The following is a 142617-nucleotide window of genomic DNA, read 5'->3' on the forward strand; positions in this document are numbered from 1 at the left end:
CTCAGAATTCTGACTTTATAACTCGCAATTGCGAGTTTATATCTCAGAATTCTGACTTTATATCACGCAATTGCGAGTTTATATCTCGCAATTCTGACTTTATAACTCACAATTGCGAGTTTATATCTCAGAATTCTGACTTTATAACTCGCAATTGCGAGTTTATATCTCAGAATTCTGACTTTATATCACGCAATTGCGAGTTTATATCTCAGAATTCTGACTTTATATCTCGCAATTGCAAGTTTATATCTTGCAATTCTGACTTTATAACTCGCAATTGCGAGTTTATATCTCAGAATTCTGACTTTATAACTCGCAATTGCGAGTTTATATCTCAGAATTCTGACTTTATATCACGCAATTGCGAGTTTATATCTCAGAATTCTGACTTTATATCACGCAATTGCGAGTTTATATCTTGCAATTCTGACTTTATAACTCGCAATTGCGAGTTTATATCTCAGAATTCTGACTTTATAACTCGCAATTGCGAGTTATATCTCAGAATTCTGACTTTATATCACACAATTGCGAGTTTATATCTCGCAATTCTGACTTTATAACTCGCAATTGCGAGTTTATATCTCAGAATTCTGACTTATATCACGCAATTGCGAGTTTATATCTCAGAATTCTGACTTTATATCACGCAATTGCGAGTTTATATCTTGCAATTCTGACTTTATAACTCGCAATTGCGAGTTTATATCTCAGAATTCTGACTTTATAACTCGCAATTGCGAGTTTATATCTCAGAATTCTGACTTTATATCACGCAATTGCGAGTTTATATCTCAGAATTCTGACTTTATATCACGCAATTGCAAGTTTATATCTCAGAATTCTGACTTTATATCACGCAATTGCGAGTTTATATCTCAGAATTCTGACTTTATATCACGCAATTGCGAGTTTATATCTTGCCATTCTGACTTTATAACTCGCAATTGCGAGTTTATATCTCAGAATTCTGACTTTATATCACGCAATTGCGAGTTTATATCTCAGAATTCTGACTTTATATCACGCAATTGCAAGTTTATATCTTGCAATTCTGACTTTATAACTCGCAATTGCGAGTTTATATCTCAGAATTCTGACTTTATAACTCACAATTGCGAGTTTATATCTCGCAATTCTGACTTTATAACTCGCAATTGCGAGTTTATATCTCAGAATTCTGACTTTATAACTCGCAATTGCGAGTTTATATCTCAGAATTCTGACTTTATATCACGCAATTGCGAGTTTATATCTCAGAATTCTGACTTTATATCACGCAATTGCGAGTTTATATCTTGCAATTCTGACTTTATAACTCGCAATTGCGAGTTTATATCTCAGAATTCTGACTTTATAACTCGCAATTGCGAGTTTATATCTCAGAATTCTGACTTTATATCACGCAATTGCGAGTTTATATCTCGCAATTCTGACTTTATAACTCGCAATTGCGAGTTTATATCTCAGAATTCTGACTTTATATCACGCAATTGCGAGTTTATATCTCAGAATTCTGACTTTATATCACGCAATTGCGAGTTTATATCTTGCAATTCTGACTTTATAACTCGCAATTGCGAGTTTATATCTCAGAATTCTGACTTTATAACTCGCAATTGCGAGTTTATATCTCAGAATTCTGACTTTATATCACGCAATTGCGAGTTTATATCTCAGAATTCTGACTTTATATCACGCAATTGCAAGTTTATATCTCAGAATTCTGACTTTATATCACGCAATTGCGAGTTTATATCTCAGAATTCTGACTTTATATCACGCAATTGCGAGTTTATATCTTGCCATTCTGACTTTATAACTCGCAATTGCGAGTTTATATCTCAGAATTCTGACTTTATATCACGCAATTGCGAGTTTATATCTCAGAATTCTGACTTTATATCACGCAATTGCAAGTTTATATCTTGCAATTCTGACTTTATAACTCGCAATTGCGAGTTTATATCTCAGAATTCTGACTTTATATCATGCAATTGCGAGTTTATATCTCGCAATTCTGACTTTATAACTCGCAATTGCGAGTTTATATCTCACAATTCTGACTTTATATCATGCAATTGCGAGTTTATATCTCACAATTCTGACTTTATATCACGCAATTGCGAGTTTATATCTCAGAATTCTGACTTTATATCACGCAATTGCGAGTTTATATCTTGCAATTCAGACTTTATATCACGCAATAGCGAGTTTATATCTCGCAATTCTGACTTTATAACTCGCAATTACGAGTTTATATCTCAGAATTCTGACTGTATCACGCAATTGCGAGTTTATATCTCACAATTCTGACTTTATATCATGCAATTGCGAGTTTATATCTCACAATTCTGACTTTATATCACGCAATTGCGAGTTTATATCTCAGAATTCTGACTTTATATCACGCAATTGCAAGTTTATATCTCACAATTCTGACTGTATCACGCAATTGCGAGTTTATATCTCACAATTCTGACTTTATATCACGCAATTGCGAGTTTATATCTCAGAATTCTGACTTTATATCACGCAATTGCGAGTTTATATCTCAGAATTCTGACTTTATATCACGCAATTGCGAGTTTATATCTCGCAATTCTGACTTTATAACTCACAATTGCGAGTTTATATCTCAGAATTCTGACTTTATAACTCGCAATTGCGAGTTTATATCTCAGAATTCTGACTTTATATCACGCAATTGCGAGTTTATATCTCAGAATTCTGACTTTATATCTCGCAATTGCAAGTTTATATCTTGCAATTCTGACTTTATAACTCGCAATTGCGAGTTTATATCTCAGAATTCTGACTTTATAACTCGCAATTGCGAGTTTATATCTCAGAATTCTGACTTTATATCACGCAATTGCGAGTTTATATCTCAGAATTCTGACTTTATATCACGCAATTGCGAGTTTATATCTTGCAATTCTGACTTTATAACTCGCAATTGCGAGTTTATATCTCAGAATTCTGACTTTATAACTCGCAATTGCGAGTTTATATCTCAGAATTCTGACTTTATATCACGCAATTGCGAGTTTATATCTCGCAATTCTGACTTTATAACTCGCAATTGCGAGTTTATATCTCAGAATTCTGACTTTATATCACGCAATTGCGAGTTTATATCTCAGAATTCTGACTTTATATCACGCAATTGCGAGTTTATATCTTGCAATTCTGACTTTATAACTCGCAATTGCGAGTTTATATCTCAGAATTCTGACTTTATAACTCGCAATTGCGAGTTTATATCTCAGAATTCTGACTTTATATCACGCAATTGCGAGTTTATATCTCAGAATTCTGACTTTATATCACGCAATTGCAAGTTTATATCTCAGAATTCTGACTTTATATCACGCAATTGCGAGTTTATATCTCAGAATTCTGACTTTATATCACGCAATTGCGAGTTTATATCTTGCCATTCTGACTTTATAACTCGCAATTGCGAGTTTATATCTCAGAATTCTGACTTTATATCACGCAATTGCGAGTTTATATCTCAGAATTCTGACTTTATATCACGCAATTGCAAGTTTATATCTTGCAATTCTGACTTTATAACTCGCAATTGCGAGTTTATATCTCAGAATTCTGACTTTATAACTCACAATTGCGAGTTTATATCTCAGAATTCTGACTTTATATCACGCAATTGCGAGTTTATATCTCAGAATTCTGACTTTATATCACGCAATTGCAAGTTTATATCTTGCAATTCTGACTTTATAACTCGCAATTGCGAGTTTATATCTCAGAATTCTGACTTTATATCACGCAATTGCAAGTTTATATCTTGCAATTCTGACTTTATAACTCGCAATTGCGAGTTTATATCTCAGAATTCTGACTTTATATCACGCAATTGCAAGTTTATATCTTGCAATTCTGACTTTATAACTCGCAATTGCGAGTTTATATCTCAGAATTCTGACTTTATATCACGCAATTGCGAGTTTATATCTCAGAATTCTGACTTTATATCACGCAATTGCGAGTTTATATCTCAGAATTCTGACTTTATATCACGCAATTGTGAGATATAAACTCGAGTTAAAAAGTCTTTTTTTTAAGTAGTGTTTTTTTTTTTGTGGCGGAAACGGGCTTCCATAGGAAAGAGCTTTGCGACTTACTGTACAAACAGCTTTGACACAAAACCTGAGGTATATATTTTACAGACTGCTGAAAGGTATATCCTCCTGAGACCCAGAAAAAAGTTTTTTGAATTTAGTATTTTTTCACGTCTTTACATTGTTTAGAGCATAAGAAACATATATAGGCAAAAACAATGTGATTTTTTAAAAATAAAATCAATCAATGCATTTTTTGGCTTTTTTAAGCAAACTTTTTATAAAGATGATCCTCAACTATTTTATGAAAGATAGAATGGAATGAATCAATATGCCATTTTACTTTATGCAATATGTAAGTAAAATAGTCATACATGGCTTTTCCCATTCAATATAATGCATCTATACACTATCTAATTTGCATATTAATGTATTCTTGGAGCAACATGCAATTAAAAAAGAAGTGTAATAATGGGAGTAATAATTGGCAACATTTTCATAATAATATCTAATAATTAATAGAAATAATGATATACAATTTATTTTGCTATTCACTTGTTGTATCTCCTAAAATGCCTGATAAACATGATTTAAGTCCTGGTGTCCTCTACTGTGGTCTTGTGAAATCAATGCCCTGTTTCATATTAGAAAGTCATATTTTGATTATAAACCTCATAACATTTTCCTGAGATGTTGATTTATAACAAACAATTTGAAAATTAATCTGATTTTAATGATAATTACAAAATATTATCATATTTCCATAAGAGTCCTAATTTTGATTTTCAGTCATATTTAAAGACCAAGAAGTTGTTCTTATAGGGAAACTTCTAAAAATTTGGTTTCTCTGCAAAGCCCTGAATGTGCTCTTTACAGGACACCCAGACTAAAACTGTGACATGTATGATGTCAGAGAAAATCACTAAAATATAATGTCCACTACAGAGGACAAAAGTCTATTGCTGGGTCCCAGGAAGATATCCCTGAAACGTCCACAAATATCTGAGCACTAGAACAGACCCTGGTAACAATTTTCACTACAATGATCATTTTACTATCTGTAAATAGTGTAAAAAGTAGTAGTACTCACTTCTCTCTGTTTCTCCAAAAGAATCAAGACAGAAAGGGAAAGAGGTTTTTTTAAGGACGGCCACACCAAGATCATGATTTTACATCCTTCCTTTTTCTATCCTCCTGCCAAAAATGACCTTCTAGCAGTCTTACCATAGCCCTCCCTTAAAATTCTCAGCTTCCTTTTCCTTCCAGCAGGAATCCTGAAGGATGGTGCAGGGACCATGCAGGAATCCTGTAAGACAGAATGAAAATCCTACAGGACAGGGTACATTCCTGCATCGGGTATGGATTACAACCAGGTCTATGGGGCCAATGCCTCTATGGGTGGCCCTGGGACTCAAGGCCACGTGATCCAGGGCTGCATTTCTCAAAAGCATCATAAGCCTAAATTAATTGTAGAGACCAATGGTGGCAATTATTCTACAATCAACTTACGATGCTTTGGGGAAACGCAACCCAGTTTGGTTCAGAAAACCCATCAACAATGAAAACAAATGTTTATTTATGCTGGAATATGTCCCATAGCCTATACAAGGCCTCTTAAACAAGACTCTTGGACGAGTGCTCTCTGGAACTTCTGTACTGTTGGGCCCATGTTAATATGGAGGCCCCAAATCCTCAACTATTGCCCCATCCTGTTTCAAATTATATATATTTGAACCACCCTTCTTTCTTGGTTTGAAAAGTATTGTAAAAATAACTATTTATTATTAAAGTATAACTGCCTATTTTTCCTATAAGCTGAAGTGAGACTAAAATGTCATCTACAATATGCTAGTGCAAGTATATAACAATTAGTTCAAACTTTGACCTGTGGAGGGCAGTAATACACTTAGCAGTGTCTACACTGCCAGAATTCTAGTAGAGAAGAAGAAGAAGAGAGCTAGTTCAAGATGAAGTCCATTATAAGGAGAAAAATCCTGGAAGAACTTTAATTTCTTATCGACTGAAGAAAGAAAGACATGAACATCTTGGATGACATGGGGGTGAGTAAATTATCAGGAAAATTTAATTTGAGAGTGAACTAATTATTTAATGTATTAACTAACATGAACTAACCATGAGCAATACATTTGGTACTGCATTTACTAATCTTTATTTTTAGTCTTTCTACCTTGTCGGTCATTGAGCTGTTCGAGTTTCTCAAGAACGTTTTCCTGTTTCCTTAATAAATGCAACAGGGGGTCACTAATAAACTCACTGTTTCTTGTTGCTGAACAAGTCTATTATTTTGTATACTTTTAAAGGTGCTAAAGAGGATGTTTTGTTTTATACATTTTTGCAATATTACTTGAAACTGTCTTTACTAACTGATAAAAGACTATTTATTAGGTGCACTGAAAGGAATAATATTAATATACATCATCTGTGCACGAAGTAGGGCCTTAAAAACATCAGCCAATCGTTTACACAATCATCGCGTAAACGATTGGCCCTCTGGCTTGTCAATCACTGCCGTGACGTTCCTTGTGAGAGACGTTCACGGATTGGCCCTCTGGCTTGTCAATCACCGCCATGACGTTCCTTGTGAGAGACGTGCGCGGCTGCAATGTTTTTGTCAGGAGAGAGAGTAACAACTGCAGATTATGAGTTACCTGCGGTGAGTCCGACATAATGAATCCACTAACACGACACAGCGAATGCCGGTGGTAAACACTCCAGTTCCAATACTCGTGCGCGAGTTTTGGGAGGCGTTCCCTCGAAATGAGCTGTGAAGGAGGGGGGTTGTTCTTACGCATGCGCTCATTTCAAAAACTCACTAACGGTCTTTGGTTTCTCAGTCGACGAAAAGATCCTCTTTAGCACCTTTAACTGCTTTACTTTGCTCTCAAAGTCCTTCTTCTCTGTTGTAGGAATCCATTTTGACTGCTCTACTTATGAGTCTTTCCAAGTGAATTAGTTCACTTTCATATCCTTCACAATTGGCACCAGCAACATTGAAGCAGAATGATCACAAGCTTTTTCAAGCTTCATGGACTGCAAAAGTTATTTTAGCTTATAAAGTGTTAAATATGGATGTTTTTCTTACAAAAACCCCATAATTTGCTTGCGAAGGCCTTTATTAACCCTTCTGGAGCCATGTGGAATACATTTATAATGGATGGATGCACTTTTTTGGAATCAAAATATTGAGTCCTTTCACTATCATTGTAAAGTTTAGGACAGCCAGGATATTTTTAATACAACTCAAATTGTGTTCATCTGAAAGCCATATACATCTATGGCTTGAGGGTGAGTGGTAATTTCCTTTTTTTTTTTTTTGTGATCTATCCCTTTACTTCCTCTTGGCTATACCTCTGCCACTCTAATTTGGACAATTTATTTCGCACTTCTTCAAGTTTTGTCTCACAATCACTAACAGTCTTCTCTATAACTGCTGCATGGTGCATTTCAAGTTCCACTTTCTCTTCACTCTTTGCTTTAATCTCCTTGTCATCATTAGCATCTAAGAGTGTTTCTGGAATTCTTTTTTGAGTTGACATTTGACTTGACTCTCGAGAGAGTGAGAAGGTTCGCTTGCTTGATAAAACACATCTTTGCAGTGGTTCTCTCCCTCTTAAGTTGGTCCACTGTTTTCCCCAAGGCTTCTTCTGCCATCTTGTTTTCAATTTAAATGATACATCACTTTGAAACAGCTCAATTCATTTCCTGATGACTTAATGACTTACATTAACAATGTTGGTTTTTGTCCTTTGCACCAGCTTTATTTTCCGAACCATCAGAGCCTTTTATCTTCCTTATCAACAAACTGGATAATTATGTGTCAAGTTATACAGGGATTCTCAGCCTCAATGTCTGCCCAAGGCTTCAGTCAACTTCAGACAGTGCATGGAATAACTCAAAACAACCAATTCTTCATCACCGAATCAATTTATTGAATTTTTATTGAATTTTTTTTCCCCTTGCAATTTCTCCTGTAACTTTGTTACATTTGTCAAATTCATGAGTCTATACCTTCATATGCTACAGTAAAATTGTTCATAATTTTGCATGGTAACAGTCAAGTGCATTGGGAATAAGCATCCAGTGCAACTTTTAATGCACCCTCAAGGGAAGCTGAGATCTTCCAATTGGGCCAGTAATGCAATTTCTCTTGTATCTGGATGCGTTAAAAGTTGGGTGCTGTATCTGGGTGCATTCAAATTTTAACTGGGGGCTTATTCCCAATGTACTCGAATGTTACTGTTCAAAATTTCAGACATTACTGTAGCATTATATAGCATTTTTACTGTAGCATTAAGTTATGGACCCATGAATTTGACTGATGTGATAATATAGTGTTTTGCGGTGTGAATTTTGATCTTAACACCTTTTAACCTTATTATTTATTATTCTCAGGTTAGGTAAAGTAAGTCGAGTCTGGCCTAAATTATAAGCATTTTAAATTACTTACAATTTGGTCAGAAGACTCCTCTGTGGTACGTTCTTGTTCAAAGTCTTAAAACACTATAAATCAAGCTATAAGTAAATATATAATCAGGGTAGGCAGCTTTTGTAATCAATTAAATTTCTTTTAATTGGTTACTTTTCTTTTATAATAAACAAAAATGTAAAGGCAAATAAAACTTGATAATTAAAGTATAAAATACAGTAATCACTCTTGAGTCAAAGGTGTAGTCAGCTCTGGGCTTCCCATCTTCAGCTTGGGGTTTCTTGTCCTCAGCTCTGGGCTTCTAGGCGTCGGGGGTACTACTGACGTATCAGTATCCGAAGAGGCAATCAGCTAATCAGTCTTTTATACTCGTGTTGTTTATCACAGACGTTACGTTATCTTCTTGATTGACATATGTTGTAACTTTCCCAAAGTTTCCAGACACTTCTCAAGGCCTCGCAGGTGCAAGCTGTCTGGCTTTTGTGTCCTTGGACTCTAGTAAACTCAGCCAAGATGGCTGATGTCCTTATAAGGTTCTTGGAGTAGAACCACAGTTCTCCATGTCCTTGAGCACACACACATAGAACCACACACACCTCTGTGTATTGCAGTCCAGTTCTGCTCCTCCTTCTCGTAAACAGCCACACACACATATCTAACTGTACATCTCTGGCCATACAATATAATACATTTCTTAGAAACAAACAAATATAAATAACAGTAATATTGTAAGCAATACCTAATATTTAATACATTGGCCAAATGTGTAGCAACAGACATCCAAAACCTTAACAAGGAGGCAGGGTAATTGCATTTTCTTGATATAATACAACAATAGTTACAGAAGAATTTGCATCATTGTCCCAAGCTGCATTTGAGGGTGTGTTACAAGTTGCACTAGATGCTTATTCCCAATGCACTTGACTGTTACCATGCAAAATTATGGACAATTTTACAGTAGCATTATGAAGGTATGGACCCATGAATTTGACAAATGTAACACAGTTACAGGAGAAATTGGAAATCAATTGAAGTTTGTTTTTATATCTTATGATTATGTTTCTGACATCTTGTTTCTTGTCTTCCGTGTGAGAAATTGAGTTTTAAACTGTTACCAGGCCATGCTATTTTAACTGCATCATCTTCATCTCCATAGAACACACATTTGCAGTTAGATAGCAAGTTTGTGTACTGCATCAGGCTTATGTGTGTTGCATGTGAATAACCTTCTCATCAGTATTTTGGCATGTTTATGACAGTTGTCTTTCCTTTGCTCAGTAATGCACCATTATAGAATGCCCTGTCTAATTGTATTATTTAAACATTTACTGCTGCTTATCTTATGTTTATTGAATTTTTTTTAGTTGTAGTTACAGTTATATTCTTTATTTTATTTTTTATTTTTTGTTTTGGAAACACAACATACCTTATGTAAAAGAGCATGCAATAAATGCTGTGGAGCGTTACCTGAGCACCGAACCTCTGGCTTTTGAGCATTCTTATGATGCCCTCTGGTGTTCATAAATCAAAACAACCCAGCCCGTACAGTCCCTTAAAGCTAATTTACAACTGTTGTTCAGTGTATCTTTAACGTAGCTTTCGCACTGGGCACGTTTGCTGTGCTCCGAGGCCGAGAGTGATTGCTCCCGATACCCCCTGCAGCAGGGGTCTTCCATGTTTTTCAGGGCAAGGACCCCTTAGGTGAGAGAGACATGGAGCAGGGACCCCCGATATAAAATGTGTCAAACAGAGCTACATATTAAGCAGCCTCTAATATTAATAGACACTAAACATATTATGATTAAGAATGAGTTATATTAAGACAAATTAGAACTATGCACATTATTCTTGTTGCACAAGCATCACTGTCTGTAAAGGCATGCTGTTGACATAGGGGACGGGGTCATGACCCCCACAGTTTTAAAAGGACAGCAATCGACCCCTGCACTTTTGATAAGGGAAAATAGCCTGCGCTATTCGCTATTGTTAAAATTGATATTTATGCATCATAACAAACATGTTGTGATAAAAATCACAATTCTATTTGTAGTTGTAAATTATTTGAATGGATTTGATTAGTTTTACTAATCAGGTGGACAATTAAACATTTACCTGAACTTTAGCTTAAAAATGTATTAAAACTTCACATTTTAATTTTTGTTTCATCAACAAGGAGCTGGTAACACCTGATCTTGTTTTATCTTGGCTTTCTTTGCCACAACAAATGTGTTTTTACAGCAGCTAACTCACAATACCAAAGATGTGTAAATTACAGATGCTAAGTTGTCTAAAGGTGTGAACGTGTGTTAAAACATTTGCGAATAAAGCACTGTTTCCATCCTGTGAGTCGAAGTGAACAAAATCGTCAATTCCTGAGAAACTGACCCTAAATATCAGTAAGAAAAACTGAAGTTGTTGCAGTACAAGCCACTGTACCTATATAGTAATTTTTGTATATTATAAATGACTTGCGCCTCAGATGAAACACAACAAACGCTGTCATGTTATCTTGCGTTCAGGTGCCAGGTGTTTGTGAACGCAATCATGAGAGGCGTTTCTGGGAGGACATTATACCGAACCACTTTAACAACTTTGCTCAGGCATTGCAAAATGACCAAAATTTGAGATGCTGTGCAATGAGATCGATTCGCTTGTTGGTCCAGTTATGCTGTCGCATCGCGAAGTCACGTCTTTTTTGATGCGCATAAAGGAATTTATTCGGTAAAGCGTTTCCATTATGGCAAGCCATTTTGACTTTTATTCATTCTCAGGATATTAATTCTTGATATCAACAATTCAGTTCTTGATATCAGGAATTACATTTCCACTAGTAACAACGTTAATTTTTGATATCAAAAAAATAATTTTCAATAGTCAAAATGCTAATTTTTGATATCAAGAATTACATTTTCACTAGGCCTAGTAAAAACTAGAATTCTTGATATCTGTAGTTGTATTTTCACTAGTGAAATGTCACCAGGCTGCCATGTAAATTCAAAATATAATCAAAATATGATTATATGATATCAAAAATTATGATTTTTACGAGTAAGAATTGTATTTCTGATATGTGAAATTGCAGTTTCAACTAGTAAGAAATCAATTGTTGATATCAACAATTGAATTTGAATGGCAGCCTATGGTGACATTTCACTAGTGAAAATACAATTGATATCAAGATAGTTTTTACTAATTCTTGATATCAAAAATGAGCATTTTAAGGCGAGACACGGCAGGTGAAAACAGTTTTTTCATGCAGTGGTCAATTTTGAGATTTTGGGCCAGTTTGCTCCCTTAACATGTAAGCTTTCATGTCAAAATAAAAAATAAGTCAACATTACACATTAAGGTGGTTATATATTTTGTCAACTTGCGCCTTTAGATTTCTATCGGAAATCACCAAAAGTTAGCATTCTAACGCGAGCTCCCGTGCCGTCTCCATTCACAGAAACATGCCATGCCTCGTATCATTGTAAAGCTCTCAGTCTCATTAACAGCGCTGTCTAATCAAAATATGGACATTTCCTTTGTAGAAATAACCAACCGCGAAAGTTTGCCGGGGAATCTACAGCCGAAAACCACATCTGATTGATCGATGTGAATTTCCGACTACGTGATTGGTTCTCAGGCGTCACGCTTCCTTGTTTATTCTGCGCCTGAGAGAAAATGCCGACAACACCGAAATCAAAATACGGCAACAGCTGTCACTTGCAAGAGCTAGTAAAATGAAAGTAAACAACAGATTAGACGATGAAACCCCATCAGCGAGTGTCTCATCGCGTAACCTATTGTTTGGAAAGGGAAAGAGTGTGTTGGAGGGATTGGGAATGACAGCCGCGTCACACAGGAATGGCTCATAATTCACGTCACACGATTGTATGAATTAGTCATGTGTTTGTGTTGTCCTAACTGTGCTGGATCAGGGCTGAAAATTAACATCGATCCACAGAATCATGGGTTCTGTAGCAGTGTGTTGCTGGAGTGTAGTCTGTGTGAGAGAGATAGGTACTGCAGAAGTTTGCAGTTTTTGTGACTGCTGTTATGTGTGTTTGTTAAGGTAGTTCTCTTCAGCTTAAGGCTATTGTTATTAATAATTTATTCATTTATCAATTTCCATGTGTTTATTAATACTGATATTAATAAACTGAATATATATTTTGTTTGTAGGTCGGGGGTTTCAATAGAAATAAATAACTTATACAATATAAAAACTTTAAAGGCCGTTTTCTCAAAATGAGTTTTTTCTCACACTCAGAGTCAGATATATCCACTTCAGTAGCACCTACAAGCACCAACTTTTCCAGACTTATACTTAACTATATTCTGAAGGCTTTTACAGAGGGATTTGTTGATATATCATTCCTATCCTGAATTATAGGTCATTTTACTCAAAAAAACATGGCGAAAATAGTTTTTTTAAGGCTATTGTCAGTATTCTCTAATTTATTAAAGCACAAAATAAGATATCCAGAATCCCTTCTGTAAAAGCCCTTTCATCTAATATGTCAACAAATATAACCAAAAATTTTAAACCTGGATTATTCCAATTTTCAGATTTTGTTTTTGGAAATGTGTGCAAATGAGCATAGCCTATATTTAAGTATATAAGGCCTCATTTGCATATTAAAACATAAATTTACACAAAATTTGTAATACATTTTTTCTTATGTTTATGCCAGTAATAAACTGGAGAAGTTTCACAGTGATATCTTTTAATTTAAAAAAAAAATCCCTATTCACCTGTAGTGTCTCGCCTTAACTAGTGAAAATTGAATTGTTGATATCAATAATTAAAATCGTTACTAGTGGGAATGTAGCTAATTCCTGATATCAAGAATTCATATCCTGAGCATGAATAAAGGTCAAAACGGCTTGCCATATTCCATCGTAATTTATGCGCATGTTTTCGTATCGTTGAGCGCATAAGTTTTTTTTATGTGCATTTTTAGAATTTATGTGCATCTTGGCGTTTCCATCCAGCGTTTTTTATTCGATATCCCAAAATGCGCATTAAAATAGGTGGATTGGAACATAAGTGTCGGATAGAAGCAGCGTACACTATTGAAGATGGTGGAAAATGCAGATATTTTAAGATAACTATCAGGAAATGGCAGCAGGTTGGTAGTTATGAAGCTTGAGGTAGTTATAATGTGTCAACTATAATTATTGTTGTCTTTACGACTCTTTCTTTTCAACCACCCCTTATCAACACAGTTTGTGTGGTGCGTCAGATGGTGCTGCCTACATGCGGAAGAGAAACCAAGGAACACCGGGAATGTCACGAATCAGAAGCCTACAGCCGTCGCGCTTTTCTGCTCACTCAATCGGTGTATTTTATTAAAAGGAGCTCTAGAACTAGGGCTTGGGCTGGTAACATGGGTTAGCTTAGTTCTGGTTGCGGTAAAAAACGGTGACATAGTATATGCTGCGTCTCCGCCGGGAAAATGAAGTGTATGCCCGGTTCGTTTCAGGTGCACGCCGCATCCAACGGGCATTTTATCGTCTACATTTCTAAGATCACAAGCGATTGCCAACCCGATGCATCCCTTCAGTTCACTTCGGTAAGGTCTCGCGTGTTCATAAATGTATGCGCTTGTGTAGGCTACATTAATTGTTCTCTTGAGCAGAACATGAGTATTACATAAGTTCAATGTAAAAGCTGTGTCTCAACCTACTGAGCTGCCTAACTAGACTGCATTGGTCGGGATCGTTGGCGTATTTGTGCTGCCGATTCTGAAAGCGTCTAATGACGCTGACGGCGAACATGTTTTTTGTTTATAACACGACTCTGGAAAACTTGATTCTGATTGGTCAATAGCGACGTCTTGGGTGTATGAAAATATTTTTGTAAATTGGATATTTCGCCGTTGTCCATAGCAACGCTAATCCTCTCTAACTTTCGAGAGGTTTCTAGAGAGAGAGAGAGAGAGAGAGAAAAAGAGTGCTAGCAAGTAAGAGTGCTAAGTTGTTGCTAAAAATGTTTGCTAACAGAAAAAGTAACTTTTTCTATGCAGATTGTGGAGTAATAGTTATTAATTTGTGTTGCTGGAATGTAGGCTACTTGACTATTTCTTTAAGACCCCCTTTGGTGAAAATCAAGTTTTTAATGTTGTTTATAATATGTTTATTATTTATATATTAGGGCCTATATTATTTTATATTTTTAATATACTTAATATACAAGCCATGTGCAAATTCTTCAGTCAACACCATTGCTGAGTATTTTCTCTTTAATACTGCAGTCTACCAAAGAGATGCTGTGTTCAAAACCACATATTAGCATACTACTCTTACTAATTTTACACATCTTTCTATGGCAGAAGAAGTAAGTAGAGTAGCATGCTAGTATGCAGTTCCGAATTCAGCCAGAACCAATTCCGTTAATGTGCGTAGTGGGGCTTTTCCTGTCCTATTATGCTCTGTGGGCATTTTAAGAAGAGACAGGAAAAATTGGGTACATATAGCAATATAGCAAGAATGTAGAGGTAAAAACTATGTTAATTTTCTCCGTAGGGAAATTGGTTTTGAAAGATAACTTTTAAACCTTTAAAGACATGTCTACTGTGAGCTATGAGGTTTTTAATCAATGGTATTTGCTACTGTTGGTGCCGTCAGGCCGTATTAATTCACCTTGTTTTTAAAATAATCATATTTAACACCAGAATTCCTAGTGAAAAACTATATTACCTATGATGCTGTACAGAAAATTACATCAATCAGTCAAAAAAAGCAACACACACCAAAATAGCTATTTAGCTCCACCCACTCCCATGAAGCACTGTGAATGACGTAATTACGTCGTTTTCTCTAAGCTCTCAAAATACTGCTATATTTGTGTGTGTGTGTGTGTGTGTGTATATATATATATATATATATATATATATATATATATATATATATATATATATATATATATGGAATAAACTTAAAATATATTGTTTTTATTTATATAATCACATTTGTACATAAGAAGTTTTATATTTCTCTATTGTTTTTTGATTATTCTGTTCACAGTGCTTAATGGGATTGTAGTTCTTTCCCTCACTAAAGCCATTAAGTACACAGTCTTGTACCTTTGTCATTTTGTCCGATTTTCAAAAACCTTTTTGCTTCAAATGAAAGTTTGTAGTGTTATGATTCACCTCATAGCTGATTGACTTAGTTCATGGATTATAACTCTTTAACAAAGACTATACCATACATAAGAGTATAATTCACTCTTCATCTTCTTCTGAGTCAGTTTCTTATTCTAACATATATGGCTGAATTAAACTGAGTGGATCAGGTAGTCCAAGCTGGTGTGATTGAGTGGAGGTGGGAACTAATTTGCATATTCATAGATCTGACCTGTGTATACTAGCAAGGAAGAGTGTAGAGTTACATTCAAGCTATTTTAAGGCATGAGGAATTTATTTTCTCAGGGAAAAATGTTTAAATATGTCATTTTAATTAACAAAGATGAGTTTTAATGGATACAATTAATGACTACAGGGGGACTTTAACAGTAAAATAATTTTTAATTCTTTAAAAAGTATTCATTTAATTATTTTATTTTATTTGCTTGTCCTATTTGGAAAGTAGGCGTTTAATATGTGGATGAAGTTTAAATATTCCTTACATTTCACAAACATCTGTCATACAGACTAATTGAGCGAAAAGTAGATGTAACAGTTATGATGGAATATGGCAAAATATGGATACTGCATTATAACCTATTATTATTGTTATATCACAAAGATTTTATTGTCATTTAATGACACAAGTTATTATCTTTTTGTATCTTTGATGTTATGTCTACATAATCACATGCAATACTCAATCATTTGATTAATATTCTTGCTTGCACATTGAACATGAGCAAAAGAGTAAATATTTATAGACATCATTTGCAGTATTATGTTTGATTGTGTAAGGAATTTATCCTCTTAATTTTGACAATTAAGTTTTATGAGTTTTAACTGTGTCTTTATCCTTTGCTTTTAGGTCCCAGTTTACAGATACTGACATGGAATATGAGAGGCCTAATGTCGAGACCATTAAATGTGTGGTGGTGGGGGACAATGCTGTGGGCAAAACGCGGCTGATCTGTGCCCGAGCATGTAACGCCACTCTTACGCAGTACCAGCTCCTTGCCACGCATGTGCCCACTGTCTGGGCCATTGACCAGTATAGAGTCTGTCAAGAGGTCTGGACTTTTATCTTTCCACTCATGACACTCAAAAAAGTGTACGATAAGTATTGTAACTCATAAATTCAATGCATTTGTTGTTTTGAAGGTTCTGGAGCGCTCCAGAGATGTAGTGGATGATGTAAGCGTGTCTCTTCGGTTATGGGACACTTTCGGAGACCACCACAAAGACCGACGCTTTGCTTACGGCAGGTGTGTTTGTGGACCATTTTCTTGGAAATGAAACATTCATTTGAGGAGATCTTGAATGTTTTATCTTGTGTTTGGACACCAGGTCAGATGTGGTGGTCCTGTGCTTCTCTATCGCCAACCCCAATTCTCTCTTTCACGTGAAAACTATGTGGTACCCAGAGATCAAGCACTTCTGCCCTCGTGCCCCAGTCATTCTGGTGGGCTGCCAGTTAGACCTGCGTTACGCTGACCTGGAGGCTGTTAATCGGGCACGGAGGCCTCTTGCCAGGTGAATTGTTGTTTAAAAGTTTCAATCTGTGATTTAAAGACACCTTGAAATCAGATTTTGGAGTTTTTAATGCTCATTGTGCTTTTTGCTCATTGTGATAGTCTTTCTCTTCCTGGGAAATAGACCTAAAATATTGATTAATATGCACAAGTGTATACATTTTTTTTTTTTGGTTCAATAAAATGGTGTCTAGAAATGTGTATATATATTGTTAAAATCTATTTGTTACCATTTAAAAGTTTGACGTTGGCAAGATTTAATTTTTTTTTTTTTTTAAAGTCTCTTATGCTCACCAAAGCTGTATTTATTTGATTAAGAATATGGTAAAATTGGTAATAATTTGAAGTATTATTACAATTTAAAATAACTCTTTTCTATTTTAATATATATTTAAAAATGTAATTTATTCCTGTGATGCAAAGCTGAATTTTCAGTATCATTACTCCAGTTTTCAGTGTCACGTGATCCTTCAGAAATCATTCTAATATGCTGATTTGCTGCTCAAGAAATATTTCTTCTTATTATCAATGTTGAAAACTGTTGTGCTGCTTCATATTTTTGTGGAAACAGTGACACATTTATTTTAGGATTCTTTGATGAATAGGAAGTTCAAAATAACAGCATTTTTTTGAAAATGAAATATTTTTTAACATTACAAATGTCTTTACTGTAACTTTTGATCAATTTAATGCATCACTGCTGAATAAAAGTGATAATGTCTTAAAAAAAATTATAATTATACTGCATATAGAAAATTTATTTAAAAAATTTATTATAAACAGCTCTATATTTCAAGTACCAAATGCTTCTCTAACTTATAACACATAATTGTATCTATATTATAAATATAAAAAATACTAATAATTATACATTTATATTATAAATATCACTTGTTTCTCTAAATATAAATATAAATGTCTCAAAATTAATGTCACCTGCTTCTGATTAGCAATAGCAAGAAATAAGTCCATTGATGTTTCTTTGGCTAGCTTTATTTCAGACTGTTTAGTTGGCTGAATTGAGCATCCTGTATTGAGGGTGTTTTTAAAGGGTTAGTTCACCCAAAAATGTTGTTCCAAACCTACAAGACTTTTGTTCATCTTCAGAACACAAATGAAGATTTTTTTTTTTATGAAATCTGAGAGCTTTCTGTCCCTTTGATCTTTTCATCAAATAAAGCAATTGAGTCTCTTCAGAAAATTTGGACTAAATGGCTAAAAGTTTAGTGGTTAAAAAAAAAAAAAAACCCTGCTAAACCACTAAAAATTTGGACTAAATGCATATGGATTAGTTTTACGATCTCTTTATGAACTTTTTGAAGCGTCAAAGTTGTCAGTTGCATAGCTGTCTATGGAGGGAACAGAAAGCTCTAAGATTTCATCAAAAGATCTTAATTTGTGTTCTGAAGATGAACGAAAGTCTTGCGGGATGACATGAGGCTGAGTAATTAATGACAGAATTTTCATTTTTGGGTGAACTACCCCTTTAATTAATGCAAGAATGTTACAATATGTAACATTCACATTAAAGATATTGTAGTACATCCTACTTGTTGACATTTCTCCATAAACCAACTTTACAGACCCATCAAAGCAAATGAGATTCTTCCTCCTGAGAAGGGTCGCGAGGTGGCCAAAGAACTGGGTGTGCCGTACTACGAGACCAGCGTTGTGGCTCAGTTTGGAGTGAAGGACGTGTTCGACAATGCCATTCGCGCTGCTCTCATCTCACGGCGCCACCTGCAGTTCTGGAAGTCTCACTTGAGGGACGTCCAACGGCCCCTTTTGCAGGCGCCTTTCCTGCCTCCAAAGCCTCCTCCACCTGTTATAGTCATCCCGCCGCCTCCTTCCACCACTGAGGAGCATCCGGCCCGGCTGCTGGAGGAGCCGCTGTGTGCTGATGTGGTTCTGGTTCTCCAAGAGCAGCAGCGAATCTTCGCTCATAAGGTCTACCTCGCCACGGCCTCTTCGAAATTCTACGACCTTTTTCTCCAGGATGTGAAGGCTGAGGCTGATGGCAAGCAACCCCCCGGACGGGAGCCCCCTACACGGGCGGCCAGCTTTGACATGTGTGAGAGCAGTGATGAAGATAGCAGGGTCAACCTCAGGGCCTGTATCAGTGACGGGACCCTGATCGGCACAGACTCCGATGGGATACTGGAAGGTGGCCGTGGGGGGCGGCTTTTGTCGTCTTTGGGTCGGGCTTTCGTCAGCATCAGGAGAGAAACGGTCCAGGACCCCGTCACGTTCATCTCACGGCCAATGACGGTGGTGCACATGGACCCTTCGGTGTTGCTCGGGCCGTTTCGTGTGGTCATGCGTTACTTATACACTGGACAGTTGGACGAGCACGAGAAGGACCTAATGCAAATCGCCCACATCGCCGAGTTGCTGGAAGTGTTCGACTTGCGCATGATGGTCGCCAACATCCTGAATGATGAGGCCTTCATGAACCAGGAGATCACAAAGGCTTTCCATGTGCGACGGACCAATCGGGTGAAGGAATGCCTGGCTAAGGGAACTTTCTCAGGTCAAAGTTGTTTTATCTCATGTCGTAAAGTAGGGCTGCACCATTTGGGGATAAAATTGAATTGCAAATTAGTATAATGTATTATTATTAAAGGTGCCATAGAACATCTTTTTAAAAGATGTAATATAAGTCTAAGGTGTCCCCTGAATGTGTCTGTGAACTTTCAGCTCAAAATACCCCATAGATTTTTTTTTATAAATTTTTTTAACTGCCTATTTTGGGGCATCATTAACTATGCGCCGATTCAGGCTGCGGCCCCTTTAAATCTCTTGCTCCCTGCCCTCCCGAGCTCTCGACTATAAAACAGTGCAGTTATACAGTGCATAAACAAAGTTCACACAGCTAATATAACCCTCAAATGGATCTTTACAAGATGTTCGTCATGCATGCTGCATGCATGGATCGGATCATGTGAGTATAGTATTTATTTGGATGTTTACATTTGATTCTGAATGAGTTTAATAGTGTTCCGTGGCTAACGGGCTAATGCTACACTGTTGGAGAGATTTATAAAGAATGAAGTTTGTTTATGAAATATACAGACTGCAAGTGTTTAAAAATGAAAATAGCGACGGCTCTTATCTCTGCGAATACAGTAATAAACGATTGGTAACTTTAACCACATTTAACAGTACATTAGCAACATGCTAATGAAACATTTAGAAAGACAATTTACAAATATCACTAAAAATATCATGTTATCATGGACAGTGTTGGGGAAAGTTACTTTTAAAAGTAATGCATTACGATATTGCGTTACTCCCTAAAAAAGTAACTAATTGCGTTACTTCGTTACTTTTTATGAAAAGTAATCCGTTACATTACTTTTGCGTTACTTTTTCTCACTGGGGATGGGCTTGTTTGTTTTTTAATAACAACAAAAAAGTTCTATTTTTGGCAAAAAGGCCCTTTCACACCAAAAGTGAAATGAATAAGCCTCAGGCTGAAGGAAAAGCATATTTACACCTGTACAGTAGCGGGCGCAGCTCAAACAAACCTTTCAGCTGTGCTGCCATTCTGGATTAAAGAAGAATAGGATACAGAAGAAGGAAGTTCTAGTTCTTATTTCTAAATCTAATCTAAAGTTTTTTTTGCTTATTAGTATGGTTGAATTAGGTATATTGAAGGTCAGCAGCAAAGACATCGGTTAATAATTGAGATTAAATACATAAAGTATATTTGTGTAATTTAATATAGTTAATTATTACAGGTTTGCAAAAATTCTGAGATTGCATTTCACTGTTTTTATTCATTTTGAGGAATACTGAATGTTTTCGTGCAAGTGAGATGAGTAAATGCATGTTCACATTTAGTCTAAAACTACAATAACCATCATGCTTACACAGCGTACACAACACCTCTGCATTTTATTTCTCTCAACATGTCAGTCAATAAATGTGAAAAAGTAACTTGCGTTACTTATTTTAAAAAGTAACTTAGATATTTTGTTGTAAATTGAAAAAGTAATGCGTTACTTTACTAGTTACTTGAAAAAGTAATCTGATTACGTAACTCAAGTTACTTGTAATGCATTACCCCCAACACTGATCATGGATCATGTCAGTTATTATCACTCCATCTGCCATTTTTCGCTATTGTTCTTGCTTGCTTACCTAGTCTGATGATTCAGCTGTGCACAGATCCAGACGTTAGTACTGGCTGCCCTTGTGTAATGCCTTGAACATGGGCTGGCATATGCAAATATTGGGGGCGTACATATTAATGATCCCGACTGTTACGTAACAGTCGGTGTTATGTTGAGATTCGCCTGTTTTCTGGAGGTCTTTTAAACAAATGAGATTTATATAAGAAGGAGGAAACAATGGAGTTTGAAACTCAATGTATGTCTTTTCCATGTACTGAATTCTTGTTATTCAACTATGCCGAGGTCAATTCAATTTTTGATTCTAGGGCAACTTTAAATAAAAACTATTGTAATATTTCACTATAAAATAGTGATGGACGCTTTCGAAACACTGCTTCATGAAGCTTCTAAACCTTGGCAAATCATTTGTTTTTAACCAGCGTGTTCAGACTGACAAAGTCACATGGTTTTAGTAAATGAGGATTGATTACGTCAGTATTGTTTCAGGATTTCAATGGTTCACCCATCTCTGTGAACCCATGAACTAGTGTTTATATTTTTTTTACTTGATCTTGGATCACTTTTATATTTCTTTTGACATTTTAATGACACATTTGTATAATAAAAAGCAATAGTTGTAGCAAAATCCATTTAAGGCAAGTCATTTAACTCGGCAGCCATCTTTGAAACGCCTCTTGTGCAGCTATTTCAGTCATGCAAATCTCACCGATGAAATCATGCGCAGTCATAAGCGTGCATCTCAGAACACTGACTGTTTCTATAGCAACTGGATCTTCAGGCAGCTGCAGTGATGCGTTGACTTTACCATTTGGCGATTGGCTCTTTTATTTACAAGGCGGGACTTAATTGCGCATTGCACTTTTTCCCATTCAATAAAATGAGTGCACCGTCTTTGTGTATCTAAAGACTTTGGTTGTAGTTAATAGACTCTTATTGGTCTGATTAACCAAACTCCGTAAAACCAACAAAACAAGCCCTACAATTCAATAAAATAATATATCATATAGACATTTCATATGTAAGCCATATCGCAATTCCGGTTAATCGTGCAGCCCTATCGTAAGATCCTAATGCTGTCTGTTTTTACTGCATTAAAGAATTATTTCTTTGTATCCCAGATGTGGTGTTCAAACTGGATGATGGTACCGTTCAGGCCCATAAACCTCTACTCATCTCTAGCTGTGATTGGATGGCAGCCATGTTTGGTGGGCCTTTTGTCGAGAGCTGTACTAAAGAGGTGAACGCTTCATTTTACAGAAGTGACCCATTCATGCACAACATTTATAAACATCACTGTGGCAAAGAGATGAATCAATCAAGAAATTTCTTTTCCTTTTGTCCTCTGAGAGAAGATTTCAAATAGTGTTTCACTGATATTTGTGTAGATGTATAATGTTATCTTCATGTAAAAATGTTTGCATTTGTATACAGATTTTCCCATGTCTTGTTGCGGTTTCACAGGTGTTGTTCCCAAACACGACCCGTAGTAGTATGCAGGCGGTGCTGGAGTATCTCTACACGGGACGCTTCTGCTCCAGACCTGACCTGGATGCCATGGAGCTGATTATCTTGGCCAATCGCCTCTGCTTGCCTCACCTGGTCGCCCTCACAGGTCTGATGTTTTATTATCATGTTAATAATGGACATAAAGAACTAACAAAGATTATACAGTTTATATCTCTTCTTTATAACAAAAGTATTTTATTTAACCAAGATTTCACCATTTTTTATATTTAAAAAAAAACTGTCTTTCTATACGATAAAATATTGTCGTTCAAAAGTTTGTATCTAACATTTCAATAATGTTTTTGAAAGAATTCTCTTATGCTCACCAAGGTTGCATTTATTTGATCAAAAATACAGTAAAACAGTATTAACATTTTAATATGAATGCATTATTTCACAAATATGAATGCATTATTTCACAAAAAAATATATATTTTAATATTTTTTAAAATGCAATTTATTCCTGTGATGCAAAGCTGAATTTTCAGCATCATTACTCCAGTGTTAAGTGTCACATGATCCTTCAGAAATCATTCTGATATGCTGATTTGCTGCTCAATAAAGATTTCTCAGTCTTATCAATGTTGAAAACAGTTGTGCTGCTTCATAATTTTTGTGGAAATTTTGTGGAGATTCTATGATAATAGAAAGTTCTAATGAACAGCATTTATTTGAAATAGAAATCTTTTGAAAAATCATAAATGTCTTTACTGTTACTACTTTGATCAATTCAATGCATCCTTAATGAATATAATAAAAAGAAAACTGACCATAAAGTTTTAAACAGTAGTGTACATATTATGTTTTTTTGATACACTAACATCTAAAAATATGTGCTCATCCCTTTCAAATGAACTAATAATAGGCACCATTTACACTTTTCATGCATTGAAAGAGCAACATGAACATTTTGCTAAACTTCTCCTTTTGTGTTTCACTTCATTCAGATTTGGAATAACACGAAGATGAATAAATGATGACAGAATTTTAATTTCTGGGTGAATTAATTGCTTAATTGTGTTTTGCTGCAGAGCTCCACACTGTGACAGTTCTGAAGGAGGCTGCTGCCATGGGCACGGACATTGACGGAGATGTGCTGGTATATCTGGAGATGGCTCAGGTAAAACGGCGAGTGGAAATCTACACAAACTCCTCCGGCAGTACATTTAGCATATATAAGTTGTAGTGCGTAGGTTATTTAAGTGAAGTTTTCAAGTTAGCATTTCCTTTATTGATTAACCCAGCTGTTAGAGACTCTGTTGTACTTTACACTCAACAAATCTAAAATGCCTGTGATTATGTTACAAGTAAACTAAAAAATACTCTTGAAAGCTGCATGACTGAGGAAATAATGGGTTTCCTGCAAACACTGCAGTAACCCGTGTCCTGCTCTGGGATTTGGTGTGAAGTCAGACACGTTTTTGCAGCATTCCTGTGAATGTTCACATGGTTCTTTCTGTCATGCCTGACTAGTCAAGCTGAGTCACTTGATTTACTAAAGACTCTTAGGAACGCTGAACATTTCTACACTTTGCTGTCTCAGACACTCTCTGTAAATAAAAGGTTATTCTGTCAACGACTCTGCTGATGTAATGAAACTAAAACAGAATGATTTATAAAATGCGTGATTTAACAGATCTTGAGTAAGCTGGTATAGACTGACTGTGGAAAATGAGTCTATTTAAATCCAGCAACTTTTTTTTTGTCCGGGCATGCAGTGTATATAACATGTATATAACAATAATTTTTCACACTATTATAGTTTTTATTGTATTTTTTTTTAAATTATGATATTTGGGTGAAATATTCCTTTAAAGAACACTCAAGCTACATGTTGTCATGTGGTTTCAGTTCCACTGTGCCTACCAGCTCACCGATTGGTGCCTTCACCACATCTGCACCAACTACAACAACGTGTGCCGCAAATTCCCCAGGGACATGAGGGCCAAATCAGCAGGTGGTACATGAAAAGTTTCTTTTTTTTTTAACCTGTCCAGAATTCAGTTTTTAATATGTTTTTGTTTTGGATGCATTTTCAGAGAACCAAGAATACTTTGAGAAGCACCGCTGGCCTCCAGTCTGGTACCTGAAGGAGGACGACCACTACCAGAGAGCACGGAAGGAGCGGGAAAAGGAGGACTACCTGTCGCAGAAGCGGCAGAGCAAGCGTAAATGGGTGCTGTGGAATCTTCCGCCCTCCCCTACAAACCCCTCTTCATCTTCCTCATCGTCCTCATCCTCTGGCTCCTCTGCTATCGTTTGAAGAGACGAGGGGGAATCCGTAAGGATTCTGTAAGGTACCTTACAGAAACTATGAGGTGCTGTGAACATATCTTCTTCGACAAGTCCTGCTATTAACACAGGGTTGAAATCACTGCTGGTTTCAGATCAACATCTCATCAACTGTGCTTTGAAATTCATGGTGCTTGAAGTCCTGTACAGGCATCATGTAGGGCATGGCCGCCAAACAGGTCTAAATGTAAAATGTTTACCAAATGTGACTATAGTTGTTCTGCTTACATAAAACAGGTAGGCATCTCATCTCAAAACAAAGAAGAAACCTTTGGTGTGTTATATTGATCTAGATCAGTGGTTCCCAACATCATGCCAAAATGGTTCATAATACAAAAAATCAATTGATTTAAACACTGTGTGTATATAAATAATATTATTTATATACTTTCACAGTATTTAACATAATGATTTAGCGTTTATTTTCATGTTTTTTAGTTTTCATTTGTTTGTTTTTTTGTTTTTTTGATAACACTTTACAATAGGTTTCCATTTGTTAACATAATCTAACAATGAAAACTACTTCTAAAGCATTTATCAATCTTTGCTTATGTTAATTTCAACATTTACTAATACTATTTACTATATAATACATACATACATACACTACCGCTCAAAAGTTTGGGATCGGTAAGATTTTTAATGTTTTTAAAAGAATTTCGTCTGCTCACCAAGGCTGCATTTACTTAATTAAAAATACAGTAAAATCAGTAATATTGTGAAATATTATTACAATTTAAAATAACTGTTTTCTATTTGAAAATATTTTAAAATGTAATTTATTCTTGTGTTGGCAAAGCTGAATTTTCAGCACCGTTAATCCAGTCTTCAGTGTCACATGATCCTTCAGAAATCATTCTAATATGTCAATTTGCTGCTCAAGAAACATTTATTGTACAATAACATTTGTGTACAATATTTTTTTTTTCAGGATTCTTTGATGAATAGAAAGTTCAAAAGAACAGTGTTTATCTGAAATCTAATCTTTTGTAACATTATAAATGTCTTTACTATCAGTTTTGATTGATTTAATGCATCCTTGCTGAATAAAAGTATTAATTTCTTTAATTTCTTTTCAAAAAAATAAAAATAAAAATTCTTACTGACCCCAAACTTTTGAACGGTAGTGTAAAATGTTACAAAAGCTTTGTATTTCAGATAAATGCTGTTCTTTTGAATTTTCTATTCATCAAGGAATCCTGAAAAAATAAAGTACACAACTGTTTTCAACATTGATAATAATAACAAATATTTCTTGAGGAACTAAACATCATATTAGAATGATTTCTGAAGGATCATGTGACACTGAAGACTGGAGTAATGATGCTGAAAATTCAGCTTTGCCAACACGAGAATAAATTACTTTGTAAAATATATTCAAATAGAAAACAATTATTTTAAATTGTAATAATGTTTCACAATATTACTGTTTTCACTGTATTTTTAATTAAATAAATTAAGCCTTGGTGAGCAGACGAAACTTAAGACTAAAAATCTTACCAATCCCAAACTTTTGAGCGGTAGTATATATATATATATATATATATATATATATATAATATTATTTTGGCAATTTGGCAATTTTGGTAAAAAAACATTTACTAATGTTAACTAACGGGACTTTATTGTAAATAAATTTTATATATTTCTTTAGGTTTGACTTTTACAACTAACCAAAATAAGTTTGAGTTAACTGATATTTGTTTTATTTCAGCTTTATTTCAGTTACTAAAAACATTTTAATAGTTTTAGTTTTAGTTAAAATAACAATGCTGGTTTGGGCAGACATTTAACATCAATGTTTGTTTTTCAATAGTTGTTTTTCCCTCACCCACCAATTGAGAACCACTGATCTAAAACAATTTTGCCTCAAAGCAGAACTGTGGGAACACTGAACAGTCACCCAAAGAACAAAACTAAACCTGTTTGTACAGATCGCTGTGCATTTTTAGTCAAAAATAATATTCTTAATTTTTTAGCATTGTACCTACAATGACTCTTCGTGATTCGTCCCCTGAATCATATCATATATATTCTCCTGATTATAACAGGCATGACCGTCAGGTGATCACTAGACTCTAGTGCTGAAATTATAGCGTAAAACGTGAGTTTGCCATGAAACTGTGCCTAGTCCTGTTGTTCTGAGACGTCATGGCGAGATTCTGCTGGCAGAGTCTTCCTGTGCGAGTTCCTCACTAGACGGTCATCAAGCTTATATTTTTCACTACAGCGTAGTTTGGATATTGAATTGAGTGGCAAAACATTTACACATTTAGTAAAACATTTTAAATTTCACGTGAATACAGGGATAGTATTCTGCCATTGATTATTCATCCTCATGTCATTCTAAACCTGTATGACTTTTTCTTCCGTGGAGGAAATAAAAAAATAAAAAAACGCCTTTTGTTTTCCACAGCAGTCACAAGGTTTCCACAAATCACAGGTTTGGAGTTAATATGAGGGTGAGTAAATGACAATGTATTTCTGAGTGCGCTGTCCCTTTAAATGTCTTGAGTTTTGTGTGAGATCTAGAGCTTGTGTAATCCTGTTTCGTGTCTTAACTGTCTTTGAGATGTAATTTAGTCTTGATACTGAATGCATAATATCACACAATCCATGGTGGTTCTGTAATTAACTAAACTGTAATGAAAGGAAATGCTTATCAATATTTAAATTTAATTATTATAAAAAATTAGTTTTGTGTAATAAATTTTTGATTTAAAACTGTCTCTGCTTAGGTTTTTATTACATCTTACAGTACACCATATAAATGTATAAAAGATGTCTGTACCTTTGTTTTGATGGAAAACAACACACACACACACACATATTTATATTCTTCTGCAATAGCAAAATAGAACAATAAATTCTAAAGAAGAAAAACTTTTATTTGAACATGACTTTCATGTACTAACAGCTCTGTTGTTTCTGTTTAGTGTTCTATTCTGGATTCAGACTGCTTTTTATGTGTCCGTTCCTAACATTCGGTCCATCCAATCAGAACTCAATGTCCCAGCCAGACTCTTCATCAGGTGGCGGCTCATCTGTATCCTCAGGAAAACAGTCAAAATTACTTGTGTCCAAAGGGCCATCCACCTGCAGAAACAATATATGTTTATTATTTCCCAAACTCATTTTCTCTGTACCAAAAGCAAGAAACAGCAAAGAAATGCATTCACTCAGGACAGCAACACTGTCTAGAAATATCTCAGACCATAATGTCTGTGATAGATGATTTCTGAGGTTGACTCAAATGTATTTTTTGACATGTGTTGACATGTTGAACGTTTATTTTGGATATCTAGATATATAGATAGTGTTGAAATAAAAAAAATAAAAAAAAAAGGCCATGAAATGATTAATTTCTTATTCGCTCAAGAATCTCACTTACATTTGGTATAAATGGAGGAGTCAAGGTGCCTTCACGAATACCATCCCAGTTAAACCCCTCAAACCATCTGCAAGAGACATCAAAACCAGCACAGACCCAACACATCATGACTAAGTCTTAAATGCAGAAATGTAGCAACAATGTCAGAGCTGAAAGTTTACACAGCAGGTCATCTATACTTGTGTTTCTGGATGTCCTTCACACCGTTCTTCTGGTTGCCGAGTCTCTCGGACGGATTGTCCCTGTCAGGTTAAACATGCAAACATTATGACACATTTTATAGCATAAATCAGATACAATCAGATTAGACATCTTGCGCAAAATGACGCAAATTCTTTAGTCACCATGAAAATTGACCATCAAAACTGACGATTCTTTTTAATGGAATATTTTGTGTTTTCAACATGAGGGCGGGACATCCTGTCACTGAAATGACATCACACCAGAAGCAAACCACAACCATCCAATCAGTTCCCCATGGACAAAATCAAGCCATGCCCTACATTTTTCTTGTTTGAAAATATATCAAAATAGGGAAGAAAAGGCTATCGCAACTTCCATTTTATGCCGTAGTTACGTGGTCAGAATTTGTAAGTCACTTTCTTTCCATAACAATGCATGAAAACACTTCGTATATTATTTTGTTTAATTTCCTACACAAACCTACATAATTTATTGACTACATATGACTCTGTTAACATTAAAAAGGATAGTTCACCCAAAAAATGAAAATTCTGTCATCATTTACTCACCCTTATTTTGTTCCAAACCTGCATGAGTTTCTTTCTTCTGTTGAACACAAAAGAAGATATTTTGAAGAATGTTGGTAACCAGTTGACGCTAGCCATTGACTTTCATCAAATTTTTTTTTCCTACTATGAAAGTCAATGGCTACCGTCAACTGTCTGCCTACCAACATTCTTCAAAATATCTTATTTTAGTTTTGGGGTATTTTTGGGTGAACTATCCCTTTAAAGGTGCCATTGAACGTTTTTTTACAAGATGTAATATAAGTCTAAGGTGTCCCCTGAATGTATCTGTGAAGTTTCAGCTCAAAATACCCCATAGATTTTTTTAAATTAATTGTTTTTAACTGCCTATTTTGAGGCATCATTAGAAATGCGCCGATTCAGGCTGTGGCCCCTTTAATTGCTCCACTCTCTGCCCCCTCCCTAGCTCTCGACTCTATCATTGCACAGTTCACACAGCTAATATAACCCTCAAAATGGATCTTTACAAAGTGTTCGTCATGCAGCATGTCTAATCGCATAAGTATGGTATTTATTTGGATGTTTACATTTGATTCTGAATGAGTTTGAGGCTATGCTCCGTGGCTAACGGCTAATGCTACACTGTTGGAGAGATTTATAATGAATGAAGTTGTGTTTATGCATTATACAGACTGCAAGTGTTTAAAAATGAAAATAGCGACGGCTCTCTTGTCTCCGTGAATACAGTAAGAAACGATGGTATCTTTAACCACATTTAACAGTACATTAGCAACATGCTAACGAAACATTTAGAAAGACAATTTACAAATATCACTAAAAATATCATGATATCATGGATCATGTCAGTTATTATTGCTCCATCTGCCATTTTTCGCTGTTGTCCTTGCTTGCTTACCTAGTCTGATGATTCAGCTGTGCACAGATCCAGACGTTAATACTGGCTGCCCTTGTCTAATGCCTTGAACATGAGCTGGCATATGCAAATATTGGGGGCGTACACCCCGACTGTTACGTAACAGCCGGTGTTATGTTGAGATTCGCCTGTTCTTCGGAGGTCTTTTAAACAAATGAGATTTATATAAGAAGGAGGAAACAATGGAGTTTGAGACTCACTGTATGTCATTTCCATGTACTGAACTCTTGTTACTCAACTATGCCGAGGTAAATTCAATTTTCAATTCGATGGCACCTTTAACGCTTAAATATATAGTGTCCATGAATGCTGTGTAGTTAGGCAGCTCCCTTGGCTTTTAAACAGGCTCACTCCATCTCTGTACCTGCACAGTCTCTTGATTAAGTTTGCAGCACTCTTGGTGATTTTCTTGGGAAACTCCACCATATCGATTCCTCGAAGAATAATGTTATACGTCTTCATGGGATCTGACCCTGAGAAAGGTGGGCTTGGATGGAAAGAGGAAACTGGGGTTTAATGTTAATAATTAGAAGAGGCAAAGTGTGAATTTCACTTCCTGGGATTCTGGGAACAAAAAACGTTACGCTGGTTAATAATGTCATTAGTAAATGGCCAACCTTCCGCTCAGCAGCTCAAAGATGAGGATTCCAAGAGACCAGCAGTCGGCCGAGACATCATGACCTTTATTTAGGATGATCTCAGGGGCCACGTACTCTGGAGTTCCACAAAATGTCCACGTCTTCTTCCCCAAGCCAACTTTTTTAGCAAAACCAAAGTCCGTCTAAAAAAAATACAATGACTATTCTTTGCTATTTGAATATTTGGTTGGTAAATGTACACAAGTTTAGGCACAATTGACTGAATTTGTTTCTCATCTTCTTAGAAATCTAAAGATATATGTTTAAAATTAGTTTTGTAGTAATATGTGTAAATATATTTCTTTACGAAGTAAACATTTTTATTTAAAAACTTTTTTCTTTTCAAATGGATAATAATGTAGCAGAAACGCATGTACAGCAATTTAATTAACTGAGTTCGAACATAGAACCTTCTGGTTACAACCTTCAGATGTTTACTGAAATTGAAGTGAACTGAAATTCAGATACGGTAACGAACATTTCAATTCCAGCACACGCTGTAAGTGGTGGTTGACCAATCACAACAGACTGGGCCATCTGATCAATCAGAGCAGAGTAGGCTCTGGGAATGGAGGGGGTTTAGAGAGACTGAATCCTTTATCAAACCGTTTCAGACACTGAGAAAAGATTTTATACGGCAATGTATATTATGAGAAAATTAAATTGTGTTCTGACCTTTGATTAATGTAAACCTATTGTAGGAGACTCAACTAAATAAATAAACTAAACTAAATAAAAAGCTGAAATAAAATAAAATATAAATATTAGATGAAAATGTTGCCTTGGTGACTAAAATAAAATAAATTGAAGTAGTAAAATTATTAAAACTGAAATAAAATGTAATAGATATATATAAGAAATCAAAATATGAATACGTACTCTAATATTAAATAAAAAGTGCTAAAATAACACTGCTTTGGTTACCAGCTTGGCATATCCACGGTGGTCCAGTATGATGTTCTCAGGCTTCAGGTCTCTGTAGATGATGCCTCGGCAGTGTAGAAAAGCGAGAGCTTCCACCACACATCCAGCGTAGAAGCGTGTGGTGCTGTCATCAAACAACCCCCTGGACACAGTCACAGAACTTCCTGTAAGTTACTCAATCCGTTCAGGTGAGCGTGAGAAAATAATGAGAGGCTTCTTGATACCTGTCCCTGAGCAGAGTCCACAGCTCTCCACCCAAACACGCCTCCAATAACATGTATAAGTATTTAGAATCTCTGAAGGTCCGATATAGTCTGAAGCATAAAACCAATATGGGCTTATTATCACATGCTTTTTTATAAAACATCATGTAATGTATCAATACTTTAAGATAAACTAACTTAAACTGTAGTCGAAAATACTCATGTGAGCAAAAACACAGTTTTTGTGTGTGTCCCTTTAAATGCAAATGAGCTGCTGCTCCTGCTTTCCAGAAGAGGGCGGAGCTTTAACAGCTCAGCTTCGGTTGCTCAACAACAACAAAGCTGGAGAATCTCACGCAGCCAAAATGAGGATTGTCAGTAACGGTGTTCAGCCTTACATTGTTCAAACCGGAGTCGACACTGATGGAGAGACTCAGGAAGAAGTTACAACTTTTAGAATGAAACTGGACGTTTCTGAATGGTTAGTGGATAAATTTATTCAGTTGCTGTGGAGTTGATTCAACTCATCGACTAGCATGTGCCGTCATGTTAATATTTTGTGCAAATCTAGCATTGAATTGACCCTCGTTTGTGAAGCATTCAATGACGGCATGGCAACAACACTGTACTACAACAACTCTTCCTCTGTTGCGTGTTCCCGGGTTTATGTAACTTTTGGGGTTTGTGATGTCACCAACTACACTCGTTGTAGTCCCTACCAGCCGTCTGCACACTTAACAGTTAAATACATCAAATCATGTGACTAAGTTATCATGGGGGCTCATCTGGCACTGAGTTGTACTGACCTGACAGTAAAAGGACTGTGGGCTTCCATCATGATGCGTCTCTCAGACAGGATGTGGCCCTGTTGACTCGTGTCCAGGATGTGACGCTTTTTCAGGACCTTCATGGCAAAAGAGCGACTGTGATCGTTCTTCAGCTGCACCTGTAAAGAGTCAATATAAACATACCTTCAAAAACTCCTGATCGTTCTTCAAGTAACATCTAACTGCTGCTCTCATGAAATGAGATTAATCGTACCAGCTCTACCCGACTGAATCCACCCACCCCCAGCGTGCAGATCACACGGAAGTCGCTGAGAGACATACTGGAGAAGAACGCGGCTTCTGCCTCCAACCTACGAGAAATATCAGTTGTTCTCATGACCCAGAATGCTTCTCATTTCTGATCAATGCATGTGAAGGAGCTCATCATGTGCTTACTTGGCTTTCACCTCTTCGCTCTCGTACATTTTATTGCTCATATTGTCCAGTCCACCGATTAGCTGCTTGAAAGACCTGTTAGAATTGAGTTTTATTAGTTTACTGACTGTTCTGATACTATGATTGTACAGGTTCTGATTTTGACTTATGATGGTTGCGATACTGATTATAATAGTTATGATTTTATGTCATAATTTTGATTTTAAGAAATTTATTTCAAAGGTAAGGATTAAGATGGTTATGATTTTGATTGATTGTGATATTGTTTGTAATGGTCATGGTTTTTAGTAAACATGATTGTTATTCTGATTGAGATATTTATTGTGATCGTTATTAAGAGAATTTTGACATTAGGATGATTTGTTTGTGTAGGTTCTGATTATGATGGGTGTGATACTAATTGGGATGGTTATGATTCTAATTAAATGTAATGATAGTGATTCTGACTGAGATATTGATAATGATTGTTATTAATTCGATTTCTTTGGATGGTTGCGATATTGTGTATTTATTTAGATGGTTATGATTTTGATGGATTGTGATTAGGGTTGCAAAATTCCGGGAATTTTCAAAGCTGGAAACTTTCCATGGGAATTAACGGGAATATATGGGAATTAACGGGAATTAATGGTAATAAACAGGGAATTTGCAAAATTACAGGTTAGCCTATGACAGGGTACTTAAATGTAGTTGAAAAGAACATCTTGCAGCATAATTTTGGTTAAAACAACCATATTTAATTAAATTTTAGTTGAATTTTTACCCTGACATTCACACAGCACACTACTTACTGCAGGGATATTGAGGCCACACCCCCTGCATGCACTGTGCATTCTCCCAGTCCATAACATGCACATTTGATCAAAAACACAGAAAAAAAAAGCAGTAATATTGTCAAACATAACTACAATTTAAAATAATGGTTTTCTATTTTGATATACATAAAAATGTCATTTATTTCTGTGATGCAAAGCTGAATTTTCAGCATCATTACTCCAGTCGTCAGTGTCACATGATCCTTCAGAAATCATTCTAACATGCTAATTTGATACTCTGTTATCAATGTTGGAAACAGTTGTGCTGCTTAATTCTTTTATAACCTGTGATACTTTTTTTTAGGATTCTTTGATGAATAAAAATTTAAAGAACAGCATTTATTTAAAATAGAAATCTTTTGTAACAATATACATATCGTTCAAAATTTGGGGGTCAGTCATTTTTTTCTTTCTTTTTTTGAAAGAAATTAATACTTGTATTCAGCAAGGATGTGTGAAATTGTTAAATAAAAGTGATATTAAAGTGACATTGTTACAAAAGAATTTTATTTTGAATAAATTCTATTCTTTTTAACTTTTTATTAATAAGTGAATCCTGAAAATAGTATTACAGGTTCCAAAAAATATTCAGCAGCACAACAGTTTCCAACATTGCTAATAACTGAGTATCAAATCAGCATATTAGAATGATTTCTGAAGGATCATGTGACACTGAAATAAATAACACATAACAATTGTTGCAATTAAAATATATTTATTATACATATTTGCTAAATTAGATTAATTGAATGTGAAAAATAAATAACTAATATTTTATGTTATGACCAAACAAAATGTTTATATTTGTTTTTATATGATACTTTTTATGTAAATATTATACATTTATATACATTTCCCAAAATTTCCAATTAATTCCCATAAATTCTCATAAATTCCCGTAAATTCCCATAAATTCCTGTTAAGTTTCCAAATTGGAATATTTCCAAAATTCCCCAGGTTAAGTTCCCATGGAAAGTTTCCGGAAATTTACCGGAAACTTTCTGTCCCTTTGCAACCCTAATTGTGATTCTGATTGAGACATTTATTGTGATAGTTATGAATTTCATTGCTTAGGATGGTTGTGATATTGTGATATTATTTTTGATGGTTATGATTTTCACTGTGATGGCTGTGATATGGATTTAGATAGGTATGATTTTGATTGATTGTGATATTGATTGTAACGATCATGATTTTTAGTAAAATTACTGTGATTCTGATTGAGATATTGTGATAGTTATGATTTTGATACATTGGGATAGTATGTGTAGATTCTGAATTTGACTGATTATGATGGGTCTGATACTGATTGTAATCGTTATGATTCTGATTAAATGTGATGATAGTGATTCCGACTGAGATATTGATTGTTATGAATTTCATAGCTTGGAATGGTTGTGATATTAATTTTGATGGTTATGATTTTCATTGTGATGGTTGTGATATTAATTCTGATAGTAATGATTTTGAGTAAATGTGATTATTTTGATTGAGATATTGATTGAATCAGTTATCATTTTGAGTAAATGTGATCATTGTGATTCTGATTGAGATATTTATTGTGATAGATTTGATTTATTGGGATGGTTGTAATTTTGCTTCTGTAGGTTTTGCTTTTGACTGATTATGATGATTGTGATACTGATTGCGAGAGTTATGATTTTGATTGACTGGTATTGTTATATTGGTTGTGATAGTTATGATTCTGATTGATCGGGATAGTTGTGATATTGATTGTAATAGTAATGAGTTTGTTGTTAAGGATTGTGATGTTATGATGTTATGCTGCTTTTGAATGGTGACTGTGATTGTTCCACAAGCTCCTCACTCTCTGTCCACAACCAGACATGTCACATCTCCAACAGCCGTTACATTCGCTGTACGCACATCTTCCCTGGGAAGAGAAGTGAAGAACGCAAAAAGTTATTCTTAAATCTTAACCACAATGGTTAAAATGAGAATTATAACCTCAAAGTTCCTCACTGACCCTTTGAGAGCCTGCTCTCCAAACCAATCCCCTCTAGACAGTGTGGACAGGAACACTGGCTCCTCATTGGCTGATTTCTGCTGGGTGACCCTCACCTGTGGGCCAAAACAGCCACAAAATTCATAATGAATGTTCTGTTCTACAATCCAGCAGGAAACCTCAGAAAGGCTCTTTTCTCACCTGACCCTCACTGATGATGAAGAATGTGTCTCCAGTGGCGCCCTGACGAATGATGTAGTCACCATCACTGTAGTGAGTCTAAAGAGTAAAGAGAGAGAAGGAGAACAAAACAGAACAAAAAGGTCACATGAATCGATTCAGAATGGTTTTCAGATTAATGTGCAGTGTTCATAACACCTCACCTCTTCCAGAACATCTGCTACTTTACTCAGCACATCTTCAGCGAGAGTCTTGAAGGAGGGCACACTGACAACACAATTCAGTTCATAGTTTTACTAGTACCAATTTTAAACACTGTCAAAACTTTGATTTTGGTTTGAAATGTTGAGTTTGATTTGATGCTAAATTGTGTTACCTCCTCAAGAACTCCATGTAGTTTGAATGCTTGAGAAGGCCAGTTCTCATCATGATGGTTTGAAAACCCTGTCGGTCTATGGCCCATAGTTTGATATCAGTCAGGGCTGAGAGGGAAGAAGATGACAATGGTGAGCAAGGAGGAAATTATTCCTGAAAATGTGTAGTTTAATTCTAATGAAGGCTTTACATGCAAATAATACTGCTAGATTCCAAATTCCAGACCATTTAATTTCCTAAACTATTCTTTTAAATAAACTCAAAAAGTAAATAATATATAAATATTAAATAAAATGAATGATTTAAATGATTAAACTTTATTATTACTTATTTAATATATATATATTTTAAAATAAAAATAGTAATGCATTTAATCATGGAATTTTACAATCAAGAACACTTTTAAATATTTAAAACCAGACGGATTTGCTGTGATTCTCTGCTTCATAATGCTTAGACAAGGTCAAGGACATGTGCAAATATAACTCTGGGCACAATCTCTTCACCTAAACACTTTTGTTCTGTACTTCCTCTCAACATGACTGACAGCTGCTGCTTTGAGAGCTCTTCACATCCCACTCAATGTAATTATTCTGCTAGCCCACCCCACACAAACACTTTCACATACTGTTCATTTTCCTCTCTAAACACTAATATACTCTGCAGTCAATTTCATGTTGAATATTTGAAGAGAGGCACACCTGCAAACTCAATAAAAATTCCTAATAAATACAACACCCTCCAAAACACCCTCATTATATCCCGAAAGATTATTTGATGGCATAATTGTATGAATGAATATCCTGCTTGCTTTATTTTCTGGGTTACTGTTCTTCCATTATGTGAATGGCTGCCCAGAATAGCTTACTACCGCACTAATTTTTACTGTATGCACTAAGTATATTGTTTAAAGTATGCAAATTATTAGTATGCACAGGTGCTTGGATGACAAAAAGTGGATTCTAAATGCAAAGTGAACATTTTTATTCATGGGATGATTACCGGATGCCACACACCAATTTAAACAATCAAAAGTGAAAAAAGTTGGTCAAAAACGTACATTTACGCACAAACTGACTGCCAACCGCAACTTTCAGACACAATTTTTATTTTTTAGCTCAACTGTCATGGAATGGAATGCACAGGATTGTGGGATATCAAAGGCAGTGAAAGATACATCTATACTGCCTTCAAAAAACAATTGGATGAAGGTATCTCAGGAGACAGGATGTGACATGATCATCGGAATTGGACATGCCTTGTTGTCCTCCTACCTCTGTATGCTCCCTGCTCAGCTTTCGGATGTAGCCTACAAGAGTAGGTGACAATGTAGCATACTACTGTTTTGTGAATTCTGTTTCACAAACTATATTTTAATAAAAACAGTAGGCAGGATACAATTTATACTGTGTAATATGTAGTAAGCAGTATGCTAGCTTTTCTCAAAAAAACTCACTAAAACGACTCCATCTGGAGTGTTTTCAAAAGATTTCAACGAATGCTAATCAACTTTGCTGAAAATGAAGTAGCAACCTCCTTGGCTTAGATTTATCTTTTAGACCTTAAGAAGCTGTTGACATTTCAAAATAGACCTTCACATCATCCTATTTAACCGCTGCGTGATGCACTACAGTAACTGTCCGTTAGTGACGTCAGATGTACCTTGAAAATGGATCTAACTTCTGACCCCAAAACATTTTCACAAAAATGGCAAAAAAGAGAAAGCTCAGAAAAGACTGTTGGAGTGAGAGCAGACAATGAACGCACAGAGCTTTAAGAAATTGCACAGCTATTCATTTAGCTGACCCTGAACAGCAGACACCGTCTGTTATCTTCCTACACAAAAGAGAGACGTGACACACTGAGGAACATTTTTTGTTTAATTTGATTCACTAATTATATAAATCCAGCTTAAATTGTACTCATTCCCATTTAAATATGCAACATATTGAAGTATGAATATAGCATGCTGTCTGAAGTGTTCAAACGTTACAAATCAGTACATACAACCAGGGCATGACAACTTTTTTGCTCACCAGTCACTGTGGCTAGTGGTTTTCCAAAGTTACTATCCACTCAGCATTTTCACTCACCAATACTGTCATTTTGACAATATTTTGTGTGTATTTGACTGTTCAAGCACAAAAAGCAGTGAAAAAGAACTCAGTTTAGTACTGAGAGGTGGCTTTATGTGTGCGCACTTTGGGTGTGAGCATTTAATCTGCGGGATTGAGTAAAATTATGCGCAATACGTGCAATCCCATGCTGAAATATTAGTGTTTACTGTAGTCAACCGAATCGGGGCCGTATCCAGCTGAGACCAAGGACCGGCGCCATGACACAAATCCGTTAAAGGATTATTAGGCTGCATAAATTAGGTCAGCCGGAACCGGGAACACTTCCTATAACACCAGATGTACTCGTTACATCAGAAAAAGAATGGCATCTACGCTAATATTAGTCTTTCTGTTTATCCCGAGGTTTACCGTAGTCAACCGGATCTGGGCCGTATCCAGCTGAGACCAAGGACCGGTGCCATGACACGACCACAACGCAGCCCTGAAGTATCAGCAGAGATTGAGTCAACTAGATCATCCATTGTGAAGACATCATCAACACGACAGCCAGTGCCAAAGTTCCTCAACAGACTGTCCATACCGGCGTAATGAATATGATCCTCAACTGGACACGACCACAACGCAGCCCTGAAGTATCAGCAGAGATCGAGTCAACTGGATCATGCACTGTGAAGGCCTCATCGACACGACAGCCAGTAGCACAGTTCCTCAACAGACCGCCCAGATCGGCGTGATGAATACAATCCTCAACCGGATGGAACTGAAATAAATACTTTGATTGTTGCGATCCTATCAGATTTATGATAGCAACCTGATTGTAACAAAGCACTGTTCGCCAGAGGAGAACTGGCCCCCCGACTAAGCCTGGTTTCTCCCAAGGTTTTTTTTTCTCCATTTTAACAACTATCTGCCACTTGTTTGCCAACCTGATGACCTGATGTCACCTGATGGAGTTTGGGTTCCTTTCCACTGTCGCCTTTGGCTTGCTTAGTTGGGGACACTTGACATTTGATATTCAGTAGTATTCTTGACATTTATTCAACAGTGCTTTGATCTGCCTGCATTGACACTATTCTTTAAGAGCTGCTGTGCAGCCAAAATTATATACCAGTTATCAATGTAAAGCTGCTTTGACACAATCTGCATTGTAAAAAGCGCTATATAAATAAAGGTGACTTGACTTGACTTGACTTGAAATTCAAACCATGTAATTCCAACAATATTCACCCGGAGTGAATGAAATGAGTGAGTGAGGGAAGAGAGTAAGAAAGAGCAGCTGGTATCATGTATCTATTCAGTTGGTAGGTGTTGTATATCAAAGTTGAACATTCCTTGGGCTCGTTCACACAGAACCCGTCTTTGCATCAAAAAACGCGACAGCGCTCAGGAATGGTTTTTAAAACGCAAGGGTCTCGAGGCGCACTTTTGAGACGTGATGTAATACGGGCAATAATGAACAAATATAACAGTTGCCACGCCAACTTGCTACTGTAAACAAAAGCTTGCAATGTTTGCCCCGCCTCCGAGTTCTTCTGATTGGTCCACTGTTTTGGGACTGACATTGATGAGCGGTGCTGCGTGTAAAAGTTTGAATTCTTTTAACTTGACATGGCGTCATAAAAACGAGGCGCTCATGTGTGAGGTGCTGTAAAAGACGCGAGACGTGAACATACATGTCCTTCTAGCGCGTTTACATAGAAAAAAAATGGAATAGAAAAACATGTTCTCTGTGAATGGTCCCTTCAACTCGAGGCGACCAGTAAAAAACGTGGTGCTCCCATTGAAAATAATTGGAAAAGTATGATAGCCGTTGGAAAAAACGCATTGGTGGACACATGTCCTTAGTTTATTATTTCAGATGCCTTTTTAAATGACTACAATTGAAAAATGTATTGTATTTAAAATTCAACCCGCCAAATTGGTTAGTAGGAGTGACTACTTTACACGGCACTGCTGAAATCCACCCGCATTTGGCAGGTGTTAAAGGTCCCGTTTTACGTGGTTTTTTGAAGCTTTGATTGTGTTTATAGTGTGCAATATAACATGTGTTCATGTTTCGCGTGTAAAAAAACACAGTATTTTTCACATAATTTACTTATCTGTATACCGCTGTTTCCACTGTCATAAAAACGAGCTGATGACTTCCTTGTTCTATGAAGTCCCTCCTTCAGAAATACGTAACGAGTTCTTATTGTGCCAGCGGTGATGCATGCGCTCAGTGTTATTGTAAACATGTCTTTAATTTTACCCTATCAATTTGAGCCGGAATCAGACCCGGTGATTGGACTGCGGGATGAAAATAACAGCGTTTCGACGACATGGCGACAAACACACTCTACAAACGCAACTCTTGTGTATTCCTGTGGGCGGAGGTTAGTCAAAAAACTGTTTTAGTGACGTCATTAAAGAAGGAAGTAGAGGGATGTAGTCCAAACTGGCCATTCGATGTAGGCGACTTCTGTTAAATAAAATATCTCGCTTGGCATTGAACTTTGAGCTTTAAAATTTTACAGATTTTATTTATACTCTAACAACAACATAACACACTAACTAAAGTTTGAAACATGGGATCACGAAGAACGGGACCTTTAAAGGTCCTCTAAGCGATGTCACACGTTTTTAGGCCAAAACATTTTTTGTCACATACAGCAAACATCTCCTCACTATCCGCTAGCTGCCTGTCCCCTGAACACACTGTAAAAAAACGCGGTCTCTCTAGTCGCCACAAGCTCCGAAAACGGCAATAAAAACAAACTGGTGCAGCCTGGACCACGAATCATAATAAACATGCTCCAGCCAATAACCGACAAGAATGATTTTAAATGCGCGTTCATGACTGTTTCAGGAAGCACGGATGGGAGGGGAGGAGGAGGCGGAGGGAGGGTCTAGCTAGCCTCTGTTTTGTTTGACAACACTTCGAACGTCAACAGGAAGTTACTCCGCTCAGGATCGCTTAGAGAACCTTTAAGACAACATAATGTTTCACATTCTACCTTAAACACTATATAGTATGCAGTATATACTCCACATTATGTTGTGTGCATTGATTTGCAACATTTGAAGGTCATGAACATAGCCAATGTGTCTAAAGTTGAGAACATTTTTTAAATGAATTTTATTCTCTAAATAAAGTTACACTATGTAACTTTTTTTCTTCAAAATTAACAAAAATTAAATTAGTAAATATGTCATCAATCCTTCTTCGTTTTTGTCTTACCCTGATTCACCATGGTAAGCCTATTATAAGTGTTTATATTTTAGACCAGGCGTGATGGTTTTTGTGGTAAATTGCGTACATATGTCACTCGATCTTGTGTGCCTCGTCACATCTGTAAATAGAGAAAAGTTGCTCCGGCTACTTTGACGCATATGGGAGTGGCATAGTTTAGTGGTCACATGAGTGAGAAAGGCTGACACGGAGCAGCTAAATCTCCAACCTCCGTGGACACGGAATCACCCTTTTTAAAAAACAGCGAATAGAGGAGAGTCTGCTGGGAAAAAGAGAACATGACTGAGCTCGTAATAAAACAAGAATCAACATTGGCTTTTCAGAGATGGTGAGAACCAACCGAGGGATTTAAAATGTTGTAAATGTTGTAATGGCATTTTTATTATTCAACAGGTGAGTAAGGTATTTTACTGAACAGATAAATTGCCATATGTAGCTCTCTAACAGAGTTCATTCATATTGTTAAGGGTCATATTCATCTGCACAGTCACGCAGAGCCGAAGCACAACCAAAACAATGTTCTTCCAAAAATGCATGCAGTTTTGTTTTTTAACCACTACAGGTCCAAAAGTTACATAGTGTACCTTTAAATAAAACCAGCTTACTAATTCTTGGGCTGCATAGAGAAATAAATCAAATTTGCAGCACTTTTTTTTGTTCAAATCCAGCAAATCTGGTCAGGGTTCACAGGTGAGATTGTTACAGAAAGATCTCTGCATGAACAGGGACAGCCAAAGGCCTGATTTTAATTGCATTTTTATTATTGCGATTAAACAGACACTACCTGAGTCAACTCATTTCACCCCAATCCATCACACTAAATCGTTGTGTCATAAAAAGGGCAAAGGATGAGGGTATATTAGAAAAACCATATGGCCAAACATCCCAGCAATTACACACCGACAATTCCTCCATGCTCACTCTGCAGGAGAGAGACATTTATAGGGCTGAACTCAATCTAAGCCATGGCACATTGTCTATAGCCCACAGCCCTGACAGATGAACAGGAATTCAGACTCAACACTACAAACTTTGGATTTGTGATCTTATAAGTTCAGACATATATATTTTGTGTTCAGCAGAATTAGAGAGACAAAGAAAGAGTGTCTATGTGTCCCAATGACTAAATTTATTATATGCATAGGCATCCAGCATTTTGTCCTTTTTTGTCAATATTTCTTATTTACTCCATTTGTGCTATTTTTAGTTCCTGTATTAGTTTTTTTTTTTGTTCTTTATATATTTTAATTATTGTGTTACATCCTTTTTCCTATTTAATTTAATTATTTCGTTGTTTATCAATAATACATATTTGATCCATTTGCTCTATTGTTCTTTGACTATGTATTATATTTGTTATCTTAGATTACTATAATATTTCTATATATTAATTATTTTATGATTGTATGACATATACTGTTTCTTTTTGGTAAACTGGCTGATTGTTACTTTCTCTGATATTTAATTTATTTAATTTAATTTAATTTAATTTAATTTTTTTTTTTTTTATTAATTTGTTTTAATTAATAATTTTGTTTTTTATTAATAATATTTATTTAACTATATTGTTATTTTACTATATATTACATTTATTATCTTATATTACAATTAACATTTCTATATTTTAATTATTGTATGATTGTATGATACATGCTGTTACAATTTAATTAAATTCATTTTATTTTATTTTATTTAAATGTTTTTGTTAATTATTCTTTTTTACTTCATTTGCTCTGTTGTTATTGTACTCTGTTACTTTTTATTATTTTATATTGCTTTTATTTATATTATATATATATTTTTTTTAAACTTTTTTTATTATATGTAGGCAAACTGCAAACATGTTAGCAGTATAAATGTAGTTAGCTAATAAAGCAAACCAAATTAAAACTCCAAATTAAAAATTAAAACTGAATCAAAAGAAACATGTGTAAGAAATAGGAAACATAAACATTCAGTGTCCTTCAGTACCCGGTGCAACAAACATTTTGTTCTGAAATACAGAGACGGAGTGAATCTCACCCGTGACGGTGGCCGTGCGTGTGCAGTTATAGAGTATCGCGAGCTCGCCGAAAACCTTTCCCGGCTCAATGGTGCACAGCTTCTGTCCTCCCTTGGTAACCTCCACCAACCCCTCTGCACAAAACACACACAAACAAACCCAGCAACCTTGAGTCTGTGAATGAGATTCAGAACCATTAAGACTTTGATATAGCAAGGATGCATTCAATTGATGAAAAGAATTTCTATTTCAAATAAATGCTGTTCTTTTGAACTTTCTATTCATCAAAGAATCCAGAAAAATGTATCATGGTTTCCACAAAAATATTATGCAACATAACTGCTTTCAACATTGATAATGCTTGTTTCTTGAGCAGCAAATCAGAATATTAAGATGATTTCTGAAGGATCATGTGACACTGAAGACTGGAGTAATGAGCATCAAAGGAATAAATTACATTTTAAAATATATTCAGAAATTGTAATAATATTACTGTATTTTTGATCAAATTAATGCAGTTTTGGTGAGCATAAGAGACTTCTTTCAAAACCCAAAACTTTTGAATGATTGTGAAAGAACTGCAATTCTTCACATTCTCCTTTGGTGTTCCAAAGAAAAGGTTGTGGAAATGATCACAGATGTTTTTTTTTTATTTTGTTTTTGTCTGAACTATTCCATTAACAGTCAGTGCAGAGCCATGAAATAATAGGACACATCATGTGAAGTGTTTTCTTTGCACAGAGGATCGCTGTCACAAACACATGACGAACAGGCAGCAAATTCAACTGCCCACTTCACAGAGGCAAGCATAAAAACAAAAACACTTAGTGTTTTTAGCACAGTTTTACATGTACTGTTTCTCAAAATGCACATACAGTAATTTCTTAATGCAAATATAGTAGATTTGAGGCAGATGATCCTCACCTTCCAGGACATAGACGGTAGAGCCGTCGTCGCCCTCCTGGATGACGCAGCAGCCCTGTGCCAGAGTGGTGGGATACATGCAGTCCATGATGGTGAGGATCTGGCTGGCCTCCAGATGCTTCATGAAATCATTCTCCAGCAGAGCCCTCTGGATCAACTCTCGAGACCTGGGATGAGCACAGGGTGATGGGGATGAATAAAACATGTCTACCTGTTGCTAAAATATTAAAGAGGCCATATTATGGTCTTGGTTTTGTTTTGAGTTCTACTAGAATAGATTTTCATGCTTGAATGTTCAAAAAACACATTGTTTTTCACATATTTGACATTGTTGCAGCACCTGTCTTCCCAGTCTGTCAGTAACACCAAAGACCATAGATATAGAAAGACGGTTCACTCCTATTAGTTATGAATGAGAGAAACTTAAACGTGCAATATGGAGGAATAAGTCCCGCCTTTTAAAGGTGCCATCGAACTTTTTTTTTTTACAAGATGTAATATAAGTCTAAGGTGTCCCCTGAATGTGTCTGTGAAGTTTCAGCTCAAAGTACCCCATACATTTTTTTTAATTAATTTTTTTTAACTGCCTATTTTGGGGCATAATTAGAAATGTGCCGATTCAGGCTGTGGCCCTTTAAATCTCGTGCTCTCCGCCCCCTCCCGAGCTCTCGACTCTATCATTGCTTAAACAAAGTTCACACAGCTAATATAACCCTTAAAATGGATCTTAACAAGATGTTCGTCATTCATGCTGCATGCATGCGTCGATTCCTGTGAGTATAGTATTTATTTGGATGTTTACATTTGATTCTGAATGAGTTTGAGGCTGTGCTCTGTGGCTAACGGCTAATGCTACACTGTTGGAGAGATTTATAAAGAATGAAGTTGTGTTTATGCATTATACAGACTGCAAGTGTTTAATAATGAAAATAGCGGCTCTCTTGTCTCCGTGAATACAGTAAGAAACGATGGTAACTTTAACCACATTTAACAGTACATTAGCAACATGCTAACAAAACATTTAGAAAGACAGTTTACAAATATCACTAAAAATATCATGATATCATGGATCATGTCAGTTATTATTGCTCCATCTGCCATTTTTCGCTATTGTTCTTGCTTGCTTACCTAGTCTGATGATTCAGTTGTGCACAGATCCAGACGTTAATACTGGCTGCCCTTGTGTAATGCCTCGATCATGGGCTGGCATATGCAAATATTGGGGGGCGTACATATTAATGTTATGTTGAGATTCGCCTGTTCTTCAGAGGTCTTTTAAACAAATGAGATTTATATAAGAAGGAGGAAACAATGGAGTTTAAGACTCACTGTATGTCATTTCCATGTACTGAACTCTTGTTATTCAACTATGCCGAGGTAAATTCAATTTTTAATTCTAGGGCACCTTTAAGTAAAACAGACAGTCGCTGATTGATAAAGTCGTTGCGTCACTGCAGCTGCCGTTAGAGGCTCCGGCTCCCCTATAAACCCGAGACCTGCGCTTAGGACTGCACATGTGTATTGGCTCATCTAGCCTGAAAAATAAGCTTATTTGAGCATAAGAAACAATATTTATGGGACAGTTCACGTCAGATTTTGTTGCTTATTTGAAATATGTTATTTAATTGTGAGTTTGCCAAGCAGTTTTTGAGATTTCAGGATTCCCCCATTCAAAAAGATAGGACTTGGTCTTGAATTCCCGAAATAGCTGCCTGGAGGCATTGCAAATATTTCCTTTGACTTTCCTTGAGGGAAAGACTTTGGTAACACTCTGGGCTACGTTTCCCAAAAGCATCGTAAGCCTCGATTGTAAGTTGATCATAGAATGGAGCCAATGGAGCTACAATCAACTTAGGCTTACGATGCTTTTGGGAAACGTTTAGTTCCTGTCTCTATGAAGCCCCTCCTTCTGAAAAGCACTGTGTGCTCTGATTGGTCAACTGGACAAGTGTGTTATTGGGAATGTCACGCCCCTTACTATAAGGCCGCGTGTCCACCAAAGCATATTTAGCCAGCTGAAAATGCCTATCTGTGAGCTCTTGAGAGGGCATTTCAGCTTTTTTTTTTCAGTTGAGACGCTTTGTTGCTATGATTTTGAAAAAGCATAATAGGTCCTCTTTAATAAGCTGTGGGGTGTTTTTCTTTAACTCACTCCTCGCTCTTGCTGTAGTTGGTCAGGGTGACGTGGGTGAGTTGATTTGGATCCAGCGCCGTGGGTTCGGCTGATATGGCCTGGCGTTTAGTACGCTGGGGCTCATCTGGTAACGCTGCTCCGATACCAATAAAATAAAATAAAATGCAAGAATAAATAAAATGCAGCATGTGTCCATGTAGTTATTCACAGTCTTTTGACAGACTTCCCAGCTCACCTGTGATTTCTGTGGCCCCGGAGGGGTTGTGTGAGACAGGGGCGGCGCGGAGACGGTCCAGCTCGCCCTGAAGCTGTCTGATGAGGTCATCTTTAGCGTCCAGCTCCAGCTCTAGCTCATCGATAAGGGCGTCACGCTGCCGCAGCTCCTCGATTTTGGTCTGCAGGGCAAACTGGAGGTCACGGAGAGTTCCCATCAGCCCGGGACACTGTCACCGCTGGAGGATTATGCATCTATAAATGCAATAAAGAATTCAGTGAAACACCATAAAAAATTTAACTGCAGTGTTTGCAATGCATGTTTATTGATCCCAGAAAGAAATTAAGGTGTTACAGCTGCTGGCATCATGTGGATAGAGTTATGAATAAACTATACTGCAAAAAAGTCTTGTTTTAAAAAAAGATACATTTACTTGAGAAGCAAAATTACTTAAATGACTGATAATAAGTCTTGTTTTATGATTTTTTTTTTTTTTAAATTAAAACAATAAGAAAATATTACCCTGCCAACAGGGTAAGAAAAATAATCTTGTTTTCCCTTTGAATTATGTTTATTATCCTGACACCATTGGCAGATATTTTACCTTGTAAAGCATAACATTTTTTCAGAAAGCATGATATTAAATATCTCATTTAAGTCATTTTGTTTATGTTTAGATATTTGTACAGGAAAACAAGACAAAAATACAGTCATTTTTTGCAATCTAAACAGAAATTGAAAAACCTAAAAAACAGTGGCTAGTAAAAACAGCAGCGTTATTAAGTCCATATTAAAATGCTTTCTTATTAAATACAGTTTTTCCGTCATTGAAAATTCAAGTGTAAAGTTGAATTTGATGAATTAACATGAATTTTGCAAACTCTTAGTATTTGGTCTTAAATATTTATATAGTTTATGTCATTACATTTCTCAGTTTTACATTTTCAAAATCCTAAAACTTTCAGTTTCAAATCCTAAAACATTCAGATGAACAACTGCACAGAGAAACATAGAGATGAACTGATAACACTTTATTTTAGTGTCCTTGTTACTGCACTAATAACAGTGAATTATGCATAATTACATGCAACTAACCCTAAACCAAACCATATTCCAAACCCTAATTAAATAATAAGTACATGTTGTTAATTAATATTACTCAATAGTACCTAAATGTATAATTACACACCATAACACTGTTACATTTTTTTTTTTATGCCTACACGTTTAACACATTGTTTTCAAAATATTATAATCTTTCCTTTTAGTACTGAAGTGTAAAATTAGATACAATATAATAGAAAAACAAAATTAGAAAGGCTTAATTTTATTAAGATAATTAGTTTTCAGCATTCATTTTTAAGATTTTAGATTTTTCATAAAAGGACAAAGTTTTCGTTTAACTACAGCATGCGATAGAAGAGGTTCGGTTGCCTCTGACTTACCTACAACACAGAAGCTCGGAGGACTGAACAGATCCAACGCAGATGTCCAGTGAGAGACTCGGCTGCGTCTCAAGACCTAGTGAGCTGCCTTGCCTTCCACACTACCTAGACTGCATTTTTGGGCATCATCGACGCGTCCACCCATGCGTCCAAAACGCGGCTTATGACCATTTCTGTGATGGAAGTGTGAAGATGCTGCAGGTCTGTGACTGACTGTAGGTTTGATTCATTTGAACTGACCAGTGTTGTTGAGGTAAAATTTGATATGCTACTACTATTACTACCTATGTTTTCAGTTGCTCAGGTTTGTAGATTTTTCAGTAAGGAGCTACTTTTATCAACAAAAGCATAGTGACAGTAAAGAGGCTTGTTCGAATGAGTAGTTTAAATTAATCGATTCAAAAAAAGATTCAATGAGTCAGTGCGCGTTCTGGCCGGCATTTAAGTTTTTTCCTCAAGAGGAAACACAAAATCATAATATAATATTAATTACAGTAATTTAACAAAAGATTAAAATGTTAATGTTCGTACGCATTTCACACATTTAAATAACTTATCTTTACTTAATAAATGATTCTTGCTACTTTTTCCAAATTAATTTTATGTGTAGTATAGATATTGATTTACTCTGAATTACATTTTAACAATGGTAATCTAAACAAAGCATACAATAATTACTAAACATATTAGATATAAAAATATTAAACATTAATGTTGATATGTCCAAATGTGTCGAATGTTATTTTATGAAAAGAAGATTTACGTTTAATCAAAACTTGACGAAAATGCCGCTTTCAATCTAAAGCCAAACAAAACATGTCAACATGGCGGCTTGCATGAGTGAGAACGGTGCAGATAGAAAACTTGAATTGTATCCTTTTATTGTTGTTTCTAAATGTCCGAAAATATTCATAATGACCATATTAAACTTTTCTTTTGTATCGCAGGATTTATTCCGACTTTTTCAGCTCTTAGCTGCTTGCACGGAGGGGTTTGATCAGGCACACTATCTGCAGCAGCCAAATAACTTAATAAAGTAAGAAATATATCCAAGTCCTGTTTCTTTAACTCTACAAAACACCAGCTTTTTAAAGGTCCCTTTCCCATCTGAGAGAGAGGCGACTATTGCCCTGCAGTCTTTATCTCCTGATCCTGAGCCCAGGAAAGGAGGAATCACTAAAAATCTGGATGTTTCAGGACAAACACTGTCTGTGTGAGTAACACGCAATCAACGATCACCTACAAATCTAGCGTTCAAAATAGTTGTCCTAATTTACATTTAGGTCGACACACTTTCCCACACTGGTCCAGTTACCTGGTCTTCTTTTTATTTAAAGTGTCGTGTATTTGTGATAGACGTAATATTAAATTAACATCTATGTATCTGTGGTTGTTGAAATAAACTGAATAATTCTATTATGCAAAATCTGATTTTTGCTCATGTCTTTATAGGAGATGGACTGCAGATGAAGCCCGTATTCTTCGTGTTTCTGTAAGTTCGTTTTTGGACCACTTGTCTCTAGTGATGGAAACCATGGATGCATTTGGACCACCTGTTTCACAATGACACTCTGAGACACAAATACAAGCATAAGAGGAGAAATGTGGATGCAGATGCTGTTTTTGCACCGTGTAATGAGGATGTCCAAGAGAAACATCTGCTACCATGTGTTGAGTATGGATGCGAGGACTCAAAAAGCACAATTAATGTCTGAGAAATGCAACACATCATCATAATGTCTTAAGGAAATGTTGTGTTAAAGTTTAGCAATGTAACAGAAGCCAAAACAGTTGTCATTTGAATAAAGATTTATTATTGGAGCATTGTTGAGAAAACAATACCGAGAGATGATTTAACAGTGTTCTAGGAAAGGTCTTGTTTTATAAAAGAGGGACAGATGTTGGTTTTTATTTGCAGACATCACTTAGGCTGCGTCCAAAATCGCATACTTCCCAACTATATAGTAGGCGAAAAACAGTATGTGACAAAAGAAGTATGTCCGAATTCAGAGTAGGCAAAAAGTACCCGGATGACCTCCTACTTCTGGCGAGATACTTAAGTCTGCATAAGATGGACACTTTACTATCCCGTGAGGCCATGGGAAAGGATTTGTGAATGGCAGTGAAGCGACGCTGGTAGGTCACATGACAATATGGCGAATGTAGTATAGAATGTACTTTTTTTTTTAGAAGTCGTTAAGTAATTACATATTCAAAATAAGTACCTATTTAAGAGTATGCAATTTTAGATGCAGCCTAAGGTTTTAAACAAAATCACCTACAATACTGGTTATTTGAAATAAAGACGTAAAAAAAAAAAAATCACATGGATTCAAGGGTTGACAGGACTCTGATTTCTGCTTTCCTTCACATTTTGTGCCTTTATTGACCTACATGATTCATACCCATAATTTGGTCAATGAGATGAGCCGTTAGAAATGTCTACTATATGAACATTGAAATGTAAAAATAAGCTGTAAACCAAGAAATGAAACAGCATGAGGTCAAGACATTAGTCATTAATGTGTTACATTCATACACTAAAACTGGGGAAACGCTTTCATTCAAGTGAAAGAAAACATGTTGCATGGTTAAAATGATTGCACTTAATACTTTTCTGAGCTCCCAGATCCTCAAAACATTCATTCGACAGTCGACACCACCACCAAGGCATGCAGCCTTCCTATACCGAAGAAGGTACCGTGTATGTGAGCATCTTTAGGCACAAACTTTTTTCTTTCTGGCCTTGGCAGCTGATAAACTCTTAAACCATGCTGATATCATTAAATGTTGGGCTGTTTATTCGGTGTGTGCGTGTAAATTGTTTAGTTAAAGAATCGATTAAGGTTAACATATTAAAGAATTTGGCAAAAAAAAAAGGAATTACAAGGAAGTGTGACTGCTACTAAATCCTAAAAAAAAAAAAAGGCACGGACAGACATATAAGCAGGAGACGAGTCTGAAAGACTATATTCTGCATGGATGAAAGAATACACTATAGAAAAAAAACAAGATGCAAAAAGAAAAAAAAATAATTTGTAAATAATAGAATAACTATCATGTTTCATCTCTTTCTCATAGAAATAATATCCTTAAAGGTAGTTATATTAAAACTGATACTGTGACAGGGAGCGTCTATAAATTCCTAACAGTTCTTTACATACAAGTTTGGAAAAAGAGTGTTTTCTTCTGAACGCGGGATCGGTTTGCCCCGCGCTGGCTCTCCCCTGCGTCTCTGGTCCCCTCGGTCTCCTTGCGTCCCATCTCAGCAGCTGCAGCTGTCACCGGAGGACACGGGTCTGTCATCTCTCAGTTTTATCTGGTCCGGGAAGTCGTATGTCTCCACCTCAGACTCCTGTGACGGGAACAGCAGTTAGTATCAGAGTTGAGGTCCTGTTATTGGACATGTCAAACTGCGCATACCTGTTTGAGGGCGTTGCGAGCGATCGTTTGGAAAGCTTGGTCCACGTTGATGGCCTCTTTTGCGCTGGTCTCAAAGTACGGGATATTGCTTTTGCTCTGACACCACGCCTGGGCTCGTTTCGTTGTCACCTGCATAAGGCGGTCAATTGGTCAATATAGTAAATTGATATATGGCAAGAGTACCTGCCCTCTTTTCTAGCGATGTTGGTCCCAGAAGTATTTTTTCCATTAATTTCTCCAATAGGGGTTTCAAAAAAGTCTTCGTTAAAGAGTTATAATCCATGAACCAAGCCAATCAGCTACGAGGTGACTCACAACATTACAAACTTTGATTTGAAGCATGTATGTGAAAATAGGACAAAAATACAAAGGTGCAAGACTGTGTGCTTAACAGCTTTAGTGACAGAAAGAACTACAATCCCATGAAGCATTGCAAACAGCATAATTGAATTATTAACGTAAAACTACGCATTTAAAAATGTTGATTATCTATATATAAAACAATATATTTTAAACGTATTGCAAATATGCATATATATTCAAATATTTCAGAATTTTCCGAAAAAAAAATTACAATTTGCGGTGCTTCATGGGAGTGGGCGGAGCTAACAGCATCATGGGTAATGTAGTTTTCACTACATATTATGCCGCTGTTAAATATGATTATTTTAAAACTAAACTGAAATAATGTGGGCTGACGGCTTCAAGAGAAACAAATACTATCATTTAACAACCTCTTAGCTCACAGTAAGGTTGTCTTTAAATGTTTATAAGTTATCGTTATAAATCAATTTCCCTATGGAGAAAATGAATGGATTACTTCCAGAACCCGACTGTTGCATTCTATTATGGTTAACTAAAACATTTTGGTTAGTTAAATATAATATAAATAAACTTTTAGCTAATTAGCAAGACAACATTTCTCATTTTCATTTAGTTTAACCTGATGTACTAAAATGATTAATAGACTGAAATAAAGTTAATAAAAAAATACATCAAAGCAAAATCTAATAAAAAAAGATGAAAGCAACAATTTCAACAGCTTTAAAATTGAAAATATAAAAACAAATACAAAATAATAATAAAAACTATAATATCTAAATGTTCAGATATAAATGTTATTATCAAAAGTTCAGAATAATTAATATTTTTTAATGTTTTTAAAAGAAGTCTCTTATGCTCACTAAGGCTACATTTATTTGAACAGAAATATGAAGCGGCACAACTGCTTTTAACATTGATAATAATAGTAAATGTTTATTGAGCAGCAAATCAGCATATTAGAATGATTTCTGAAGGATCATGTGACACTGAAGACTGGAGAAATGATGCTGAAAATTCAGATTTGATCAAAGGAATAAATTACATTTTATAAATAAAAAAATATATTTTTAATTATAATAGTATTTAATTTTATTATTGTTTTACTATATTTTTGATCAAATTATGGCAGCTTTGCTAAGCAGAAGAAACTAAAAAAATCTGAATTATTCCAATTATTTAAAAAAAAAAAAAAAAAAAACAACGCAAGAAAATTGTGTTAAGATGATTTTTTCTTTTCAGATTTTGATGTTAAATGAGATTGAATATAGACAGACCTGTCTGTTCTCCAAGTCGATTTTGTTGCCAAGCACTACAAACGGGAAGTTCTCTGGGTCTCGTGGGCTGGCCTGAATGAGGAACTCGTCCCTCCAGCTGTCCAGGGTTTTGAAGGTGTTGGGCGCTGTGACATCATACACCAGCACACAGCAGTCCGCTCCACGGTAAAAAGCCACACCCAAAGACTGGAAGCGCTCCTGTCCTGCCGTGTCCCAAATCTGAAATGGCCATAAGAATATTACAGGGCAGCATTTAAAGGGCCATATAACAAGTATGTAATTTTCTTTGATCTTTTAAAACAAAAATACAACAACAACAAAAGAATGGTTGATTTCTAAGGCCGTGCCACCAAAGCATTTTTAGCCAGTTGAAAACGTCACAGTGTTACAGTGGTTCAATATTAATATTATAAAGTGATGAATGTTATGAATCTTTTCTGTCGAATCAGCGGTTCGGAGCGCCAAAGTCTCGTGATTTCAGCAGTTTGGCGGTTTGACACGCGATCTGAATCATGATTCGACACAGAAGATTCATAACGCTCCAAAGCTTCATGAAGCAGTGTTTTAAAATCAGCCAATAAGTCGTTATTTTGTTTTTTTTGGCACACCAAAAATATTCTCGTCGCTTTATAATATTAATACTGAACCACTGTACTCACATGAACTGATTTAAATATGTTTTTAGTACATTAATGGATCTTGAGAGAGGAAATGTCATTGCTGGCTATGCAGGCCTCGCTGAGTCATCGGATTTCACAAAAATATCTTAATTTGTGACCTGATCCAGCAAAATGAGTCACAGTGACCCAAATTTCAAAATTGAGATTTTGGTATCAATGGAAAGATGAGACAATAAGCTTTAAAATGATATCCTAGTCAAAGTCATACCTTGAATGGTTTTAAAGATATACCCATTTGAATTATGGTCGTCTGCCCTCTTTTTCCAATTGAAAACCTGAGAAAATCGCTTTTAAAGTTTTTTGCCTGTTTTTTGTTGATATCTTTCAAAATCCATTGCATTTAAAGGGATAAACTATTTATTTTACAGCTTAATTTGACCAAAGACATTTTTATATATATAAATGCTAAACCAGGCTGAAGCTCAAATTATTTGAAAGTATATACTTATTTGAATTAACCCTTTAAGACCTGAAGGCTTTTTTAGAGTTTTTTTTTTTTTTCTTTTTTTTTTCTGAGCGACACACACAAAAGTAAAGACTCATAACTCCAAAACTCTAGCAAGGAGAGTCAAAATGTAGGTATCATTTGTTAGAAAACATTTTAAATTTTAAGAAAATGTAAATTACATTACATTTGGACATTTTCTTGCTGAGAAACAGCTGATAAAAGACAAAAATACATATACTTTTTTAAAATAATTTTTCTTTTTTTTTTATTTGACATGGAATAACTCAGGAACACAATAAGATCGCTAAAAAATTATTTTTTGGTGATGCTCTCCTATATGTGAGCTGCATCTGGTTCAGATTTCGTGGTGATAGCATAAAGAATAGTTTGAAAAATTGTTGTTCATTTTTCCGCAGCCAGGCGGCGCCAACGGGCGGTAAACTCCGGTTTAGAGGTGCTTCTCAGCACTCGTTAGGAGTTTTTCTAAATGGATAGATGCATTAAAAAGATGAGATTCTAAGCTTTAAAATTATATCTATTTTGTGTTATTCCACGTTGGAAAACGAACATGGATGGGTCCGGGAACATTGGATACACACTGCATCCCGGAGAGATGAGAGACATGTTTTTAGCCAAGTATGTTAAATCATTCCGTGAGTAATATCTTGTGATCAACGCAATATATTATATTGATTTTGGATTAGTTTTAATCTTGAGAATCTGCTTTAAATATTGATGTGCCATTTTTATGATCTGTGGATTTTTCATGAAGTTATGAGCATGTGAAATATACATACCTGTATTCAGTTAGCGGCTGTGCTATTTTTGTTGTAAACGCATATTACTCAGACTCATTAGAGGGTGAAAACAATGCAACAGAAGCATGTTGGAGGCTTGATATGAAAGTTTAAAGTCTTTGGTTTTGTATGCAAAAATAATTTTTGTGCTACCTATATGGATTCAATTTTTATTGGCTTTTAAAGAGAGACACGCAAATGGGAGTTTTATTTTATAAGGCGCGCTAGTCTGACAGGAGGATAGCTGGACCGATCGCGTGCCTGTCAGTCGAAACGGGGCTTCCCATTGTTAAAAATCAGCGTTTAGGTCAGTGTGTTTACATTTCTAAGCTGTTTGATTGGTTCTATACAACGTGTAACACCATATTTGTAGAGCAGAGACGTTTCAGGGGATTCCGGGAAATGCTCATAAGTGATGAGAGGAGTTGAGAAGTTCATTTCCAGTCAATTTAGTAAAACCATGTCAAATTTAACAGCCATTTAAATACCTTTACTCAATTATCTGGACTACGAAACTTTGGGAGATTATTTTTGAAAGTCTGTTCTTTGAAATTAGCTTTAAAAAAAAAATCGATTTTTTCATTGTTTTTCCACATTATTGGCCCATATCTTAAAATAGAATGTTGCGACTTCCGACCATAGACTTCCGACTCATTTCGCCAGATCGGGTCACATTTGTGTTCCGAAGATGAACGAAGGTCTTACAGGTGTAGAACAACATGAGGGTAAGTAATAAATGACATTATTTTCATTTCTGGGTGAACTAACCCTTTAATGTATTAACTAACATGAACCAACTATGAGCAATACATTACAGGATTTGTTAATCTTTGTTAATGTTACTTCACAGTGCATTAACTATAAACAAATACAACTCTTGATTTTAATAATGTATTAGTAAATGTTGAAATTAATATTAAAAAAGATTAATAAATGCTGTAGAAATGCAGTCCATCATTAGTTCATGTTTATATAGGCCTTGTTAACTAATGAACCTTATTGTAAAGTGTTAGCAAATTTGTGCAATTTTTCCCTTACTACTATTTTGTATTGGTTGTTTAATAATTTGAATGAAACCAGAATCGGAACCAGAAAATTTCATACTATTCCCAACCCTATTCACATGTCACTTTCACTTATATTATTAAGTATTATAATATAAAATATTTCTTGGTTAAAAAGGACTTGACTAACATTATAAGAGGACCTAAGGCTAAAAAAAAAAAATCATAATTATATATAAATAAAAACTGGTTCCTAAAAATGATACCTGCATTGTCACCAGCCTGTCATCAACCATCACCTCCTTTGTAAGAAAATCTGCACCGATAGTGGCTTTATACTGATTGCTGAACTTCTTATTGACATATTGGTTCATCAGAGAGGTCTTCCCAACACTGTTGGACATAAGTAGAAGAGCAATTATTGTATTTATCTAAAAGTTTGTGTCTCAAAACCTAATTAGATAACATTGTCAGGCATGACTGCTTCAGAAGGCCATCACTTACCCAGAATCCCCGAGAATGATCACCTTCAGGAGCACCTTCTTACGAGAAGCCATCCTTGTGGACTAAACTGTGCCTGAATAATAAAATAAAAAAATAAGATCAACTGTAGAAGTCAACTTAATATGTAATTACGTCTTTTAGTATGCAACGTCTGTGCAAGTGACATGCAATGACTGTGATTGCCAAACACACACATGTTGAAAAGGGAAGGTTGCTCTATGTCAGTCATGTGCCCAAGCGACAAATCTGCCATACTGCGTGTAACACAAGCCGTATCATGAATGTGAATAATTCTGTTTATCATTTATTGATAATAGAAAGATGCTTGGTGCCAAAAGATGCTTGGTGTCAACGTCAATATTAGCTTGCAATCCATGCTAACCATCTGCAAATGTCCTGTCAAATATGAAAGTGTCAGTGTTGAAGTATACAAGATATTTCTGATTTAGATTAATCTAATAAAATAACCCCAAACCCGTCTAATGTTTTTAAACAATCAATTTAGCGTCTCAGTTTTTGTGCTAAAGCTATGAAAAGCTAATAAAAGCTAGTAAACATACCGCAAATTTACCACATTTACACATTTGCGCTATATAAATAAGCATGTTTTGTACACTTAAAACGTTTAAATCTTAGATTTTATTATTTTAGAGCGTTTCAGTCAGAAACAGTTTCAACATTTTTTCACTTGTCACTTCTGCTGTGTTAGCGCAGACGGCTAGCATGTTAGCATGACAAAAACTCACTTTCCAAGGAGAAATCCCACCGTCGGCGCAACAATCTTCTGCTGTCATACAACAAAAACAACCAAACTCGACACCTCCGCCGTCTCTGATCAGCTCTGGACACACTCTTTGGGTCGGGTTGCGTGTTTTTGGATGGTTGTCACGGTCAGTTCAGCACATCCGTGTGTAATAACGAGCCGCAAACACTCCCTCCCTTGACTCAGCTCAATACTCAACACCCTTCATGTTTATGTCTCTGTCTGAGCATAGTCACTGAGAATAAAATACAAACGTGTATTATGCATCTCTGTGGCCTGATGTTTATGTCTCATATAAACTTATCTATCATTTTGAAAGTTTATAATGCACTGAAAACTTCTATCTATCTATCTATCTATCTATCTATCTATCTATCTATCCTTTTTGATGTTTTATCTTTTTCTTCCCTTCATATTATTGTCCATTAACACATTCATAATTTGCCTGGCAGAACTGTTCACTAATAGTATTTTGGGTTAAATATTTAACTTAGCTTAGCTGTTGATTTATTTCACTATTTAATATATTAGAACTTCTCTAGGGTCAGTAACGTTTTTTAAAAAAAAAGAAAAGAAATGGATACTTTTATTCAGCAAGGATGCATTAAAATGAACAAAGGTGACAGTAAAGACATTTATAACATTACATTACAAAATATTTCTATTTCAAACAAATGCTTTTGAAGTTTATATTCATAAAAGAATCCTGAAGAAAATGGTTTCCACAAAATATTAAGCAGCATAACAGTTTTCAACAATGATGAAAATAATTAATGTTTCTTGAGCAGCAAATCAGCATATTAGAATGATTTCTGAAGGATCATGTGACACTGAAGACTGGAGTAATGATGCTGAAAATTCAGCTTTGATCACAGGAATAAATTATATTTTAAAATATATTCAAATACAAAAAAAGTTATTTTCTAATTGTAACAATATTTGACAATATTACTGTTTTTATTGTATTTTTATCCAATATTTGCAGCCTTGTTGAGCATAAGAGAACCAAAACTTTTGAACTGTAGTATATGCAATGAAAACTAATATTTTTGTCTTTGTAACAGTGTAAAATGCATTGATTTGATCATAAAGATCATATTAGAAGTTGTACTATTTATTACATAAAAACAGGTTCAGTCCCAAATGGCTGTTTTAATCTTATAAATAAAGATCCTTAAAGTTTAAAGGACCTTATTCCTCAAGAGTAACAGCTCAACAACAGGACAAAGAATCATGAGAAATCACTCAAAAGTGTTCAAAGGTTGGACATCTCTGAAGGACAAGCAAATGATCACAGACTTTGAAACTTCTGCTTGTGGAGTGATAAGATCAAAGATTACAAGACATTTCCTCTCACAGACTGATTTTATATACATTTGATTATACAAGGCAGTAATATAAACTCACAGAAACAAGCAACGGTTAGATTTTAACCATTAGAGTTCACTGTTAAAGTGACCACTATTTTACATTAGATAAAACTCAATCTCCAGCCTTAAAAATCATCATCATCGCAAATGTCCAGATACACATCAAAAGCCTCGCGGTTGCAGTTCCCATCAGGGGTGAAGACATACTTGTGGAATGTCCCATCAACACATATGGCTTCAAAGAGAGATACATGTGATAAGAAAAACTGACAGATCAATAATGATTCACTCAAAGGTCTTGGGGAAAAAAAAAAAAAAAAAAAAAAACATACCAATAACAGAGTTGACGTTTTTGGAGGTGTTCTTCCCAAAAGCACAGATGCAAGCGCACTCAGCCGGCACCGTGAAATTAGCCAGAGACCACTGACTGTCCACGTACTGCCCGATGACCGGACCCACCTTTCCTACACGTGCCAAACTACAGAAGACAAGAAGCCACGCATAAATGCCAGGGACTACTAGGATATTTCTAACACTGTGAATGTAATATAGGCTGAAATGAAATGAAAACTGGGTGTTTATTAGTAACATGATCAACTAGGAATGTTTGAAAATCTTACGCAGAGCGACGGTTCAGTTTGGTGTCTTTCAGAGCAAATATGTGCACAGTTCCCTTGTCGCTTGATGCACACAGAAATGATGAGTCGTGGCTGAAATTAATACTGGAAAACAACAGAATTCAATAAATAATAATTAAATTAGTATAAACTAAATTAATAAAAAATAAAATAAAATAAAATAAAATTGTTGTGGCTGAAATTAATGCAGGAAAACAACAGAATTCAATAGATAATAATTCTTTTAGTACAAAATAAACTATTAAAAAATAAAATAAAAAATAAAATTGCTGTGGCTGAAATTAATACTGGAAAAACAGAATTCAATAAATAATAATTAATTGAGTATGAACAAAATTAATAAATAAAATAAAATAAAAAAATTTGTTGTGGCTTAAATTAATACTGGAAAACAAGAGAATTCAATAAATAATGATTAATTTAGTATGAACTAAATTATTAAAAAATAAAATAAAATAAAAAATAAAATAGTCGTGGCTGAAATTAATACTGGAAAACAACAGAATTCAATAACTTATTATTTTTTAATATAAACTAAATGAGCAAATAATTAATTGAATAAAATAAAATAATATAATAACATCATAAAAAAAAATAATAATAAAAAATAAAATAATCAAATCAAATCAAATTTAGTCGTGGCGGAAATTAACACTGGAAAACAAGAGCAATAAATAACAACAATAAATAATAATTAATTATTTAATATAAACTAAATTAATACAAATATTAATAAAATAAATAGAATAAAATGTAGTCATGGCTGAAATTAATAACAAGAAATATTAACCTGACATTAATAATAAAAAATAAATAAATAAAATAAAATAAATACTGGAAAACAACAAAATTCAATAAATATTTTTTTGAATATAAATTAAATTAATAAAATAATTAATAAAATAAAATAAAATATTGTCATGGCTGAAATTGATATTGGAAAACAACAGAATTCAATAAATAATAATCTGTCATTAATTTAAAAAAAAAAAAACAGCAATATACATATTTTCATATGAAATGTATTGGCCACTCTGCTGTCTAGATATCTACATTAAAAATGTCATATTAGTCAATCACTAATTATTAATACATTTATAATATTAGTAAAGAGTTGGTTTACTCAAACATAATATTACATGTAAGTTACAATTTTTTTGTAAATAAATATTTGAAATTAAATTAGCTGTAGACAAATATAAATTGTTTATAGGAATTTCTTCATAAAACAATTTCTTTTAGATAGTTTGATCAGACATATACATGTCCAGCATATACATGAACTCCTTCAATACTGTTTAGAAAGTATCCCAGGATGCACCTCATGAAGTTGAGAGAATGTCCAGAGTGAGCAAAGCTAGTTAAAGAAGAAGCTCCAATACTATACCAGTAGAGCGTAGCAGGGTCAGTTCCTCTCCGTAGTTCCACTAGCTTGTCTCGTGTCGTAGTGTCAAACAGACGGATCAACGTGCCCTTTCTGGAGGCAGACGCAACCACGCTGCCCAGCTGGTTCAGCGCCAGGCAGGCGATTTCACTTTGGTGGGCGTTTATAGTGAAAGGGGCAGAAGATGTGCCAGGTTTTGTGTTGGAAAGTTCCTGTCAAAGAGTCATAAACAAGGTTAAATAATGGTAATAACACTACTAATGTATTAATAAATGACTGCAAGTTCGCCCAAAAAATGACATGCTCTCAACATTTACTCAACCTCATGCCATCCCCTATGTATATAACTTGGCTTGAGTAAATGAGAGCATTTTCATTTTTGGGTGAACTATCCCTTTAATATGCAACCTTTGATTTAAAACTGTAATAATATATAAATCATATTTTATAAAAAATATTATATTATATAAAAAAGTTGCACATAAGTCTTACCACTAATTGTAGACTGCCACATTTGTGTCCAGGGAAAACCAGCAATTGTTTTTCCAAACTAGGACAAAGGTCACACAAACCTACAAACCCAAAAATACAGTGATGAAAAATACACCAAAAATAAGTAATGCCTCTCACAAGCGATGCTCTCAATACCTTTTGGGTTATCTCGAGTGTCAAACTCAAAAAGCTTGACAGGGTTGTCTGGGAAACTATAAACGTAGATCCTATTTTTCAGGACAATGATGATTCTTCACATACAAAAGACAGGAAATGAGACATTAAACACAAACAGCATTTGTAATTGAAAAGGTGAAGCACTATTGTCTTAATGGCCTTGTATCTTACTTGTCATGTCTCATGCGCACAGCGAGCACTGGTTTGGTGAATGTGAACTCAAGTACTAATTTGTCCTTGGGGTCTCGCACTTCCTGAGCATCATCCCATATTAATACTGCCAAAGATAAGATGAAACATTGGATAATATTGTGAAACAGTTCATTCCAGCTTCAAAAACCTAGATTGAACCATCTAAGAGGGAAGCAGTTTAAAGGGATAGTTCACCCAAAGATAAAAATTGAGTTTGTATAAGTTTCGTTTTCTTGTATGAGATATTTTGAAGAATGTTGGTAACCAGACAGTTGATGGTAGCAATTGATTTCCATAGTATTTTTTTTTCCTACTATGAAAGTCAATGGCTACCGTCAACTGTCTGGTTACCAACATTCTTCAAAATATCTTCTCTTGTGTTCAAACAGATGAAACTCATACAGGTTTGGAACAACTTGAGGGTGAGTAAATGATGACAGAATTTTCATTTTTGGTTGAACTATCCCTTTAAGTGTAGTTTATCCAAGTATTAAAGTGCAATTTAGACTCCTGGTGTACCTGAGATTTCAGAGAATTTGGGGTTGACGCCGCCTCCCACCACAGCCAAGAGGTTTGATCGGTGAAGCATTGAACACAGGGCGATGCTGCCCACCTGCTCGTGGTCTATAATCAATTAAATCACAGACAATTAATAGATAACTCTCTACAAATAGGTTTTATTTGAAAAGAAAAAGAAAAAAAATATTTTACCTAAATGACCTTTTTCCATTAAAGGTTCCACATTATAAATGCGGACACCTGTTTCCATGGCACAGCAGAAACAACCTACATAACATGGAAATCAGTACATGAATAGAGTACAGATCATGAGTATATCATCAGTAGTATTTTTGCTGATATGTTGCTAATTTTTAAGATTATTGGCTTTATTTCCATTTTAGTCTGTTTAAAAATTTACCTTGTCAATAAATAATGCACTTTTTTCAAAAATGTTGTGAACTATGAGTAAATATTGTGTAAACATATGTATGGAAGCTTGTTTCAGCCACTGAATAAAAAATAAAAAAGGTAATTGCGAGTTTATATCCCACAATTCTTTTTTTTTCTCACAATTCAGACTATTTTGCTCACAATTGCAAGTTTATATCTCACAATTCTGACTTTTTTTCTCACAATTGTGAGTTTATATCCCAAAATTCTGACTATTTCTTGCAATTGCAAGTTTATATCCCACAATTCTGACTTTTTTTTCCCGCAATTCTGACTATTTTTTTCACAATTGCAAGTTTATATCCCACAATTCTGACTTTTTTCCTCACAATTGTGAGTTTATATCCCACAATTCTGACTTTTTTTTTTCGCAATTCTGACTATTTTTCTCACAATTGCGAGTTTATATCCCACAATTCTGACTATTTCTTGCAATTGCAAGTTTATATCTTGCAATTCTGACTATTTTTCTCGCAATTGCAAGTTTATATCTCACAATTCTGACTTTTTTCCTCACAATTGTGAGTTTATATCCCACAATTCTGACTTTTTTTTTTCGCAATTCTGACTATTTTTCTCGCAATTGCAAGTTTATATCTCACAATTCTGACTATTTCTTGCAATTGCAAGTTTATATCCCACAATTCTGACTTTTTTCACAATTCTGACTATTTTTTTCACAATTGCAAGTTTATATCCCACAATTCTGACTTTATTTTCGCAATTCTGACTATTTTTCTCACAATTGCAAGTTTATATCTCACAATTCTTACTTTTTTCCCTCACAATTGTAAGTTTATATCCCATAATTCTGACTATTTTTTTTCCGCAATTCTGACTTTTTTCCTCACAATTGCAAGTTTATATCCCACAATTCTGTTTATATCTCGCAATTCTGACTATTTTTCTCACAATTGCGAGTTTATATCCTACAATTCTGACTATTTCTTGCAATTGCAAGTTTATATCTCGCAATTCTGACTATTTTTCTCACAATTGCAAGTTTATATCTCACAATTCTGACTTTTTTCTCGCAATTCTGACTATTTTTCTCGCAATTGCAAGTTTATATCTCACAATTCTGACTATTTCTTGCAATTGCAAGTTTATATCCCACAATTCTGACTTTTTTCACAATTCTATTTTTTTCACAATTGCAAGTTTATATCCCACAATTCTGACTTTTTTCCTCACAATTGTGAGTTTATATCCCACAATTCTGACTTTTTTTTTTTTCGCAATTCTGACTATTTTTCTCACAATTGCGAGTTTATATCCCACAATTCTGACTATTTCTTGCAATTGCAAGTTTATATCTTGCAATTCTGACTATTTTTCTCGCAATTGCAAGTTTATATCTCACAATTCTGACTTTTTTCCTCACAATTGTGAGTTTATATCCCACAATTCTGACTTTTTTCGCAATTCTGACTATTTTTCTCGCAATTGCAAGTTTATATCTCACAATTCTGACTATTTCTTGCAATTGCAAGTTTATATCCCACAATTCTGACTTTTTTCACAATTCTGACTTTTTTCACAATTGCAAGTTTATATCCCACAATTCTGACTTTATTTTCGCAATTCTGACTATTTTTCTCACAATTGCAAGTTTATATCTCACAATTCTGACTATTTCTCGCAATTGCAAGTTTATATCCCACAATTCTGACTTTTTTCACAATTCTGACTTTTTTCACAATTGCAAGTTTATATCCCACAATTCTGACTTTATTTTCGCAATTCTGACTATTTTTCTCACAATTTCAAGTTTATATCTCACAATTCTTACTTTTTTCCTCACAATTGTAAGTTTATATCCCATAATTCTGACTTTTTTTCTTTTTTCCGCAATTCTGACTTTTTTCTCACAATTGCAAGTTTATATCCCACAATTCTGTTTATATCTCGCAATTCTGACTATTTTTCTCACAATTGCGAGTTTATATCCTACAATTCTGACTATTTCTTGCAATTGCAAGTTTATATCTCGCAATTCTGACTATTTTTCTCACAATTGCAAGTTTATATCTCACAATTCTGATGTTTTTCTTGCAATTCTGACTATTTTTCTCACAATTAAAAGTTTATCTCACAATTCTGACTTTTTTTCTCGCAATTCTGTCTATTTTTCTCACAATTGCGAGTTTATATCCCACAATTCTGACTATTTCTTGCAATTGCAAGTTTGTATCTCACAATTCTGACTTTTTCCTCACAGCTGTGAGTTTATATCCCAAAGTTCTGACTTTTTCTCACAATTCAGGCTTTTTTCCTTGCAATTCTGACTTTTTTCTTACAATTGCGAGTTTATATCACGCAATTCTGAGATAAAAAGTCGCAATTACCTTTTTTTAAAAAATATTTTATTTAGTGGCGGAAACAAGCTTTCATATATGTGTTCATTTGATTAGACAATTTTGTAGGTCTCATTCACTATCATGAAATTGTATTATAAAAATATTGGTATTAAACAGGCCACTCTGCTCTCTAGATATATTAAAAATTTGCAATCACTACTTATATGTGAATGAATACCTTTAGGAAAGGGTTACTCTAAAACACAATATTATAGTTTCATAGATAGATAGATAGTCTAGCAGCATTAGTTATTATATAGCAGGATGATTTTGAAAGGAAATGTATTTCAGACTCACTCTGGTCCTGGTTGAACTGAAGGCTGTTGACTCCTCTCTGCTGGGCCATGATGTCAGAGAAGAGTTCACCGCTGGTTTTCTGATATCTTCAGCAGTTATATGGTCTAGATCTGATCATCCTGGATGAGCAGAAGACAGCGGTTTAACATGTTAAAGCTGCAATCACAATATGACTACGAGCTCAGAAACTCAGCACAGGTAAACAACTTCCTTTTATAATATAATCAGGTTGTCATGACATCTCACTCACCATTAAATATTTAAAAGACCCAACGAGACGATATACAAATAAATCAAAGTGAGTTTATAACGCTTAATGAAAATTTGATATCGGACATTAGGCAATAACTGCACAGCTGCCAGACGCTGTTGTTGTTATTGTCGCTGCTCTCTTCCTGTAGGATGATACGGGGCTGTTAACGGAGCATCACTGCCCCTGTCTGGACTGGAGGACAACGCAAGTGGCGTACGGGAGAGACCCTAATGGGCGGAGCTTAGCTTAGAGGCCCAGAAGAAGTCGTCTCTAATTTTTCACGTGGTACCTGTAAGCTTTCTCCGCGCTGGCCAGAACGGACCAATCACAGTCGTTTGTGGTTACTGGATAATGCAGTTCGTTTCATTCATGCAGTTGAATACTATGGATTCCTTTAACAATTATTTTTTTTTTAAATATGTATTTATTTTTAACTGTCCATATTGTAATTACGGTTAAACATGACAAAAAAAAAGACACAAATATTACAAAGATCCTCATAATAATAAATAATAAATGAAAAACGATAACAATAGAGATATAATTAAATAAATAAATCGCATGGCATTATAATATTCAATATCCCAAAGTTATTTATTTACGAAGGTGAACTGTCTAAAAAGCACTAAAGTCATGTAATTCACTTTTCTGTCCAACAGGTGTCAGCAAGTAACTAAAGACGGTATCTTCAATAAAACGCTCATTCGTTTAATTAATGAAATGATACAAAGGTAATGATGGCCTTTACGATGCATGAGGGTCCACCTTCTCAGCCGTGTCTTAAAATGACTATATTTAACAAAAAGCTATGGACAACACATGGCAGTCTGTCTACTTAGTGACTCTGTTTCTCAATTATACAATTAAAATGTCTGCATAGGTAGGTCATAAAACAGGTCCCTGAGCTATTTGTCAGCCAGACACACATTTTAAAGAATGCAGCTCACATTTATAGGATTTCGAAGTATATAGCTTTTCTTGGTTTTATTTGGTGCTGCTGTGAATGGTAAAATCTTTTGTCTTACATACACTTTTATTGGGTGAGTTGCTTCACATTGTCAGACTGATAAATGCTTGCACAGAAAAGAAGATGAATTACAAAACAGGATGAGGTATTCTAAGTGAACGAAAGTGATGTGACGTACTATAAGATATAAGATATGACAGGTGCTACATGATGCATTTAAAGTTAAACAGCGGTTGACCTCAAGACAAGGACACTATCCCTTAAAAAGTAAGTAGATGTTTAGCATATGTAGGCTATTTTTAATAATGGTGCATGGGCATATGAAAACATGTCCAAGTTAGGCTTAACCCTATAAAGACAGCATCATATTTGATACACAAATTTATAAGGCCTCTAAATTATCAACATGATCAACTGAAAAACCTGTTATACACAATATACTACATGCCTTCGGTCATTTACTTTATTCATGCATTATATTTGATAAAAAATCATGTTAAAATGTATCAAATATGATACACCAGGCTTTTGTGGAATGTTTATTTGACCATCTGTCAATCATCATTGTATTGCATTTTATGTTTTTGCCCCACAATAAAAAAACTACAGAGATTTGAACATTAAACTAAGCATTTAAATTAATTTACTAAGAAATTAGGAGACATAGAGAGGCAACTATATAATCAAGGTTAGATAAACTCTTCCATTAAATACAAAACAGATTTTTCGGACTATTATTTCAGGCTTAACAGGGTTAGAACATGAAAGTCAAATGGCATATGACCTGTGGTTTGGCTGTTCGCTGTCGGTTAAGTGAATCCGAAGAAGAATTTGATTCCATTGATTCGGCGTTGAAAATGAACCCATTGTTCGCGTCCGCTGGATCACAAGTGTTTGTATCAAGCTTAATGGGCAACTAATAACTCTGATGTTATCTCAACCCCTCCAGATCATTTTCTTGGTGGGTCACATCATATGAGTCTAAGATTACTAATTTTGAACAAACAGCCATTCTTCTGCTTCTCTTCACAAGTTTCAACTCACCTTTGTTTCAGTTCTCAGTCCAGCTGCCATATTTATTTTATTAACTGAGAACAGATGAGGTTTTGTGAAGAAGCCTGATGTTATTTTGAGAGAGTTCACTTAAAGTCAGCATTACATAATTTATGTATGTTGGGTATAAGATTCAACCCCAAAACATTTTAAATGTAACAAAACAAATTCTGAATGTGAAAAGTGCTTATTTTTTTTGCAATTATAATGTGCAATTTACTACAAGTTACATCAAAACTGATTGACACTACATGCATTTTTCTGTTATCTTTTCAAATTCCAAGTATATAAACACTAAACTTACGGTAAAATGGGTTAATAATGCAATGCTTTAGGGTTAAAGTTAGAGACAACAGCCATTGATACTTTCCAAGGCTTTAACCACATATTTACTGTAGGATTGGGGTAATATTTTAGGAATTAGCCAATGGAAACCCATATTTGTTGATACATCCCCTTATGATAGTCCCCCTATGTTTATGGTGTTTGTAGTTTGAAAATCTGATCCTTATGGAAGCCATTTCTGCTACATAAGAAGGAAAAAAAATCATGCTGTCATAATTAAATAAAAAAGTCAAAATTATGACAATAAATCGTAGTTGTAATTAATTATCATAATTCTTTTTGCCAGAATTATGAAATTCGAAATTATGCAATAAAGTCAAAATTGTGACATTAAGTCATAATTATGATATAGTAAGTTATAATTATGAGATTAAAATAAAAATAAAAGTCGAAATTATGACATGCCATTTATGACGGCTGAAAAAGCAAGAAATTTTGAAAAGATTCAGCTGGGAGAACATTGTCATGATCACAAGTTGGAGTGCCCTATTGAGCCACCAGAGGGCACTCCAACCCGGACTGTTCCTCACCACACTTTTGACTTCATTTCCCATAACCCACTTCCTGGACTCATTATCCAGTTCATTGCACCCAGCTGTTTTGTGTTTGTTCATTAGTGTCTGTCTATTTATACCTAGTTTGTTTCTGCTTTTGTTATGGTAGTTTCACATATTATTCCTGGTTCTCCGTTTTGGTTTTCTGTTTGTTTTTGTATGGACTGTTTTTGTGGAATTTGACCCTTGCTTGTTTTCTGGATTTATGTTTTGTAGTGATGGGCAAATGAAGCCTCACGAAGCACTGAAGCTTTCCCTTCATCGTTTCAGTAAAAGATTCAAAGCTTCGAGAGTGTCGACAGCAGCGCCATCTGGTGTTTAGTAAAAAATAAAGTAGCCAAAACTCAGTGAAAGCTTCTGTTACGTAGCTGTTACGTGCTCAAATAAAAGCCTAAATAGTGCGCACCTGTGTGTGTTTAATTACTCAAATTCATTTACCTGTTTAACTGTGGCATTTAATGCCAGTATGAATATCAATATGATGTAACAGAAGAATAAATGTACACATATATGAATTGCATATGGCAAAATATTTTATTTTCCTGAAATAATTTGTATTCTTAATATTACTTGTATGACTGGGTATTTAAAAATGTAATTTAATAAGTCTAAATGAAAACCTACCCATAAAGTAAGATCTGGGGGTTCGAACTTTCCGACACTCAAAGTGAATCGCGCACGTGATTGGACAGAAAGTGAGGCTTCATTTGTCATCGATCACGTGACTCTGGGAAACCAATACACACCCCAATACAAGGCTTCGCTAGAAAATGTGTCACATGCGCGATACGCACATCGAAGCTTCAGTGTCATAAATAACATCACTACCGTTTTGGATTTCCCCATTAAAGCTGCACATGGATCTTACCTCTTGTCTCTTTGCCCTAACGTGGCAAACATCTAGCAACTAATTAAGTTAATTGATATCAGGTCTATAACGTGATTTGCTATAACAGGGATGTCTTAGAGAAGGAGAGTCTCTCAGAAGTAAAGATGGGCAGAGCTGTGAAAAAGCATATTTAAAAGAATACTTTAAAAACAATGTTCCTCCACGTCAAATTGCAAAGGCTTTGCAAGTCTCATCATCTACAGTGCATAACATCATCAAAAGATTCAGAGAAACTGGAGAAATCGCTGCATAAGGGACAAGGTCGAAGACCTTTATTGGATGTTCGTGGTCTTCAGGCCCTCAGACGACACTGCGTCACTCATTGGCATGATTGTGTCAATGACATTACTAAATGGGCCAAGGAATACTTCCAGAAACCACTGTTGGTAAACACAATCCGCCGTGTCATCTGCAGATGCCAACTAAAGCTCTATCATGCAAAAAGGAAGCCATATGTGAACATGGTCCAGAAGGCATAATCTGATATTGAGTTCAACATGTTCCTGGGTCAACATTTTTGTTGATCCTGGAACAACATTAAAATCAACCAATCAGATTTGAGGGACACGTTTACAGATTATGTCAAGTTTAGGCTTAAAATCATGAATTGGTGCTTCTACATCAGTGTTATTCATCTATCATTTCCCTCTGATTTTTGGGATAACTTATGGGTAGGGTTAGGTTTAGGGGTAGGAATAGGATTAAGACTAAATTTTCAGACTAGAATGTTGTTCCAGGATCAACAAAATATGTTGACCCAGGAACGCATCTAACTCAGCAATATCAGGATGTGTGTCCAGAAGCGCCGTTGTGTCCTGTGGGCCAAGACTCATTTAAAATGGACTGTTTCAAAGTGGAAAGTGTTCTATGGTCAGACTAGTCCAAATTTGACATTCTTGTTGGAAATCACAGACGTCATGTCCTCCGGGCTAAAGAGGAGGGAGACCTTCCAGTGTGTTATCAGCGTTCAGTTCAGTGTGTATTTCAGCAGGACAATGCAAAACCACATACTGCAGCTATTACAACAGCATGGCTTCGTCGTAGAAGAGTCCGGGTGCTGAATTGGCCAGCAGTCCAGCTCTTTCACCTAAAGAGAACATTTGGCGCATCATTAAATGAAAAATACGTCAAAGATGACCACAAACTCTTCAGCAGCTGGAAACCTATATCAAGCAAGAATGGGCCCAAATTCCAACACCAAAACTCCAGAAACTCATAACCCTGATGCCTAGACGTCTTCAAACTGTTTTAAAAAGAAGAGGAGTTGGTACACCATGGTAAATATGCCCCCGTCCCAACTATTTTGAGACCTGTAGCAGGCATCAAATTTGAAATTAGCTAATTTTGTGCATAAAATTGTAAAATTTCTCAGTTTAAACATTTGTTATGTTATCTATGTTCTATTATGAATAAAATATTGGCTCATGTGATCTGAAAGTCTTTTAGTTTTCATTTTATTCAACAATTCGGGTTGTAGATAGGAAAGTGAAAGAGAAAGTTATGAAAGAAAAGCATAAAGAAACTATAAAGAAAAATGAATATATAAACATAAACAGCAAGAACAATAAAATAGACACATTAATGTATTGCAGAATGGGCAAAAGTAGGTTGTGTGCATTAGTTGTGTGCATTAATGAAACAAAGTTTGTTTTGATTTTTTTTTTTTTTTTTTTTTGTTAATGTAATGTGTAGTCCATGGAGGCACATAAAAGAACATGGTGGGTCTTGAGTATTGCTGATTAGTAAAGTTGCAAATGGAAAGAAATGTTTTTGTGGCATGAGGTTTTAGTCTTGATGGGCCGCAGCCTCCTATCAGAGGGGAGTGCCTAAAAGAGTTCATGCCCAGGGTGAGAGGGGTTGGCCACAATCTTTACTGCCCACTTTAGAGTCAGGTTTGAGATTATTTATATCATAATTGCAAAAGCATGATTTGTTTTCTCCTATGGCAGAAATTGGCTTCCATTTGTTCCTTTTTGAAATTTAACAATAAAAAAATAATTGAATTAACAATTTCATCAAGATTTCTAGCACAAATGACGTTCAAACTGAAGTTGTGATGAATGGGCGAGAGGATGAGCAAGAGGCGCTGTAAAGATACTTTGTGTTGTTGCTCTTTAATAATTAAACGAAGTTAACAAACAACTTCCTGACAGTCACGCTTGATTTACACACAGTAGTTCCGTCTCAATTCAGAGGCTGCATCCTCTGAATGTCACATTTGAAGGCTGTTTGCATCACTGCGGCGCAACAAAGTTTATCCCAATTCAAAATGCAGCCTCCAAATGCATCCTTTGTTTCCCATGAAATGAAGGATACAGCAGATGTATCCTTCAAGACCTTGCCTACCACAGAATTCATTGCGCTTTGGCGAGGACAGGATTTTGTTTGAGAGAAATTGTAGAATTACACTTTTAAACGTCAGTATTGGGTTTCAGCTTGCTCAAATATCTAATGATACAAATGTAAAAATAAAAATAAAACTTTAATTTTAAGTTTAATGTAACATTCCAAAAAGTCCAGTACAAACGTAACTGCCACCAAAGTCTTTATTTGCTGCCACTCATCAACGGAAGCTGTCACAGTTGCTAGGCGACAAGAACAAGTAGGCTAGGCCATCCCATTTAACAACGCTCAGTCTGACCTTTGCAGCCTTCGAAGGATGCAGCCTCTGAATTGGGATGCAGCTAGTCTGTCATGTTTTAATTAGCATTCTGATACACTTCTGCAGAGTAAACTACTCGAATTATAGAGAGAAGTTCATGACACAAGTGGGTTTACAAGCATCTGCACTTTACAAACCCTCTCAAAATACAGGCAGTTTATTCTGCGCTGCAACAAATGATCAGATTTATTTCCATTACACTTTTCTGTCTGCTTTGATTGTCGTTTGTCCTGTCTAGACTGATTTCTGGATGAATCCCAGAGTGGAATAGACAAACAGAGATGTTGCCAGAAGCAGCTATTGCACTGATAATGCTAATGTGCTTCTATATATAGTCAGAAGAGACAAGAGGAAATCTGGCCAGCCATAAACTAAAACATTCTCCCAGGTTTGACTGAAATCACAGTAATTTTCCCCTTGTGTTTATATCATTTTTAACATTAAAAGACACTGAAAACTGTGATTTAATTGCAACCACAGGCTCATTTCTATTACCAACTGCTGAGAGATAAACAAAACTGACTTTAGTGCACTTATTCCCTTCACAAAAATGAATGCCTATCAAATCATTTTCATTTTATGAATAAACCTAAACATGAAGTGATAAATTTAGCTAGATGCTAACATATATTCGCCTTATTTTTAACTTAAAAGTGGGCGGGGCCATTGTGACTTCAACGTGTCGAGGCTTCTGGTTTCATCGTCTGGATAAGTTCAAATGGTTTATTAGCGTACTGTCTTACTACATACTCAAAAGTATTGTTTGAAGTACTGTAGCATATTAACCTACAACTTTTGCTATTTCTGCAGTATACAATATGTAGGCTGTACTATGCAAATGTTCTATGCATAAATTACCTGTTGCTGGATTCTTTATGTCATGATGCTTTGTATTCATCCAGATTTTCCATTTCCAATGTGAAATAATGTTTTTGTTCAGACCACCAAGACTTCATACATTTCCACACAAAACTGAACTGTACTGTAACAACAGAAATATTATCATGTCATCAGATTATGGTGGGTAGCAGCTGTTTTTGCATTCAGATTCATGCAGCAGGAAAAATCTGCCACACAAATTGTAAACAAGTTAATTAAAACAAATGAAGCAGTGTGTGGTTCGAAATAAAAGGTGGTTTATAACAGAACCTCGTGCACAATGGTCCATAAATATGTGCTTCATCAAACATTACACTCCGACTGAAAGAAGCTACTTAAGATCACTCGACTCCACAGGGATTTGCTTGCACAGCTTTAAGTTTAAAGAGACAGGCCTAGAGCAATTATCCAGAGTGATCATGGAAAGAACACTGTGGGTCAGAGTCCTGCTGTGTTATCAAAAAAGAAATCTGTGGGAATGACCATAAATAGAAATAAAGTTTCTGGAGCCAGACTATTTTGTATTTCACACACACACTATTGAAGAACCCTATGTTAAAGGGGACTTTTTATGCCTTTTTACATTTTTTAAACTTTATTTAGTGTGTAATTTTGCTCGTTGAACATGAAAAAGATCTGCAAAATCACAAAGCATGAAGTCCCTCCAAAAGGAGTTATTCTCTATATCAGTACACACTGTTTCTGAACTGCCTGAAATGCGTCAATTGTTGTCTTGAGTTTACGGGAACAAACATGTCACAATATTCCTCATTTAAATAATTCCTGCCCATGGCATACAAAAAATAAAGGCCTGTTATGGTAAGGGGCGTGACATTTCTCAAGCACCAAGCATAATATCAGATTATTGCTGTAAACAATGAACATGGAATCTGAAGACTACTTTGCTATTTATGTTCTCCATTGTTTTGCTTTATTTCCATATGTTTCATTCAATGGCAAGGTCACTCCGGGGTTCCCCCGGCTACTAGAGCATGTGTAACCGGTCCGACTCGACCTGGCATGGGAGGCAGGCACACTAACAAGGATGCTAAAGACTGCAGTCTCTAGTGTCAGCCACTAGCGCCCCTCTTGAGGCCAGGGGAGTGAGGTTTACATTCTCAGCACTTACAGGTGCTGGTCATATAATTAGAATATCATCAAAAAGTTGATTTATTTCACTAATTCCATTCAAAAAGTGAAACTTGTATATTATATTCATTCATTACACACAGACTGACATATTTCAAATGTTTATTTCTTTTAATTTTGATGATTATAACTGACAACTAAGGAAAATCCCAAATTCAGTATCATTAGAATATTACTTAAGACCAATACAAAGAAAGGATTTTTAGAAATCTTGGCCAACTGAAAAGTATGAACATGAAAAGTATGAGCATGTACAGCACTCAATACTTAGTTGGGACTCCTTTTGCCTGAATTACTGCAGCAATGCGGCGTGGCATGGAGTCGATCAGTCTGTGGCACTGCTCAGGTGTTATGAGAGCCCAGGTTGCTCTGATAGTGGCCTTCAGCTCTTCTGCATTGTTGGGTCTGGCATATCGCATCTTCCTCTTCAAATTACCCCAAAGATTTTCTATGGGGTTAAGGTCAGGCAAGTTTGCTGGCCAATTAAGAACAGGGATACCATGGTCCTTAAACCAGGTACTGGTAGCTTTGGCACTGTGTGCAGGTGCCAAGTCCTGTAGGAATATTAAATCCTGCATCTCCATAAAGTTGGTCAGCAACAGGAAGCATGAAGTGCTCTAAAACTTCCTGGTATACGGCTGCATTGACCTTGGACTTCAGAAAACACAGTGGACCAACACCAGCAGATGACATGGCACCCCAAACCATCACTGACTGTGGAAACTTTACACTGGACCTCAAGCAACGTGGATTGTGTGCCTCTCCTCTCTTCCTCCAGACTCTGGGACCCTGATTTCAAAAGGAAATACAAAATTTACTTTAATCAGAGAACATAACTTTGGACCACTCAGCAGCAGTCCAGTCCTTTTTGTCTTTAGCCCAGGCGAGATGCTTCTGACGCTGTCTGTTGTTCAAGAGTGGCTTGACACAAGGAATGCGACAGCTGAAACCCATGTCTTGCATACGTCTGTGCGTAGTGGTTCTTGAAGCACTGACTCCAGCTGCAGTCCACTCTTTGTGAATCTCCCCCACATTTTTGAATGGGTTTTGTTTCACAATCCTCTCCAGGGTACGGTTATCCCTATTGCTTGTACACTTTTTTCTACCACATCTTTTCCTTCCCTTCGCCTCTCTTTTAATGTGTTTGGACACAGAGCTCTGTGAACAGCCAGCCTCTTTTGCAATGACCTTTTGTGTCTTGCCCTCCTTGTGCAAGGTGTCAATGGTCGTCTTTTGGACAACTGTCAAGTCAGCAGTCTTCCCCATTATTGTGTAGCCTACAGAACTAGACTGAGAGACCATTTAAAGGCCTTTGCAGGTGTTTTGAGTTAATTAGCTGATTAGAGTGTCGCACCGGGTGTCTTCAATATCGAACCTTTTCACAATATTCTAATTTTCTGAGATACTGAATTTGGGATTTTCCTTAGTTGTCAGTTATAATCATCAAAATTAAAAGAAATAAACATTTGAAATATATCAGTCTGTGTTTAATGAATGAATATAATATGCAAGATTCACTTTTTGAATGGAATTAGTAAAATAAATGAACTTTTTGATGATATTCAAATTATATGACCAGCACCTGTACTAGCTTGCCTCTGTTACACTCACCCCCCTAAACCTCACTCCCATCTGGATCACGGCACCAAATGTAACTGGTCCTACTCAACCCGCTCCAAGCGGGACTCGAACCAGCGTCTCTGACATGGGGGGCAGGCACGCTAACAAGGACACCAAAGTTGCTAATGTGCCTCTTGAGGCCAGGGGAGTGAGGTTTACATTCACAGCTCTTACTAGCTTGCCTCCGTTACACTCACCCCCCTAAATCTCAATCCCATCCGGGTTACGGCACCATATGTCACCACTCTTCAAAAACAGCGCTTTAATTCTCTTGACAAACTAAAAGACATAGAATGGATTTTGTATATTTGAAAACAAAGATATAGAATGTACTGCATGTTGATTGTATTTTGCTCAAGAAGTTAAGAAGAAGTCTATGTAAGTCCACATCATTTAAAAAAAACCCTATGTTTCTAACCACAGGGCAAGAGCTGCAGTTCCAACAACTATGGTTTCGGGAAACAATGAATCGTTGAACTACTATTGATTGCTAACAATGCTTTTGGGAAACACATTACTGACAGACTAGGAAGAGAGGTGCTGCAGCAATGTCAAATATGTGAAAAATAATGTGTTTTCAAGCATGAAAACCTAGACCCCAAAAACATATAACATATTCTTGAGTACACCAACATGCGTATGGCCTCACCGCAAACAGATATGGATTAAACATGTCCGATTTTGATTTCAAGGGTCTTAAATACACAAAAATGTGAAGGCTTCTTATAAACACATTCTGAAAATCAATTGTTTCCTTTTGAAATGACTAATTACTGCAGACAGGATGGGAAATGCAATGCTAATCCGTTTGTTGGGAATGGATCCAGCCCTGAGGGGCGCCGTGGCTCGCTCACTCTGCTGAGAGGAGAATAATGTTTGGTATAATGCTGTTTGCATGGGTGCCTGAGAAAAACATCTTTGCTTGTTAATAATTTGATTCCAGAGAAAGTAAACCTTCACCAAACAATAACACTCACAAATTATTCATTTACTTGACTGAGAGTGTAAAGCACAGTTCAGCATAAATATTGATGATGTGCCCTGGTGAGGTGCTTGTTTCCTCTTGTGGATGGTTGTATTTACAATAAACTCATAATTAGTAATATAAAGGCCTGAAGCCTTTTAAAGACTGTGTAAGATGACAGATTGTTTGTCATTTGCCCTGAACAGTGAATACAGCTCATAAAAGAACTGCTTTAGAGTTGATATTAACTTGAAAAAATATCAAATCTTCATGATTAGTTTAGAAATAAGAGTGTGACACTGTCACACAAAATGCATGTTTTACCGCTCTATTTATTACAAAGATTTTATGTATAATGGAATTTTAATTGGTTTACATGTGTTTTAGTCCATTTTATTCCTCTTAACATTTTAAGTGTGTATGTCTTTAAGAGATGAATGGTTGGCCTGTCATGTGATCAGTCACATGACAGGAAGCAGGAAAAATATCTGTATAAAGAGAGCAGCATGGCAACAAACAGAGACTCACTAACAGTCAACAATTCACCTGGATTGTGGAGTTACCAATTTTGTGGACTTACCTCTCCAGGCACAACTTTTGGACTATCACTACTTGGACATTTGTATATACACTGGTGGACACTCACATTGGGACTTTTATCAGCACACTAGGATTCTTGGACTGTTTTAGGGTATGGTACTTGGGACTGTATGCTTTTAACAGACTGCGTTTTCCTGGTTTTATTGTGTTGTTTTAAAGTTCCTGTGAATATTGTAAATACACAATTCTTATTTAACTTTATCACTGTTTTATGTCTAATTCTTTTAACCACTAACAAACTCACACAGTAAAATCTGACCCCATTTTAAATCATGTGACTCAACCAATTTGGCTGATCGTTACAAGAGATCGACACCCTGAACATAAAGTTCATCACTGACCATATTCAGGAAGGTGTTCAGAACTGGACTATAAAATACACACACTAACAAACACTAAAAGAAAAGTTTTATTATTAAAAAGATGTAATGGCAAAAGGTTTTTATCGTTTAAATGTAAAAACTGCTATATGCAAAAGGTTGACATACTCAATGTCCTATACAAAACACTGTTATTTTAGTATTATTGAGATATTAGTTTTATGTTATTATTTTTCTGTTTTAAATTTAATTTTATTTAAAGTTTTAGTAACTTTGTGTGATTTTTGCCATTTTATTAGTTGTTGTTTTTAATGTTTATTTAGTTTAAACTGAAGTTTATTTCAGCTAATTTAAGTTTTTGTTTTTATTTATTATATTTCAAGTCACAAATGTTTTTATGGTTTTCTTTTTGGTTAAATACACTGAAAAAAAATGTGGTGTAGGATTTACTTTTAAACAATTTTCATTTAGAAATTACTAGTAAATTTCACAAATAATTAAAAAGAAACTGATTCAAACATGAAATTTTGAAGTTCAAAAATTGAAATAGTATTTTCATGTAAAACATAGCCTACTCCAGTAATCTGTATATCATTTACAACTAAATAAATGTTTAATCGTGCTATGAATTTAAAATTGGAGTTTTGTGTGCATGGCTTTTAACCCATGTCTGCTAACTTTGAGGCTAAAGTGTAAAGGAAATTTTAACAGATAAATTCACTTAAAATTTACATACTTTCTCTTTCAAGGAAACATATATTCACTACTCTTGTTTGCATGGGTGTATGAATTTTTGTCCAATCAAATGCTTTCTAGTTTAAAAAAATCCCTCTCCACACATTTCTTTATTAGTTCCACTCCAACCTCCTGTTTCAATATGAAATAAATTAGTTTGAACTAGAACTTTTGATAAAGTTGGGCAGCTGGAGTCCTCAGTGAGTTCACTGAGTTTAGTGAGTTTCAGTGAGTTTATGAGGTAAATAATTTTGAGCTGAGGTGGTGTATGAAAACACAGCCTTAAAGTTTTTACCATATGGGAGGAAACACTTCATGAAACATTGTCAAAACAACAACACTTAATATTCCCCTTAATGCCAACTCCACCTGAATCAGAAGTCTCATGAGTTTTGTTACTAGGCAACAACTCAAGCACACAAAAAACATTATCCTACTCTTTCAAAAACATACTGCAGTGGTACCATGGGATCAGATGATAATACTATGGTACTTTGATATTTACACTAACGTTCATACGTTTGGGGTCAGTAAGATTAAATTTTTTTTAAAGAACTTGATACTTCTATTCAGCAAGGTTACATTAAATTGATCAAAATTTACAAAAACTTTTTTGAACTTTCTATTCCCGAAATCTATAAATCAGTTTCCTCAAAAATATTAAGCAGCACAACTGTTTTCAACAATGATCATAATAAGAAGAAATGTTTCTTGAGCAGCAAACCAGCATATTATTATATCTGAAGGATCATGTGACACTGAAGACTGGAGTAATGATGCTGAAAATGTAGAATAATAATAAATAATTTGAAAGGAACTCACATCAATTTGTAATGACACACAACCCTGAATTCATGAGATATAGATTAAGAGAGGAATATTAATATCTGAATAATATTTTAAGAATATTCAGTTATTCAAAATGTAGTGATTTTTAACAAACTGGTGAAAAAAAAAAAACCCATATTGACTTTACCATTAATCTGAATATTAATGGAGATGTGTCCACAGCAGTATCTTTGATTGATCTTGCTAATATTTAATTGTCAGTAGAATTGCAATGCTCTATGCAACAAACGTTTATTCACTCGGTTACTTCCGACACCATCGCACCAGTACACTCAATAAGATCAAGTAAAGCAAAGCACTTAAAAATAAAAACAAAGACAAGAAATTGGCTGAACACTCCCTCCCTCTACATCAGCATTAACACCTCCTTTTCCTGACTGCTCATTTCAGTCTAATCCTGTTCATCACTTCCAAGATGAGACGGGCTCCCAGGGAACTGCAAATCGATAGAAGTGTTCTCGGGAGTCCAAAGATTAATGCGGGAATCACGTGCTCTGGGAAGATGGTTAAGTAGAACAGACTCCCCACGGGAAATCACTCAGATCTTAATTAGCTGTTAATGTGGTGGAGCCTGACATGGGCCACGCTGAGAGAGGAGTGACGCGCTTGGACGAAGCCGTAACAAACCTAAATAAATATCATGTCAATGGACCCACTGCTAAGAAGCTAGCACATTTGTTTTAAAGAAATAATTCATCCAAACTGGCCCTCCATTGACAGTCTACGCAACTACCTCTTTGATGGTTCAAGAAGTTCATAAAGGGACTGTAAAACTAATTCATTTGTATTGAGTGGTTTAGTACAATTTTTTTGAAGAGACACAATCGCTTTTAATTTAAACGTGTTGTGTAACACAAGAATGAACCTCACTGGTTCTTGCGGAAGCTCAAACATGCTGCATAAACACAAGAATGAACCTCATTGGTTCTTGTGGAAGCTCAAACATGCTGAGTAACACACAAAAATGAACCTCGTTGGTTCTTGAGGAAGTTTAATTGTGCTGCGCAACACGAGAATGAACCTCACTGGTTGAAGCGTCAAAGTGTCAGTTGTGTAGCTGTCAATGGAGGGACAGAAAGCTCTCCGATTTCATCACGAAGATCTTCATTTTTGTTCCAAAGATGAATGAAAGTCTCACGGGTTTGGAACAACATGAGGGCGAGTAATTAATGACAGAATTTTCATTTTTGGGTGAACTAACCCTTTAATGTATGCTTCAAAATCATAATTTTATTTTATTTTATTAAGAATTTATTGAATCATTTGTGTCATTGGTTTGGCACTCTTGCATTGTCAAATAGGAATAGGTTGAATAACTTTGTCAGGGCGGAAGGAGAGGTAATAGGGGTAAATCAATTGACATTTATCATAGACAGGTTTCAAGTAAGGCACATTCAATTTTAAGGAAATTAGATAATCAATTATATAAATAATTCCATTCCATGCCTTCTGGGTATCATTTGAGGGTGCCAGGTGGAACAACAAAACGATTTAAGGTTTCTTTTGTATCAGTGGCTGTTGGCTTTTTGAATTCTTCATAGGTATATTACATTGATTATGAACTCATTTTATTTATGTGACGTGCATTAAGAATTATGTATTATCTGTATGTCTGTTATCCTGTTGCAAAACTAGTTTCCCCTAAGGGGGGCAATAAAAAGTAAACAAAAAAACTTTCAAAACAAGCAGCTTTTAGTCTGTCAATGTGGAGATTTCGTGTGACAAACCTGAACATGAATTTACTTGACACTCCTGATGGCACAGATTCCCATTTTAAATGACTAGATTTCACTTGTAAAATTTTGGTAAACAACAAAAAGCAATATTAAATTTTTTAGTAAGGAACAGATCAAAATGTAAGATAAGTAAAAAAAAAATTATCTTCACTGAGCCATAAGTCACTGAATCACTGAATCAGTGAGTTGAACTCGAAAACGGTGATCCATCAATAACTCATAATGGATTTGTGAACTGAATCAGTTGGTTAAACGAAAAGACCCGAACTCACTCACAAATGGGAAGATTATTCACGAATCAGACATTGCTGTTTTAGGGGGTGTTTCTCTCCTCCTCAGCATTAAAGGCTAGAATGAGACTGTCTAGTAAGTGCGCATGTCCACCCACACCCTAACCAAATCAATTACCCTATCGCTAAACATAACTTCACCCATTAGGTCCAATGGAGCTGGACTAGTTCAAGCCCCACCCATTAGGTCCAGAGAGAGGCTGTGCAGTGAGCACCACTTGGTAATGTTGTCAAAAGTACAGACTTCGATACCAATTCAGTACTGAAATTTGAAAAATGAGACAATACCAGCATTTCCCCCTAGCATTTTGAGTGCTGTTAAGTGGATTCGTAAATACCTCTGATTGGACATTGTGTTCACACACTCAACAGACATGTCTGTGATTGGCTACAATGATTAACGCATGGGAGCGTTTGAAAGCACATGGAAGTGTTTGAAAGTGGGAGCATTTGAAAGCAGGTGTCTAAACGCTCCTGTGAGTATCTGCGTAAGCGCTCTGTAAAGAGCATCAAAGATGTCTATTTACAACATGTTTTTAAAGCATTGATCATTGTAGCCAATCACAGACATATCTGTTGAGCGCATGAACACAGTGGCCAATCAGAGTTGTTTAAGAATCCGCTCAACAGCACTCAAAACGCTAGGGGGAAAAGTCTGGTATCGTCACATTTTTAAAATTTTAGTACCAACTTGGTACTGAAATCGGTACTTTTGACAACACTACCATTTATTTTTTCTCATTAACTCCCATTGGTTGTTTGTTGATGGTAAACAGTGTTTAATAAACACTCAACCTGAAAATTGTGGAAACAATCAAACTGAAATGGAACATGAATTTATTTCATTGGAAAAACTATTTGAATGTCTCACCGAGGTCACATAATTATTGAAATCAGCTTTCAAGTAGAGTTATACATCAAAATCCCGACAAATATGCTTTGTCAAGTATACCGTTTCAGTCAAGGGTGAAAACTCTTCAATGTATCAGTTTCAGGTTATTTCAGGTTATTCAGGTACCAGATGAGTCACATTATTATACAAGCAGAACCAACATTTAACAGCTAATGCTGGTCGCCAATTGCATAAGCACACTTTTTTAATATTATCTTGATGTAAAGTTATTACCAAACAAGGCAGTTAAAGCAATGCTTTGTGATCATATGAGTCACACTCCCTGGATGCCTGTTTAGCACAGAGATTAATTAAATGAGAACCATTTCCCCCTCGTTGTGGATTCTTAATATGATATATACTGTAAAACTCTCAAGTGTGCTCATCTGCCTTAAAGCAACTGAATAATAGTTCATTTCTATGGCATTTTTATAGTATTTTGAGCCGTAAAACAGGGATTATGAGACATTTTAGTGGATCCCCAAAACACATAAGTGAGATATCACTTTTGCTGGTACATACAACAGCCAGAAGGCCAACAACTAGTAAAATGACAGAATTTCTCTGAAAACTCATAAGTATGTACCTGTTATTATTAGATATTGTTGACACAATGAACTTTTGTGCATGAAAAATACTTTCAATGTCAAAATAACTTCTCCCAAGGCTGCTCATTTTCTTCGCACAGCCTCCACAACGTGAAACAGAAACAGGTGGACGTCTAGTTTTTAACACCTTGACTAAACATACTATCTAATGAGACATAATTGGCATTTTCTCCCACGCATGGCTTTCATTTTAGACTTCAGATGCATTTTTACTCTTTGTTTTTTCTTGCCTCGTACAGAAAGACATGTCTGAAGCTGGTGGCAAATGCGTCTCACTGCTAGAAACAAGTAAAAGGCTAATCGTGCTTAACTCCATCACGTTCATCCTCATATTAAGACAATTTATGAATTTCCATTTTTCAGCTAGAAAGCTTGAGTATCTCCCTCTCCAATTATCGCTCTATCAGAGCCAGCATGTAAACAGAAAGATGGAGGTGGATGAACTCCTTCTCAGCTCTCTGTGAAGATGTGTTGTGGTACGTTTAGTCTGTTTTAGCATTCACATCTGCTGCTGCTGACCACCACTCCATTTGGTATTTATTCATTTATTAGACATTTAATATTTAATAACATCTGATGGCCCTTCAAGAGGATCATAAAATATAAATCAACAAATCATGTAGTTTGGTGGCCTGTCAAGAGAGCAAAACTTTGTGTGCCTTTCATTTTTCATAATTTGCAGCTTCTTATTGATCTTATTGATGTGGGTGCTAACCTCTAACCCACTCATATGGTTGTGTACCTTTCTTAGACTTATTAGTTTGGTGTTACTAGCGATTAGTGCTAAGATTATTCCTGCTATGTCTGCCATAGGTGCTAAAACACTTTGTGATGAAAAACTTGCCAAAATAGCAATATCTCACTAAGACACGACGAAGACTTGATGTGAAATAATAATTGCTTAATATTATGCAGGTCACAGTCTAACTGAGATGTTTAATATGGAGCAGATTACTGGTTCGCGGACAGGTGTTAACCTTAGCGGGTCGTCTCCGGTGTGAAAGGAGGCAGAGTTGAGACACCAGCGGTGTGCCACCTGAATACATGAATAAAAACGCAGCAAACATCAAGGCTGGTGTTTTTGAGGGAGTCAAACAGCAGTTCGCTAACCACATTGGGCTACACAGTGAATACACAATGTTGACGTGGGCAGATATGACATTGACAGATGCCATACCGATTTAACGCAAAGGATTAGCCTGCAGTGTTGGGGAGTACCAACACTACTAAAATGAACTACATATTTATAGTTTCCACAACTATTTAGTTTCACCAACTACTACAGAGGTTCCCAAACCTGTCCTGAAGGTCCTCCAGCACTACACATTTTGTATGTCGCCCTTATCTGACACACCTACTTCAGGTCTTGCAGTCTCTAAAAAAAGTTATATTTTTGTACCAGTTTGTTGCGCTGCTATTATTGAGAAATTTAAAATAAAATAAAAAATCAACTCTCTCTGATGTTCAGTAACACTGGGAAGTGATTCATTCGAGTATATCTGTCAATTCACACTGTTCATGTAAATAAATGAATCACTGATCAAATGATTAATTGATTCATTTAAATCACTGTCTCCTTAAAGAGTCTAATATTGACAATTACTGAAATGAGTTCAACACCTCTGTTCATCTGAGTCAGTTCATTCACGCTATTCATGCAAATAAATGATTCACTGATCAATTGATTAATTGATTCACTTAAATCACTGTCTCCCTAATTAGTCAAATATTGACAATTCCTGAAATGTGTTTGTAACACAGTTCATATGTACGGGAAGACGGAGGCGGGAACCGGCAAACGTTAAAACAATAATCTTTAATAAAATAAACAAATACAAAACGAAAGTAATGCCGGCAGATCCTCGCGGACGTCTGCCGGCCACACAAACATAATAAAACATAAAATAAAGTCCAGGCCTGGTCCTCTCTCGTCCTTCACTGTCGTCGCTCCTCCTTTTATGCTTCCGGAGCTCCTCCGTGAGAGACTCAAGTCCAGTGCGCCTCCCAGGTGGAGCTCATTAACTCTCACGCCACCGGCCTTGCGCCGTTCCCTCACGGCTCTCGCCCGCCCTAGTCGCCACATACCCCCATCGCCCCTCGCAGGCCGGGGGGTACTCCTGAGACTGCGCTCTACTCCCCCCCGGGGCCTGTCTCAGTGGCCGCAGCACCTGGGGGTAAGGACAGACGAGATGAGAGAAAGGAGATGGAAGCAAGGGGAGCGACAGGACGAGAGAGGTGAGAGAGGAAAAAGAAAGAAAAAAACAATTCTGGGTCTGGTTCCCAGACACACTGCCGCTCGGTCCTCAGCCTGCCGAGAGGGTCTTCCTTGCGGTGCCATGTGATGGCACTGGACGCTCGGTGGATGGCCCGATCCTCCACCGCCTCCTGGCAGCCGGCGATGGCTCCTCCGGTTGAGGGCAGCCGGCAGTGAGTCCGCCGTCCCCTGCTCCTCCCCTTCATGGTGGACGGTAGCAGGCTCCGGCCCATGGCAGACGACGGCACTCCTCCGCTCCCTCCAGGACGGCAGCCACCCCACCTCATCCCAGGAGCACGGCATCCGGGTCTCCGTCCCACCTTTCACAAGGCTCCAGTACCACCGCCTCGGGCAGCCTCTCGCGGTCTTCACTCCTGCGCTGCCTGAACTCCGCAGCACCGCGATCCCCCTCAGCAGTGAGGGCTCTTCGACAGCATGTCCCTCCTTCCTCCCGGGTTTCGGCACCAATGTTACACAGTTCGTATGTACGGGAAGAAGGAGGTGGGAACCGGCGAACGTTAAAACAATAATCTTTAATAAAATAAACAAATATAAAACGAAAGTAATGCCAGCAGACCCTCGTGGACATCTGCCGGCCACACAAACATAATAAAACATAAAATAAAGTCCAGGCCTGGTCCTCTCTCGTCCTTCACTGTCGTTGCTCCTCCTTTTATGCTTCCGGAGCTCCTCCGTGAGAGACTCAAGGCCAGTGCGCCTCCCAGGTGGAGCTGATTAACTCTCGCGCCACCGGCCTCGCGCCGTTCCCTCACGGCTCTCGCCCGCCCTGGTTGCCACAGTGTTTTATACCTCTGTTCATCTGAATCAGTTCATTCACACTATTCATGCAAATAAATGATTCACTGATCAAATGATCCCCTCATTTGAAGTCTCTTTTTCATCTTTATAATTAGTTGAATATCTGAAATTTGTGAAGTAATGAGTTAAAATACATCTGTTCCTCCCAACATGTCCTCGAACCAGTACACCCATATAGGTTGTTTGTCACTTCCCTGAAATACGACCCATAGGAGCGTTTACTAAAGTTGCGCCCCCATCGCAACAGGACACTTTCATTTTAATGCATTGTACCCTTTTATCTGTGTCATATTTTGGGTTTTGTGTGGCTCAGTTAGTAGAGCATTGCAATATACAACAATTTGTAAAAATGAGATCATGCAGGTAGGTTTAGTGTTGGGGTAGGTGTAGTTAATAAAAAAAAATTAGTTTTGCTAAATGGAAATAGGACAAATGGTGGGTAAGGGACCGTGTAAAAAGTCCACACATTGCATTTAAATGAACACGCATTTTATTGGTAACGACAGTCATACATCATTTCATGACGACAGACGTAACATGACACTGTCATTATTTTTACGCCAGCTAGTCATGCGCCCTGCATGACTTTAAAACGTAAATATAGGTCATGAATGACCTATAGGGTCGTTCTTTGGAGGACTTTGGAGGACTGAAACATGACAAACCAGGGCCCAGATCAGGACGCAGACAAACTGGCTAAACCGACCGTCTGCTAGACGCCTCACGTCACAGAACTCAGATAATTCACAGCACATAGAAACTCTTTCACCTAGATATTATCACATAGAGACTGTGTCTGTACCTCGAACTAGTAAATACAAAAAACTTCCGAAACCTTTTAAGGGTAAAAATTTAATTGATGTTCAAAAAGTGAAAATCACAGATAAATCAGATAAACAAATGATAAAGCTTGGGTTACTGAATATTAGATCTATTTCTTCAAAAGCACTTATTGTAAATGAAATTATCACAGACAATAAACTAGACTTGCTGTGTTTGACAGAAACCTGGTTAAAACCAGACGATTACATTATTTTAAATGAGCCTAGTCCTCAAGGTTATGACTATCGACACAATCCTCGACAGAAAGGCAAAGGGGGACGTGTTGCTGTAATTTATAGTAATATATTCAGAATCATTCAAAAGAATTTCAAATATAATTCCTTTGAAGTGATGGTGCTTTATGTAACATTATGTAAGTTGACATTTGTGCTGGCTACTGTATACAGGCCACCAGGGCACCATACTGACCTTATCAATGAATTTGCTGATTTTCTATCAGAGTTAGTACTGGCTGCGGATAAAGTCCTTGTTGTTGGTGATTTTAATATCCATGTAGATAATAATAAAGACGCATTTGGATTGGCATTTGCAGACATTTTAAACTCTATTGGAGTTAGACAACACGTGTCAGGACCCACTCATTGTCGTAATCATACCTTAGATCTAATACTGTCGCATGGAATTGATATTGATGCTGTTGAAATTCTACAGCAGAGCGATGATATATCAGATCATTATTTAGTCTCGTGTATAATACAGTTAGCCAAGGCTACAAAACCACCACCCAGCCATAAATATGGTAGAACCATCACTTCTACCACTAAAGATTGCTTTATAAATAATCTCCCCGAGCAGTTTCATCACCTTAGTATACCTGACAACTTAGAAGAACTCGATGCTGCAACAGAAACTATTGGCTCTCTCTTTTCCAGCACATTAGATGCAGTCGCTCCTTTACGTCTAAAGAAGATTAAGGAAACTAATCCAACGCCGTGGTATGATGAGCACACTCGGGCTCTAAAACGAGCTGTGAGAAAAGCTGAACGTAGTTGGAAGAAAACAAAACTAGAAGTTTTTCGCCTTTCGTGGAAAGAAAAAATTACTGAGTACAGAACGGCTATAAGAAATGCTAGATCTACTTATTTTTCAAATCTCTTAATAGAAAACAAACATAATCCTAGGTATTTATTTGACACAGTGGCTAAATTAACTAGAAACAGAGATTCAACTGCTGACGTTTCCAAAGAGCACAGCAGTAATGACTTTATGAACTTCTTTACTTGCAAGATTGACAATATTAGAGAGAAAATTATAAACATGCAACCGTCTACAGTTTCGCTTCAGACAGTGCACTGTAGTGTCCCTGAGGTAAAACTAGAATCATTCGCCGCTATAGGAGAGGAAGAATTATCTAAACTTATCAAATCATCAAAATCAACAACATGTATGTTAGACCCAATGTCGACTAAACTACTGAAAGAAATGCTTCCAGAGGTCGTAGGTCCACTTCTTGATATAATTAATTCATCTTTAACACTAGGATACGTGCCAAAAACTTTTAAGCAGGCTATTATTAAACCTCTTATTAAAAAACCTCAACTAGATCCGAGAGATTTAGTAAATTACAGGCCAATCTCGAATCTACCTTTTCTGTCAAAGATACTAGAAAAGGCAGTTTCAACACAACTGTGCTCCTTTTTAGAAAGAAATGGAATCTGTGAGGATTTCCAGTCAGGATTTAGACCATACCATAGTACTGAGACTGCTCTCGTTAGAGTTACAAACGATCTACTCTTATCATCCGATCGTGGCTGTATTTCTCTATTAGTGTTATTAGATCTCAGTGCTGCTTTTGACACTATCGATCACAACATTCTTTTAAAAAGACTTGAAAACTATATTGGCATTAGTGGAATTGCTTTGGCATGGTTCAAATCTTACTTATCTGACCGTTATCAGTCTGTAGTAGTTAATGAAGAGATGTCGTATCGATCACAAGTTTAATATGGAGTACCACAAGGCTCAGTACTAGGACCGTTGCTTTTCACTCTGTACATGCTGCCCTTAGGAGAGATAATTAGGAAGCATGGTGTTAGTTTTCACTGCTACGCTGACGATACTCAGCTCTATATTTCCTCGCGCCCTGACGAAACCTACAAATTCACAAAACTAACAGAATGCATAGCTGACATTAAAAACTGGATGACAAGAAATTTCTTATTATTAAATTCAGAAAAAACTGATATCCTAATCTTTGGACCAAAAACGTCCTCACGAAAAAACCTTGAATACTCTCTAACACTTGACGGGTGCTCCATTAAATCTTCGTCCTCAGTTAGGAACCTGGGTGTGCTCTTTGATACCAATCTTTCATTTGAAAGTCATGTTTCTAATATCTGTAAAACCGCCTTCTTCCATCTAAAAAATATATCTAAATTACAACATATGCTCTCAATGACAAATGCGGAACAGTTGGTTCATGCATTCATGACCTCAAGACTAGATTACTGTAACGCTCTACTGGGTGGTTGTTCTGCTCGACTTTTAAACAGACTACAGTTGGTCCAAAATGCGGCAGCTAGAGTTCTTACTAGAACCAGAAAGTATGACCATATTAGCCCAGTTCTGTCAACATTACATTGGCTCCCTATTAAACATCGTATAGATTTTAAAATCTTGCTACTTACTTATAAAGCTCTAAATGGTTTAGCTCCCCAATATCTAAGCAAGCTCTTGGTGCATTATAGTCCTTCACGTCTATTGCGATCTCAGAATTCAGGCCAGTTGATAATACCCAGAATATCAAAATCAACTGAAGGCGGCAGATCCTTTTCCTATTTAGCACCTAAACTCTGGAACAATCTTCCTAGCATTGTTCGGGAAGCAGACACACTCTGTCAGTTTAAATCTAGACTAAAAACACATCTCTTTGCTCTTGCATACACATAACACATTATCAATACATTAACATTTTTCAAATCCGTTAAAGGATTGTTACGCTGCAATAATTAGGTCGGCCGGAACCGAGAACATTTCCTATAACACTAGATATACCTGTACATCAGAATAAGAATGGCATCTACGCTAATATCTGTCTCTCTGCTTATCCTGAGGTTTGCCGGGTGCTGGATCCAGGCCGTATCCAGATCAGATGGAGAACCTGTGTCTGGACCTGACTACAACGTAGCCCAGGAGACAATGAGCCTACAGATCCAGTTCTGGCTGCATCTATAATTCAGATTTTTAATCTCCGTATCCGCTTACATATATTTATATATAATCTATTTTTAATCTCTATAATAAAAATGTATAATTCAGATTTTGATCTCCATATCCATTTACATATATTATATATATCTTCCAAGGGGTTTTTTCCCTCCTAGGACTTTTTTCCCAGTGTTAGCATGCTGGGTTTTTCTCCTAGGGGTTTTTTTCCACCCCTGGGAGTCAGCCGACATTGGCTTAATGTAGCACCATCTTGTATATGTTACATATTACCACGCTTGCTTGTACAGCTTATTTTTAACCACTTCTCTTTTTTCTGTGCTTCTAATATGTAAAGCTGCTTTGAAACAATTACCAATTGTAAAAAGCGCTATATAAATAAATTTGACATGACATGACAGTCTCGTTCATCTGAATCAGTTCGTTCTGTTCATTGATTATGTACTATGTCCAACTGCCCTGCACATCTGGTTGGTGAGGTCTGAAAACGCGCTCTGATGCCGGAAGTGATCTCTCACGCGTATACTTCAAGGAGTGCAAGAGATCACTTCCGCTTCGTGTCTTAGGACATCAATGTGTCGTCACGAGCCGCAGGGTTTAATTTGGATTTGTCTGTGCATGTTTTTCTGACTCTTATAGATGGAATTCCCATTGCCATGCATTATTTGACTGACAGACGGCAACGGTTGGAGTTAAAAATTATCATTTGTGTTCTACTGAAGAAACAAAGTCACCTATATCTAAGATGCCCTGGGGGTAAGCAGATAAACATCCAATTTTCATTTTTGGGTGAACTATCCCTTTAAGTCTGTGCCATCTTAATTAAATATTGAATAATTATGACCCGATCTGGCGAAATGAGTCGGAAGTCGCAACGTTCTATTTCAAAATAGTTTTCCAATGAAAAAAATCGATGTTGTTAAGCCTAATTTCAAAGAACAGACTGTTCAAAAGTAATGCTCCCAAAGTTTCGTAGTCCAGATAATTGCAGTAACCCTAAATGGCTATTAAATCTTGACATGGTTTTACTAAATTCGCTGGAAATGAACTTCTCAACTCCTCTCGTCACTTCATGAGCATTATCCCGGTATCCCTGAAACGTCATTATCTCTGCTCTACAAATATGGTGTTACACGTTGTATAGAACCAATCAAAAGCTTAGAAATGTAAACACACTGATTTTTAACAATGGGAAGCCCCGTTTCGACTGACAGGCACGCGATCGGTCCAGCCATCCTCCTGTCAGACTAGCGCGCCTTATAAAATAAAACTTCCCAATTTGCGTAGTCTCTCTTTAAAAGCCAATAAAAATCGAATCCATATAGGTAGCACAAAAATTCTGTTTGGTACAAAACCAAAGACGTTAAACTTTCATATCAAGCCTCCAACAATGGTGTTGTTTTCACCCTCTAATGAGTCTGAGTAATATGCGTTTACAACAAAAATAGCACAGCCGCTAACTGAATACAGGTATGTATTTCACGTGCTCAGCTTCATGAAAAATGCACAATCATAAAAATCGCACATCAATATTTAGAGCAGATTCTCAAGATTAAAATGAATCCAAAATCGATACTATTCATTGATCACAAGATATTACTCACGGAATGATTTAACATGCTTGGCTAAATGAGTGCTCATCTCTCCGGGATGCAGTGTGTATCCAATGTTCCCGGACCCATCCATGTTCGTTTTCCAGCGTGGAATAACACAAAATAGATATAATTTTAAAGCTTAGAATCTCATCTTTTTAATGCATCTAACCATTTTGAAAAACTCCTAACGAGTGCTGAGAAGCTCCTCTAAACCGGAGTTTACCGCCCGTTGGCGCCACCTGGCTGCGGAAAAAATGAACAAAAAATTTTCAAACTATTCTTTATAATATCACCACGAAATTTGAATCAGATGCAGCTCACGTATATGAGAGCATCACCAAAAAAGAATTTTTTAGCGATCTTATTGTGTTCCTGAGTTATTCCATGTCAAATAAAAAAATAAAAATTATTTTTAAAAAATTATATATATTTTTTGTCTTTTATCAGCTGTTTCTCTGCAAGAAAATGTCCAAATGTAATGTAATTTATATTTTCTTAAAATTTAAAATGTTTTCTAACAAATGATACCTACCTTTTGACTCTCCTTGCTAGAGTTTTGGAGTTATGAGTCTTTACTTTTGTGTGTGTCGCTCATAAAAAAAAATGTCTTTGGTCAAATTAAGCTGTAAAATAAATAGTTTATCCCTTTAAATGCAATGGATTTTGAAAGATATCAACAAAAAAATGGGCAAAAAACTTTAAAAGCGATAGGGATATGAAAAAAGGAAGATTACAGTTTTCTATTATGTCTTTCCAAGACAGCAGGAAAGATTTCGGCGGTAGTTTCTGAGGATGTCTAGAATGAAATGACAGTGTTATTGCCTGAACAACTTAAAGGAACAGTTCCACACTACACGGAAATCCTGTCATCATTTACTTACTCTCACATCATTACAAATCTGTTTGATTTTTGGGAAAAGTTTTCAAACATCATCCACATTTGTGCATATTCAAACTGGGTATATTGTGATCAGTGTTGCTATCGTTAACTAATGTAACCTTGGCAACTAACTGAAATAAGTTTAAAGGTGCTCTAAGCCAAAGACTATAGAATAACACAAGATGTGTCACTCGTATTGTTTTGAATGGGAGAAAGTGTAACGCGCAATATGGCGGAATAAGTCCCGCCTTCTAAATAACAGCCAATCGCCGCCTGGTAAAGTCATCGCGTCACTGCAGTGGCTGTTAGAAGCACCGGTTTCTATAGAAACAGACTTCACCATATCTAAATCATTGCGGAGCAGATCTATGGTTTGAAAAAGCATGTGACCAAAGCTTTGGAAGTCTGTGACATACGTAATCACTCTTGTCTTGAATCAGTTCTATCTAATCTAATCGAATCTCATCTAATGATGTGATCATAACTGACGTGAGTAGCCTAGTTAAAAATGTTTTGGGTGAGCTGTTTAACCCTTATGTTCTGTTCAGGGTCTCTGAGACCCTAGCAATAAAGCATTATTAAATGCATTTTCCTTTATGCATCAGCTGAAGCGCCAATTTTTTCAAACCAGCTGTCTCGACCTTCCGATACTGCATGATTTTCGAAGCTTCAAATGACATCAATCATGTGGTATTGTCATTTCGATACAGTGGCTGCGTCCGAAAACTGGAAAATGCTGCCTTCTTAGGACACAATTCAAGGTAGTAAGGCATCAAGGCACGTCCGAATCCAATGTTAGCTTCACTTCCTGTCTCATGAGATACCTTGCTCAAATCGATTTTTGAAGGAAGCATAGATGTATCCTTAGCTGCCTTTGATATCCCACAATCCTGTGCTTTCCATTCTGTGACAGTTGAGCTAGAAAAATAAAGATGGCATCCGAAAGTTGCGTTTGCTGCTCAGTTTGTGTATAAATGTACGATTTTGACCAACATATTTCAATTTTGATATCATTTCTATCGAGAAATTACTACTGTAATAATTAAATATTTGTTTAGTTCTCGCCAAAGCTTGCGCTATATAGATCATTAAACCGTTACGCTGCCTCAGAAGTCTGTCTGAAATCAGTTGGTGAGGTGCCTTCATGCACAAACGCTGCCATACAAGTCATTCTCTTATAAGGCAGCAAGACAGCTACCTGGGTTTTTGGACACAGCCACTGTGTGATACAATAGTGCGTCGAAAACTATGTCGGAGCACCGGAGCCCCGGTATCAACCGTCCCATCACTAGTGGACACTCACATTGGGACTTTATCAGCACACTAGGATTCTTGGACTGTTTTAGGGTATGGTACTTTGGACTGTATGCTTTTAACAGACTGAGTTTTCCTGGTTTTATTGTGTTGTTTTAAAGTTTCATGTGAATATTGTAAATACACAATTCTTATTTAACTTTACCACTGTTTTATGTCTCATTCTTTTAACCACTAACAAACTCACACAGTAAAATCTGACCCCATTTTTAAATCTTGTGACTCAACCGATTTGGCTGATTGTTACAATATCTCAGAAAAACTGAATCGTTTTAGCTGTAATTTTCTAACAGTTCATGGGTTCATTTGTTACCATTCATGAAGCAATTTGGGAACTGGATGATACCTAGTGAGGTGTAAACTGTCATTATCTCTCTCAATTTCACTCATATTTCCAAGGCAAAGTCCCAAATCACTTCACACTTCCTGTGACTGGCGGTTTTGTGTATGAGCTTAAACATTTGACCCGATCTGTGCAAATCGTATTGTGACATACTGCGTTTTAAAAAGCAAATCTCTTCCGTAACCCGTTACCTATCTATGTACAGTACCTCTGACATACGAATTTGTCATTCAGAGATTTTCCTCCTCCCCAAGCCATTCCTCTCCCACTTCCAGCAGTCATCCATTTCTCATCTCCTTCTCAATTCCTCCTCCAGCATGTAATCTGTACTTGACGGATTCCTTCCATTTCTTTTGCATTAGTGGCAGTCTCTTCCCGGGATCATTATCTTGACAAACACACACCCCCTTAAAAAAACAGTCTACCTGACAATGCTGATAATGACACGCCACTTATAACAGCTGCTTAGCAATCTACTTCAAGATTAAAGGAAATATCTCAGACAAAATCACACTGCACAATTATCACACATCCCCAGTTACCATTTTATCAGCATCTTAAAACACCATTTCACTGGATGTGCAGAGAGTTATTTTCTGATGAGGCAGACATGTTCCAGGTCTCCAAAGAAACCCACTGATTGACCGCCGGACATCCATGAGTGATTGAGCTCAATTATAGTATCTTGTTTTCTCTGAAGACCATCATCTCAGCTGCCTTCAGAGAGAAGAGAACTGGAGAGTCAATTAACAGACATGGCATGAAATCTGAAGACTTGAGAACCTGATTGTCTGTACTCAGATAAAATGATACCTGGTGCTACAAACACTACCTTGTCCATCTTTTACAGCTCAAACATCTGATTGCCATATTGCTGCTGGCAAGATGACTGGTCAAGAACCCTTGTGATATATGCAAAGAGGAAAAGATGAGAAGTTGAAGCAATCCCATAATGCATCACGGCATGAGAGTCTCAGGGAAAAAAAATAATCCAATAGAAAAGTTGATTAAATATACTTATAGTGTAAGTTCGCCAATTTTCAATCCACTTTGCATTGTTACAATGTCAGTAGTATTTGTGAATGAACAATGTTTACTCATTCTCCATGTTACCTGTACTGAGAAATTCACATGTATTTGTCTGCTGCATGAAGGAAAATGCACAGAATACACTTCTGGATTTTTTTATCCCCGCCCACAGACAGTTGAATTGACAGAGGGTTATTATGCCTACTCTTTAAAAAGGACCTCCTGGAACGCAATTTCAACTAAGGGGGACCACAGGAACAACACGCAGATACAGAGGAAAAGCGGCTAAAATGTAAGTAAAGTGGCAGCCCCTTACGGACGACTTTTCTGCATAAACTAAACAAAACACCAACATAAAGTCCAAGCCTGGTCCTCTCTCATCCTAGACTGGGTAAACCCAGCCTGATCTGCTAGCGATTTGATTTCGCTCGGCAACTCAGTCTGGAAACCCGTACATTCATTTCTGCTGCATCTGTTACACTTTTGCGGGAACCAATCACAGACTAGCTTATCCACCTTGCTCGCTATTGGCGGGTACAGAGCTCTTTCTATGGCTCTGGGCGGGTATAACACGATGACGTCTCTCGCACGACAGTCAATCCAATTCCTTTTAACCTCTCAACGATGCTAAATGACTTCTTTAGTTTAGCAAACAAATCGCTCGACTGGGTGTAAATGCCACTCACTTTCATGTTTTTTTTGCACAACCTGCAAAAATCGCTCGATGCCATTGCTGCTTCTGCAAACCGCCGATCAATGCTACAAACCAATACAAACTATAAACCTGTCTGGAGTTTTCGCATCGCTCTGCAAAAGTATGTCACCCAGATCATTGATCTGATTGGTTGAAGGACTATCCAATTGCATGAATAATGCTCGTTGATCACGCCTCTTGTGCAGTATGAAATGCATAGCAAACTCCCCAGACCAATGTTCAATTTTAAATTGAGCTTGGTCTGGTGATAGCCAGACAACTCTCATCCTTCATTGTTGTCACTCCTCCTTTTAACCTTCCAGAGCTCCTCCATGAGACTCAAGACTCGCTCCGTTCCCACACATCTCTTTGCTCTTGCATACACATAACACATTATCAATACATTAACATTTTTCAAATCCGTTAAAGGATTGTTACGCTGCAATAATTAGGTCGGCCGGAACCGAGAACATTTCCTATAACACTAGATATACCTGTACATCAGAATAAGAATGGCATCTACGCTAATATCTGTCTCTCTGCTTATCCTGAGGTTTGCCGGGTGCTGGATCCAGGCCGTATCCAGATCAGATGGAGAACCTGTGTCTGGACCTGACTACAACGTAGCCCAGGAGACAATGGGCCTACAGATCCAGTTCTGGCTGCATCTATAATTCAGATTTTTAATCCCCGTATCCGCTTACATATATTTATATATAATCTATTTTTAATCTCTATAATAAAAATGTATAATTCAGATTTTGATCTCCATATCCATTTACATATATTATATATATCTTCCAAGGGGTTTTTTCCCTCCTAGGACTTTTTTCCCAGTGTTAGCACGCTGGGTTTTTCTCCTAGGGGTTTTTTTTCCACCCCTGGGAGTCAGCCGACATTGGCTTAATGTAGCACCATCTTGTATATGTTACATATTACCACGCTTGTTTGTAAAGCTTATTTTTAACCACTTCCCTTTTTTCTGTGCTTCTAATATGTAAAGCTGCTTTGAAACAATTACCAATTGTAAAAGCGCTATATAAATAAATTTGACTTGACTTGACTTGACTAGGCACGGTTGCCTTGAACTGAGCCCAAGCGCGATTGTCCCCCTTCCCCACTCCCCAGCTTGACTGCACTCATATTGCACATAACGTTCCTGGCCGGAGCATGCTTACATCATATACGATGCAACTTTTTGTATGGAAGAAAACAGGAAGAAATGCACTTTCGCTAAGGTACTGCCTAAAAGATTTATCATTTATGACGCGCAGCAATTTTCACTTGCACGTATCAGAGGATTATTACAAAAGCAGCTGATGTTAATGGAGGAATTTGCAGCTTTACTCGCAAACTACAATTCTTATTTATCAATAAGGTGAAAACCAGACCCGTTATAAACCTAAATACACTCAAATTAATTACATGAATTGAAAAGTGTACTATCAAAGTAGTAATAAAGATGTTTGTCATTGTAATAATGATTACAGTAGCACACACAAAAGTAGTAGCTGTGGCCCACCTCTTCCAAGCAGGCCAGGGACGGCTAAACGAACCACGCAAAGGCACAGAACGGAGCGATCACACTTGTCAAACAAACCGGGCTTTGGGGGTCAAACGCACTCCGGCACGGTTCAGAGTGCCTAGTGTGAGTACACACTTACTCTTTGAATTCTTCTGATTTCTGTAGTCATGTAGCTCCATTTCAATTTTTTCACCTTTCTACTACATAGGCAGCCAAGTTTTATTGAAAGCCCATTTTGCCAGCGGTGAAGTACCCCTTTAATTCAATATTGATTGATAAGTAATGCTAATCGTTTTTAGTTAATCATCTGTTTATTTAAGTTCCTGCTTATTCTCAGTTCAGGGTCCGGTATTGTTTGTGTCTCGCATGTTGGCTTGTTATCTCGTTCATAATAAATCTTATGTTATTGAATCTTCGTCTTCACTGGAACCTTAGCGTTACATCATCAATCAATTGTTAAATCAGACGAATCTCTTTTTCGCTTTGCAAGCAGGGTTCTTGACTATAATTTGCAGGTCATCTTGATCTTAAAATACTGCACAATCCCAGAATGCACTGTGACAAACGCAGTGAAAAAATTAATTGAAGATGCCAGATGAACTGTGAGAAATGTTGATTATAAATATTCCTACTTTCCAATACTGAAAAGGATAAATAAAATTAAATAATTAAATCAAATCATAAAAATATATATATATATATATATATATATATATATATATATATATAAAAAAAAAAAAAGTTACATTCCTCACCAATCAATTGTGTGTCAAATCTCATTTATTACACATGCTGCATCTGTCCCATGAACTGCAGGGCATCTCGCTCTTCAAATACTGCACAAGTACAAATCCTATCTGTCTTCCCCATGTCAACTGGTTAGTACATGATGTTCCTGCACGTTTAGTCCTCAAAAAGAGGCTGACTTTGGCTCTTGGGATGGTTGGAGGGTTTTCAAGATTGATGACAGACCCCGCTAAGGATCCATCTACTTATCTCAGTCCCACAAATATTCCCATGATGGCTAATTACCCGCCGTACACTGCAATGTGGCACACCAGTACTACCAGCGGGAACCAGTACAGACAGTGTGGTGGAGGTGGGAGGGGGACGGCCCGCCCTTGTGGCACACGCTGCCTGTGTTCTCATTTTCTGCAGTGGTACCACAAAGGTTTTCAGATCTCAACATTCACAGTACAGCCCTTCGTGCTTCAAAGATCTGCCTTCAAACAATGAAGCGCCTCACAGGACCCGGGTGGAAATCAAAGAGGAGTTTATTATCCAGGTTAACATTCTCTGAAGCACTCCTAATTTGGATGTACTTCTCAAGTGGGAAAGTATATAATTGGGACTAATTGTTTAACTTAATGCAGTTAATATTTATCAGGCTTCAATTTCTGTACTCTGTAAAAATTAATTGTTGGTTTAACTTAAAGTAAGTTACCTTACCTGGTTGCCTTAAAATTTTGAGTTCATTGAAATTAAAATGTTGAGTTAATACAATGAAGGCAATTGATTTAATCAACAGAAACTCAAAATATTATGTTATCTGTACATTTGATAAAATAATAAATGTATAATAAATATTTTTTTTACAGTGTATTCACTGTAAAAATATTACTTTCTTACTCTTATTTTCTATTTTTTTTCCAGTACAATTATCTAAACATTCTTTAGTCAAGATAATTTTGCTTCTCAAGTAAATATAAGACATTAAGTTGTGTTTTCTGAAAATGTTTATCTTAAAACAATAAAAAAGGAAAATAATCTCCATTTGAATTCATTTTATTTTTCTTACTCCACTGACAGATATTTTTTCATTGTTTTAAACTCACTTTAAACTCATTTTTTATATTTATATGTTTTATATTTATATGTTTTATATGTTATTTAGATGTTTAATTAAATATTTATTATATTTAATACATATATTTATAATCTAAAAAATAATAAATATGATTAATAATAAAATATAAATAAATGTAATAATAATAATAATTATAAACAATAATTATTATTGTTATTAAAAATAAAAATATAAAATAAAATTATTTATTAAATATTTTTATTCATTACTTTTAAATAAATAATTTAAATATATAATTCATTATGATATTTAATATTATTATTATTAGTAGTATTATATTTAAATGCTTATATTAAATATTTATATTTACAGTTCCCCTCTAAGAATTACAATTATCATTAATATTATTATTATGATTAGTAGTAGCAGTAGTAATAAAAATAAAAATAATTTTGTATAAAATTAATAATAAAATAATAAATACATAAAAATAATAAATATATTTAATGTTTACTATACACATATCTTAATAATAAGAATAATATTTATTTACTACAGACATGAAGATTCGAGAGTTATACAATTTATATATTTTACAATTTAAATATTTTTAAATGGAAAACAAGACTAAAATAAAAATATATTAAAAAGAAATCATTTTTTTGCAGTGTAGGCAGGCACATACCTTAATGTATTGGCTACAAAAATAGCTAACATCTCCAATAGCAGGGCATGTTGTCACAAATAGGGACCTGCCATCAAAATATAAACAGTAAAACACAAAATGAAACATAAAGCAATTACTCGAACAAAACAAATGTAAACAGTGTCATGTAATATATAATCTGGCACAAACTCACACATATGGATAATATGCTAAATGTGTCACACTGTCCCTTTCTCAATTTTATTTTTACAGATACTATACATACTTACTGTACCTAAAGCTACAAACAAATGTAAAGTAATTACACTATGTCCCTTAAGAAGGGTGTTCTCAATCTTAGCACACACTTTAATTACAAAGGAAAATGGAAATGGGACACAGAATTCAATGGTTTCTCTGGGGATTATTAAATCCAATTCATGCTACAGGCTCTATACTCAAGACTATCTACTGTACCCAGCCCAACTTTGCATGAGATTTCATCTGGAACATTTTGTTCTCCTAAATTAGCTGACGCTTGCATTATACAAGAACACGCATCTAGAAAAAAAAACAGTCTTAAAGTGGAAGTTGCCATCACGAGGTCTTAAAAGTCAGTTAAAATATTTCTCTAGCATACTGAATGCATTTTAGTTGCCAAGAACCAAATGCATCATTTGCAATTCAATCTTAACAGCAAAATAAAGGAATTGCAGAGCTCAAATAAATATTTCCATAAGAGACGCTCAAACGATTGAACATTCAGTCCTTTTCAATGAAAGCTGTGCAGAGAAAAATAAAGCAGATATTCTAGCAGGCCAATTTAATTTGTTGCTATGTTCGATATTTTATGAGGCGCAGTCTTCACTGCTCCCCTCCGTCAATACAGCGTGAGATCAGCATCATTCGGCCGGTAAACCGCTGTTTCATGCATTGGCAATCCAATAATGCATATATAACCAGCACGATGGAGCACGGCCACACAAGACAGCACAAAACTACATCAAAAGAGGAGAGAAAGAAAATATTGTCCTTCATTTTTCTTTATGATACTGTATGTGCACCAGCAAGTCAGTGACGTTAATTGTTTATTTAATTATAGAAACAGATATACCCAAATGCAGGAAAATGACATCATGACAGTCAAGAGAGAAAGATGCTTCTTGGGCTCAGATGGTGTAGCTGAAGTTAAATGACACATGAAAGCTAATAACCTAAATATAACCTAAAGCTAGACAAGCACCAAATCAGAAATTACCACCATAAATCAAACGGCATGGACATTTCACCAGGGACTGTACTGTAATTATGAATAATATTATTTAAAAATATAAAACAGCAACATAAAATAATAAAAATGCAATAGTAGAATATTTTAAAATAATTTAAATATGTAATTATTATTATTATTATTATTAATTTTCATTTGGACTATATTTCACATATAAATATGTATTAAATATAATACATATTTAATTAAACACGTAAATAAAATATTTTAAAATAAATAATAATAATACATGTTAGTCATATGAATTACATATTTAAATTATTTTAAAATATAATTCATAGTATGACTAACATGTATTATTATATTTAATATTTTATTTAGGAGTTATTATTATTATATTTAATACATATTTGTATTTGCAATATAGTCTATCTGTAAATTATTATTATTATTAATAAAATAATAATATAAAATAAAAAATATAAAATTATAATAATTAAAATAATTAATATAATGTAAATAATTCAAATGATAATTTTATTATTATTTTTATTATTATTAAATGTTTATATTAAATATTTATTTAATACATATTTATAATTCCCCTTTGAGAATTATCAATATTATTATTTATTATTTATATAATAAAAATAATTTGAAAAACAAATAAAATGTGCTTAATGTTTACTATACACATATCTAAATAATAATAATAATAATAATAATAATAATAATAATAAAATACAACACAAACACATTATTATCTATTATCTACTACAGACATGCTATATAACAGATTTGAGAGTTATACAGTTTCCAGTCGTAAACAGCAGTTAGTTGGGTAGAAATTTTCTTGCAATTCCCCAGCTTCTATGTACAACAAAGTAAAAGTTTTGCTTTCCACAGTGCATTAGCACATTATGCAAGCTCTTATTGTTTTTATTTAAGCATAAAAATGTTTGATGGAATTGTTTTTAAAGAGAATGGCGTCTCCCAAGGGTGCTCTTAAACTACATTGGTTATTAACAGATGGAATTTAGGTGGTTTTCAATCTAAACAGCATTCTAGCTGCTCCAGAGGTGTCTGAGATGATATCAGAGTACTGGAGTATTTCACATTGGGTATAAAACAACACCTCACAACAACAGTGCAGTCATTTTAAATTACCGTCTATCTACCAGCAGCTGCTGCTGGGAACACGAGTGTGAGATGAGCTCTGTTCTCAAACGAGCTACCTATAGACCGCAGAACGTGCGCTGAAGGCTGCTTGAGAGCTCAAAATAATTATACTGCCTTCTAGGATAATTTCTTTTCATTTATTATAAGGCAGTATCACATGTATACTTATTACTATAATTTACTCTTCAACCGAGTCTGGTTTCTCCAAAGGTTTTTTTTTCTCTCCATTTCTGATTGTGTTTGGGTTCCTTGCCACTGTCACCTCGGGATTTAAAAGACAATTAATTTTCAGCAATATTTGTCACGATTCCTGTCACTTCCCGGACTCCAATTCCCATAATCCTTCCTGCCAGTCACCTGCACACACTCCACACTAATGCAAATAAAAATTTTAAAAAGTCTCTTCATTCAATGTCCTAATTTAGAGTAATTAATTATTAAAAAGTAAATAATCACATTAACAGACAACTAAATGAAGTGCAGAATCAAACAGAAAACAACTGATATATTGACTTTTAAAGCCACTTTTTTTTGTAAAGTCAATTAAAGGTGCAGTGTGTAAATTTTAGCGGCATCTAGCTGCAACTAACGGCGCACACCCCTCGCACCCCTCCCTTTTGGAGAATCTACGGTGGCCGTCTGAGAGAACAGAGAGTAGCTTGTGTGAAGCAATGAGGTTTGTTCTTACTTCTAACAAAGAACGAATCTCTGCTTCTAATAAACCAGATGACTACTACTACTACTACTACTACTACTACTACTATGTGCGTATTCAACGTTGTGACGATGCAAGCTGCCTCTAAAAACACCAACAATTTAGAAGAACATAGTGAAGAAATGCATGCTGTAGAGTGTATAACAGACACAAGTCTGTTATGGTTTTCTACTACACACCAAAAGGGGGCGCAAGTATGAGGTTTAAATCCAGGTACGTAGCAGAGGAAGACAGATTTGTTTGAGCGGAGGGAAGCATGACTTACCTGCTGCATCGTCTCAAGTCAGGGTCTGCGTCCGAAAACTGGAAAATGCTGCCTTCCGAGGACACATTTCAAGGTAGTAAGGCATCAAGGCACGTCCGAATCCAATGTTAGCTTAACTTCCTGTCTCATGAGATACCTTCATCTGATCGATTTTTGAGAGAAGGGTCTGGCTGCAGACCATGGACGAGTGGAGCTCCACTCTCGAACAGGAAATACGTCACCTCCACTTGTGTTTTACTTACATCTACACCTAACCCAACCCTAAACCTACCCTTTACAGTAATGCAAATACTTGTTTTACTAACGTCTACACCTACCCCAACCCTAAACCTACCCTTACAAATAATGCAAATACAGTAATTAAACTATTGGAGGTGACGTATTTCCTGTTCGAGAGTGGAGCTCCACTCGCCCCCTCAGGCTGCAGCTAGACCCTATTGGTTTTTGAAGGAAGCATAGATGTTTCCTTAGCTGCCTTTGATATCCCACAATCCTGTGCTTTCCATTCTTTGACAGTTGAGCTAGAAAAATAAAGATGGCGTCCGAAAGTTGCGTTTGCTGCTCAGTTTGTGTATAAATGTATGATTTTGACCAACATATTTCAATTTTGATATCATTTCTATCGAGAAATTACTACTGTAATAATTAAATATTTGTTTAGTTCTCACCAAAGCTCGCGCTATATTGCTATAGATCATTAAACTGTTACGCTGCCTCAGAAGTCTGTCCGAAATCAGTTTCGTGAGGTGCCTTCATGCACAAACGCTGCTTTACAAGTCATTCTTTTATAAGACAGCGAGGCAGCAAGACAGCTACCTAGGTTTTCGGACGCAGCCAAGATGTCCTGATTGAGAAACTTTTGGTTTCAAAGTAAGACATTATTTAGTTTTATCTGTGCAGGGTAATTCCAGTAATGTGTTTGCTGATGTTATTTTATGTGTTGTCATAGCTATTGTGTTTGTATTTGCGATCATGCCATTTTTCTAATGTTAGTTCATCTGTGTTTATAGAAGGACTTACACCAATTATGGTGTAATTCATTGGAAGCAGAGATCAAGTGGATTTCTGTTCTATCCTGAAATTTGTTGGCATCGCTTGTGGATCCTGTGGGATTTGGCACACAACTTCTTTCTATGTGATTTTTTTTGATGGATTTTTGGGGGGTTATTTTTCTTCTTGGATTTTTCTACATGCACGGATTTTTGCTTTAACTCAACTATAAGGGACAATTTCTTTCATCAATGGACAATCTTTAACAAATTGTCTTGCAGTCATCATACTCCCAATATAACTCCTTAATCTGAAATAAATTCTTCATTTATATTTGATTCAAAGATTTGGTATTTATTTTTTTGTTTGTTTGTTCGGTTGTTGGGTTTTTGGTGCTATACTTGCATATGACATATAAACTATTCATGACGCTTAATGGCTTGGTTTCAAACTGTCTTATGTTTACAGTTAGTTATTGAGTCTCTTACCCAGAGAAGTTGGAGTTTTGTTTGCCCATTTAGGGCTGCTGTAGAAACATGTAGGCACATAATGGCAACATGGAGGGTGAACCCGTGGTGTATGTAGACAGAAATGGCTCATACTAAGGTAATAAAAACATAATAGGTTCATTATGCAAGGTCTTTATGTACCACTGAAAACATAGTTATGTATATTATATTGCATTTCTGTCAACAGATCCTCCCCGAATTTTACACATTTGCACCTTTATGCTCCCAATATTGCAATGTCTTTGAGTCATCATTAACTGAGGACTTTAAAGTCACCATAAAATCAAAATAATCCATTCTTGTTTTTTTATTCTGTTTTTTAAATTGAATATTGCAGTATTTATTATAAATGGTTTATTCTTAAGTTACATGTCTTTTTTTTTTTTTAATTATGTGCCCTCATAATCTTTAAAGGTGCCCTAGAACCAGTTTTTACAAGATGTAATATAAGTCTAAGGTGTCCCCTGAATGTGTCTGTGAAGTTTCAGCTCAAAATACCCCATAGATTTTTTTTAATTAATTTTTTTAACTGCCTGTTTTGGGGCATCATTAACTATGCACTGATTCAGGCTGCTGCCCCTTTAAATCACGCGCTCCCTTGTGTAATGCCTTGAACATGGGCTGGCATATGCAAATATTGGGGGCGTACATATTAATGATCTCAACTGTTACGTAACAGTCGGTGTTATGTTGAGATTCGCCTGTTCTTCTGAGGTCTTTTAAACAAATGAGATTTACATAAGAAGGAGGAAGCAATGGAGTTTGAGACTCACTGTATGTCATTTCCATGTATTGAACTCTTGTTATTCAACTATGCCAAGGTAAATTCAATTTTTGATTCTAGGGCACCTTTAATCAAAATAACTTTCCCTCCATTTCGAAACTTCTCTTCTCTTCTCTTCTCTTCTCTTCTCTTCTCTTCTCTTCTCTTCTCTTCTCTGATTTAAAGGCACAAATGGCACTCATATGAGATCCACCAAAAGCAAACCACAACCATTCAATAAATTTCCCATGGACAAAATCGAGTCCCACCTTTCATTATTTCTTGTTTGAGAAGCCATTTTACTCGGATAAACGTCACAATAGGGAAAATACTAGTGCAAATTTCTTTTTCATGCCAACTTCAATCAAGCAAAACATGTTTGCGTGAATCAGACCTTTTATCTGCAGAGCGCGGGCGCAGGTCCTCAGCACGGTCATGTGGGTTCAGTCTGTATGTCAGGTCTCTGTCTCTCTCTTGTCCATCACTAATAGCTCCTGCTTGTGTGCGCAATGAACCGCAGCCATGCGTCTGACCTGCTAAAGACAGGCATGCATTATGGAGCATGAACGACCGAATCAGATCACGGCCCGCTGCTCACGGGGCACATTCGAAAATGCAATATGAGATATTGTAATGTAGATGTGAGATTTTTTTCAAAGCTTTCTGTGACACCAGCTGCATTAAAAGAGCACAAGACGCATCAGGATTCTGTCGTACATTTAAATATGGGCTATGCAATGAATTGAGGTATTGTGGATAAACATACTGGACAATGGCGGAGCGCTTTGTCGTGTACAAGTGGTTTACTTTGGATAAGTGCGTTCACTTCAAAATTCAAAAACATTTCAAAGCACACAATAGATGGAAAAAATAAATCACAAAAGTGTAGTGGTAATTTTACTGGTCCTTGGGCTCCTGAAGAGATTTAGTCATGCAAAAACAGTGTTATCAGTAAATTAAACTGGGTTATTATTTCGCCCACTCGCACTAAATACAGAGGTGCAAATATGATGTTTTTCCGCATCTTCACTCTCACAGACTGACAAAAAGAAAAACGTAATTTCCATGTTGTTTGGCACTTGAAGGCTGCTGAAAATGTTCTTTTCCTGCCTGTAATTAATTAATAATGATCACAATTAGCATATGTTAAAGAGGATATATGATTATTATTCAAATGGAGTCACCCTGACAGCTTTTTCAAACACATCTGCATTGTGTGCGCAGAATGCCAACATATTTTTTTGCTCAATTAGTCAATCCTCGGAGCAACAAGACGTCTGGGCCCTTCATTTGTCCGACAATCTGCCTGTTCCTCACATGTACAGCTCAAGCAGAGAGTCCCAACACACAATGCTCATTTAAACACCTGAATCCTCTCAAAAAACACTCGCTCACTTCACTCATTAGCAAGAGCTGCTGAAGAAGAATGAAAGATTTCTCTCTAACAAGCGTAAAAAAAAAATAAGGGTGTTCTGAGTCATCTCATTCAGCTTTGGGAATATATATATATACACAGAAAAACAATATATTGTGAAAACAACTGTTTTCTGTTTGAATATACAGGGGTTGGACAAAGTAATCCATACAGCTCCAGGGGGTTAATAAAGGCCTTCTGAAGTGAAACGATGCATTTTTGTAAGAAAGATATTGCAAGTCGAGTTCCGGCGGAGTGACCTCTGACCCAACGCATATATGTATTGATGTATTGATGAACACGGAAGCACAGACGATAGATCAAAATAAAACACTGGTCACAAATTAACCCACTGAGCAAATTATGTCCAGAAGACGTCTTTTTGAGGTCTTGTCTCAGGTTGAAAAGACGTCCACTGAGGGGCCAGAATGAAAGTTTTTATGAAGTCTTTTTTTGACGTCTTCTGAACATCCGATATAGACGAACACGCAGAATCACCAAAGGAGAAAAATCACAATTTTTAAGCCACCATCATGGAGATGAGTATTTGCTTTAGTTAGGCTCTTGACCCTTGCCTTCTTAACATTAGTGTTTATTTGGGCTGTTAACTGAGTCATAACAGCCAGACAAGTAAAGAGAAATGATCAGGTGTTGGTTATGTTTTCACATAATCATTATTTGACCTGAATCACTGAACTCATTAAGAGCTCAATCTCTGAGTTAGATTGGCATTATTGATTACAGCATCACTGTGGTTATAAAAAATATGACAATCCTTCAAATTATATTAACAAAATTATATGAAGGATTTCACATGATAAAAAAAGAAGTCTTTCTCTTAGGCACACACAGACATCAAGAATCAGCCTGTGAATCTCAATGACGGTGACAAGCAACATATTCTGATCAACAGATCAACTCTGAACATTAGGAAACAAGCTACTAAAAAGTCACATTAAAACAGAAAAATTTAAATAGTGAGAATAAAGAAAATTACTAAGACAATTCAGCTCATAATTTATTCATGCAGCAATGCATGATGGGAGCCATGGGTGAATTTTGATTGGTGGCTCCCAGAATGCACTGCAACATGCTTTTTGATGGCCACCACTGTTGAGATTCACAGGATGATTCTTGATGTCTGTGTGTGCCTAAAATAAAAACTTTTTATTTTGTTCAACACACCTTTTCTGAAATCATTTGAATCATATTGTAAAAGCTGATCTTCTGCTGTAGAATCACAGTTCTGCTGTAATCAATAATGTCTAATCTCTAACTCAGAGATTGAGCTCTTCATGAGTTCAGTGATTCAGGTCAAATAATGATTAAGTGAAAACATAACCAACACCTGATCATTTCTCTTTACTTGTCTGGCTGTTATGACTCCCAAAAAAAAAGCCCAAATAAACCATAATGTTAAGAAGGCAAGGGTCAAGAGCCCAACTAAAGCAAACACTCATTTCCGCGATGGTGGCTTAAAAATTGTGATTTTTCTCCTTTGGTGATTCTGCGTGTTCGTCTATATCAAATGTTCAGAAGACGTCAAAAAAAGACGTCATAAAAACTTTCATTCTGGCCCCTCAGTGGACGTCTTTTCAACCTGAGACAAGACATCAAAAAACGTCTTCTGGACGTAATTTGCTCAGTGGGAAAAGTCTAAAATGAAAATTTTTAAAGAGAGATGTCAGAGGAGCTTGAGTTTGTTGCCCAGCTCTATTTGTTTGAACTGAGAGAGACATCATCTCTCACCAAAGCTTACGCTACTCCTACATCCTACATCATACGCTGGAAGTCAACTCTCTCGTGAACGCGCGGATGGACGTTCCCGGAAGCTAGTGATTACCATTTATAAAGTTATAAATATGGATCTTTTTCTTACAAAGATGCATGGATTTGCTTTAGAAGTCATTAATTAACCCCCCGGAGCCGTGTGGATTACTTTTATGATGGATGGATGCACTTTTTTGAGCTTCAAAATCAAAGTTACTATTCACTACCATTATGAAGCTGGAAGAGCCAGGATATTTTTTAATATAACTCCGATTGTGTTCGTCTGAAAGAATGAAGTCATATACACCTAGGATGGCTTGAGGGTGAGTAAATCATGGGACAGTTTTCATTTTTTGGTGAACTAACCCTTTAAATATCTTGTGTAGCTTACTACTTTTTATGTTCTTTTTTTTGATTGAATCTTACAGTATCTATATTTCTAGTCTACAAAACAACAACAACAACAACAACAACAACAAAACACTTCAGTCTCCTCCAAAGCCACAACATGCTTGTGTAACAAGACTGCAGTGTGTGTGTGTTTTTTTTATGTAGCTATAGCAGATATAAATTGTCTTTTTATGCAGCAAGTTGGGAATTCAGAATGTGCTGCATGCACACTTGCAGCCTGTGTGTCATTTCATACAGGACAGATGAGAGTTTCTGCACTGCAGGTTTGTACTCTATGTGGTCTATATGGAAATGTACAGTACACACATCCATCTCTGTCACATATTTTCAGTGTACATTAGGGCTACAGTGTGTCTGAATCGGTCAGATAACAGTAAAATCCTCGAGCAGTCTCATGGCACACACATTCTGAGCCCATCGATTCTGTGTTGTTGATACGTAAAGACATTTTTAAACATGCTGACAAAGCACCGCTGCAGAAGTGGCTTGTGCAGTTCTACGAATTTCAAATTTCAAAAATATGTTTAAAGGGAACATTTTAATTAAAATACTGTCAGTTACATGGAAACAACATAATAGATTCTGCAAGAGAAGGTTGCTGCTGAGGATTACATAATGTTTGTCAAAAATTGCCTGCATTGTAAATATATTGTATTATTGAATAATAATTATTGTGTGTGTGTGTGTGTATGTATATATATATATATATATATATGTGTGTGTGTGTGTGTGTGTGTGTATGTATATATATATATATATATATATATATATATATATGTGTATATATATAAATATATGTGTGTATATATATATATGTGTGTGTACATATATATATGTATACATGTGTATATATATGTATATATGTATGTATGTATATATATATATATATATATATATATATATATATATATATATATATATATATATTATTTACTGCTCAAAAAAATTAATAGGGTAATGTGTTAGGAATGAAAGGATGCCAGATCGTTTGATGGAAATGAAAATGATCAACCTACAGAGGACTGAAAATCAAAGTGAAAAAATGATGCAGCAGGCTAGTCCATTTTGCTGAAATTTTATTGCAGCAACTCAAAATGGTACCCAGTAGTTTGTAAGGCTCCCACATGCTTGTATGCATGCCTGACAACATGTGTTCCTGCCTTAATGTGATGACGGATGGTGTCCTGGGGTATTTCCTCCCTGATCTGGACCAGGGCATCACTGAACTCCTGGACAGTCTGAGGTGCAACCTGGCGGCATCTGATGGACCGAAACATAATGTCCCAGAGGTGTTCTATTGGATTTAGGTCAGGCAAGCGTGGGGCCATTCAATGGTGTCAATTCTTTCATCCTCCAGGAACTGCCTGCATACTCTCGCCACATGACAATGCCTGCTGCATTGTCGTGCACCAGGAGGAACCCAGGACCCACTGCACCAGCGTATGTTCTGACAATAGGTCCAAGGATTTCATCCCGATACCTAATGGCAGTCAGGGTGCCATTTTCTAGCCTGTAGAGGTCTTGCGTCCCTCCATGGATATGCCTCCCCGGACCATCACTGACCCACCACCAAACTGGTCATGCTGAACGATGTTACAGGCAGTGTAACGTTCTCCACGGCTTCTCCAGACCGTTTCACGTCTGTCATGTGCTCAGAGTGAACCTGCTCTCATCTGTGAAGAGCACAGGGCACCAGTAGTAGACCTTCCAATTCTGGGGTTCAATCGCAAATGCCAATCGAGCTCCACCATGCCGGGCAGTGAGCACAGGGCCCATTAGAGGACGTCAGGCCCTCATGAAGTCTGTTTCTGATTGTTTGGTCAGAGACATTCACACCAGTGGCCTGCTGGAGGTCATTTTGTAGGGCTCTGGCAGTGCTCATCCCGTTCCTCCTTGCACAAAGGAGCAGACACCGTCCAGCTGATGGGTTAAGGACTTCTACGGCCCTGTCCAGCTCTCCTAGAGTAACTGTCCGTCTCCTGGAATCTCCTCCATGCTCTTGAGACTGTGCTGGGAGACACAGCAAACCTTCCTGCAATGACACGTATTGATGTGCCATCCTGGAGGAGTTGGACTGCCTGTGCAAGCTCTGTAGGGTCCAGGTATCATCTCATGTTACCCGTAGTGACACTGACCCTAGCCAAATGCAAAACAAGTGAAAAACAGTCAGAAAAGATGAGTAGGGAAAAAAATGTCAGTGGCCTCCACCTGTAAAACCATTCCTGTTTTGGGAGTCGTCTCATTGTTGCCCACCTAGTGCACCTCTTGTTAATGTCAATAACACCAAAGCAGCTGAAACTGATTAACAACCCCCACTGCTACATAACTGATCAGATCAATATCCCAGGAGCTTAACTGACTTGATGCTGTTCTCTGATTAAAAAGTGTTCCTTTAATTTTTTTGAACGAAATGAAACATTCTGAAGATTTTGCTGGTCATTCCTTTCCAAGCAATTACAATCAATGGTGACTGGAGCTTTTAAACTTAAAAAAGACACAAAAGCAATATCAAAGAAAAATCATGTGATTACATTTAAAATCAGAAGTAATGTCTGATTTGTAAACGATCCTAATCTTTGAGCATAATCTCATCAATTAATCTGTTCGAATTCAGTTCATAAAAAAACTGATTCAATCACAAATCAGTCCTTTTGAGTGAAGTTTTGGTTTAGTTAACACTGAAATGTAACTTTTCTTACTATGAGAGCCAACGCTGCCTGATTTCCTCACTGATGACTAAAAAAATAATGATCTAATATTGGGTTTCCTGTGCTTTCTCCAGACTAATAATGGCTTTGTCAAGGTAAGAGATGCTCACAGCTCTTTCATCAAGTAAAAATCAGTTATCACCTGAAGTCCTTTATATTCCATATCGTGACCATGAGAATATTTGAGCATCTCTCAAGATGAATATCAAATGTGAGCTGACCTTCAAGCTTTTGTGCTTTAAGGGCCGTATCATTTTCATTCTCCAGCTCAACGCTTTCATAAAGCGACTCGAGCGAATGGCACTTGGAACTAATGATACAGATGTCTGGATCAACAGTTGCTGAAGTTCAGTGGTGGTTGTAACCTTCACAGCGCTCCTGATCTTCATTTACATTCACGTACGATCCGATCTGTCCCTTCTCCTCTCTTCCCTCGCTGCTTTGATGACTGACAGCCCTGTTGCTAAATAAAAGAGAAGCCCATTTCAAAATTTTCTTCGAAGAGTAGATCGATTGAACCCTCTCTGCCTCTTCTCCTTCAAAAGATCCTTCCGCTCTTGAAAGTCAAGGGAAGCCTACAGCACGGACGGCTTCCACTCCGAGCAGGAGATGAGGCGTGCCGCATCATAATGGCTGCCAAATAATGAATGATACCTTGAACAAATACTCAGCAGCAGTTTCCTCCAAACATGTCGATGTGACATCGATGAGAGTGTACATTTCCCAGAAGGTCATTAGCTTTACTCTAGATGAAAGACAAGAAAGTTTCATGAGATACTGACAAAAGTTTCAACAGAACAGAAAGGGGGATCTTGACTAAAACACACACGGTCACATTTCTCCCATTTAAATCAGAAGAAAAATATGAAATTTTATGACAATTTAACACATTCCCCCCATAATTTTTTTTTTTTTTAACTATGTAAAGCATCCAGATGTTTAATTTGTGCATTTTTTGTCCTCTCAGTAGACATATATTTATATTTGTTATGTTTAAATCAGCTTAAATGTTTCACAATTTAAATAAATATAAATTTAAATGTAAAACATAAATATATACAGTAGTTGCAGAATATATATATATATATATATATATATATATATATATATATATATATATATATATATATATATATATATATATATATATATATGCATTACAGTTAAAAAGTTTTTTGTTTTTAAGGGGGATTTTTGCAAAAGCAATTTTATTGCCTTTGAAGGTAGTCTCTTCTGAGACTACCTTCAAAAATATTACTGTTTTTACTGTGTCAAAAATACAGTAAAAACAGTAATATTGTAAAATATTATTATAGTTTAAAATGACTATTTTCTATTTGAAAATAGTTGTTTAATATTATATTATATTATATTATATTATATTATATTATATTATATTATATTATATTATATTATATTATATTATATTATATTATATTATATTATATTTTGCATTCTTTTGATTAATAAAAGCATTTCTTTGAATTTTTTTTTAACATTATAAATGTCTTTACTACCAATTTTGATCAATTTAATGCATCCTTGCTGAATAAAAGTTCTTCTTTTTTTACTGACCCCTTTTATTTTTGTATAAAATATGAACTGGCATGTTCTTGTCAGGATTTTAGATTCACCCAGAATCCTTATTTAAATTTTATGTGAAGAAGGGAATTGATGACCTGCTGAAAATATAAGTGCATTTAAAAATGACAGACCAAAGAGATGCAGAAAAAAAAGCAGAGCAAAGTCAAAAGTGCAGGAACTTGAAGAAAACTTGAAAAGTGGCAAGAGATCAGAGTGGAACACTAAAACTCAGGGTCGTGAGCAGATGTATATCAGCAAAAGATGATGAACAATTTCACATCAAATATATTCATGAATGAAAGATGCCTGAATGAGAGAAAAAAAAGAAGAGACATAAAGAAAAGGCACATAGATTAATTAAGTATTTCTGCATTAAACCGTTCCTGAATGGCCTTGTCTCGAATGCTTTTAAATAACACTTCTGCTTGCCTGTTCAGAACACCTAAGTGCCTAGACACAGTAAAAGAGGCAAACAAACCGTTCTAAGGCCTGAAACATGCAGAAATATGTTGTTGTGGAATAGAAAGAAAATTTTAATCTTCAAAAAACGGCACAGCACAGCAATCTGGAGTACTTTATTCGAATAAAAATCAAGATAAAAAGAAATGTTTCACGTACAGATGTTACACGTACACTGTTTATACAGATCTACGAAAACAACTAAAAAAAATATGCTGTATTACACTGCCAGGCCTGTAGATGGCAATGTCACTTTGCAAAGAAAAACTACGCACCTATGGACTGAATACGCAATACGCATGCGCATGACTTCACCGTTTTCACAAATTTGAGGTTTATAGTTTACACAGAGGCGATAATATTATTTTCAAAAACGTGCACTTTAAAACCAGTTTTCAAAAGTTTGCATTTTTCAGCCCCCCAAAATGCCATTGTTTTGTAAATGAACATCCAAAACACATGAAAAGTTTTTAGTTGAATATGGTGTTGTGTAAAAGCCCCCTAAGAAGAAGAGATTGAAGAAAATACAAAAAGTTATATTTTGCATAAATCTTTGCATCTATTTTCATGAAAATTCACCCCACCCCGCCACCCTAATTTCTCAATTTCCCTTTGGTTAAAAATGTCTCAATCTTTTTTTTTTTTTTTTTTTTTTTTTGCATTGCATTACGCTATCGGAGGAGGGGTTTTTTTTTTTTTTTTTTTTTATTGTGGTAATCAGAATTTGGAGAAAATGTTCTTAATTTTAATGAAATGTTCAATTTTTTGTAATAAAAAACAAACAAAAAGCTTGCATCATAAGGTTTTTGTTGAAGATCAGACTAAAGGCCTAGGAGGAGTTCGAAAAAGTAGGTAAAAATTGACAGAATTTGAAAGCAGAGACTTTGTATCACATCAAAAGTGACCTGCTCTGTCTTGTCTGTTGGCCCGTCATTGTCCTCTTTGCTCTGCAATGTTTTTTCAAAATAGACGTGTGGTGTGTCGCCAGTGTCAAATGTGTGAGAGTTGGCAGCCCTGCAAAATGTATTCTTTATAAGTAATTTTACCACCCAAAAACATGAGGAAGTCTGGCTGACCGCCTACTCATTCAGATGATGAAATACTCCTCACTGCATTACTAACTCAAACCCTCCAGACCATTGCACCTGGACCTGAGAAAACACACCATAAACCTCTACCTCCTCACATCCCAACGCGAAATGAAAATTCAGTCCACGAGGCACAATTCCCAATACAGAGCTTCACTCTTCTCCAACACTGAATCAATTCATCTCCACAGCTGGAAAAACACCATACCAATTACAGAAGCCATCCACAGCACGTCTGCTGACACTGAGCCATGCCGTCAAGCTACGGGGATGATCTTAGCGACAAGCTCAAGACTAAATAGGCATCTGTGCATGCAGCCGCACATATCGAAGACTTGTTTCTGGCCCCTCAAAGCCCGGGAGTAAAGGAATTGACATGTCGGTCCCTGAAAAGGTGGCATAAAATTAAATGTGTTCAGCGATGATGCAGGACACTGTTGGGTTTCAAACTGGAAGTGGATGAAATTGAGTTTGAGTGTGTGTTGACATTATTGGCTATGAACAGTAAGATAAGATACACACAGTACACAACATATGACATATACTGCAGCAAAATTATATGCTAGTATGCTATTACTTCTCTTTTATTCAAGTTAGTTTGATTTTAGCCTGTTTCTGTTTGGGTTCTTATGTAAGTCATCATCTGAAGCCTACGAACGCCTCAAGATACTGTACTGCAGTAATAGCCAGCATTATGCAACTTAGTTGCATTTGTCCATCCCCTTTGTCCTCATTTCTTGCTTCTTTCACAGATTTAAAAAATCATTCTGCAGGTCCGAACTGCCAGATGGAGTTTCAGGCCCTGTTTCCACCTGGTATTAAGATGCGTTTTGGTCGATCGGATCACAGGTGGATGCCTCTGAATACAGATGTAAAACGGGTGTAAAACGTTTTGTGCTTGTCCACTTTCAACCACTTCCAGAGGTAGTCGAAAACGCATTTGACCGGATTGCTTTCATAGTGGAAACTCTCATATGATTAAATGTGTTCAAACAGCGCAAGAGACCGCCTACTCTCCGCCTACTGACCTAATGCGTAAACATTATGGGAACTTCACTAGCCAGATGGGATGTGGGTCGGCCGAAGACCCAAGTTTGGTATGAAGATGAAAAATGTACCAAGCACAATGTTCTCTCGCCATTCCTGATCTCTAACACACTAAAGGCCTTAGAGTCTGATTTCTAACACACTAAAATTCTAATGATTTGCATAACTGTACTAAAGTTTTATTTCCCCAAATAAATGATTATGTGTTCCCTTTTGACACTACCAAAACAATGATGTCAGTACCGAAACAGTCACAACCAAAACTTGGAGTTTCAGTTGTGACAATTTTAGATACTTTTGAGCCTAGCTCAAAGATGCTAATCAGTACGCGGTTACTTAGCACAGTTCAGTTGTACACTAGAAATTGAAATCTACAGGTAACGCTTGTTAGTCAGTGTGACCTTTTGTAGTACAACTTTTAACCCTAAGATTATTCAGGTAGGGTAAGGTTGGTCAAATCTAGCCTAAACCATAAGTACTCACCAGCCAGCAAGTTGAAGTCCTTCTGGAATGACGTAAAGATTACCTTGTGGTTGTTCTTTATTGAGGCTCAGTTTGTAGTTATAAGTAAGTCTCACGTAAGGCAATCGTAACAATAAAATATCTCTTTTATTGGTTACAATACAACACAGTTTATGCAGAATAAAACAAAATCAAACCTAAATCAGCTTAAGCTAAAAAGCTCTATAACCTAGCTTTATCCAGCAATATTGGAGATGCTGTTAAGCGGAATCAGGTGTCCTTCTACGCCTAACGCAGGCAGCATCCGAGGAGGCCTTTTACTCCTCAGATTTTTAAAATACTTTTTGGGAAATTTCAGCTTCATATTACTCATCAGTTGATCAATGCCTTGTATGATGTATAGGCATATCAGTCTCTTTTGTCTTCTTCTAGCACTCTTCCCCTTCTTCACTGAAGTTTTTGTCTGGCTCACCTCTGCTTGAGGTTGCAACATGCTCTCTTCATCCTTATTGGTACACTTTGTGGTTGGTTACAAACATCAAACTCAAAAACCTAACTTTCACAACTGTTGCTTAGTCATCTTATCTTATAACAAACAAAGGAAGTATTGCAGTTCCTTAATTTCAGAATCATTCAAGCATATAAGGCCTTAACTTCAACATAAAAACTACATTTTTTTGGAATAACACCCAAAAAAGTTTGTTTACTTGCAGAAAAAAAGGTGTTACGTAATGACGTTCCTGAAAGTCACACACAGATTTTCAGACTTTTGAACACATTTACCTCAAAATGATGGGCCTATCTACTCACCATGTAGCTATATGAGAGAGAGAGAGAGAGAGAGAGAGAGAGGGACATAGGAATATTTCCTGATCATAAATGTAGGGGTGTGGTTAAAATCTAAAACATACACTGTTTCGGTAGTGACATGAAAATGTGGGACACAATTTTTTTTTTTTTTTTTTTTTTTTTTTTTTTTACATAAAGTTTCATGATTTACAAAGAAAACATAAAATAATTATTTTTTTGAACTTCTCTTTTTTTAAAAAAAAAATCAAAAAGATATTTTTAAAAACAACAATGGAAAAAAAAATTGCTAATATCATTTTCATAAGTCGAAATTTAGGGGTTAGGGTTCGGGACAGCCACCTACCAATTGAAAGAACCCAATAAATTATGATTTTATATATATTAAGCTTATGGATATTTTAAATATTATTGTGGCATTCAATAGATAATAGAAGGATCTTAGTTAACATCTAAGATTTGAATACTTTAATGCTTTTTAAATGTGTTTTTTGGTTGTGGGACAGCAGTTTGCACCAATTCTGTAGAATGGCCCATATATATATATAAATACACACATTTACTTATACTTATACACACACACACACACACACACATATGCATACATATATATATATATTTAAACTCCTGCAGGAAGTAAAATGCTAATATACAGTTACAGTAAGCAGGTCCTGGGGGCCTGTGAATGGAAACATTTAATTCTCTTACACTGAACTAACTTCTTATTAATTCATGCATTGGCCATGAACAAATGACAGTAAGTAATGTGCTTAATTAAAAAACATCTGCAGCTTATAATACAAACACCTTCACAGCACCTATGTACCTTGAAGATCGATCCAGACCGTGAGGGTCCTCTGCATCATTACAGTCACACAGCCGGTACTCAGCCGTCTTCAAATACCTCAGCATAGCGAGGACCGCGTCTACGTCTGTGTGATGACTGTCATTTTTTGAATCAGATGCATTGCTCTCTAATTACACTCATTAAGAGCGGTGAGCTCACAATCTCCCATTACGCCACAGAGAGCAGGGATCTCATTGCGCCTCATTATCATTATGGCTGCTTGTGTTACTGCCTTTGATTCCAATAATATCACTCTCAGGGGCTTCAAGATAACCTGGACGCCCTGTGGGAGATACTGTCCGATGAACCATACGGCAAAATCAACACATGAACCATTTTCCAAGTGCAGTCCCATGAATCTTTCACTTTTTTAAAGAGCAAACCAAAAAAAGTAAACTAAATGTGCACAAGTAAAATATTTGATTGTTCACATTAAACAAAAACTGAATAAAGCATAATACTCAACTAATATAGTTTAAAAAAAAATAAAATAAATAAAAATACAATAAACTTACATTGAAATGAACTCTTTTGACCTAGCAAGCACCCAAGCCCCTTAGCAACTGCATTGTGGCACTGACTTTTGCATGGGTAAGCACAGCTTATATTTTCTTCAGGAAAGTAGGCATTTATAACTGTACATCCATGCACAGTTTTGACAGACATATTGAAAATAACATTAGGACGACGATATGAAGAAAAACTTTTATGGAGAGATACAGAAAAGCACATCATTTATTTCACAGCCCTCTTTGCCTCTGCCAGCTCAGCACTATGAGGGGGAAAAATTGTGTTTTGAAAGATTTTTCAAGCTAGGAGAACATTCGCCTGTCTCGCCTGCTGTCTCATATTGAACTATTGCTGATATAAAAGATTTGATGCCTTTTTCCCCTCCTTAATCAGTCGATTTTACTGTCAGTCCAACCCAAACTCATTGTAGGCTGCGACGTACAGTATAATTTACATCTTCACACTTTCTTTGTTAAAGCTGCAGTCCGTAATTTTTTTTGGTTAAAAAAAATTTTGGTCAATTTTTGAGCAAGTACATAACCAACCAGTGTTCAAAACTATCTCCTTACCTTAGCCCGATTCACAACAGTAAGCTTGTAATAATGTTTTATAATAAAATTGGTACTGGTGGGTTTCCATGGGAAATTCAAGCATGCAGCCGTTCGTCTTTGCGTCATTATATCACATCTGTAAACAGAAGAAGGAGTCCCAGCTAGTAGGCTATATCATGTGAGGATGCTGCTGGTAGCAGATCATTTATAACCTGTTCTCACAGCAGCTGGAATAATTAAACATATCATTTTGATGGTGGATTGTAATCCAGAAAGATCCAAATGACAATCATCAGTGACAACTGGAGATTCACCCGTAGTCAAAAGCAAAAGACTTCGGAGACTGCGGAGTGGCTGCAGAAATTGAAATCTACAGGTAATGCTTGTTAGTCGGTGTGACCTTTTATAGTACACCTTTTAACCCTAGGATTATTCAGGTAGGGTAAGGTTAGTCAAATCTAGCCTAAACCATAAAGTACTTATCAGCAGGCAGGTTGAAGTCCTTCAGGAATGATGTAAAGACTACCTTGTGGTTGTTCTTTATTAAAGCTCAGTTTGTAGTTATAAATAAAGTCTAGGCAATCGTAACAATAAAATATCTCTTTTTTGGTTACAATACAAAGCAGTTAATGCAAAATAAAAGAAAATAAAACTTAAATCAGCTTAAGCTAAAAAGCTCTATAACCTAGCTTTATCCAGCAATATTGGAGATGCTGTCAAGCGCCCCTCATTAGGGTATCAGGTGTCCTTCTAATACAAAGGAAGTATTGCAGTTACTTAATTTCATAATCATTCAAGCATTTAAAGGGTTAGTTCACCCAAAAATGAAAATTAGGTCATTAATGACTCACCCTCATGTCGTTCCAAACCCGTAAGACCTCCGTTGATCTTCGGAACACAGTTTAAGATATTTTAGATTTAGTCCTAGAGCTTTCTGTCCCTCTATTGAAAATGTATGTACGGTATACTGTCCATGTCCAGAAAGGTAATAAAAACATCATCAAAGTAGTCCATGTGACATCAGTGGGTTAGTTAGAATTTGTTGAAGCATCGAAAATACATTTTGGTCCAAAAATAACAAAAACTACGACTTTATTCAGCATTGTATTCTCTTCCGGGTCTGTTGTCAATCCGCGTTCACGACTCCGCAGTGACGCTGCTGATGTGTTATCCGGTGCGCCCGAGCTTCGTTTACAGTCTGAGGGAGACGCACGCTGTAAACAAAACAACCTTCGCAAACATGTCTAAGGATTTTGACACAGAGGAAGACTTGCATTTTTTTGCTCAGCCATATTTATTTGAACCCGAATACACGGACGAAGAACTAAGCGCGATGGAAGAAGCTCCTACTAAGCAGCAACCGCTGTCACAAGCTTCGGAAAGGCAAAGAGCAATGGAGACCTGGTGGTGTAAATGTCTTCATTGCCACACGATGCCTACAGAACTGGAGAGCTTGTGCTGCACCGAATGGGACGTAGTAATGCCGCAGCTGGAACATGTGGAACATTCAGCAGATGAGATTACGTCAGCAGCGTCACTGCGGAGTCGTGAACGCGGATTGACAACAGACCCGGAAGAGAAGACAATGCTGAATAAAGTCGTAGTTTTTGTTATTTTTGGACCAAAATGTATTTCCGATGCTTCAAAAAATTCTAACTAACCCACTGATGTCACATGGACTACTTTGATGATGTTTTTATTACCTTTCTGGACATGGACGGTATACCGTACATACATTTTCAATGGAGGGACAGACTAAATCTAAAATATCTTAAACTGTGTTCTGAAGATGAACGGAGGTCTTACGGGTTTGGAACGACATGAGGGTGAGTCATTAATGACATAATTTTCATTTTTGGGTGAACTAACCCTTTAAGGCCTTAACTTAAAATCAGGAAAATAACAACATTGAAACACGTACATAGCAATATCAATATTTCCAATTCCAACTGCAATTACAGGTTCAAACAGACATGACGACAAAAAGGCACTTACGGACTGCAGCTTTAATGAATATAATGAATAGGTTTGTGTGCTCTCAGCTAGAAAACAAATGATCAGGTCACAATAAGACCTAATCATGTTTAAAGGGATAGTTGTTCCAAAAATTCAGTCATCATGTTCTAAACTTGAGTTTCTTTTTTCTGTTGAACACATAAAAAAAAAATTAAATTGAAAATTGTCATTTTGACCCCCTCTACAAAATAGCAGATTACTCAGTAAATATACATCTGTGACATTTAATATTGTAACTTTCATCACTATTTATGTTTGTCTTTCACAAAAAAAAAAAAAAAGTTTACAAAACCAAAAAATTGATTTGATTTGGTTGATTTGACACAGAATGACCCAGGAGCAAACTAACACAAAACCACATTAAACAAAGAGGATACTGGACAATGAAACAAAGGAACCTGAGGGCTTAATTAAGGTAAAACAGAACAGAACAGGTGCAGGAACTAATTAACTACCAGAGAGACTAATAACAATCAAGAATACAGGCAAAATGGGAAAACAGAACCAAAACACAATGAAACTAAACAGACATAAAACTACACATTACAGGTGCTGCACAAGTCCTGACCAAACAAGAGAGAAGAGATGGAGACGGATAGGAGAGTAGAAATGTAGCTCTCCAATAACCCATCATGCTTCTCACTTATATACAATGCTGCGGCTCACCACCAGCCACTTCAAACAATGAAATCTGTACATTAGTGCAAAGTTTAGCAGAATTCCCTATTTAGAAAGGCTCAAAAGCAGCTAGTCACATACTTGCATGACATTATCTGCTGCATTTTACAATAATGGCTTGAGAAAAGTGGGCAGGGATGGTCGCTGCAGTTGGACATAGAAAACATGATGACATCTGAAGTGCTTCTTTAGTGCATGATCGGAAGAAGGGAAATGGATGGGTAATTGGATGTTGTTTTGCATGTGTTTGTGGTTTTATTGCCCATGGATGGTGTGCAGCCACACACAAAGCAGCACAGCAAAAGCAGATAAACGTACTGTGGTAATATGCAGAATTCAGGTAAATTGGGTAATTTTTGTCACCGAGATAAGTGGCAAAAAGTGGCCCAATTTACATGACGTACATGTAAATTTAAGATTCACGAGATGATCTCACACCATCCATCCACAGGACAGAGCAGTATAGAGATGCTTCTGCAGAGTGTGAGTGTATATTGAGCTTCCTGCCACAGGGAGAATGATTGCACTTATACGACTCCCTCCTGTATCAATGCAACACTCATTTCCATACTGACCTGTATGAAGCTGAAACAACATTTCCAATGTTTCCCATAAGGTTTATTCCAACAGAATATATTCCCTGTGATGAAGTCAGTGTAGAATTTGTTACAGTAAACCACAATTCCTCTTTTTTCTTGATTAAACCAGTTCCCTTGATAGTAGCGATGGTGCAAAAAAACAACAACAGAATCAGAAAAAAAGTACAGGGTTATTAAAGTTCACCACAACTACAACCATAAAAAAGGACATTCCTTCATATAAAATAACTTATTTTCATTAATTTACACTACATAACTTTTTACCCTCTGGTGGTTAAAAAACAAAACTGCATGCATTTTGCAAAAGAACATTGTTTTGGTTGTGCTTTGGCTGTGCGGATGAATATGACCCTTTACAATAGATCAGTGGTTCCCAAACTTTTTAGCATGGAGTACCCCCTGAAGGCATCACCATCACACTCCGACTGCAGTCACACCTTTACAATTAAAGGGACAATATTTGCCCCCTAAATTGATTTTCCAGTGCATTTTTTACCTTTATGAATAACTTTATAAAAAAAATAATATTTTAAATAAAAATGTTCAATAGAGAAATATGCAATGATGGTAAAACGAAGTGATACTTTTAAATATTAAACTAAAACTGCCAGTAGGTGACAGCAAGTCACTGTTTTTATGAGTGAGTCATTGAGTCATTCATTCAGTAACAAAGCAAGTGGCTGTGAATGAATCATTGAATCGACTCTCACAATTCGTTCAAAGCCGCAGAATTGTTCGCGAAACACAGACGTGTGTTGTAGTTCTGCTGTGGTTTTTGTTATTATTTCATTGCAAAATAGAGTAAATACTGGCAGTACTGTGTTTAAAATGTACGTTTTGTTTTTTGACCTGTTGTATAATAATGCATGTTTGCAGTCATGTGGATATTTGGGAACAATTGCATTCTTGCTCGTTATCATCATTAAATACAAGAACTCACACAAGGTATGTTTTTGTACCGGAGAAAGTTTGAGTCTTAAATCGAAATTAATTCATTATCTGTGTCTATATTTGTTCTTCATGCGAGTAAATCCCCACTTTTACAAAGGTGCATTGTCGAGAACGACAGTAATATAGCACGATTTAAGGCAGCAGATTCAGCACGCAATCTATCATATGCATGCTGCTTGTGTGGATACAGTCATTTTTGACTGCAAATGATGAGGTAATTTGATTAAATGATTTACGACAATTATTTTAAGGTAGAGTTAAATGAACTACTGAGCATTTTGTTCGCGTACCCCCTGTTGTCACCTCACGTACCCCAGTTTGGGAACCACTACAATAGATAATGCTTTACAATTATGGCAATTTATGTGTTCAATAAAATACCATACTCATCTGTTGAGTAATAAAAAAAACACCTTATCTGAAAAGCCAAACCAATGTTGATTCTTGTTTTATTACGAACTCTGTCATATTCTCTTTTTGCCAGCAGACTCTCCTCTGTTCACAGTTTGTTTAAATCGGGTGATTCCCTGGAGGTTGGAGATTTAGCTGCTCCATGACAAACTTCCTCACTCATTTTTACAACTAAGCTATGCCACTCCCACGCCACACACGCGTTAAGCCTTGTTTACACTGCACGCGTGTGCGGCGCGTTACGACTGCGGGAAATGCGCTCTCGAACGGAGAAACACACGATCTCCAAACCATCGATCAAAGCGTGCTAACGTTTTAGGACAGGTCGATGGTATAGAAATCATGCCCGAACGTTAGCGTTTGTCAATCAAGCCAACCCGTCCATTCAGAAACCGAGAAATTTGACACTTTAAGGTAAGGAGGCTGATCTCTCAGGTTGACGCGCGAGCTGGCTTGACTGAAGTTTTCGTGAGGATTTATAGTTTATGGACTGTTTTGATTTCGGTAATTACATCTTGAAAGGCAAAAGCATTGATGGCATCTATAAAAGAGATATCTGAAATAGAAACGAAAGTGATATTGCCTCATCCAGTGGAGGACGCACGAGAGGAGATCTGTGCGTTTAATTGGTATGTGTATACTGTAATACTTAATTTACAATGCTTATCAGTGGCGTGCACTTTGATCGTGAAAGTGAAAGTGCCTTTTGCGGTCGCATCGCGGTGCTCCCGATGTGAACGTGAGCTCCAGTCCATTACAATTTAGAGCGGTTAAGGCCCGGGTATACTTCATTTCCCGCGTTCCGTTCAGTCTCGCGCGAGCCTTTCAGAGAAACTCCTTTGCCCATGAGCGTGGAAGACGCATATGCGCATATGTGCACCGTCCGTTGTCATAACAACCCCCCTTTTTTTTATTCCATGCACCTTGTTGGATGTGAGAAGTTGCACCAGACTATCAATTAATAGTATATTAGTAGTATTATATTAGTATATTAGTAGTATTATATTAGTAATAGTATTATATAATTATATTACACTCTGTAACAATGAGAGAGACACTGCTGTTTACATTTAGTATGGTAAATAAAATATTTATAGTAGGCTATAGGTATAGGTAAGTATAGGTAAGATATTTTAGTAGGCAAATTTGATGTAATTGAGAAATAATGCAAAGGAAAGTAAATTTTCTGAAATGTTGCGCTTTCTTGCGCTTGAATGTTAATATGGCCCTCCTATGAGGTGTCAATCACAGAAACGGCCCCCCGCCAATTTGAATTTGAGACCCCTGATTTAGGCATTAAAAACACAAAAAAATCTAGTGGTCTCTCGAATCCAGCCGCTTTGCTTCTGAAATTCTTCTGGTGTGAGTTGACACTGCTTAAAGGATGGAATAAAATGTGTTTTTCATGTGTTTGTGGTTTTATTTCCCATGGATGGTGTGCAGACACACACAAAGCAGCACAGCAAAAGCAAGTAAACGTACTGTGGTAATATGCAGAATTCAGGTAATTTGGACCATTTTTGTCACCAAGATAAGTGGCAAAAAGTGGCCCAATTTACATGACGTACATGTAAATTTAAGATTCATGAGATGATCTCACACCCTCCATCCACAGGACAGAGCAGTATAGAGATGCTTCTGCAGAGTGTGAGTGTATATTGAGTTTCCTGCCACAGGGAGAATGATTGCACTTATATCACGTAAAACAAAGACTATAGAATAACACAAGACATGTCACTCGTATTGTTTTGAATGGGAGAAAGTGTAACGCGCAATATGGCGGAATAAGTCCCGCCTTCTAAATAAGAGCCAATCGCCGACTGGTAAAATCGTGTCACTTCAGCGGCCGTTAGAATCACCGGTTTCTATAGAAACAGTCAGACGCGCGCCTCCGAAGAGACACGCATTTAGGTCTGCGCATGCGCATTAGCTTGATCCAGCCTGAAAAATAGTTTTTTTTGTCATGATTCGAGCGTTTAGAAACTAAATTTATGAGCCGGTTGTTGTTAGATTTCATTGGTGATAGGTTGGCGAACAGTTCTGGAGAATTTGATGTTTCCCAATTCAAAGAGATTGCATGATGCCCAGGATGCCCGAGAGGCGTTTCAAAGATGGCCGCCGAGTGAAATGACTTGTCTTAAAGGGACTTTGCGTAAAATCAACGAACACAATGTTGGACAGGCAAATCTGGTCTCGCGAATCCAGCCGCTTCACTTCTGAAATTCTTCTGGTGTGAGTTGACACCACGTAGAGGATGGAACAAAACCTTGCTGAAGCCATAACGCGCCACAGACGTGTGCAGTGTAAACGAGGCTTTAAAGTAGCCGGAGCAACTTTTCCCTATTTACGGATGAGACTAAACACATGAGTGAGTGATGTATGTATGCAATTTTGAGCGAAAACCATCACGTCTAAAATATAAACACTTACAAATGACTTACCATAGTTAATCAGGGTAAGATATAAACACATTTTTGAAGAAGGATTGATGATGTATTGACTCATTTTATTCAATTTTGTTAATTCTGAACCAAAAAAAGTTACATAGTACACCTTTAATTGAACTTAATTAAATAGTTCACCCAAAAATGAAAATTTGATGTTTAATTTGCATTGAAATGGTAACACCATCTATATGAATAAAAAAAAAAAAAAACATGCACAGACAAATCCAAATTAAACCTTGCGGCTCGTGACGACACATTGATGTCCTAAGACATGAAACGATCATTTTGTGCAAGAAACCGAACAGTATTTATATAATTTTTTACCTCTAATACACCACTATATCCAACTGCCTTGAGCATCCGGTGTGTGAGGTCTGGGAACGCGCTCTGATGCTGTATGTATATGCTCTCACGCATATACTTCAATGAGTAAGTTAGGGCATGAAAACGCTGAAGACTTGGTTTTCTTATTTTTCTTTTCATTAGTTACGTTAGATGCTGAACTTGAGTTAGTTTGGGTTTGTTTTGTTCTTTTCTTTTCACTTGCATCCTTTTTTATCCTTTGGTTTATTATCTTGTTTTTGTCTCTTGCATGATCATTACAGCAAATATTGGTCACAATCTCAATGTTACCTCTTCTATCCTATAAATATAATAAAGAAGCTGAAAAATGTCTTTTTTTTAAATGTTTTGTGTGTTTGTGCTGTGCTGTTTTTATCTTGGCATAGTTGAAAAACAAGAGTTCAGTACATGGAAAAGTACTGTCTTCAGCAGGGTCAGATAGTTTGGGGGGGGGGGGGGGGGGGGGGTTGCAACGAGTGTGAGTGCAACTTTCACACACAACTGATTGACAGATAAACTAGGAGGGAAACTGAGAAAATATCAACTAATAACACCTGGGAACACATTTCTAGAGTCACACAAACACTGTGACAGAGTGACAAACCTCACTGTGAAAAAGATTGCATTAAAGTTTTGAGAGTATATTCTATTATACTGCATATTCACCACAGAGACAGTGTCCCTCGATCTGCTTCAGAGGGCATTCGCTTCTGCAGAACAGTTAAATAATGCAAAAACAACACAAGGGCTCGCTGAGACTCACAACTAGAGTGTGAATGGGAGATCCCCCTCTCAACCGAGACCAACACTGACATAATTTCACCCGCGTATGTGACCCTGAGATGAATAATGGTGCTGCTTTAGTCTTCTGCCAACTGCTATTCCAATGTCTCTGGTCCCTCATCGAGGTTATGATAATGTCCATGAACAGCTCATTTATCTTTCCTCCTTTATAAGAGGCATAATTGGTTGCTGAGAGATACTAAGAGAAACTAACAGAAAAAAAAAAACTCAGTTGCCGTGTATATACATATATTTACATATACAGTAATAAGGTGCAAAACCAGATAAATTAGATGCATTAGTATGTAAATTTCCTCCTACACAGGATCTTTACAAAACAATGAGATATAGGGTACAAAATGCCCCACATTCCAATAAAATTCAGCATTTCATTTAATTTTTTCTTTATTTTATCAAGGTTTTGACATTAACACTCACTACCCCTAAAACCAGCTGTGCTCAGACAACAGCACAATAATTCATTGGTTAAGACAGATATTAAGCTTAAAACACAGAAATTTAAAAATGGATCTTTAGAAGAAACATTGCTATGTCCTGACAGAAGGAAGAGGTTCATTTAAAAAGATGACCTCTTTCACAGGGTTTCACAGCTGTGTCCCTATATTTTGTCAGCACCATCAGATATTTATGAAAACATTTATAAAATAAGGTAATATCAAAGTCAGTCTCCATATTTTACTTGCTATGAGTTCAACAGGGTCACAGTCCGCAATGTGTGAGTGTGTTTGAATACTTGACCATGTTGAGCTCATACAAAAATACAAATGTAATAGAATTATTCATAAAAATACATATAAAATTTAATAAATAAAATATTTATATGCATTTTAAAAATTTAATTAAATAAAAATATTAATATATTTATAAATATGTTATATAACAAAATAAATTATGCACATACACTTTTACATAGTGTATGTGTATATTTTACATATGTATATATATATATAGAGAGAGAGAGAGAGAGAGAGAGAGAATACACATAGTATACACATATATGATACATGTAATAAGTCCTATTTATATATTATATACAAAAATAAATACACTAAGAAAATTAATTGTGATAATATAAAATAATATATTTTTGTAAATTCTTGACACATTAATTTTATATCTGACAGCTCTGACTCATATTAAGAACTAGGCAGAGGAAAACAAAGGCAACGAAATATTGCACCCAAACGCAGGTAAGCACCTCTGAATATATATGTAAAAAAATGTTACATGACACATTTTATTTTTCAGTTCTTAAGCCTATTTTGTCCCAGCACTCAAGAACCACTGAAAGCAGTTTAGCATTTTAACAAGTATATATGTAGGCTGACATGTGGGCAAAAGAAAGAAAGAAAGAAAGAAAGAAAGAAAGAAAGAAAGAAAGGACTAATTATGTATTATTTTCAGTTATTTCAGCTCAAAAATAGGAACTCTGAGTCCAAGGTTACATAAAATCAATTGGGTGTTCCTGTCTAAGCGCTTAAACCGGATGCTCCACCAGTGTTAAAAGAGCAGTGATGAGCGAGCCTCCCACCACACACAAAAGCAGTGCTGCTGAATGTCAAAGAAAGCATTGATTTTGCTTTTTCAATATGTCTGCTGATTACTCATTCAGTGCGACTATGCCACAATCAGACGAAGTGATTCAGTATGGATGTTGCAGGTGGGAGGTGTTAGCGCCCTCACACACACATCTTATATGGGCTTAGACCTTCGCTATCACCTGTAACCAGTGTTGGGGAAAGTTACTTTTAAAATAAATGCATTATATTGCGTTAATCCCTAAAAAAGTAACTAATTGCAGTTACTTTTTATGGAAAGTAATGTGTTACGATACCTTTGTGTTACCTTTTCTCACATGAGCTGGGCTTTCTTGTTTTTTAATAGTAAAAAAGTTCTATTTTTGGCAAATGCAAAGGCCCTTTGCATCAAAAGTGAAACGAATAGGCCCTATGCAAATTCACACCTGTACAGTAGAGGGCGGCACTCAAACAAACCTTTCAGCTGTGCTGCCATTCTGGATTGCAGAAGAAAGTTCTCTTACTTCAACAATAAAAACTCATTTTTGCGTATGGTTGAAGTGGATCATTGAAGGTCAGCAGCAAAGACATTGGTTAATAAAGTGAGATTAAATACATAAAGTATATTTGTGTTAATATATGTAATTATTGCGGGTTTGCATTTGACTGTTTTTATTCATTTTGAGATATACTGAATCTTTTTTTGTGCAAGTGAGATGAGTAACCCTCATGTTTACACAGCGCACACAACTCTGTGCTTACTCCAGAATTCTCTCAACATGGAGACAGGAGAGGTGTCAGTCAATAATGGGAAAACTTGCATTACTTATTTGAAAAAGTAACTTGGATATTTTGTTGTAAATTTAAAAGTAATACATTGTTTTACTTGAAAAGGTATGATTATGTTACTTAACAGCAACATGGTGTGGCCCAGATCCGGACCACATCTGGAACATGTGGATTACACGTGGACCAGATGTGGGCCGACGCTATGCTGCTGTCAGGTGCTTGTAACCCTAGACTCATGCAAGCCCTGTGAACAAACAGTGATAAAAAAAACTGTTTATTTCACAGTCGGATTACTGTGGGTGCTGTGGGATCTATTTTATGCTGATATGGAGGCGGCATCTGTTTTGTTCCAAGAAAAACATAAAATCTTTCCATCAAGAACTTTCCAGTCAACACAAACAGGAGCAGAGAGCTGAAATACTTACAGTGTAGCAGTGGCATCAGGTCACACATTGTGAATATGCTATTAGTCCTCCGAGCCGTGACCAAGCGATTAGCATACACGTTCCAGTGTTGCATAGGCGTAATTTGCGGGTGGGACGGGTGGGACATGTCCCTACCACTTTTTGAAAGGGTCGATATTGTCCCCACCACTTTTTGAATCATCTCGCGGCATCTCGCGGATATCTAATACAAAAGAAACACCTCTAGTTGATTATCAATTTGAGTTAATAATAGGCGATCTGGCGCTAGAATGTGTTGTTTTTGAAATCATGTTGAGTGCTCGTTGTCGCTGTTATCAGAGGCGCAACAGTGTTCTCTTGGCGCTCGTGCACACTGCGCAGTGTTCACACGGACGAGCGCTTCAATCTATCGCTTAACTGTTGCAGAGACTCTCTATTCGTTACGTTGAATCACAAAACAAAATACACATAAACGTGTCCCTGCTCTTGATATACAATCACTGACGAACATCTTTGGGTTTAATGAGAAAAAAAAATCATACATGGTTGGACTCGAACCCAGAATCTCTTGCATGCTAAACGAAAATATTGCCTCCAGTCCATCAGGACAATCTATTTTCAACAGCGGATCCACGTATTTATTAACTAATATACATACTCTCGAGACATATTGTATTATAGCAGATGTAAGGAAGAAACTATCTTATTAATTTTAATATCATATTATTATTATTGTAATAATACAATTACAATACAATTACCCCACCCCTCCACATACACATTCCTGTCCCACCCACTTTTTAAAACAAAGTTACGCCACTGCAGTGTTGGGAAAACTAAATTACGAGTAGCTGTTAATCAACAAGTAAACAAAAAGTAACTAACTATATAAAAAATGTACACAAGTCAAAACACTATACCGCTCCACTATGAAATGGGCAGTGACTCGAATCGCTGAATTGGTTGACTTGCACGAAGCGTATGAGCAAAGTGACTCACTCAATGAATCAGGCTTTCCAGCGCTGCGGATGAGTGGGTTTACAAGAGCACATTCGCTGTTCAGCTAAATGGCAAAGCAGACCAACTGAAATGCTCTTGACATGATTTTTTTTTTTTACTTGGAAAACAAAAGAGATTATAACGTAACAAAGTTTTATAATGGTAATAAGCAGAAACAAATAAAAGCACGTAACGGTTCAAGATAATTTACGAAAGTGCGCGCTGTAATCTGTGGAATGCGTGTCGTGACATCACCCACCAGACACCACTTTAAATTGGCGTGTGCGAGACGATTTGTTATGATCCTTAATTCGTTTTGGGTGTTTGTGGCTAATCTGAACCCAGCAATGGTGAAAAGTCATTCAGAGCCGCACGTGGGCTGCAGTAAGCCGTGTGCTGTGGAGACAGAATTAGTGCTGGCTCGGCAAAAATGCACGCTCTGCTACGGTCTCGTGGATCCGACTACAAATAAACTCCAGCATTTGGGGCAGGGGCAGTGTGGTGTTCTGCCATTCAAAAAAACTACATTTTACATAAATTAAATTAAAAACTAAATAGGCATATTAAAGTTTGTAAATAGATCAAAATAATGTTCTATACAAAATATAGTATTATCTATTTTAAACAGTATTTCATATACAAGTAAAATATTATATTTTTACATTTTCATTTGTTTTTATAATCACTTTAATCCAATATATCATCAAAATATAACACCTCCTCTCATATCTTAATGCTTAATTAATGCACTGAATGGCTTAAGCATGTAATGATAGACTACTGAAGGGAATTGCAGCCAAACTGCTTCACAGCATTGGGAACAGGGAAAAGCTTATGCCATTTGTAACAAATCCTCATTTCACTAATGAGTTGACACTGTGCCTGAGTGTATCAACTAATGGCTTCTATCATTACATGCTTACCTCGTCCATTAGCACATAATTTCATTCAAATCCTCCTCTAATATTTCCTCAGGTAGAAAAATGGTTTTTGGCCATTATTTTTCTGCTCTCGGGTTTGTCCCCTCCTGGGTTGTTCCCTTTTTAACCTTTCTTCTAGCTTTGATTTGATTTGTTCCTGTTTTGTTCAATGCTATTGTGATTCAAACCCATTCAAATTCAAACATCCTGCGTTTCCAACCTATTAAAAAAAATCAAAGAGGATATAATTTTCAGTTTTTCTCCATATTTTGCTAAATCATACATTCAAAACACATTCAAAACAGTAATTTAACATCGTTAGCATCACAAAAGCAACCATGCGTGGCAACAAATATTTCCCTACACTAAAGAAAGTTTGGCTAAAGTAAAGAAAGCATTGCGTTCATTGTGCAGTCTGGTCATTTGTGATGATTACAGCCTACGCGTTTTTTATTACACCAGAGGGAAAAATCCACATCCATTTCCTACGCACTCAGAAGCATAATGAATGCAAACTAAGACAAATGTATTAAGCTTTGTGCCGTGATACCAGAACACACTTCAAATATTCCTCTAGCACTCTCATATTAGTCTAGAAATATTTGCTTTTGTAAAAAATTGCTACTTTCTTCAGGAAAAGCTATCAAATTTCATTTAAACAGAAGTTATAATAATAATAATAATAGAAATAATAATTTCAGGATTTAGTATTTGCAAAGGCTACTATGGGAAAGATCAAAGGTCAAACTTTACTATACCTAAAGGACTGAAAATAAACAGTGAGAATAATGATCTTTTCTAAACCATGCATATTTACTTAGCTTACTGTATATGAGGACATACTGTACCATAGACTTCTACTCTGTAAAAAAATATTTTCATGATTTATCACAACATTTTTCCTTTTGTCAAATCAAATTCAATAATGAATGTGGTTCAGATAACATAATATTTTGAGTGTCTGTTGATTAAATCAATCGCCTTCATTGTATTAAGTCAAATTTTTAATTTCAATGAACTCAAAATTAAGGCAACCAGGTGACTTACTTTTAAACCAACAATTCTTTTTTACAGTGTATTGTTTTTTTTATATTAAGTTAATTATATTTGCTACCAAAAAACTATTTTTAGAATAAAACGCATGTTTTGTTATATTTAGCTAATGTCTGGGGGCAAACACACACACACACACATCCAATAAATTACATTTGTACGAGATGTAAGATGCGGAAATCAGTTTTCCTGGTCTGGAAACTTTCTGGGCTTGCAAGTTTACGTCTTTCTGCTTCCACATAATCTAATCTAGTTTGGCTAGATTTGTCATGTTCATGTGACTTGGCTCACTGTTTGTCCCTTAGATTAAAAAATAAACACAGACATATGTATGCTAAATGAATTAGTTTATGGTGTGCATATCATGCTATTTTACCAGCATAACCTCTGCTGGTTTGCTCAGCTTATGATGAAATCACACAAGGGTAAATGCGAACGAAATCATCCATCGCTAAATTTGGGTTCTTCCCTTCGGTTTTTTCATGCCCCTATTCAAACTAAAAAAACATTTACATTTATTCACTTGACGCTTTTGTCCTAAGCTACTTAAAGGGCTAGTTCACAAAAAAATAAAAATTCTGTCATCATTTACTCACTCTCAAGTTTTTACTGGTTTGGATAAAATGACTTGATTTTATCCATGGGGAATCGATTGGATGGTTGTGGTTTGCTATTGGTCGATCTCATGCAAGTGACAGTTTGCCCCGCTCTCACACCAGTAAACACGTCATCAGAGAAGAGATGTCAACGCAAGAAGGAGAGGAAGTTATTTTGATTACAGATTATGAGGGCACGTATAATAAATTATTATTGTCAATTTTTATTTCATGGTGACATTAAACTAACTGTCATAATGACACTCTTTCTTGTAAAGCCCAAAGTATACTTCACTTTTTACACGTACACGAGGGTCAGCGTACAGTGCGTGATGCAAATTTTGTCATCAGAAGAGTACACGCACCACCGGATTATTGTAACTGGGGGCGTCGATTCACAAGATAGTCAAAGAAAACCTGCATAAACAAAACAGAACAGACCAGAACTCGTGCAAGCTACAGCAACAATGGAGGCCTACATAGAAGAGAGATTGTGCAAAGAGGTTAGAAAGTAGCCTCATTTGTACAACTCTAGCATGAAAGAATACAAATATGTTTACATAGGTTGTAACTGTGCATGCGTCGAATGCCTGCGTACGCGTACAAGTGAAATGAAGTGTGCTTTGCAAGGCTGTGCGTTCGACTGTGCGCATAAAAAACGAAGTATACTCAGGGCTTAAGGTTTCTGGTGAGGAAATGTAACCTTCATAATGATGCCTCATTAGGATTCTGTAAGAGTAAGTACTGCATAAAACATTTTTTTAGTCAACATGAGAATAACATTTTGTTTTGTTTTACACCACCTCACGTTTAGTGCACCTTTAGTAACCTACAGAACATGCTAACAGCTTGGGGCTAAAGCACGAGACACATTCACTGTCAGGTAAACAAAGATAATTTGACCTAATGCATTATTCATACGGGAACATATTTAATGAGATGGGAGATAAAGCATATGCGATCAGTTGAATAAATAAAACTAATTCACTAGAGGAGGAGGTTAAATTAATTATGCAGTACATACTCAAAGCAAAGAGTCCAAACACAAACAATACACAAAAACATAACATAATACACACCAAAAAGTGCCACGGGCCAAAAGGAAAGCTCAGTAGATGCTCTTTCAAAGCTCAGGTGATTCTCTGGTGGGTTTCATTTAAAGGGTTAATTCACCCAAAAATGAAAATTCTGTCATTTACTCATCTTCAAAAAGCTCATAAAGAGATCGTTAAACTAACCCATATAAATCGAGCGGTTTTGTCCAAATTTTCTGAAGAGACACGCGAAAGAACAAACCTCATTGGTTCTTGCGGAAGCTCAAACATGATGCGTAACACGAGAATGAACCTCATTGGTTCTCGCACGTCAAGCGAACATGCTTGATCTTCTGTTTATGATCTGTAATTTGTTATGATTTTTTAACCGCACGCCGTCATCGCCATGGAGGACCAGAACACAGAGAGCCTGCCTGTGTATATGCGCGCGTCCGCGTCCAGGAACGTCGTGTACACACTCTAAAAACAGCTCATTGAAATATGAGGAGGTATCGCAGTTGAAATGAAAGAAGCTGGTTGATTCAGTAAATTAGCTCAGGTCAGGATAATCATATTTTCTTTCTACACCTGTTGATGTTAGCCTTGACTGAGCTAACGTTAACATACACTGTTGCTAGGTAACTTCTTATTTAGACTGTTAGCTAAATATTTAATGTAGCCTAAAAACATTGTGTGTAGCATGAAAACGAGTCCACTTTTAGGGTGACCCAGATGTCCCCGTTTTCCGTGCTCCGTCCCCGACTAGAGCTGTCACCGGAAATGTCCCCGTTTTATTTGGTTGCAGCGATGGTTATCGGAGCAATCGTGTAGTGATCACGTTCACCAACAGAGGGAGCCGTGCAGCCGTACTGGTCGCGCGCGCGCCCCTACTTCATGAAGAACGTGAGAGAAGAACGCTATTCAGTGTTGCCAAGTCCGCTGTTTTCCCAGCGGAATTGGGGTACATTTTCACTATTCCCGCGGGTCGTTTTTCATGTCCGCGGGTTGAAGCGACCCAAATAACATGATATTTAGCCACTGGAAGGCGACTTTTACCTGGGGAGCCCCGCCAAAAATGCGGATTTATACCCCCCGGAATGCGATTTTTACCGTGGGACCACATAGTTTTGAGTATAGCGGGTTTTGTTGTGGAAACCTGGCAACCCCGGCGCCATTATCATCATTTATCAAACATCGTTATCATTTTCAGCTTTCAGGTAGTAACATACTAACTGATAATGTTAAATTAAAGTAATACTGTTATGTGTTTTATAACAGGGCCTCATGATGCGGGATTGTTTTGGACAATTTTAAACGTCTTAACTATATCACGTGGTGAAGGTACACTCAAATATGAATAAATAAATAAAAATAATAACAATACTCTTGCAACTCACTTAGTGCTTAAAATGAGTCTAAAATGCAAAATAATAGTTAAAAATAGTTAAAAGCTTAAAGTTAATTTCTGTAGGCAAAACAGCTTGTGAAAATGGAAAATATTAAATTCAATTATAAATGTTAAAAATATTTGCTGTTTTATTTATCTCATATTTATGTTGTTTTATTTTGTAATGTGATTTTTCAAAATAGTGTAATAGTTTAATAGTTTTTTGCAGCTAGGCATACTGTTTTTTTTGTTTTTTGTTTTTTGTTTTTTTGAGAATTGTATTAAAACCAGACCCAAAATCCTAATAATAAAATTAAATCATAATAATTATTAATGTAAAATCAATGTGGAACCCACAACAACTTGAAAAAAAAAAAAATCAAAAATGTATTGTCCCCATTTTTTAATTAATAGATAATAACGAGTGAGATTTCGGTGAAATTTTGACCATTAAAAAAGGAAATGTCCCCAGTTTCCTTTTTTCAGAAATCTGGCCATCTTTAAACCGCAACATTTTATGTCAGCAGGGTTTTTCCTGCATAGAGAATTACGAGGCGGCCGCCTCCATCATTCTGATAAAAGTGTTTTCCTACAATGATGCAGTGACAATTTAAGGTTGAATGGAACATTTTAAATAAAAGTTCATTTATAAGCAACCTACTTCAGTGTGATATGTTACAATATTATCATGCTTAACACTGAGAATGTGAATAATTGTAATGGAATGATCAGGTTCAGATATCTAAATCAGAGAATATCATCAGGCGGTTGGCGGGTGGATAATTTATTTTTAACAATGGATCCAGGTACAAGTCAATGCACAGACTTTTTCTTTGTTCAGTTTGCACATGGGTTGGAGCTCTTTATTTTGTGAATTTATCTTTAAAATGTACAAAATCCCCCCCCCCCCACTTTTCAAACCAAAGTAATGCCATTTTGTTTACCACAACCGATGTGTGCGTTGATGAATATTCATAAGTGAATAAAAGCCTAAATTCAATCTGTTCATCATATAAAGCGATCGAGTCTCTTGAGAAAATTTGGACTAAACCACTCAATTCACATGGATTTGTTTTACGATCTTGAACTTTTTGAAGATTCAAAGTGTCAGTTGTGAAGCTGTCTATGGTGGAACAGAAAGCTATCAGATTTAATCTTCATTTGTGTTCCGAAGATGAACAAAAGTCTTACGGGTTTGGAACAACATGAGGGTGAGTAAATGATGACAGAATTTTCATTTTTGGGTGAACTAACCCTTTAAGTATCAACTTTGTTTCAGATGTTTCTGCTTAGAAGCCACTAGAGAAGAAAAAAAAAGCCAGAAAAAAGAGACACTAAAACTTATTAAAATAATGTAGATAACACACAGATAATTTGTTTTGGAGAAAATTTAATGAGAAATACTTGAGTTCATAATGAAATCTCTGACTTGCTATTGCAGATGTTAAGACGGCTTCTGAAACTCTAAAGGAAACAAATGCCAGATTTTTTTCCTCATTCAATCTCATTGTTATCTAGGAGACATAACAGTGATTTCCTTTTTTAATTCCTTTTGATGGTTCTTTTAAAGTTTATGCAGTTTTGCTGTGACATTCTAGCGTGCCATGATGGATCATTGGGCACATCGCCTGAAAGGTTATAATTATTCAATTAAATCAGAATTAATTAAATGAAGAGCCACCATGGCTAACCCTTATTCAGCAGACAACAGTATCTCTATGGCTGGATAATCTTTAGGAACATGCTGAAACTGATCAAACACAACACTGTATTTTAAATTAATTTATTCGCTTAAATGACTCCATGAAGATGAAAACCTTTTATTCATGAGTATGCAAACAGTGAGAACACTGCAGCTTTTAAAAGTATAATTGCTCTGAACAGTTGCATAATTGTGCATATTAAATAGCTTTACACATAAAATCGAACATGGCTGAAACCCTCATTCTTAATTATATTTTCATGAAATTACATTTAGCTTGGTTAAAATGTTGTGGATTTTAATCCTAGCTGAGCATCCGGTCAGATTTACTCAAGATTATGATTTTATATTTTACCATTCAGGATTAATAAGCATGGAGGACAGCATTTTTCAATATAAATTTCCATTTGATTGGTCAACTAAACTGTGGTCAAAAGTTTGGAATAATTTAAATTTTTAAAAAAATATTTTTTAAAAGTAGTCTCTTCTGTTCACAAATGATGCATTTATTTGACCAAAAATACAGTAAAAGCAGTAATATTGTGAGATTTTATTTATTTATTTATTTTTTTTTTTTTAAATTCTGTATTAATATTTTAATATGTAATTTAATTTACTTCAGTCTTCAGTGTCACATGATCTTTACGAAATCATTCTAACGTGCTAATTAAAAGCTCAATTATTATGACTTATTATTGATGCTCTATTATCAATAATGATTCTTATTATGTTTGAAAAAAACAAATTTGCCACTTAATATTTTTGTGCATTTTTCAATGATTCTTTGATGAATAGGATGAAAAGAACACCATTAATTTGAAATAGAAATATTTTGTAAAAAATATAAATATCTTTACTATAACTTTATTACAATTTAATGCATTCTTGCTAAAAAAAAAAAAACGATTAATTAATTTCTTTCTTTCGTTCTTTAATATAATAATATATATATATTACTTACCCTCAAATTTTAAATTGTAGTGAATTATGGTTTCCGCAAAAATATGAAGCAGCAAAACTTTTAAAATATATTAAAATACAAAATTGTATTAAATTGTTTAAAACTTTTAAATTATAATAATATTTCACAATATCACTGCTTTTACTGTATGTTTGATCAAAAAACAAAAAATATAGCCTTTGTGATCATAAGAGACTTCTTTCAAAAACTTATTACAAATTTGACCACCAGTGTATATTTCTCCTCAGGATTTTCAAAACACAACCAAGATTTCCATTCATTCTTCTGAGCTATGACAAAGCAACCTCTGAGCAATAAAATGCCTATTATTTTCAAAAATTAATTATTTAACTTCGTCTCATCAGTAATCACACATGAAAGTTCAAAATATCAACAACCTTTTTTCATAAGAAATTGACCATCTAGAGCATCCTTGTGTTGTTTGGTTCACCGAGTCCTTTGAGATGATGAATTGTTGTATAACAGCTGTTAAAAGGTACATTATGTTCAAATAAGCAACCTCTGCATTTGATTAATAGTGTTTTCTTTCTAATGGACGCCGTTCGGCGGCATGAACAGAACTAGTGTGGGATGACTGACTCATGAGGCCAACATGTGGCACCATCAAACCGACTGGCTGCTTCAATCATCTAATGCGTGTACAAAAAACGCTAAGCATTGTGATTGAGTTACGACAGTTTTATCTCATTCTTTTACTGAGGTGACTTATGCAAATCATGTGTCAGAAGATACACCCTGATCCAAGCTTTTTACTAGCAGTAATAGCCTGTGTGGGCGGTGCCAATCAATGTCATTTATTAGTGGTGTTTGCAAAGGTTAGCATCATGACTACTATTTAAATACACCAAGTCTGTCCATTAAAATAGAGCCTGCAACTAGTCCCGCATAATTTGTGCTAGACATGAAATACCTCAGATTGTCTTGTTTGTTGTTAATACTTCAAGTAAATGTACATTGGTGAAAAAACAGATGGAAAAATACCATGCACTAGCATATATTATATGTATAAGCTGATAGGTTCTTTATATGCAATCTGCAAGCAATCTTAACATTTAAATAGTCTGGTTCATTGTTTGCTGTAAGCTCTTGCAGTGTGTTATCAGAGTTCCTCTGAAACCCTCTACCTCCCCCAGCTCCACCTGCTATGGGATTGATGTATGCCTATTTGTGCAGCAGCAGCAGATCTTACATGCTCATAGCAGAGTGTCTGTGGGCCTATAAGCAGTAGCAAGTCCATACTTGCTCTGCAGCATCAGCAATAATCAACAGCAGCAGCAGCGTAGCAGAACTAGTGTGACAAGACCAAATATATAAACACTGCCATATTCAATAATATCTCTTTGTGCAGAAACATGCTCACAGCAGTATATCTGTCCATCTATCAGCAGTAGAAATTAAAAATTGGTTATTGGTTAATGAGATTTATTGGTCAATGATATTTTATTGGTCAATGAGATTTGGCCAAAGAGATTTCAACGAGATGTTCCTTCATGCACTCAACTGTCACAGCTGTACTTGTGTACAGTCTTAAAACATAAAGGTTCCAAAAGGTGGTGTTTTGCAGCAATTGCCATTGAAGAACCATTTTGGGTTCCCAAAGAACCTTTGAGTCAACAGTTGGAAGAACCATCTAAAGAACCCTTTTCCACTATAAAGAACCTTTTGTGCAGTGGAAAGGTTCCAATGATGTTAAAGTTTCTTCATGGAACCATCAATGCTAATAAAGAACGTTTATTTTGAAGAGTGTAGCAGAATGGCTATCGGACTGCGCGAATGACAAAATAACTTTATAAAATTCATAAACTACACGGCATAAGTACATAGTGTATAAGTGCATTGTATCATTTAGTGCATCATTTGGGACACAACTTTACAGACTGTATGGGCAAGTATTACCCATACTTTCTTGATAAAATTCATTTTCAGTTTCACTGATATGCATCAAGGAAGCAATTCTTATCACTTTCTCAGAACAAGACTATCAAAGTAGAAACGCAAACCTTTACTCACAAACCATGAATTCCATGAGGTGAAGTGTGAGAGCAGCGCACCAACATCCTGTCCAGTATCGCTGGTTTATTCCCCTCGCTGCAGTATACAGAGGCATGCGTTACTGCCACTGGCAATTTCTTGCCAAGCATTCAGCAGCTCTTTAACAAATGATGCATGTAAAAATTAACCCAACATGATTACATAAATGAATTATGGGACAGACCTTAGACAGAATATGCTGAAGCCAGTCTAGATAACTAGAGCTGTGGAAGTAAATTCAGATGCATAGCTTGCTTTAACAGCTCTTAATAACACCCGAGAAAGCCCCATTCAGCGGCTCTGATCCAGTCTGTAAACACCGCCTTTGAATAAGTGATTGTGGAATGCATTCGCTCAGCCCAGCTGCCTAATTACCTCGCAGCAAGATGCTTCCAGACAATCTGAAGTGATAAGACATTGAAAAGACAACTATAGTGGGAGGACAAAATGATTATCATAAATTTAAGAATCTCAGAATATTGGATCTGAGCAAACTGATTATTTTCAGGACAAATACAAGCAATACGTTCACATTTTCTGATAAAAATATGAGTGATGCCACAATTCTATAGTGCTGCTATAGAATTAGAAGCACTAAAAGGTGCTCTGAATGTTCTTTAGAGTGTTGCTACAGTATGTGAAGAGGTCAAGACATTGATTACAAAATGCATGTTACTTGTAAATCTGATTACATAATGCTTGTTACTTGTAATGCATTACTTGAAACATCAATAAAGTAATCTGATTACATAATGCATGTTACTTGTAAATTTGATTACATAATGCATGTTACTTGTAATGCGTTACTTGTAAGATTAAAATGTAATGTGATTATATAATGCATGTTACTTGTAATGCATTACTTGATGCATCAAAAACGTAATCTGATTACATATTGGATGTTGTTTGTAATGCATTACTTGTAGCATCAAAAAAGTAATCTGATTACATAATGCATGTTACTTGTAAATCTGAACACATGATGCATGTTACTTTTAATGCGTTACTTGTAACATCAAAAAAGTAATCTGATTACATAATGCATATTACTTGTAAAGCATTACTTGAAACATCAAAAAAGTAATATGATAACAGTGGATGTTGCTTGTAATGCGTTACTTGTAACATCAAAAAGTAATCTGATTACATAATGCATGGTATTTGTAATGCATTACTTGAAGCATCAAAAAAGTAATTGATTAAGTAATGCTTGTAATGTGTTACTTTACTCATTACATCAAGCAAAAAGTTTAAGTCTGATCACTTAGAAAAGCAATAGCACACCTCTGCTTCACAAGCTGAGGAATGTGTAGGATTAAGTTATGCAGAAAATTGAAATACTTGGAGTAAGTGATTGAACAAACCTCTAACCCTAAGTAAACACTACTAATTAGAAATGCTACTTCAAGCCATAAAAAACCACTTTTGATGCTCTAATTTGATTTCATCAACAGCCCCACAATGCATTAACTAAATCATGTGTTAAAGGGCAGTAATTCTTGTCAGTGTGGCAAAAAGTAGTCAGACATATGCACGGCAAAAAATTGGCATAATTTGTTGTTCATAAAGGTTTGTCGTTGTCATAATAAAACTGAACCCAGCAGCCCACATAATCAACATCTTTGCTTCTGAAGTCTTGTGTACAAAAACGTTCCACCTAGGCCCCTTTGGCAGCATCTGTTTCTGCCGCTTCAAAAAGAGGAAGGGACACTTGAGATTGCAGAGGAAAGCAGCGTTTCACGAAATTAACATGCAACTGGATGGATGAAAATATGAACAGCTGC

General features: G+C 36.1%; 5 protein-coding genes across 9 annotated transcripts; 2 read left to right on the top strand and 3 right to left on the bottom strand.

The window, feature by feature from the left end:
- Positions 1-13443: 13443 nt before the first annotated feature.
- rhobtb2b (Rho related BTB domain containing 2b) lies at positions 13444-28193 on the top strand. Of its 4 annotated transcripts, XR_007183552.1 has the most exons (12): positions 13747-14099; positions 16522-16723; positions 16815-16918; positions 17001-17186; positions 18769-19715; positions 22440-22558; positions 22783-22933; positions 23859-23947; positions 24679-24784; positions 24867-25124; positions 27536-27581; positions 28056-28193. XR_007183552.1 is itself a non-coding variant. In XM_048181071.1 (11 exons), exons 1-10 carry the CDS (start codon positions 14077-14079, stop codon positions 25088-25090), a joined length of 2151 nt encoding a protein of 716 aa, XP_048037028.1. In that variant the 5' UTR covers positions 13747-14076; the 3' UTR covers positions 25091-25124; positions 27536-27846. The 4 variants fall into 4 exon arrangements, 3 of the variants coding, with proteins under 3 accessions (XP_048037029.1, XP_048037028.1, XP_048037030.1); XM_048181071.1 differs by lacking the exon at positions 28056-28193 and having other exon boundaries at positions 27536-27846; XM_048181072.1 differs by lacking the exons at positions 13747-14099; positions 27536-27581; positions 28056-28193 and adding an exon at positions 13444-13655 and having other exon boundaries at positions 24867-25612.
- LOC125262355 (cGMP-dependent protein kinase 1-like) lies at positions 27987-48756 on the bottom strand. 2 transcript variants are annotated; one of them, XM_048181075.1, is made up of 20 exons: positions 48505-48756; positions 47081-47313; positions 46864-46978; positions 44712-44878; positions 43808-43921; positions 36480-36585; positions 36307-36370; positions 36125-36202; positions 35945-36039; positions 35786-35851; positions 33143-33217; positions 32988-33057; positions 32726-32865; positions 31941-32030; positions 31717-31858; positions 30772-30935; positions 30519-30641; positions 28690-28752; positions 28511-28577; positions 27987-28215 (listed from the first exon to the last, which is right to left on the bottom strand). In XM_048181075.1, exons 2-20 carry the CDS (start codon positions 47274-47276, stop codon positions 28117-28119), a joined length of 2034 nt encoding a protein of 677 aa, XP_048037032.1. In that variant the 5' UTR covers positions 47277-47313; positions 48505-48756; the 3' UTR covers positions 27987-28116. The 2 variants fall into 2 exon arrangements, with proteins under 2 accessions (XP_048037032.1, XP_048037031.1); XM_048181074.1 differs by having other exon boundaries at positions 32961-33057.
- Positions 48757-49255: 499 nt separating this feature from the next.
- Positions 49256-50325, top strand: LOC125262358 (EKC/KEOPS complex subunit LAGE3). Its single transcript, XM_048181077.1, has 3 exons — positions 49256-49375; positions 49589-49717; positions 49957-50325. The coding sequence occupies exons 1-3, from the start codon at positions 49329-49331 to the stop codon at positions 50069-50071; spliced, it is 291 nt and encodes a 96-aa protein (XP_048037034.1). The 5' UTR covers positions 49256-49328; the 3' UTR covers positions 50072-50325.
- zgc:100918 (Ras-related protein rab7-like) lies at positions 50299-57924 on the bottom strand. The gene is made up of 6 exons (XM_048181076.1): positions 57705-57924; positions 56959-57031; positions 56721-56847; positions 53526-53744; positions 51928-52056; positions 50299-51859 (listed from the first exon to the last, which is right to left on the bottom strand). Exons 2-6 carry the CDS (start codon positions 57009-57011, stop codon positions 51770-51772), a joined length of 618 nt encoding a protein of 205 aa, XP_048037033.1. The 5' UTR covers positions 57012-57031; positions 57705-57924; the 3' UTR covers positions 50299-51769.
- A 1143-nt stretch (positions 57925-59067) lies between these two features.
- Positions 59068-65994, bottom strand: wdr45 (WD repeat domain 45). The gene is made up of 11 exons (XM_048181078.1): positions 65833-65994; positions 65583-65701; positions 62686-62760; positions 62494-62598; positions 61954-62059; positions 61762-61856; positions 61606-61685; positions 61117-61325; positions 59712-59813; positions 59424-59569; positions 59068-59326 (listed from the first exon to the last, which is right to left on the bottom strand). The coding sequence occupies exons 2-11, from the start codon at positions 65629-65631 to the stop codon at positions 59217-59219; spliced, it is 1077 nt and encodes a 358-aa protein (XP_048037035.1). The 5' UTR covers positions 65632-65701; positions 65833-65994; the 3' UTR covers positions 59068-59216.
- Positions 65995-142617: the final 76623 nt, after the last annotated feature.

Source organism: Megalobrama amblycephala, linkage group LG2 (genome assembly GCF_018812025.1).
Source record: "Megalobrama amblycephala isolate DHTTF-2021 linkage group LG2, ASM1881202v1, whole genome shotgun sequence".
NCBI classification, from domain to species: Eukaryota; Metazoa; Chordata; class Actinopteri; order Cypriniformes; family Xenocyprididae; genus Megalobrama; species Megalobrama amblycephala.

Bases quoted from the DNA above. Each gene is read 5' to 3' on its own strand.
- rhobtb2b (XM_048181071.1), top strand. From the start codon at position 14,077: ATGCATCCCTTCAGTTCACTTCG. The intron at 19,716-22,439 runs GTCAAAGTTGTT...TTTGTATCCCAG, and splicing joins GGCTAAGGGAACTTTCTCAG to ATGTGGTGTTCAAACTGGAT. The intron at 24,785-24,866 runs GTGGTACATGAA...ATGCATTTTCAG, and splicing joins CATGAGGGCCAAATCAGCAG to AGAACCAAGAATACTTTGAG.
- LOC125262355 (XM_048181074.1), bottom strand. From the start codon at position 47,276: ATGGGAACTCTCCGTGACCTCCAGTTTGCCCTGCAGACCAAAATCGAG. The intron at 46,979-47,080 runs GTGAGCTGGGAA...GTATCGGAGCAG, and splicing joins CGGGGCCACAGAAATCACAG to CGTTACCAGATGAGCCCCAG. The intron at 43,922-44,711 runs GTGAGGATCATC...TGTTTTGTGCAG, and splicing joins TACCGTCTATGTCCTGGAAG to AGGGGTTGGTGGAGGTTACC.
- LOC125262358 (XM_048181077.1), top strand. From the start codon at position 49,329: ATGGCGGCTTGCATGAGTGAGAACGGTGCAGATAGAAAACTTGAATT. The intron at 49,376-49,588 runs GTATCCTTTTAT...ACAAAACACCAG, and splicing joins GCAGATAGAAAACTTGAATT to CTTTTTAAAGGTCCCTTTCC. The intron at 49,718-49,956 runs GTGAGTAACACG...ATGTCTTTATAG, and splicing joins TCAGGACAAACACTGTCTGT to GAGATGGACTGCAGATGAAG.
- zgc:100918 (XM_048181076.1), bottom strand. From the start codon at position 57,011: ATGGCTTCTCGTAAGAAGGTGCTCCTGAAGGTGATCATTCTCGGGGAT. The intron at 56,848-56,958 runs GTAAGTGATGGC...TATGTCCAACAG, and splicing joins ATCATTCTCGGGGATTCTGG to TGTTGGGAAGACCTCTCTGA. The intron at 52,057-53,525 runs GTCTGTCTATAT...CGCCTTATGCAG, and splicing joins TCGACTTGGAGAACAGACAG to GTGACAACGAAACGAGCCCA.
- wdr45 (XM_048181078.1), bottom strand. From the start codon at position 65,631: ATGGCCCAGCAGAGAGGAGTCAACAGCCTTCAGTTCAACCAGGACCAG. The intron at 61,857-61,953 runs GTAAGATACAAG...TTGTATGTGAAG, and splicing joins GTGCGCATGAGACATGACAA to AATCATCATTGTCCTGAAAA. The intron at 59,327-59,423 runs GTATGTTTTTTT...CTCTCTTTGAAG, and splicing joins AAACGTCAACTCTGTTATTG to CCATATGTGTTGATGGGACA.